General features: G+C 35.7%; 1 protein-coding gene across 1 annotated transcript; it reads left to right on the top strand.

Moving 5' to 3' along the window:
* Positions 1–35,618: 35,618 nt before the first annotated feature.
* On the top strand, positions 35,619–92,058 carry LOC145661944 (carbohydrate sulfotransferase 4-like). The gene is made up of 2 exons (XM_081727295.1): positions 35,619–36,358; positions 90,754–92,058. The coding sequence occupies exons 1-2, from the start codon at positions 36,256–36,258 to the stop codon at positions 92,037–92,039; spliced, it is 1,389 nt and encodes a 462-aa protein (XP_081583421.1). The 5' UTR covers positions 35,619–36,255; the 3' UTR covers positions 92,040–92,058.
* Positions 92,059–114,109: the final 22,051 nt, after the last annotated feature.

Here is a 114,109-nt window from a genome sequence, read left to right as displayed (position 1 = left end):
CACGTATCGATGACATCATGAAGTTTCAAGTTCAACCTGCTATTATGCTTATTGACTTCGTTCCTTTCTGTTTTTGTGCGTGTGTTGTTTGTGTATGTGTGTGAGAGAAATAGGGGATTATTAATTGATTTATATTCACTTTCGAGGACCAGAAAGTAAAGAACGATTGTGCATCGCGCGCGGCGCCGAAACCCACCGCTGCGATCGCGTGCGCATCAGTCGTGTGAACCAAGTTTCAATGCTGTGTGGTCACGCTACTTGTTTATGCAGCGATTCAAAATGGTGGCGCCAATCGAAAAATCCGCCACATGTGAAGTACGGAGTAGTGTTGCTTTCAGAAACAATGTTCCGGAGGGGCACACTTAGTATTGCGGGGGACACTGCTGATACTATTCTATTTATTATTATATTAAAGACGTATTATTTTGGTCTCCTCCCGGGGGCACTCTCAGAACTCCAGGGGGGCCTAAAAAAAAACGGTCTGGAAGAAACACTGGGACGTAGGGATGCGCACGAGACAAGATTTGTGGCTGTCTCGTCTCGAAACTGTGCTGTAAAAGTGATGCCTTGACTCGAAAAATGTATACTTTTCTATTGGAAGAGCCGTGTCTCGACTCGAATTTTGTCAGGAAAATCCTGTCTCGACTCGTCTCGTGCGCATCCCTGAGTGCTACGGAGTATCATTCGTTTTCTAAACGCACGAAAAGTTAAGCCTATTGAAATTTATAGGCAAATAAAGAATGTTCATGGTGATAGTGCAATGAACGAAGCATCAGTGCGGAAATCGTGCATTACGTTTAATCAAGGAACGACAAATGTGAATGATGAAGATCGGAGTGGAAAGCCATCATTTGTTACGTAAGAACTGAAGCCCTGACTTGGCACCAAGTAATTTTCACTTATTCCCGAAACTTAAGGAATTCTTTTGGTGGAAAACAGTTCGCAAACAATCTTGGGCGGCAGATGAGTATAACATCGGCATTGAAAAACTGATCCCATGTTATAACAAGTGTCTTGACAACTATGGCGATTACACAGGAAAGTAGAGTAAGGTCCTGTGGCTTTGTAAATAGTTTAGTTTTGTACTGATATATATATATATATATATATATATATATATATATATATATATATATATATATATATATATATATATATATATATATATATATATATATATGTGTGTGTGTGTGTGTGTGTGTGTGTGTGTGTGTGTTTATTTAACCATGCCAGAACGTTCTTTACTTTCTAGACCAGCGTTTCCCAACCGGTGTGCCGCGGCACACTGGTGTGCCGCGAATGAGCCGCTGGTGTGCCGCGAGAAAATCGAAACAAATTATTAATTCGATAGGAACCAAATTGCAAGACATAGGGGAAAATATATATTTGTATTTCACATTATTATGAACCTCTACCATAAATCTACAATTTTAAGTTTCATACTGTGTTACTTTTCTGTACATTTTTAATGTTGAAAAACGTATTTATGATTGTCATGACCATTATTGCTTCTTTATTGTTGCAGACTATTTCGCAACTTGAAATTTTAACATATCATTCAATAAATTCAACAAAGCAAACATGCATACAAATTACCTATATTTGAGTTTTAAAAGTATAGGAGATTTGTTTATTTATTCGTTATTTAGTGATCTTCCCTTTTAGTTAAAGGTTAGATGCAGTTTTAGAAAGAGAAAATAGATTTTTAATAACCCAAGTCCTATATTTCATTGCAATTGTTTTTTATTTTAAAATTAGAACGAAAAATAAGCATAATGATTTACCATGGGGGAAAATCAGTGATCGAGCTTTCTTCTCTGTACAAAGGACAGTAATCACATAAAAATACCACGGTATTTTATATTTACAAATAATAATAGTAGTAATAATTATATATATATATATATATATATATATATATATATATATATATATATGGGTGTGCCGCGAGAATTCAAGTTACACCTGTAGTGTGCCGCAAGTTGAAAAAGGTTGGGAAACGCTGTTCTAGACTATCATCGTACATTGCCTTTAAATAAACTTTTGTCCTAATAAGATTTATTTTTTTCATCACTACACATGAATTTTAATACTGTCTGCAATTTTAACTTTTTTGTTAGATCACATACTATTTGATGATGCTCACAATGAATACACTAAACTAACCTTTCAAAGATCCTGCACTTTGCAGTGCAACACCTTGTTCTGATTTCAAATTTACATACAAGATTTCAATTCCGATCATTTGACAGTACAAATTGTGAACGTCTTGGCCTTGTTACATTTACCATAGAGTTGGAAATATGTTTTTCAATATGTTTTTCTGATTAACTTTGCATTACATACTGCAGTTCATATTCATGTGCATTCAAAAGTAGACTTAGGTCTGATTTAGAAGTATTTTGTTGTGTCTTAATAAATAAGATGCTCGGTGCTATTACGCGAGAAATACCCACCAACTTGTACTGCATGGTCACTATTAGCTAGCATTGTTCGTGTCTGCATAAGGATACTATCTGTCGGAGGCAATGCATATTGCATTGCATTGCATTGCATTGGAGTTTAATGTCCGTTTGAACACTTACGTTATGTCGAGATATACACTTACTGCTTAACGTGGAATGCGAATCACATGAGATTCTGCCAGGAATCGAATCCGAGTCTCCCGGGTCAAAGACGCGCACGCTAACGATATAGTCACGAGGGTGCTCCATACAATCTTAAGTTACACCTGTTTTTCCTTAGGATGAATATACTTGAGCCAACTTTACATCATCCACGTAAAATTATTAGTAATCCTCACAGACGTTGTGTTTCATATTTTGTCTTTTTTTTTTATTTCTATTCAAGATTTTTTACGTAATTTAATACTTAATGAATAAAAAATGATACAAAATACATTAAGTTATTTATGATTTAGCGTTTTGTTCAGCAGCATAACGCTATGGACTTACAACATAACGTGGATTCCGAACGATAATAGCTTCAAAATATTAACCTACAAGAATATTCGCCGGAAATTGAACTCGAGTTTCCCGCCGAAGATTCGTACACTAGCCATAGAGTACATACCCATCATATATAAAGATGAATATATTATTATTATTATTATTATTATTATTATTATTATTATTATTATTATTATTATTATTATTATTATTATTATTATTATTGAAGATTTGAGATTTCAATAGTAAACCTGAAAGAAAAGATGGGTTGGACAAAATGCACGTATGACCGATGAGCGAGAGAAAGGTGGGCGTCAAATGAGCAGGATTTAAGAAGGATCGCCACATAACAAAGTTAGGAATCACTACTTTAAACTTTATCTATGTAAAGCTAGATATCACTTAACCGTTTTCAGACTTCCACTTTTTTAAAGGTAAATTTTAGACTTTCAGTCAAGCAGCTATTGCGTTGAGACTATTTATCGTAGGATCATGGTTCATACTTCGTTTTCTTCAGAATGAGGCAGTGTTTCCAACTGTACCAGTGAAATGTCCCTAATATGTACCTAAGGCAATATATTTTTTTTAAATCTCCGTTTCCCGCGAATTTCTCCCCTCTGGTACACGGCACGGACATGTGACCCCCCCAAAAAAAACTTCGCTTTATTACAAACAAAACGAGGTATGAACCATGATCCTGGGGTAAATAATCTTGGTGCTAAAATTAATTTACTATTTTTCCCCCGACCCATTTTTTTCAAATAATTACTAATCTATTGTTATTCAATAAGCTCTAGTGTCAAGACTCTTTATCCGCAGGATCGTAGTTCGTACCTCATTGTGTTCGTAATGAAGCAATGTTTCCAACCGTACCACTCAAATTTCCCGATTATGTACCGGAAGTGGAAAGATCCTGTTCAAATTGGGGAAAAGATTTTTTCAGGAACAATGACTTTTTCGGGAATTTGTTCCCCATATATATGCTAGCGCCACGTGAGTGGTACAGTTTAAAACGTTGCTTCATTACAAACAAAATGAGGTACGAACTATGATCCTACAATGAACATTCTTGACGCTAGAGCTTATTGAATAATAATATTAGTAATTATTACCCAAAAATGGAGAGGGAAATTTAATAAGTCAGCTCTACACCAAAACTTTTTATTCTAGGATTATGGTTTATACCTAATTTTGTTCGTAATGAAGCAGCGTTTCCAATCGTACCACTTACATTTCCCTATCATGTACCTGACGGGAGGAATTCCCACCCAAAATGTATAAAGAAGTAGAACGAAATTCAAATTTTCAAAAATTCCCTTTTTGGGAAATTTATCTCCTCAGGTATACGACAGCGCAACGGTAGTGGTACCGTTGGAAATGTTGCATCATTACGAACAAAATGAGGTACGAACCATGATTCTACGACAAATAGGATGGCACTGTAGCTACTTTACTAAACATATTGACAAAAATATGCAATAGAAGAAAAATTCAGAATTTTTTTTAAAAATCTGTATTTACCCTACGATCATAGTTCATACCTCGTTTTGTTCGGAATCATGCTAGGTTTTAAGCGGCACCACTCATATGTACCTAAGGGGAGGAATTCCCGAAAAAGGAAAACATCTCCTGAAAAAAAAAAAGTTTTCCACTTTGAGCAGGATATTCCCGCTTCTGGTACATAATAGGGAAATTTGAGTGGTACAGTTGGAAATATTCCTTTATTACGAACACAACGACGTTTGGACTTTATTACTAAGGTTAATAGTGATGTGTCAGGATTTTATTTTTTAAAAAAAGCTCTAAAATTTACCCCTTTCTTTTTTTCTTCCTTCATGCTTGTGACGTCACCAGTCTTGGGAAGTAACGTAACGCAAGTAACGCGTTACTTGTAACGCGTTACTTTTTAAGTAACATTTCCTAGTAACGCGTTACATTTTTCCAAAGTAACTGTAACGGTAACGCGTTACAAATTTTTAAGTAACGTACCAGTTTGCGTTACTTTTTTCGCGTTACATTTCGGATGAGTAACTACAATATATGTATATTTTTTATTCTGAAACAAATGTTTATTTCCTGTAAGTGAATTTCTCAGAATGAAACAATCGAGCATGAATTACGTATGTCAGTGACCGACAGTCACTGACACACAGAGAAATAAATAAGATCATAGTGCTACTTGCTGTTTTTGGAAGATAAGGAAGATAGGGAAATCACGTGTACTGATTGCAAGCACTTGGAAGATTTCGTCGTAGATTTTGACAGCTCTAAATCAATACATTCATTAAGTGAACTACGAATGCAGTGGTACCGGTAGTCTATTTTACTTTCATTAGTGTTGTTTTTATAAAGATGGAGAACGAAAATATTTTACCGTTCGAACATTTCAAAGAATACTTTTTCTTAAAAGCTGAGGATGATGGTGGACAGAATTTAAAAGTAAAGTGTCTTAAGTGCCCCTGCGGAAAATATTTATCAACAACTAGGGTGTCATAATTAGCGATATACAGTAAGGGGTTAATATGAATAAACTGTGTTCTGATGAGATGTGTTCTGTGTTACTTTATTACTAGAAAATACTTTGCTGATGGTATGTAATATTGGAGTTCTTTCAGATCAATTTGCTTGTCCTAGAGTCTCGTTGATTATAGAGTTTGAAACTAAGAAGCATGTATCGATTTTAGAATTACTGGCAAGTTTTGATTCACCCCCAGTTGACGTGTTCTCATTTTATTAGTTGTAGTGTAATGTTTCTCTATATTCTGTATTTTTAATTTTACATAACAACATTGTTATTATTATATAATTAGTTTAGCAGAATTTGATAAGCAACCATTTTTTCTAACGCATAGGGATGAGCACGAGTCAAGCTAAAACTCGACTCGACTCGAATTCAAGTCGAGTTTCGAGTCCAATCGAGTTTGATAAATGGCTCGTTCGTTTTAACTCGTCTTGAAATCATGGCCTGATTACACTGGAAAGCGAAAGCCATGAGAAATGTAAGCTAAACAGTAATATGGAGTACTTTTAGTGTTGCTTACGAGAGGGGACACTGCTCGCATCTCGTCTCGTCTCGATAGCGAGACCACAAGAGATATTTTATAACAGACTCGGCTCGGTTCAACTGAGAAGATGGCTCGAGCCGGCTCGCTTGGGGTGAACCATCGGCTCAAGCTGGCTTGATAGGGATGAGTCATCTGCTCGGTTCGGCTCAACTGAACTGATGGCTCTAGCCGATTCGGTTGGGTGAGCTGTTGGCTCGGCTCACTTCTCGGTTCGGATAGATAGTGCATAAGCTGTAAGCCGAGTTGCTCGAGTTGTTGACAATTCTTAACCCGAGCCGAGCAGTTTTGAAGATATTTGGCCAGTGCCCTATAACTTTGTAGCTCAAGCCCGAATACTCAACCTAGCCCCTCAACTCAAATTCAGAAGCTCGTGAACAATGTCCTTGACTCCTAGACTTCACGACTACCGAGGTTGGCAATCAACTAGTTTTTTTTTAGTATTCAAATACAAAGCAACCTATCTTTCATGTTTATATACAATGTTGTTATAATTAATAATAATAATAATAATAATAATAATAATAATAATAATAATAATAATAATAATAATAATAATAATAATAATAATAAAAGTTGTAGTAATAGTAGTATCATTGATAATAATTACATTGTCTATGTAATATACTTGAAGAATGTAATCGAAACTACATACCGAATTTGGCTCGACTCGACTCGAAACTCGACCCCAATTCGAGTCGAGTTGGAGGAAATTTTTCAAGCCGAGTTCTCGGGTCGAGCTCAAAGATGTCTATTCATAGTCGAATCGAGTTACAAAAAAAAACTCGCTCGTACCCATCCCTACGAGTAACGCAGTATGGCATTTTATCAATGTTAGATTATATGAAAATGTTCAAATATCAAGTAAAAATTTGTCCTGGCATTTACATAAAGCGATCGAGAACGTGCAATAATAACATTAATAATAATAATAATAATAATAATAATAATAATAATAATAATAATAATAATAATAATAATAATAATAATAATAATAATAATAATAAAGTTGTAGTAATAGTAGTATCATTGATAATAATTACATTGTCTATGTAATATACTTGAAGAATGTAATCGAAACTACATACCGAATTTGGCTCGACTCGACTCGAAACTCGACCCCAATTCGAGTCGAGTTGGAGGAAATTTTTCAAGCCGAGTTCTCGGGTCGAGCTCAAAGATGTCTATTCATAGTCGAATCGAGTTACAAAATAAAACTCGCTCGTACCCATCCCTACGAGTAACGCAGTATGGCATTTTATCAATGTTAGATTATATGAAAATGTTCATATATCAAGTAAAAATTTGTCCTGGCATTTACATAAAGCGATCGAGAACGTGCAATAATAACATTAATAATAATAATAATAATAATAATAATAATAATAATAATAATAATAATAATAATAATAATAATAATAATAATAATAATAATAATAATAATAATAATAATAATAATAACGGTAGTAATAGTAGTACGGAAAATTGAAGCATTTTTTTTTCACATATTCAAAGTTTCGGACCTAAAAGTAACGCGTTAGTAACGCGTTACTTTCGCAGTAAAGTAACAGTTACTTTTTTGGGGCAAGTAACGCGTTACTAACGCGTTACATTTTAAGAGAAAGTAAAGTAACTTGTAACGCGTTACATTTTTACAAGTAACTTACCCAACACTGGACGTCACTGCCCCCAAGCATGGCACGCGTGACTACAAAATGTCATGAAACATATTATTTGATGCTTCCACGCTTGAATGAATGCAAAAAACCGGCGTGAAAAGCTTTACTATAGATTTATAAAGAATATTCCGAAGGTCGGCACCATGGTACAGATCTGTACCAAAAGTCCCGAAAGGGTTAAACTTCGTAATCATCCGCGTGTCATTCCTGCTTCGCCCTGTCTTGGTCGGGTTTGATGCAATACTAGCATGTAGATACCACCTAGTACACATTGATGCGTGTTTTCTACAGTTGACGACATAATTGCACCGAGAAAGTCTTATTAATACAGGCGCGACACTAGCATCTCTCTCTCTCTCTCTCTCTCTCTCTTTCTCTCTCTCTCTCTCTCATACACACACACATACACAAAAAATCTATATCTCGAATGCATGTACGAACTGGAGGGCGCTTTAGGGGGCACCAAATTCTATTTTTCCCGGGCGCCGGAATCTCTAGTTACGGGTCAGTTTCTCGTGAGTAAATGCAACTTCGGCATCGTATAAGAGTCCTATACGAGCAAGTGTGATTCATATTCTACATTAAACAGTGGGTCAATGTTTTTGTGTTAAAAATAGATGGTCGAATGAATTACTCGTTTGCTTTAGAATCGTGCCAGCTTGAAAAAATTATTTGAATTTCAATGCATCATTTAGAAGTCAATTATATAAATATACGATAAATGAAGCTAGTTAATTCTCACTATTGCATAGTTTTTTTTTTTTTTGGGGGGGGAGGGAATATCCGTATCAAATTATACTGTTAATAAATAGATATGTTAATTATTTTCATAGAATCGGTTGAGATATTCAAATGAAAGAAATAGGTTGAGCATTCTTGGCAAAATCACTTTTTTCCCACTTTTTGAGTAGCTTGAGTTATTTCAAGTAAAGTATTTAAAAGTGAGTTAAATAATTCCGGACGTCAGACACATACTGGATATTTGATTATTTAATGGAAAATTTATTATTTATCCTGTAAAATTTGTGCTTCATGTCAACATTTACAGAATTCCTTTAATCATCATCATCATAGATATTCTGCCCTTACTGGCAGGTCACTTGCAGCAGCTGAGAAGCTTTTATGCTCCACGGTCCTCCGCTAACCTCTTCGTCTTCACGTATGATCTTTCTGTTTTTATATCATCCACTAATTGTAGTCTCCTTCACCCCCTTCCTCTCTTTCCTGATACCATACCCTCTATGACAGCGTTTCCCAACCGGTGTGCCGCGGCACACTGGTGTGTCGTGAATGGGCCGCTGGTGTGCCGCGAGGAATCGAAACAAAATTATTAATTTTATAGTAATCAAATTGCAAACCATAATGAAAAATGTATATTTGTATTTCACATTACTATGATCCTCTATTATGAATCTACAACTTTAAGTTTCATACCAGGCTACTGTTCTGTATATTTATAATGTTGAAAAAAATGATTATCATTGTTATGGCCATTACTGCTTCTTTATTATTGCAGACTATTTCGTAACTTGAAAATAAAAATATCATTCAATCCTTTCGACAAATTATCTACATTTGTGTTTTAAAAGTAAAAGAGATTTGTTTGTTCGTTTGTTATTTAGTGATCTTCCTTCTTAGTAAAATGTTGGATACAGTTTTTAAAAGAAAGCGTATTTTTAAAAACCTGAGTTCAATATTTTATTACAACTGTTTTCTATTCTTAAACTAGAATGAAAAATAAGCATAATGATTTACCACGGGGAAAAACCAGTGATTGGTCTTTCTTCACTGTAAGAAGGAGATCAATAATCACAGAAAAATAACACTGTGTTTTAAATTTCCAAATAATAATATCTATAAGTGTACCGCGAGAATCCAAGTAACACCCGTAGTGTACTGCAAGTTGAAAACGGTTGGGAAACGCTGCTCTATGACGTCCCTCATGATACAATTTCTTGTTAGGCAATGTCCCAACCAGTTTCTCTTCCTCTTCTTAACAATATCTAAAAGTGTTCTTTTCTCCTCAACCATTTCTCAGATCCTTTCATTCGTTTTCCCCTCGACCCAACTAATTCTTTCCATCCTTCTCCACACCCACATTTCGAAGGCTTCCAGTCGTTTTTCATCACTTTTACGTAATGTCCACGTTTCTGCCCCATACAGTACAACACTCCACACGAAGCATTTTATGAGTCTTTATCTGAACTCTTTATTCAAGGTCCCACAAACAGACTTTTTTCCCTCCTAAAGGCTTCTTTCGCCATTCCTATCCTTGCTTTTATTTCACGTTCGCGCTTCATGTTATTACTAAGAATACTGTCCAGATATCGAAAACTATTAACTTGTTCTATTTTCTCCCCTCCCACTTTTATATTTGACAGACCTCTTCGTTTCAATCACCATGGCTTTTGTCTTTCTAACATTTATTTTCATCCGATATTCTTCAAAGTCCATCCTAAGGTTTTCTAACATTTTATTGATTTCCTTTTCAGATTCTGCAACAAGCGCCATATCGTCTGCAAATCTTATGCATCTAATCATTTTATCTCCTACCGAAATGCTGTCATCATGTAGGCTCTCTTTCACTATCTCTTCTAGATAGACATTAAATAGTGTTGGCGAGAGGCAGCATCCTTGTCGAACTCCCCTTCCAATTGGACTCTCTTCCGTCAGTTCATCTCCTATCGTAACACTTACTGGTTGGTTGGTGTATAAGTTTCTTATGAGTCTTCGATCTTTCCATTCCAACCCTATCTTCTTTAGAACTCCCAACAACAATTCCTAATTCACGCGGTCAAAAGCTTTTTCTAGATCAATAAATACGACATACACCTCTTTCTCTTTTTCCATAAATCTTTCACTAATCGCCCTTAATAATCCAATAGCATCTCTTGTGTCCTTACCTCTTCTGAACCCGAACTGCTCCTCCTCAACTTTTTCATTTGTTCTTCTATATAACCTTCTGTTCAGTATTCGGAGCAAAATTTTAGCTGCATGAGATATGAGACTAATAGTTCTATAATCCTTACATCTCTTTGGTTCACCAGTTCATTTTGAGTTTAACGTGAGGCTATATGAGACGTGAACCTACTGATTAACACAGAATCCGAACCACATGAGCTCCCACCGGGAATCGGACCCGGGTCTCCCATGCCAAAGGCGAGTACGCTAACTGCTTATCCACGAAGAAACTCGGGTTCGATTTCTTAGCCATCGGTAAAACGATCGTCTTCAGGAAGTCTTTTGGCCACTCTCCTGTTTCATATATTCCATTGCATAGTCAGAACAATTCTTTCTTTCCCTTGTCTCCCATATTTTTAATGAATTCGATTGGTATATTATCTATCCCAGTTGCCTTTCCATTGCTAATCTCGGATATAACCTTTTCTAACACATCCCGAAGAATACTAAATCCTTTATCGTCCTCGCCTACTTCATTCTGACGGTGACCATTTCGTTAGGAGGTAGAATGATTAGATGCATAAGATTTGCAGACAATATGGCGCTTGTTGCAGAATCTGAAAAGGAAAGGCAACCGAGATAGATAATATACCAAAAGAATTCATTGAAAATATGGGAGACAAGGAAAAAAAGAATTGTTCCAACTAAGAAATGGAATATACAGTATAAAACAGGAGAGTGACCAAAAGACTTCCTGAAGACGACTTTAATTCCTTTAAAGTAAAACAAATCACTCGACCCCTCAAAGTCAGGAACGAAGGTATGGGGTGGAGTAGATTTCTTTGTCATTGTCGATATGACTTCCCTCTTGTAGAACTTTGGAGCCGGTCTGCGATTAATACAATTATCTTACATAAAATACTTTATTTTAAGTTGAGACATTTAAATAGTGTTCCCCAAAATCAGTGTTTCTCCCAGGAATACTTCCGAATAGAGACCCTCCGGATCTAACCAAATGCCCTCAGAGCTAGAATATTTAATTACGATTATATGTTACTCTTATCAAGGGCACGTTCTTTAACAAATATTATCCCACTGTAGTTCCCTCAGGTCTTGACTTTTCTCACCTGAACAAAATTTTCTGAAAGAAAGCTTACTCAAAATGTGAAATGTCTATATTTGCTTTAACACTTTTACGATAGTCCCCCCCCCCCATAAGTTTTTGAATCATAATTTGAAGGTGTATTTTAGGTAAAAGACGACATACTTATCCTTTTCAACACATACCGGTATTGTAGGTCAAGATTTATTTTTTATTTATCTATTTACTTTAAGGAAAAGTGTGCAAAATATTGCATTTAGTATCTTAACTTTACTTAAGGGACATTGGTTATAACTGGGCAAACAAACGTGGCAGCATTCGCGGTTTCATGAAAATCGAATTTTCTTTTTAAAAATATTTATTTTTACAAATTTACCCTGGAACATATGTTCTAAGATAGAGATAAATTCACCAAAATACGTGCACAAGCAATTTAAATTTCCTTCTCCCTTTTTCTTCGCTGATCTCAACTCCAAACAAAATTTTTCTAGGCCGCAGGGGAGCATCAAAGATAGTAGTCTGAAATCATAAATTTTACAAAAGTTTTAACGAAATAAATAGATAGGGGTAAAACTGGATCTGAAAAGGTAGGGGGACGCATGACGTCATGCCGTCCCTCGTGCCTATCTTTGCCCATTGTAATTGTTTTCAGAAAGTGGGAGGGGGACGGAACGGATATTTTCTGGAAGCGGGGGACGGCGTGCCCCCACGTTTCCCCTCACTTTGAACCCTGATACAAATGCAATGTTGTGTCGATTGAAAGATACTTCTGTTGAGGAAACGCAGCTTATGCTAGATAGTGCTGACATCTATAAACATTTCTGAAACTATCAAGTCACTCAGAGCGTTATTGATTATTCCATTAGCTTTACAACTTCCGAAAACTTACCTCATCAGTTACGAGGAAAAACAATCTGTTGAGTAACAACCGCTTGGGCGAGACGTGCTCAACATTATCAAATTATCAGCTTACGAAGTTTGCTCTTTTTTTTTTTTTTTTTTTTTCCTTTTAAAGATAGGGGTACAAATTGAACAGAAAATCAGTAGTTACTCAAATCTTTCCTTGTAGGGTTTAAGTCTACATCGTTCTTCAATATTTTATATACATTTTGTATTTGAGTCAGTGGTGAATACACACGTACTTCGATGCGCGCATACACACAATATATCATATAAAACAACTATTTACGTACATATTAACTATATTACTATAGTATTTAATACAAATATATTAAGTATTTTCTACTGTGCCATGTGAGAACGAATTAGTATGTTTTCACATGTATCTTTAAGAACTGAACACTTTTCGAAACTTCAGAGGGGGTGATGCAACTGTCCCCTTGCCATCCGCTGGGAGCGGCCATGTACTTCGTGTACGAATCCATAGTGTGCGTTACATCGTGCGTATTCTTACAGCCAGAGATGGCGTGGGTCAATAAAAACTTGACCCATAACCCACTGACCCACCACCCACCGTGACCCACTCTGACCCTTCAGCCACAATGACCCACTCTGACCCACCACCCATCATGACCTCTGTGAGCCACTCCGACTCACCGCTCATCATGACTCTGACCCACTAAAACCTATCATCATCAATAGACTGAAATAGTGATGTCGTCATTTCCTCGTTACCATAGTGATCGCCATTTTTTTCTTCTAAACAAGTACATGAATCGAAAGGAATACTGTTAAGTCTGCTGTTAATAATCACAGAACGTTAATTAGACAATTGTAAAATATTTTGAAGACAAATTAAAGTTGGTAAGAAAAGGTACAGATTAAGAATATGGGGCCACTATTTAGAAAATTTACGGTTGAAATTCAGTAATTCATGAAGTAACATCTAAGGAATCTTCTACAGGGACCACATTTCTACGTAAAATGATAAGATAGAAATTGCCTAGAAATGCTAGCATCATTACCACGTAATCCATAATGAACAAAAGCAATTATACGCAATGTAGAAAATATAAGGTAGAGACTGACAAGCTGTTGGCACAATGAAACTAGAACAAATATACGATTTGTCTACAAGGAAACACTGTCTACTTTGAAAATAATGTTAATTATATTGGCGGTTGGCGCATTCAGATTTCTTACATCCACACTTTAAAATATGAGTGCATAGTTACAGTGACTACAAATAAACAAACAAACAATCTAAACGAAAAAAGGACACTAGCCTTGTAGCCATATGCGTGCTGAGAATGTTCAGTCTGGACCGATTTCTGATCGGTTAAGTTTTAAACACTAATTCTGTAGCCCTACACATATGCAATGTAATGTGTGATACTGATGGCACTAAATAAATATTTTCCAGAATTATTTAAGTTTAATATCCGATAATAAACAAGTTAAATATTTTGACAATGTGACCTCCAAATGTATAGATAAATACACAAAATCTACGGTATCAAAGGAAACATGTCACTTTCAACGCTTGTCATATTTTATCATATTATTTACCAAATTGCTTGTTTTTCTTATCTTTTCGTAGTTTCATTCATTGGAAATCTTTTTTTACATATACAAGTATTTTTTTTAATCTGATGTTTGCAATCGAGAAGTTAATACGTCACTGTTTTCGCTTTGTACTTAGATTCTTAGGCCATGTTGTTTAGAAAATAAAACTGCGATCACCATGGCAACGAGACGGGTCACACTATTTCAGTCTATTCTGACCCATGATCCACGCCCTACTTTCCACTGATTAAAGAGTTTACATTTGTAATAAAACAAGGCTGTGAAATTATCAGTAAACGGAGTTTGAATTTATACGGTCAATCACTCAAGCACCGCTCTGTTACAATACCGGCGGATCTGGGTAAAGTGTTTGTCATGCGCCACATTGCGATGAATTTCAATTTAATTATCATATATCTAGGTCAGCGTTTCCTAACCTTTTTCAACTTGCGGCACACTACGGGTGTAACTTGAATTCTCGCGGCACACTACGGGTGTAACTTGAATTCTCGCGGCACACTACGGGTGTAACTTGAATTCTCGCGGCACACTAATAGATTTCATTATATGTAAATATAAAATACCGTGGTCTTTTTCCGTGATTACTGATCTCCTCACAGAGTAGATAGCTCGATCACTGGTTTTCCACCGTGGTAAATCATTATGTTTATTTTTCATTCTAATTTAAAAATAGAAAACAATTACAATGAAATATAGGACTTAGGTTTTCGAAAATACGTTTTCTTTTTCGAAAACCGTATCCAACCTTTCACTAAGAAGGAAAATCACTAAATAACGAACGAACAAACAAATCTCTTTTACTTTTAAAACACAAATGTAGGTAATTCGTATGCATGTTTGTTTTGTCAAAAGGGTTGAATGGTTAAAATTTCAAGTTACAAAATAGCCTGCATCAATAAAGAAGGAATAAGGGTCATAACAATAATGACAAATACTTTTTTCAATTTTAAAAATGTACAGAAAAGTAACGCGGTATGAAACTTAAAATTGTAGATTCATATTAGAGATTCATAGTAATGTGAAATACAAATATACATTTTTCCGTATGTCTAGCAAATTAATTGCTATAGAATTAATAATTTTGTTTCGATTTACTCGCGGCACACCAGCGGCCCATTCACGGCACACCGGTTGGGAAACGCTGATCTAGGTAATTATTTCCTTGTTGCATTACAGGTATTTTTCAGTAGAAAATAGGATGAAATTTGAAAGTCTCAAATCAAGGTAAAGTACACTAACGCTAAAAATAAATAAATAAATAAAAATAAAAATAATAAAAATGTAAAATTCGGCTGTGTCCCGAAAACCAAGTAGCAAGTTGGTAAGTTATTACAATTACAAATATCAAAAACCCAAGAGTACCTGAAGTTGTTTTTTCACTTAGATATACTCACCTCAGGTAAGTAAATAGAAACAAATGAAAAAGAAAGAAAAATAACTAAAACGTAGACAAATCCATCAGTGTTCAGAAGATGCTATCTACAATGAACTGAGCAGAGTGAGTTGGTGGATCGGTAGATCAGAGTGGATCACGATGGGTGGTGGGTCGCAGTGAGTCATGTCCTGTTGACCCACGACCCACTCACAAATCTTGACTCACTTGACATATGATCCACTGACCCACTCTGTCTCTGCTTACAGGTATGTCGACACTTATCGAAATATTTCTTATGAATGAGCGCGTTGGATGAAGTTCAACAAATTAGTGATACTGTCAATGCCATAATTTATTACACACTAAGGCCGGCTGCACGTTGACCAAAGGTAGGACAATCAAGCCGAGGCAGAGGGAACCAGGAGATAATGCGGAGAGATAAGTCTGAGTGCATTGACCGTGTGTTACAGCCACATTGTTGGAGATAGGCTACTTTTGTCTAGCATGTGCTCGAATGAATATGCGGTATGAGGCTTTGTTGCATTACTTACAGTACTTTGCATCGGCTTAGGTTGTTCTGTCCTCTGGTTAGTGTGCGGCCGGCCTAATGGAGCACAGAAAGATAACGCCACTGTAGTACTGAATCGAAGAGGATTGTCCAATTAGTAAAGGGCAGAACCAGCTTCATGCTGACATCTATAAATTGCAGCAGAAGTGTCTCTGCTTTTTAATTTTTTTTTTATAACAGCGCTCCGTGGCGGGAGATCAATCTAGTTTTCTTTTTTGTTTCACCCAATTCTAATTTAATTTCAATTCAGTGTTAAAATGTCTTCTCTACCTCAATGAATCGCACATATTAGCATTACCGGTGTTGAGTACCTATTTGTTTTCCAGTCCATTGATTTATATGGGAAATTACGAGAAGTGCTCGGAAAGTAAGGTTAAAAAACCTGCAGTGAAATGTGTATATATTATTTCATACAACCAATACACCAACATATAGCACATACATTAGATTATTTTTCGACATAGTTTCCATAACCGGTTGAGGCCCTTGTCGTGTTGTGGTATGAATCTGAAGATTCCCTCATGGTAAAAATCCTGTCATTGCGTGTTCAGCCACGTTGTCACGAAGTGTTTTTCCTCCTCATCTAAAGCGAAGCGAAGCCTCCTAGGTGCGCCTTCAAGTTCCTGTTGTCCTGAATTAGTTCCTCCCTGCGAGTTGTGTTGAAATCTGTTGATGCCGTGCTGGGTCGGCCACTGCGCTTCTCGTAGGGGACGTTTCCTGTACCACCCACAAACTTTCGAAACCATTATGCAACTTGCTGACAAGACATTACAGTCTGTCGTGTAAACCTCTACCAGCTGCCGGTGAATTTCAGCCGCGCTTACATATTTCGCCCACAGAAATCGAATAACTGAGCGGACTACTTCAATAAACTATTTTCCAAACGAGTCACCATTTACGTTTACCTACAACTAGCGCCGTAGGTGGCGGACGGGTGGCTGAAATTCTGCACAGTTGCCAACTCCATGTATTAAAATTACCGTACACCCACATTCCTCTATAACAGACGAAACTCCTGAAATATCGGCCTTGAACTTTAGTTTCTGATTCTCCCTTAGTATTCTCTTTGGTTTGAAATGAACTAAACTTTTAAAGGTTTGAGTTTACTGATTTATTTTTCAAGTTTTGCTATTTTCGTTCAAAGTGAATTCGTATTTATACAAATGTAATATTATTTAGATTACATTTGATTTATAAAAAAAGTATTGTTCCCGAAATTCGAATTCCCCACAAATCAAACAACTTGGAGTCCAAACGAAAAATTGGATAAACGAACAAAACATTCCATCAAATTTCGCCCCAGAATCCGAACGTCCACATATTGTTTGTGTTTTTGTTTGCACGTTCCCCAAGCACTCGGATCATTCATACGCTTTGTCGTGTATGTATACCATAGTTTGTTGTCAGAGGCTGCAACAAAAATCATCTCGCTTGATTTTCACTGTTAATGGTATGCTTTTATGTAGTTTTAGTGTATACATTGTAAAAAAAATCGTTGTGTTATTTCAATGACATGCCTATGTGTTAACACGATTGTGTTAAAATATAACACAAACAGGGGTTAGAACAACTCACTCTCCATTTGGAGTTGGATGTCAAATGCCGGTAGTTGAAATGACACACAGCCTGTGTGTTAAATTAACACAAGTGTAGAATCTTCGGTGTTGTTTACTGCGAGATTGCCAAACATGTTGGGCATCTAATTATAAAGGTTTATTAATTAAAGCTATAGACAAACACAGTAGAAGGAAACATAAATCCAGGTATACGCAAAATTTCAACATGCAAACCGCACAATGTGTTTTCAATTATTTAATATAATGTTTCTGAATAAATATGTCAACAGCGAGAAACAAGATTGTATTACTGCGTCACTTCTACACTGCACTAGAGCTCAGCAGTCAACACCGGGGACTGTGCTTCAAAAATGACGGAAAACAAGTAGAATCACGATTAAGACGCAAAATATTATAAGGATATAGGTAAGAGTTCCCTATCATTCTTGAACAAGATGTTGGTGAAGGTTGTGTGTCGCACCATCAAGATATACTTCACTATAAATGTTGGGGAGTACGACAAAAATTTTTATGAAGATTTTCTATATGAAGTGTTCTGTAGTTTACTATTCTTATTTTAAAATTAGAATTTTCCATGCACACCACATGGTTTTCCAACACAAAAAAAATGGTTACATCAACACCACACACGGAGTAATTTCAACACCGAAATAGGTGTCATAGTAACACAGAAGTGGAATCGAACTAACACCAAAAATGGTGGTCTGACCTTGAATTTTAACAGAGGGATTGTTGAATTAACACCAAAACAGGGTGTTACTTATACGGCTTTAACTTTGAATTATGGCACAGATATTGTGTTGAAATAATAAGAAAATAATGTTGAAGTAACGCATGGACTGTGTTATATTGATACTTGACATAGTGTAATATTAACACAAAATAATTAACACACTACACACTGTGTTATTTTCTTCGTGTTGGTGCAACACTGCCACAAGTAACACTCAACACTTTTCGCCACACTACCGACTCTGACATGATGTCGAATCAACACCGAAAGTACTAACACAGATCCGAATTTAACACAACTCAACACCGGCTGTGTGTTAAAGACGTAACACACCCCCTGTGTAAAACGCCAACATCGTGGAGTCTGTGTTGAACTAACACTACACAGTGGTGTTCATGCTGGAACCACTGCCCTGTGTTAAAATTGAGTTGAATTAACACAACCATTTTTTTTACTGTGTATCAGGCGTGCACACAGTAATTTTTTTTATGAGAGATCCAAGCTTTGAGGGGCTCCATTACTAAAAGCCACTACATCTATGAGTATTGAACGGGTGTTATTCTGCACCCAAAAAGATGATAAGTAATTGTAAAATACTTCCACCTATATTTTCAGAAAAAAAAGGAACTAGATTGTCTGAGTACAGATGAAGTGTAAGATCAAAATTTCACGCTACATCAATCATTTACCTGTTAAATAAATACAATTTTATTGAGAAAATGTACAGATGTATGTTGAGTTAGGAAGTTTTTGGGAGTCCGGTCCTGGTGGGCCCCCCCGTAAGTGCGGCTCTGGTGTATATGCCATGGGTCATAGACAGTGTAGTGAGAGAGAAAATAAATGAAATCTTTAAGTCTTACGATTATGACCTTTAGGCTAAAGAAGACGATGACCAAAGCAAGTGAATTACGAATGATAAATTGGTGGAATGAGAAAGTGGGAGAAAAGGGGTGTATCCTGAAAAAACACAGACACGATGTTGTCCACCAGAAAGTTACTTGACCGGGGATCGAACCAGGGATCCCACACACCAGAGGTAAGCGCTCTACCACTGTGCCTCCCAAAAAGTGTAGTGAGGGAATAAGGGTAAGATAAAAGCTGAGTTACAATTGAGGAGACTCAGGAACGGAGAAATCACGTTTCTGTTATTATAAAGGGAAAAACTTGTCTTCGAACTCGACTGATTTGGAATTCGAATAGGATTCTGGAACAGATTGTCAGGATTCCAAGGAATTACTGTATTACAATCATACACCGAATTTCATTTCCATAAAGCAACAGTCACTTAAGTAGTTTTGAAGAAATCAGTAAAATCAAAACATAAATTCCAGTTCTTTTTTAAAAAAATAGAAGAATCATTCCACATGGAGTGGACTTAAAACAAATATGGCGAAGCCTACTCAAGACCGTTAAGAAGTTGAAGAGTACCCACGTTTGCATTGAATATTTCGCTCGAAATGATTTAGAACGTTTATGATGAATTTATCATCTTCTACTAAAATATCTAGGTCTCATTTTCCTTACGTAAGATATCAATTTAATCAACACCACTCTGCAAGCTTTCATATATTGTCACGAACCATAGTTTTGCTGTTTTGTTGCCAGTCTGCGTTGCAACTTTGTTGCAAAGTTTGTAGCTATATCCACGCAACGTAAGTGAACATAGTCCACGTAATTTAATATCTGATATTGCAGTTGAAAGTTTGGCAGCTTCCATCGCCTGACATCATTTGTTGAACTGTAACTCCGAGGGTCATTATTTTTCTCTGAAAGAAAAAGATTTTTATCTTCGAGTTGACCTGTGGCTTTCAATATCACTTTTTGCGTCACCAATTCCATGAAAAGTGTTCACAAGGCAGCTTTGGTATGGATTCAGAGCGTTACAAGGAAACTGTAAAAGTAATAAATACAAAACACTATTAAAATAGAAACACTGAGTTTAGAAAATATAGTTCAACTGTCAGTTCTTTGTGTCTTAATTTAACTCTATCTATATTTTCAAGTTTAAAGAATACGAACGCAAAACATAAATAGCACTAGCAATAGGAGCTATTAGTTTATTAATATATTTTAAAGCAGTGGTCCGCAACCGGTGCGTCGCGCAATCCCATCAGCTATGCCGTGATATATATATATATATATATATATATATATATATATATATATATATATATATATATATATATATATATATATATATATATATATATATATATATATATATATATATATATATATATATACAGGGTGCGAATTGGCGGGGGGATGCCAGGGATTTCCACCCCTGACAAAAATCTTTCCCACCCTGGAAAAGAAAAATTTTATCCCTGGCAGGGATAACTTTTTCCCCCTCTGGAGTATTTTTAAGTGGACATAAAGATAAGTAGGTCTACTTTGCGTAGCTAACCTAAATATTACTTGAGTGAAAATTTATGAAAGATCTCACATCTCAACTGTTTTGTACTTGTTAGTGTATATATATACACTACAGTGTTAGTGGGGAACACTGGGTGCGCATATGAGTGAAATTCATACCCCCCCTGGGAAAATTTTTCAATTCGCACACTGTATATATATATATATATATATATATATATATATATATATATATATATATATATATATATATATATATATATATATATATATATATATATAATGAAGAACTTAACTAGTTAAAATCAAGTTTGAAACAGATTATGCCAGTCTAAGCTTCTAACGACAATAACAATGCTGAATACTTCTGTATATATAGGGGCAGTACTTAATACAAACTTGTATATTTACACCAGTGGCATAGTATAAGCAGAATTTCTTCAAGGTAGTTCAAGTACTCAAAAAAAAAATCACATGTCGTTTGAGTACAAATATGACTTTTTGTATATAGACGTATCTTAGTATATTAAATATTTATCTTTCCATAATATTTTCGTTAAGACGGTTTAAACCCGGAACCTCCCTTTTTGTACACCACTGGCATATACTATTGTAATTGACATTATTATTAATAAAAAGTCAATCGTTTCAACATGTGGGATTCAATAAAGTGTGTTGTCAATCAAGAAAAGGTTGAGAACCACTGCTTTGAAGTGTCTAAATAACAGTGTTCTATCAGCATATATTAGATATTTTAAATTAGACTTCTCAAAATAAAAGGTAGTCCTTTTCTTAAATTGTTTACAAATAGTCCTAGATTCGGTTCTCGTTTGGGACAGAATTTTTGTTATTGATCTAGACGTCAGGGTCTATATTGGCAGCGTAAATGTCTTCCGTTGACAATAAAACTGAAGTTCCGCAGCGTTTATAACTTTTCGTTTTTGAAATTATAATAAAATAATGCAAAAAGAGAACTACTCTTAGAAAATTAAGTGCATTTGAACATTAAAGTTTAACTACTAAAATGCCCGTGGAGACGCATTTAAGGATAGCTAGTAGCTACTCATAGATCTGACCCAAAGTTAGTATACAAGAATAATTTATGATAAGTGATAGTGAACCAAATAAGATGTCCCTGCGACACCCTGGTCAATCCATATGAAGTGGTTCAAAGATGGTGAAAAACGGTTGCTCAACCATCTCCGAAAATTATAAAATTTTAATTGTTACGAACCTTGTGTTAGAGACCTGCACGGGCCGAATGTTTCGGTCCGAGCCCAATCCAGCCCGAATGTACGTAGGCCCGGCCCAGCCCGGGCCCGAAAAATTTTGGAGATTTTCGGCCCGAGCCCGGCCCGGCCCGATAGGTTTTTTAAAATTCTTGGCCCAATCCCGGCCCGGGCCCGATAAATTTTCGAAGTTTCATTTTGTAACATTTTTCACGGGCACACTTCTTCAACGTTTGCCTTAATTCTAAGTATCGTTTAACGAATGTCAATAATAATTAAAGAATTGCAATTAATCGGCCCCAGCCCGGCCCGACCTGAAGAGAAAACAGTGTCGGCCCGCCCAAGCCCGGCCTGGCCCGTGCAGGTCTCTACCTTGTGTATGAGAAGGTCAATAACACTATTCATGTTGTCGTAGGAGCAAGTGTTCCTGAACGGCAGCCATCTTCGTTGTCGGTGGAGTACCATAATTTTTGCATTTTCAAGCGTTTACGAAAATGACAGTTGCTCAGGACGTACGAGTCAGACAAACATCAAACAAAAACGAATGTTTACAGGAGAGACTGAGGTACACGGAGAATATATACTCTTGCTTCTAAATAAATAAGCAGGGTTGCAAACTAATACATGAAATCACCAGAAAAAGTACAGAAAATCACACTTTTAAAGGGACTGTATTTTGGAATGGCATAAAGTGGGAGGTTCATAAGGGGAACGGTCAAAATGGCAGGAGGACAAAATGGCAGGGGACATAATGGCAGGAATTAATGGCAGGAGGACAAAATGGCAGAGGACGAAATGGCAGGGGACAAAATGGCAGGTGGACGAAATGGCAGAGGACGAAATGGCAGGAGGACATAAAGGCAGAAAGTATAATTTGAATTCTCGGGTTTTAAACTATTTTGTTTCTTACTTGGTAAATGAAGATTTCAGCATAAATTTTCGATTTATTCATTATGTTCCAAATTCGAACTGCTAATAATATTTCAATTCTGATAATTCTGATGTCGTAAGAATTAAGAGAGTGCCACCAAGATTTCCGCCGGAAGTTTGGAATTCTCATGAGGGAACTCTGTCTAACAATCCTCGCACAAATAACTTATGTGAGGGGTGGAATCTTAAGTTTTTCCATTTGGTATGGAAACATACAAAGCCTACAGAAAGAAAATTCCAACCGTTCATTCTACCATTTCCTAGTCCGAAAGAGGACAATACCCCGTCAAGAAAACTAAAAAGGTTTATGTTGATCTGCAGCATAGATTGAGGAACCTATGTGTGGATTATTAGACAAACAAAAGATCTCTTGAGAAATTCTTGCGAGGAATTGCTCACAACTTGAAATTAACGACAATGTAAGTAGTTAGTCATTTTTATGATTGCAAATTGTTTTTGTTGTCTATTTTACGGTATATTTTATTATATAAAACTAGCAGCGTTCACCCCGCTTCGCTGCGGTCACCCCGGAACGCAATAAACTTTGTTACTTAGATAATTTTTACTTTTTCGCTTTCAAATTGCATTAAATGTTAACATTATAGCGCCTGTCATTTATGTTAACCCGCCGAGTGATAGCAGCGTTCACCCCGCTTCGCTGCGGTCACCCCGGAACGCAATAAACTTTGTTACTTAGATAATTTTTACTTTTTCGCTTTCAAATTGCAGTAAATGTTAAAATTATAGCGCCTGTCATTTATGTTAACCCGCCGAGTGACACGGTCATGCGGGTTGCATATAAATACGTTTATTTTTACCTATGATGAACTAATAACAAAGGATGACACTTGAATGGTCAATTATCTCAAGACACTGGTAATTAAAAATTAAAGTGATATGATAAAAACCATCTAGGGTCCAAATCCTAATAACCCCCCAAAAATGAAAGAAATTGGTTCAGCCGTATTAGCGTGATGAGCGGACAAAGGATTTGTACGTTCTCTTTTATATATATAGATTAACGACGGTGTTAATAATTAGCAATTCTTTTCTTAAGACTGCAGAATGTTTTTATAGCATATTCTAGGATATGTGTTATAGGATGTTCACGACACTGTAAGTAACTAATCATTCTTACAACTGCAAAGTATATTTATAATTTATATTAGGATATATTTTATTATATAAAATTAAAGCCGATGAAATTATTAGTCATTTGTACAACTGCAGAATGTTTTTATATTGTTCTAGTATATGTGTTATAAGATGTTAACGACCAGGTATCAGGCCGGTAGCCAGCCCAAAAATGTAGGGGGGACCCGGCTGAAGTTAGAGGGGGCCCGATCCAACCATATTATAATTCATCACCATCGTAAACATTTTACGGGGGGGGGACTGCAAAAATTTAGGGGAGATCCCCCTGGATACGGGCTTGTCTGCTATGTAATTAGTTATTCATAAGACTGCAAAGTGTGTTTATAGTCTATATTATGATATATTTTGTTACATAAAATTAAGGACTATGGTTTAGTCATTCTTACGAGCGCAAAGGGTTTTAACTGGTACTGTCGAAATAGGTTTTTCAAAAACCGAAAACCGCTTTTGCGGGTTCGATGTTGGAAACCGCTTTTGCTGTTTCCGTTTTGAAAACAGCATGATTAAATTTGACATGATTGAAGCTTTCTGGAACAAACCCACAGAAAAATTGCCAAAAGTGAATATTTTTAATTTTTTAGGGGTCTAAACGGATGACGAGATTCCCATGTTATTTAAACGGACGTTTTCCTGGGATATAAAATCTTATCTTTTAGATAGTTGAAATAGGAAAAGAAACGATAGAATTATGGGTTTAAGAGATGCGAGGCCGTAGGCCGAGCAAAGACAGTGGGGGGGGGGGGCGAAGCCCCCGGATGGACAGATTCAGGAAATACGAAGAGCAAGTCACGAAATTCATTGTTGATGTAAAGGTCGATAGCAGTGGCGTAGCAGCTGTCCCCGCAACCCCCGCAGTGCGGGGGGGCGTGGTATAGGGGGCTAACCTTACTTCTGTCGGCTTTACAACTAGGACCCCTTCTCTATACTTTGCGGGGGGCCCGCAAAAGTGTGCTACGCCACTGGTCGATAGATAAGAAATTAGAGGCCGTAGGCCGAGCAGACCTGGGAGTCTGGAGGTGGAGCCCCCAGCTAGCCAAAGGCTAGCTTTGTTAGACCCGATATAAAAATTAATGTCGATGTTAGTAATTGGTCATTCTGACGACTGCAGTGTTTCTTATAGTCTGTTCTACGATATCCGTTATTATTGAGAATCAAGAAAGATGTACGTAATCAGTCATTCTTACAACTACAAGCTGTTTTTATAATTTAAAGGATATGTTATAGGAAATTAGAAAAAAAAACTTTGTCATTCCTGTAACTGTAAAGGAATTTTGTAGATCTGTTCTATGATATGTATTAGTATTGAAGAATAGTAACCATTCTTTCAGTTTTGTACTTAACTTGTTTGCTTTCAATCTATATTTTCTTGAAGTTAGAATTGTTATAAGACCAAGATATCAATTGGAAGATGGTTACAAAGAAATAAATTTATGAAAAAAGTTCAGATTTTAAGTTAAGTTTGGATACCTGATATTTACCCTCTTTTACGCTCTTGGTTCAATTTAGCTGTATTTATATGCTTTGGACATTCGAGGCAGAAATGACTAAATCGAGAATCGTTACCTACTAACAAACACAATAGGTGAACCCTAAAAATACGAGCCTTAGGAGTTATAATTTTTGCCAAATTAACTTCCTGCCATTCTGTCCTTCTGCCATTTCGTCCGCTGCCATTTCGTCCTCCTGCCATTTCGTCCGCTGCCATTTTGTCCTCCTGCCTTTATTTCCTGCCATTATGTTCCCTGCCATTTTGTCCTCCTGCCATTCTGTCCTAAATTCGGTTCATAAGTTTTGTGCTGGATACTATTGCATGTAAAGAGTCTGCAAAAATATTCACAGGTATGATATTGGGTTTGGGATTGGAATATCAATGGTACTTTGCTGATACATTAAGTGTCTTAATACTGTGGTCCAGTTCGACGATGGGTGTCGTGGGTGCAAAGAGGAGCTAACCCCCTCACCGTACAGATGTGGCAATAATCATGGAGCAAGAAAAATGAAACAAACGCCACTTGCAAGTTTTTGCACAACTGAACACAAACAAAAGCGGGCCTAATTGCTGCACTATGCGTAGTTTTTTATATCTAGCATGAAATATATCCAAACATTTAATTTTTTCCGGGCTACGATCATTGTCACGCACGTGCTTTCTTCGCGTATTTACCATGTCCTCGCCTTTTTTTTCATTTAATTACAGTCGTGATATTTTTTTGCAATAGTTCATTCACATACAGAATTATTTTGTGGCCTAAGCATCAATTTTTCTTTAGCACTTTGCCCTCCTGAAATATTACGCCCCAAAAATGGCATCAAAATCATAAACTTCAAATTTCGGAACCCCATAAATCTACGGTGCTTGTAGTATCATAGCTATGAATATTTCTGCAGACTCTTTACATGCAATAGTATTCAGCACAAAACTTATGAACCCCCTGCTTTATGCCATTGGGTCTCAAGTACTGTCATTCGTGAGGCCATGATACCCACTTTTGTGTCTCACCTTTCCAATTGTTTCAAGCCGCAATACCCGTATATGGGTTTCACTTGTCACTTGTTAACATGGTAATAATAATAATAATAATAATAATAATAATAATAATAATAATAATAATAATAATAATAATAATAATAATAATAATAATAATAATAATAATAATAATAATATTTACTTTGTTAATCATCGGGGGTGTAGAGCAGCATCCTGGGCCTCCTAGCACTCAACGCAATGACATTGCTGAAATTAAAGATATATTATCTTCTCTTCGCGCGTCCAATGAAAAAGTAGTGGTTGAAATGGCATCCCTTTGTGCAGCAATGAACACTTAACAACTGAAATCAAAACGTTAAGGGAAACAGTAACAAAACTGGTTGACAGAGTAGATACCATCGAAACGAAATTATTGGAAGTGACAAGTGAAGTAAGTGAACTACATCGCTATACTACGTTCTTAGAACAACAAATTGACGATCTCGAGAACAGGTCATGAAGACAAAATTTAGTGTTTTATGGGGTGAAGGAAGAAGGGAATGAAGACTGGGCAACTACAGAGAAAAAAGTGTGTGATTTGCTAAACGACCGACTGCAAATGGAAACTGATGACCAACTTATACAGAGGGCTCACCGCATTGGAAGAAAGTGTCAGGACATAACAAGACCCATAGTATGTAAATTTTAATAAGAAAAAGGAATACGTATTAAAAAATAGAAATAAACTTCGGGGCACAAACATTTACATGAACCAAGATTACTCTAGTTCGGTAAGACAGGAACGTAAACAGTTACAATATTATTTAATGAAAGCGCGCAAAGAAGGAAAATATGCAAATATCAATTTCCGATATTTGTATATTGAAGGGAAAAGATTCAAGCTTGCCGAACTGCAGAACAATGAAGACAGGTATTTCCAAGAAACTGACGAGGCCGAGGGAGTTTACAATCAGCCACCTGAATCGCCTAAAGCACCTGTCAATCAAGAACAAGGAAAATCTCGACAGCATCTGCGACAAGGAAACCAAACATCCGCTCCCTCCCCCAACCCTCTATCTGGACATTCCAAGACATCAGAAAGATATCAGCATGAGGGGGGTGCACCAAGGACACTTCCGTAAGTACAAAAACATTCGAAGTGAAAGGTGAAGGTGACAATATAGTTAAGGGGAAAGATGGCTATTTTAATATATATAATTATTATTCTTAATTTGGTACGAGTTCCCCTTACATTTTGAATATATATATATATACATATATATATATATATATATATATATATATATATATATATATATATATATATATATATATATATATATATATATATATATATATTCAAAATGTAAGGGGAATTCGTACCAAATTAAGAATGCTGACCGAAAATGTATTAAGTAACAACTATCAGGCAATTGCATTAACTGAATCTTGGCTTACTAACAGACTCTGAACTCTTTGATTCGCGGTATTTCGTGGTAAGAGCTGACAGAAATATTGTTACTTCTGGTAAGAAATTGGGTGGTTGTGTTGTATTAGCTGTAAATAAAAAATATCGTGTGCAGAAAATTCCTTCCCCAAACATTCCTGGTGTTGATTGTATTACAGTAAAAGTTTTTGTAGATACGGTTAATTGTATATATATTGGTCTTGTATATATTGAACCTGGGTCAAATCAATCAACATATAGAGAATATTTTGAATACATATTTAGTGTACTACAACCAAAGAGTAACATTCTTCTGACAGGCAACTATAATCTCTCACAGGTCACGGGAACTGATTTCAATTTTTTAACATCTACTGGAGCCTGTCAAGAGTTATTTCACTTAATGCATTTTTATAATTCACAAACCTTCAATAGTATTAAAAGCTCATATGGCAAAACGCTTGACCTAATACTCTCGAATCTTAACAGCGTAGAGGTCATACACGAACACCCTCCCCTTTTACCGGAGGATGCTCATCATCTAGCCCTCCTAGCTGAATATAAATGTATTAACTCCAGAAATGCTAACTGTACAAACAAAAGCGAAGTAAGAGACTATATATTTTTTTTAAAGCTGACTTTGATAAACTGTACCGCGAAATATCACTAACAAATTGGGAACCTATCACAGATAGTTTGACTGTAGATGGCTCTGTGGATTTTTTTCTATAATATGTTCTATTCTATTTTTGGCCGATGCATCCCGAGAAAAAGAGCTAAATTCAATTATCCTACTTGGTTTTCAAGTGACATAATTAGATTAATTAAGAGCAAATCATATCACCATAAGAAATGAAAGCAGGGTGCTCGGGACGCACTTTATCACTACAATAAATTTAAAGAATTGAGAGCTCTTTCTTAAAAAAAAAATATTTCTAATGCATACAATATGTATTTAAACAACTGTGAGGCTAATATTATAAATAATCCTAAGACTTTCTGGGCGTATGTTAAGAATAAAAAGAGTAATTCGGGAAGTAATATCTTTCTCAAACTTTGAGTGACGATGCTGATATTGCAAACGCGTTTATGGCAAATTTTCAAGTGACACACAATAAATCGAGCTAAAATCTTATTCCTATGGAGTAACACAATAATTCGGAAATCCTGGACTAATTAAACATTAACTTTATAGAAATCGAAGATGTGGAGAATGCTATTAAAAAACTTAAACCACGGTCATCTTGTGGACCGGACAAAATACCACCATATATCATTAAAGGCTGCTCAAAAATACTGAAACATCCCCTACAAGTTATTTTTAACAAGTCAATAGCTTCTTCTACATTTCCTACGAAATGGAAGATTGGTGACGTCTGTCCCATTCCCAAAACAGGCTGTCCTACAGACCGAATAAAAAATTATCGACCGGTAACGCTACTATCTGCCCCATCTAAGATATTTGAAATTATTATATACGAAAAAATTTATTCACATGTAAGGTCAATAATATCTCCCTTTCAACATTGTTTCATGCCAAAGAGATCAACTATAACCAATTTCTCAGAGCTCTCACATTTTATAGCTAATCAAATTGATAAGAAGGAACAAGTAGATGTAATTTATACAGATTTCTCCAAGGCGTTCGACGTAATTAATCATGATATACTTCTCAGCAAACTTGTGACATTGAATTTTTCACAAAATCTTCAACAACTTATATCATCCTATCTTTGCCAACGGAACCATCGCGTTCGATACAATAATATTTTAACTAAGGAATATGTCGTAGACTCTGGTGTGCCTCAGGAATCGAACTTAGGACCTCTGTTATTTATACTATTTTTTAACGATTTACCACCTGTAATAACATCTTCCCACAAACTTTTGTTCGCTGACGATCTAAAAATCTATCGCAGTATCTCCACGGAATTAGACGCAATTTCTTTGCAAAATGACGTTAATGCTATTTCCCAATGGTGTGAATCAAACAAGTTGCTACTAAATATTAGAAAATGTAAAGTAGTATCATACACCAAGAAAATAAACTATGTACGCAATGTGTATACCATTAATCAAACGCCAATTGAGAGAGTGGATTATGTTACTGATCTTCGAGTCACTCTGCAGTCAAACCTATCATTCGATATTCATGTCAACAGAGTAATTGGTGAGGCTTTTAGGAATCTTGGCTTTGTGATGAGATTAGGAGGTGATTTTTCTAATACTAATGCTCTCAAAACATTATACACTGCCTATGTACGGTCTAAGGTGGAATATGCAGCGATAATATGGGGTTCTAATAGTAAGAAATATATAAATAAAATCGAAAACATTCAAAATAAATTTGTACGCTTTTTGATATATAAAGAAACAGGTATATATCCAAAATTTGAGAACAACGAAGGTCTTCGAAACAAATATTCATTACAATCTCCTGAAAGCAGAAGAAGTCATTTCATATTATCTTTCTTACATAAAATAATTCATGGTGCAATAGATTCAGAATATTTGTTATCAGAAATCAAAATTCGTGTCCCACATAGAGCAACGAGACCCCATAATGACATATTCCATCTCTCAGCGCAAAGGACTAATGCATTAGATGTATCGCCTGTCAGAAAAATGTGTATATTGTATAATAAGATGTCACAAGAACATCCAGATACGGTATAGATATTTTTAGTTACAAACAAAATTTTCATTTTACATAAATTTGTTGTATCTTGTATATCGTGCTATCTTATTTTAACGTATTTTGCTTTCATATTATTATTTTATTATACGTGTATTTTAGTGTATTACGATAGAATTGAGCTCATATTATTATAATGTTATTATATGTGTATTTTAAAGTGTATTAAATACACTTTACAATAAGGGAAAACTGTAATTAGGCATTTTCCTGTTGTTTTTCCGAAATAAATAAATAAATTATAATAATAATAATAATAATAATAATAATAATAATAATAATAATAATAATAATAATAATAATAATAATAATAATAATAACTTGGCTCCAGAATGTTACACGGTACTCGTAGCCTGGCCCCAGAAAGCAACCAGTGCTTATAAAAATGGCGCCAAACTGGACGTGCCATATTGATTCATTTTCGCAAATTTTTATTACCGGTACTTGGCCGCACAGAGTGTTACACACAATCTGCCCTTGGCAGTCAACCTGTTAAAGAAGCATGTGTTCCTCAAGCTCGGAAGGGAGCAATTGGTCTTTGTCCTTACCAGTGATGTCATGGATCATTGTAAGTATTAGCAGATGATTTTGGATGGAGCATTTGTCAGTTTGATAGGACTGCTTCCTACAGTGAAATTTAGACCTATTTTGGCATTAGTTCACTACCAGAAGTGCCATCCCTGACGAATACCGAAAACTAGGCTTGCCGACATGACAAGACGAAACAGTATTCCGTAAAGAGACAGTTCTTCCAGTACAAACATGCATTTTCCAAGACCGAACTTCACTTTCACGACACCTTTCTAAGATTAGACAGCCTCAACTCTAGCTTCGTAGACAAATATAGCTTATGCGAAAGAACGAAAGAAGAGATGTACTGGGGGTTGCCAGATTGAACTAAAGACCATCGGCATTCGTATAATTGAGAACACAAGTTTGAAACTGAAGATTTGTATCTCATTAGCTTCAATTCAGGTTTTGTTTTGGGGAGGGGGAGAGAGAAACTCTCTGAAATACACCGAGTTGTACTTTTTACATATGCTTTTCGTGTTTGCCGAACTGTTTGAAGGAATAAATCGCGTACGTTTTTTAGTATATTTAATTTTACTTCCCACTACAGAAATGGTGATAGTGGCCTGAACGACCAAAGTTGATCAAATTCCACCAAAAGACAGTCAGGAGCACACAGTAAATTTGAAACAATTCATATTCAATAGAGATCATAAGTTGTATCACAGATAGCGTGTTGTTTATAAAATGGAATATGGAACAAATCGGGGAAAACTACCTAGGTATATTAACTACTAATTCCTTTAATGGGTATGAGGAACAATTTTTTCACATACTAAGAAATATCAGAGCATGGATTAAAAAAAAAAAAGAAAAAGAAAAAAACTTTATCAGTCCAGAGAGGTATCGGACTTACAAGGAGTATACAGTTAAAAGAAAGTTCTTGTTTTCTTTATTAGTAGTTACGTATTAAACAAACTGCATGGTTCTGGATAATCACAATAACATTTAGAACACAGTTCTGACCAGAACAAAATGAATTATTTAATAACTACTTTTTTGTTACAGTTTCAAGGACCTAACGTCCTCTTCATCAGACATTGAGAAAAGACGGATCTGTCTTTTCTCAATGTCTGATGAAGAGGACGTTAGGTCCTTGAAACTGTAACAAAAAACGTATAGTTATTAAATAATTCATTTTGTTCTGGTCAGAACTGTGTTTTAAATGTTATAGTTACGTATTATATTTTAATGAATTCTTGATTATGAAAAAACAATAACTTTATGAGGTCACAATCAGGATAATATATTAATTAGAATTATGCACAATCTCTGAGGTTCTCAAAATGGGAGCCTTCAACATTTACACATTCCTGCAGTCTAGTTTCTTCACTCAAGCACACTCCAGCACAGATTTTATTATTATTATTATTATTATTATTATTATTATTATTATTATTATTATTATTATTATTATTATTATTATTATTATTATTATTGTTATTTGCGCTTCTATTATGCTTCTATTATGAAATTAGGCACGTCATCAATAGTGTGTTAATGTTGCATGCGCTACAGAGGAAGAACTTAGAAAGACGAAGAATACAACATATGACTAATTTGATGAAATCTTATATCATAGTAAATATATAACCTCTGAGAACTAAGTTTTTTATATGACCGTACAACACTTGTTTTTTATGATAAAATTTTGAAAAATCGCAACTACAGGATCACAGACAGAGCACACTGCATATAAGCAGAACCCATTTTCGGTACCACTGTACTAAAGGAGAGCTTGAGCTGGGTCAGCCCCCTTGACTACGTCACTGTTGTACACACATGAATTTTCCACCATTTACACGAGTAGAAGTACTGTCATCTCTTGCCTTTATGCGTATTACATGCGAGTACACTATTGTAATTATTAGGTAGCAGCATTATTAGGTAGTAATTATTAGGTTTAGCGATGCAAAAAACGCCAAACGCTTAATCAAGTATTGAAGCTTCTGTTGATGCAGTAGTAGTTTTTGTTGTTTAGGAGTGGGATCATATGGTCAACGTCAATGACGCCGCCGCCATGGAGTATTGTAAAAAAAAAATCATCACATGTCTCTGATGCTCCGTTTAGAAACCAATCCTTTTCCCTCACGATGTAAGTAAGAAACACAGGCAAAAGATGGTGTCGATTTCTGAGTTGACAGTAGATCAGGAATATGTGGACTCATGTGGGACATATGATCTAGTGACGACGTCAAAGGGAGGCAGGGCCAGGTGCCACCAGTTATTTACACCTGCCTCAGACATATTGTATTGTAATGTGAGTCAAGTAATATAATTTTATTGCTTTCAGTAAAACTCACCTCTCAAAAATTTTTCTACCCCTCACCCCCCCCCCCCCACAGTAAATTAAAGCTGATGTTGTTATCGATGGTCGAACTTTATACTATTCTTTAAGGTGGTGAATGTGTTAGTGAATGGTTTCTGCACACAACCTAGGTATGGTTGAATTCTTCTTTGAGTTTTGTTAATTAAATTTATCTTTTTTCATCTTCGTGACCCCCATATATTTCTCTTGCAAACTACCTAGAGGTCCTGACCTCCAGGTTGAGAAACCTCGCATTAGCAAATGACTCCTTTTCCATTAAATAAAATATACCGCAATGGTGGCGATGAACCGGATGTGCCCTCAAACTTAAGGTCCCTCTTCTGATGTATAGGGTGAACTCAAAATGACTGACAACCAGGGTTGCACCCACTGTGTCCGGATCCTTAAAATTTTGACATTCTTTTCAGATAACATATTTCTGTCTTTTCCGCATTAGGACCGCACTCACAGGAGGTCCATCAGTCGAGACCTCTACAATCTATCAACTTTCGACATCCCCTAAAATAAAAAGTTCTGGGTGCGCACTTGATGACAACCCCTCAATTTCGGAGAAGGAAGGATGTCCTGGGACTTTTGACTCATCCTGTATTCATACACCATACCCCTATCCAATGAAATGAAGTGAAATCTTTCAGTTTAACGTTCCACGATTATGTCCGTTATGCTAAAAGAGATGGATGATTAAGACAAGCGAATGATGATGGAAAAATCGGTGAAATTATTTTGTTTTGATTCTCAGTTTGTAGTCTCATTTAGTAGGGAGGCTATATGAGACGTCAATCTACAGCTTAATGAGGAATCTGAACTACATGAACTCCCCCCGGGAATCGAACCCAAGTTTTTTCACGCCCAGCTTAGCCACGATGGTACTCAAATCGGTGGAATATGAATGTAGGAGGAAACAACAGTATTCCGAGAAAATCCACGGGCATGTGTTGTCCACCAGAAATTTACTTGACTGGGAATCGAACCAGAGACCCCACGCACCAGAAGTAAGCGCTCTACTACTGAACCACCGTGCTCTCGTAATATATACCCAGTGAATAGAGTCCCCAAACCAGAGAGTTGTTTGTTGAAGTTTAGCGTCTCTAATAAGCACCTAGGCTATAATATGAGGCGTACATCTATAGTTTTTACGGGCCAATGTCGCACGCACTAGCCACTAGACCAGCCGGAAGGACTACATGACTAATTAGCTGGGTGATAAGTGGTAACACATCTCCTTACTTTCAGTGATGATATTTTTAGCTTCCAGTACTGTTAAAATGCTTTCTTAATTTGAGAAAAAAACTGCAACTTAGAAATATTTTTATGTATGCACCGAGGAAGTATTTTCTTGAAAATTAGATTTTAAATTCTCATTTAAAAGAAAAAAGTTTTCAATGAAGAGAAAATCTTCCTCAAATATGAAGAGCAATTACATAAAACTCTTGAATGAGCATTGTTTTGATTTTTAAAGGTCACTTTTTTTTAATTTTTTATTTCTTTTATTTATTTATTTATTTTATTTTATTTTATTTTATTTTATTTTATTTTATTTTATTTTATTTTGCTTTAAACTGGATTTCTCTATCTCGGAATTGAAATAGTTTTTAAACTACCTTATGATCCTACGTGAAAACCAAGAATTGTGTGCCCAACGAGCATGGGCGTCCAAAGAAAATTATCTAGGGGGGGGGGCAACTCCATGATTGCTATATTACGTCTGGTATTTAATATACGTGGTTTGTTATATTACGTATACATTTTCGTGAGCCAGGGGGGAACGGACCCCTCCCTTCGGGCGCGCATGCCACCGAGGAATCTAACCAAGGTCCGCACACTAAAGCAAGCATGCTATTTGATATGAAGGCGAGAATAAATGTGATCCTTTCCTCGTCAATATTAGTCCCTTCCTGTCGATAGCTTGAACTTCGCGCCTCGCAATTACAATACAAGTACGTTGCAGCTCTGTTTGACGCATTCCGACTGTGTAGCAGTTGTTGGAAGGATGCTTGTAGAAATAATTAGAATATTTTCCGTACTCGTGAACACACAATGCGAAAATTGTAGTGTCTATTTACACAAGTTACGTAAACACCTAAGCTGAAAGAAGTTTGGTTTGGAATCAAAGTTCAGAACGGATATAGGCTACAATAACAATGATTCTTTATGACTGACACACACAGTACTTTTATACACATACGCATACGGAAACCCTCACATATATACATATGTAGCCTAACGCCCTTCAACGATCATAATTGTCTAGCACCGTGTGAACTAAATTCCATGGATGTGGAAGTGTGCAAGAGAGCAGTTTTATTTATTTTCCAGTCTACTCGTAATATGACTGAGTGTCTCGCCCGGATGCAACATCCGTTAGGCCTATCTGTTATCAGGAAGAGTCCGGGTGAACTGCTTATGCTACCCAGCTTAAAACCTTGGCACTGAACAGTGATGGCGTGCAAGTAATATCAAGAAACTAATGACAGATATTAACATTAGTTGCAAAGGCCAAACAGCTGCTTATCGGCAAAACGGTTGTAGCTTGTATTTTTGCCTGAATGTTTGTTGCGTCGTGTTCGCGGGATGTTATGAAGATACTTAAGCAATTTAATTCTAAAGAGGTTGTTAATAAGGAACATGATATGGTTAAAAAGAGTGTTGAATCTTGTGGCAATTTCTTCTCTTCTTTATGGAGTTTATCTCATGACTTGGACCACTCGATTCGCAAATCCGCAAAAAGGTAAGTTTCTTTAATGAAACATCTTTTCTCCACTGAACTAATAGTTTTGTGATTTTTGCTTTGACTATGAAGGGCCGCTTATATTACTAAGTAGAATCCGAACAACTACATAATGTTTCTATCCGAAACTTTGTACCACAGCGCAGGGACGTATGCAGGGGGTGGGTCCTGGGGGTCCGGACCCCCCCGAAATCCGGACTTTTTGTAAATTTAGTCTAATTTTAGGGGTAATTTTACAATTTTTAATATAATTTAGCCTGAAATTGTGTTTGGACCCCCTCCGAAAAGCTTTGGACCCCTCCCGAAATAAATTCCTGCGTACGTCCCTGCCACAGCGAAGTTCGAACCTGCGATCCCGCACACGGAGAAAAAGCGCTTTAGTCATTAGATTAATATGATGTTTGTAGTTAAGTATCAGTGTCTAATACCGCCCAGCTGAAAGGTTATACACTTGGCATGTGTGTATTCTAGGTTCAGTTCCCGGTGTAACAGTTTTCTGCAACAATTCAACCAGGGTTCTTCCAAAAAAGAAACAAAAAAAACTTTGTCCGTGGAGGCAAAATCAAAACGTGCGGACATTGCATTGGAACACTAATTTTTAAAGGACTTGTCCTGCACAAGGGTTACGTGTAGTTGCAATTAAATTTTGTTAGCTACGGGGTGGGGCGGGAGGTGGAGCACAAACAACAAGCCGATCGTGAAACTGAAATCATCAGTGATGAGGGCATGGGTGGAGTTAGGAATTGTCTGCCGGGGGACAGACATGTTAAAACAACCGTACAGTCTTGCAAATTTTGACAGGTCTTAGTACGTGGCCATCTTATAGGTGGCATTTTTTATTTTTTGTCACAAAGTTGTGGACAATGTCCCCATGTTCCTTCATAGCTCCGCCAATGGATGAGGGTGAAAAATGTAAGTGTTAGCTAGATATCATTCAGGCATAGCATTTTGTCTGGATTCCGAAACCTTTTGTCAGCTATAGTATAAAACAGAACGGTGTTTGTGGATTATTTGATACATACGAGCAAAGATAACTTAGTCTGTCATAACGAAGGAAATAATGTTGTCAATTTTGTAAATTAATTAGCGTCTACTTATCTGATCAGGGGGAAGAGAATATTATTCTCGAGGGACGAGAATATAGCGTCTACTCATGTGGCGATTCTCGTGGAAAGAGCCTGTGCCGCTAAATATTTTTTTCCTTGTACTTTTTTTCTTTTTTTCTTCGCACTCATCATGACAGGAATAGGGAACCACTCCTTTATTGTTTTTGAGCGTATTTTATAAACAAGGAACCTACATTGTTATCTGATATAACATACAAATTTAAAGCGGTCTTATGTATGAGTAGCGAGGCCGCGATGGCTCAGTGGTATCCTCCCCGCTGGTCTAGTGGCTAGCACGTACGCCTTTGGTGTATGGGGTCCCGGGTTGGATTCCCGGTGGAAGAGCCTTTGGAATTTTAACTGTCCTAAATGTTTCTGTGTTCGTGTCCCTGTCGTTCTAGGTTAAGTATACAAGTAAAACGAGTTAATCGAGTAACACAAGTAAGGACCTAATAATAAGTAGTTAAGCAAGTTAATGAGGCACGTTTGGTAAATCAGTTAACTTTTAAACAAGTGGTAGAGCGTTCACCTCTGGTGCGTGGGGTCCCTGGTTCGATCCCAGTTCGAGCCAAGTGAACTTTGTAATGAACAAAAACCGTGTGCGTGGGTTTTCTCAGGGTTTTTCTGTTTCCTCCCACTTATTTCATTCCACCATTGCATTCATTTCTCATCATCACCGTCTCCTTTAGCCTAACCGGTATAACCGTAGGACGTCAAACTGAAAGATTTATGTATAAGTAGATAGCCGGTCACCGTTCGCGCTTCCAATTCAGGAGATCTCGGATTCGATTCTTGAATCTGACCATCCTGATGGATATTTTAAAGGGTATTTGCACATGCCTTACTGAACCGCTAAATACAGAACTCTGGTAGGTTTCGTTACAAACATCCTCTCCATGTTTAATTAATAATTATTTTATGTGTGAAATGGATTCGCAACTGTATGTCGAACTTTGCCTAAATATTGATAAATTAGAATAATTAATAAAATACAAAACAATGCGATTACTATCAAAAGTACAATAAACTATTGCAAAACGGTGGAGAAGGAGGGTAGGTTTAAGTTAATATCAACGTAATTATTTTTGGTTATTCATAGAAGACAAAACATTCAAGATGATCGAAAGATTTTATTGTTTATTGCTTTATTCCCATATTTATGCACTATCAGCTCAAAGAAAATGTTTTTACACCTACAATTTCACTCGGGATTAAAGTGATTGCACTAAACATTGATTATTTGCGGTGATTTATTAGTAGAATTTTTGGTAGGTATACACCGGATTATCAAATAGCATATACCTACTCTTATACCTTCTGTTACATCCCCAATTTAGAATATATTCTGCTCTAAACGATAAAATATTAGGTGGTATAAGCTGTTATATCTTGTCAATTGAGTGTCCCCCCTGAGAATAGATCCCGGAACCGCTCGCACCAAAGACAAGAGCGTTAATGACAACGCTACGCGGGACTACGAAACATAGAAGGAAATTCATGAAATTTTCTTCAAACGAAAAGTGATAGATCAGGAATTGAAAACCGCCACACATTCCACATCCACTTGTACAGTACATTGATAGAATCGAGGCTGAAAATAATCACCATGCTGTTTTATACTTAGTTCGACATTTTCTTCTCGAGTTATTACCCTTTATTTTATGCTTCCGATAAATTTTCGACAAGTTATAACTCCGAAATGACGCGTTACTGCATCCATGTTAATCTATAATTATTTCATGTTTTCGTATGAACATTAGTTTCCCAAAATGTTTTGGTATTGTTTCTGAACTTCCTGTATGTAGCAGATGGATTAAGTAAGAAAAAATTCCAATGGCTTACGAACCCCGTTTCATAATACGCTAATTTCGGTAAATATCTCTGTTTGACATTGAAACATTAGCGAACTCTTCTACATCATAGCTATATAGTAATGGACTTCTTTGTCGTTAACAGTTTTCATTATCACAGTCAGCACTCTATTATTATGCATATAGTACTTATTCACACAAAGGCGTTATTCACAGGTTAGTGAGGTTTTTTTACATGCTCATTCACTGTTCCTTTTGACAATTAACAGGAAAACTTGGAATGACTCCGTATACGCAGTGAGTTCTCTAGCGATATATTTGACAATCCAATTTCTAATAAAGCAATGTTTCGGAGGGTGGTGATGTCCAATTACTTTAGGAAAACACCAAGTTTATTATTATTATTATTATTATTATTATTATTATTATTATTATTTTGGGGACTTCGAGCCGTATCGGAAAGGAGAAAAGTTATTGATAAATTATTATTCAAATGATGTTGGATAACAAATATAGTAGCAAATATTGCTTAGAAAATATAGGAATAAAAATGCCGACTTATAGTGTTAGGAATCGACCGACATTGGTTGCATTAAACTCTAAACGTGAAATACTAAGAAGGAGGACAATGTCTTACAATTTAAAATGAACATATGTTAGGATAAATGTCAGAGCATTTCTTACAAAAAATAAATAAATAAATAAATAAATAAGTAACAAAATAAAAAATAAATAAATAAACTGTTTTAACTTTATGACAAGGGTTCTAACTGCTTATCTTTATTTTATTGTTATTGTGTATTCTTATGTTATAATCTTTTACTCAAAGAACCAGTCTTTTATGTTAAAATATGACAATAAGTGAACAAGATTTTTGTATGTTGGATGTGTAATTTTAAGTAAGGTTGTTTCATTCTTTTAAATAGTAGTTAAATGAGACTTCAATTTGCATAGTTCTTTTAATCGTACATTATGAAATTGACTGTTTTTTTTAAATATTTTGTTTTATATATCAGTTTGAGCCTTATAATTTTAATATATTAACCTTCTGACAAAGGCCTTAACCTGCTCTAACAGTCATTCTATACTATATATTTTCTGGTCTGCTTATAATAATTATATAATGGTTTTAACATAGTGCTGTATTTTTGTTTATGTGCTGTTCATAGCACTTAAAATAAAGTTATTATTATTATTATTATTATTATTATTATTATTATTATTATTATTATTATTATTATTATTATTATTATTATTATTATTATTATTATTATTACTCTGCAGTATTAGTGTATAACGAAACTGATATATCTCATTGAGCTTAACAAAATAAACATTGAGATAAAACTTACAAGGGACATCACCCAATTGTCCGGCTCCGATTTCAATGAAATTTTTCTAGCTGATAGAGGACATATATGTATTATTTGTGATGACAGAAATTTTTGCCATGGTGCATGTTTTCTATTTATTTATAATTTTTAAGAGTTGTGATGTGGTTATTAGAGATTACCGGTACCGCAGAAGTCCCTTACTCACCTTTGTAAACGGAGCGTTAATGAAAGAACAACCATGTAGATACATATAAGGCCTAGGGGGAAGTTGTATGGTAGGTATGACCTTGACGGCAGCCATCTTGAAATTCGTCATTTTGAATTAAGGTCAAGTTTTTTAAATGGGAATAGGGTAATATGATACATAATTTCGGGCTAAAATTTAGTCAGGAAGACAATGATGAAGCTAGTTTTGAGATACACCCATTTGAGGAAAAGTTACAGACATTTAATTGTTTACTTATTACGTGCGAAAGTCCCTTACCTCCGCTTCTAACCCGCGTATTACTGATAATAAGTAGATAAAAGCTTCGGTAATACATGTTCTGCCTAGAGGGAAGTTATACGGTAAGGGTATCCTTGACGGCAGGCATCTTGAAATCCGCCATTTTGAATTAAAGAAGTTTGAGAAATGAAAACCATAGCATGTAACACCTCATTTTAATAGAAAATTTTCCCAAAAAGCCAATGGTATGCTTATTTTTGTTCTATAGTTAACTAGTATGAATATAGGACTGCTTCTAACGTGCACCAAACGTCCATTATTCGATCTTTCAAATTAGCAACACTCGTAATTTTGACCGCATGTTTTAAGATTCCAACTGGCACTTTGCAATTATTACCATGGCCAATGTTTTCTAAATGTATTACATTTTTTTAAGAGTTGCTATTTGTCAGTTCATGAATAGTGTTGGGATAAGCATCCAGCAATCTTCTGAATTTTGAAGACTTGCCATGTAATAATTTATTTCCTATACCTGCCCTTCAAAAACTCGTTTACTGATATGAATCATCACATAACGAAACAACTCCAACTTTGCATTCAAGTAATACCGAAGACGTAGCTTGTATAGTTAATGAGACGAAAAATTAAATGAAAATTCACTTCGAAAAGAAAAACGAAACACGATTGTTGTGTAAATCAAGGATCTTTTGTTTTGTTTTATATTTATTTCTTTATTGTATATTTATTTATTTATTTTCTATGGAATTTTTTTAGTTAGTCAGACAAAAAATCATTCGTTTTCTAGCGATTGTTGTCGATGATTCATGTTCGTAAGATTTATAATCAGTATTAATCGGGAACTCAATTAAGTTACACTTCTTTATAAACAAGTTACTTGTTTTTATATTATGTTCATGGTACAAACAATGTTTTGGGAAGAGTCATATTATGCATCTTTGATATTTTGTATCATTGCTGCTGTTCCTTTAAAGTTGTATTTATTAAAAATATTTTATTGTTTGTCGTTTGCGCAACATGCAGGCTACATTTCCTGATAATTTTTGTGTTCGTATAACACCAATTTGTTATAATTTCATTTGTTTTTTTTACGTCACATAGGTCCATAGGTTCTTCATGTATTCTCGTTTAAAATAATTAATTACATTGTAAGTCTTCAAAATTCAGAAAGATTGCTGGATGCTTATCCCAACACTGTTCATGAACTGACAAATAGCAACTCTTAAAAAAATGTAATAAATTTAGAAAACATGAGCCATGGTAACAATTGCAAAGTGCCAGTTGGAATCTTAAAACATGCGGTCAAAATTACGGGTGTTACCAATTCGAAAGATCGAATAATGGAAGTTTGGTGCACATTAGAAGCAGCCCTAAATTCATACTGGTTAACTATAGAACAAAAATAAGCATACTGTTGGCTTTTTGGGAAAATTTTCTATTAAAATGAGGTGTCACATGCTATGGTTTTCATTTTTCAAACTTCTTTAATTCAAAATGGCGGATTTCAAGATGGCTGCCGTCAAGGTCATACCTACCATACAACTTCCCCCTAGGCCTTATATGTATCTACATGGTTGTTCTTTCATTAACGCTCCGTTTTCAAAGGTTAGTGAGGGACTTCTGCAGTAATCTCTAATAACCACATCACAACTCTTATAAATTATAAATAAATAGAAAACATGCACCATGGCAAAAATTTCTGTCATCACAAATAATACATATATGTCCTCTATCAGCTAGAAAAAATTCATTGAAATCGGAGCCGGACAATTGGGTGATGTCCCTTGTTAGAATATTTCACCGTTTACAACACCCACCCCAGGAATCCTTCTGGATTTGGCTCTGTATTTATCTACTATTGTTTGTCCTCTGGTAGAGATGAATGGATCTACTCCTAAAAGTGATGCTACTACTACTACTACTACTACTACTACTACTACTACTACTAATAATAATAATAATAATAATAATAATAATAATAATAATAATAATAATAATAATAATAATAATAATAATAATAATAATATGTTGTTTAAGAAACCAGAAGATTCATCGTGACAGAAACAATTACCAGGAATTGAAGATCTCAGTGTAAGAAGAGGATAGTTCTAATTTTACATTTCTTCAGAACTGAAACAAAATATTGTTAAAATCAACTTATTGTATTATTGCGTCTGCATTTTTTTTTTTTAAATAAAGAAAGGTGCTATTATAGAGGTAAGACCTTTCTTTACAAAAATATTACAAACAAGAAAATACAACAAGTTGATTTTTAACAGTATTTTGTTTCAATTCTGAACGAATGTAAAATTGGAGCCGTTCCCTTCTTGCACCAATGTCTTGGAATTATATTCTGTGTCAAGTCCACCTTGCCACATATTTCTCTGAGAAGGATATTTATACTATAGTGCTGCCAAAATGTCTTGACCCGTGGCAAAAATGCGAACTAAAGCTCACACCCTCGATACACCCACGCGTTGAGCCAATAAGGATTCAGCTGTTGCTAAGCGAGAGAGCCTTAGCTTAACGGAGTGGAATTCCTTCAGGCGATAGCAGCGCCTGGAACGTAAGACTAGGTGTCAAGTCAATGTGGTCTATCTATACCTAGGTATAGTCTCAAATTCTTTTTGATCTATCCAAAGGTCGCTTTTCCAAAGATTTGCTATAAAAGAAGCGTACTAAACTGCAATAATTACTATTGTAGGCAATGTATAATTAATATTATAGGGGAAAAGACACTGGACACTGAAATTGGGGAGATTAATCAATACACAAATTAATTAATTAAACTCTTTGTGCTTCATTCATGTTTCCTATTCAACTACGTGTACCATACATCTTAGCTGTTAGGTGACAAGTAAATATTCTAGAGCAGTGTTTCTCAACGTGTGGTGCGCGACTATAGCTGTTGGGTAATACTTACGACTAATAGTGGTACGCCAGTGGAGAAGATTGGGAACCGCTGTTCTAGATTTAAGCCTTCTGTATCTTTCTCTATACCGTCTGTTCATTTAATTGTGAAACGTTACGTTCGAAATAAAAGCAAGGAATGGAATGGCAAAACAATCCATAAGGGGGAAGACAAGACTGCTTTGTAGATCCTTGAATAAAGAGTTGAGAAATAGATTTATAAAATGCGTCGTATGCTGTACTGTACTGTATGAGGCAGAAACATGATATTACGCAAAAATGATGAAAAACGATTGTAAGCTTTCGAAATGTGGTTGTGGAGAAGAATGTAGATAATTAGCTGGATCGAGCGGACAAACGAATGAGAGGGTGTTGGAAATGGTGGGGAGAAAAGAACAATATTAGATATTATTAAGAAGAGGAAGAAAAACTGGATGGGGCGTTGGGTAAAAAAGAAACTGTATCATGAGGGACATGCTAGAGGGTATGGATGGTGGGAGGGGAGAGAGACTACAATTAATAGACGATATCAAAATAGAGAAATCGTACGTGAAGACGAAGATGTTAGAGGAAGACCGTGAAGCATAAAGCTACTCAGTTGCAGCAAGTGACCTGTCAATAATGGTAGAATACCTATAATAATAATATTCGAAAACCACGTTTCTCTTTCAGCACAATATGGCGTCATAGATCTTTCTTTTTTTTACACTTCCAAACTATGCTATACTTAAGGTTAGTGTAAAGGGACAAGTTTTGTCGATAGATATCACTGCAGTCTTCATATCTCTCCCATGTATTTTTTACCCTTCACGAAAATTTACAATTTCTTTTATAAATTTCAATCTAGAGATTTCAAATTTTTAGAGAAGGAACTTCGTAACCTATTAAAGGGAACAATCCGTGCCAATTTTTTATTTAGAATTTTCTTCATTGCTGAAACAGTTCGATTGTTAAAGGTTTGAATATCCATTTCAACAATCAAGCCATTTCAACAATGAAGAAAATTCTAAATAAAATATCGACACAGATTATTGCCTTTGATAGATTATGAAGTTCCTTTTCTAAAAATTTGAAGTCTGTAGGTTGAAATTTGTAAGAAAAATCGTGAATTTTCGTGAAAGATACAAAAATACATGGGGGAGATACGAAGACTGTAGTTGCCATCTATCGGTAAAACTTGTCTCTTTAAACCAACCTTAAATATGGGAAATATGGAACGGCTATGACCGTCCCTCTGTCTGTCAACTGGTATCAGGGCAAAAACAATAAGACATAACGAGGGATGGTGTTTTGATACAGATTCACTGTCCAAAGAATATGTTTCTTCCCCTCCGGTAGAAATAAATATTTTCCGTTTTCAACATTGATCACCATGGAATAACAGTGAGTTTCATTTCACAGTGTGAAACTACGGTAAACATCCGAACTATGTGAATTCAAAACTCAAACTTGAAATAATACATCTATAACCACTTGAATAGAAGAATAAAATCACAGATAGAACCTGTTCCTCGGACACTGAATCCATATCAGAAAGCCATTCTTCGTTTTCTCTTACTGCTTTCGCTTTATGGACATTAATATTGGAACCGACATATGGACAGACATTCAATATTATGGACATTAATATTGAAAAACTAACTGATGTCTATCATTTTCGGTTGTAATCGAGGAATAAAATCAGAGTAGTGCTTTTTTTTTATTCTTGGTACTAAATCTATATCAAAAATCTGCTTGTGGCTATATTTCCATTTTGTCCATTACGAGATCAGTGTTGTAACTGGAAATTGTAAATTTTCACCTCTTTCGGCTTGAACAGATAGGTCAAAGCAGAGATGAAACTCATTCTTGGGACGCTAAATTTGTGTAAAAAAAAAACAGCTTTTCGATGTTTCGATGTTTGCTGTAAAAATAAGTATTGAAACTGAAAATACTAGTAAATTTCGACCATTACCGGTTTTGGTAAACTATTGTGGGTGGTGATGGTATGTCCTTCTTGAGACGCTGAATCGGTTGCAAAAAACCGCTTCTCACTATATGTTACCGTTCTCGTTGTATTACGGTAAAAGTTTAAAACGGAAATGGTTAATTCAAATCACTTCCGGTTTGAATATATGGTTGATGGAGGAGATGGAACTTATTCTTTGGACCGTTTTTTGCTCTGATACTTGTCGACAGACTGTAAGCGGTTCTGTAAGATTCGATACTTATGCATAGCATAGTTTGAAGTCTAAAAGCGATAATAGATAACGAGAAGCTGTTCTTTGATTAGAACTAGAAATTAGGAATTAGATTTCTGGGCTTTCTGCATATAGACTATGACCTGTTACCCCGTCATGTATGAGAGATGATGTACCCCGGCGATCACACTAGCTGAGGAAAGTATCTGGAAAGGAAGGGCCTTGAACTCGTATGTTAGGCACCATTCCGCCATTTGCCTGATGGGAATGAGGAAAATCCGACTCAGGATTTCTGTCCTGAAAAAGATTTTACACTTTTTCGACCGAGTGATCGGGAATCGAACTCGGGACCACTCGCACTAAAACGAACTCAGCATCCAAGAATAGATGAATTCCATCTCCGTTCTTATGTCTCTACTAAAACTGGAAGTGGTATCAATAATAATCTCCATGCAGCAAAAATGGTAATAGTAAGAGAGAAATGCTTTTTTTTTTCATGTCTCAGGAACATGTTTCGTCTCACACTTTATCCCTATGTTACAAGTGTAATATCCCTACTACATCCGGTTCTAATATTGAATCCCTATAGTTCGAAAGCCTATCCCAGTTTCACAATTGCGAAACGCAATTCAATTGTAATTTTATTTATTAATTAATTGTTAATACTAACTGTAAGCATCAGTCGTTGTCGGATCTAAATTCAGAGTCTGGATAAAAAAAATGAACAACCGTCGTTGCCGACTTTTAATCCAGAACATCGATTAAAAGAAAAGAAAAAAAAAGTTTTACTTCATTACCCGATGTTTATCCTTTGTTGTTATGCAAGCCCGCTTGACCATCAGGTAATGAGGGTTGCATACATATGAGGGGCTCTTAGAAACCGCTAGCAACGTGCATACGTTTGTGAATATATTTTAACGCCCCAAATCTGAATCCCTGAGCCGAAATAACAACAAAAAAACTTCGTACAGAATTAGATCTAGAATAGATCTATTTATGTATCAAATTTAGTGGCTTTAGACCATGCTTTTCTATGCGAAAATCTGACGACACACACAAACACACACCCTGTTTTATTTATATTTATGTATAACTATATATATTATTATTATAGAAAAATATATTGTTTCTAAAATTTAAATAACCTAGTTTATTTAGTTTAACACTTATTTTGTTTTCTAAAAAGTAACTTAACTGTTTAACAATGAATAAATTACAGTTTGTTTGTTTGTTGAAGTTGAGCGTTTACTTTTCACCGAGGCTATATGAAACGTGGACCTACAGTTTAAGGTGAAATCCAAACTATTCTAATGCCTTCATTTTTAATGCTCTCTCACCGGGAATCGAACTCGAGACCACATGCAACAGCAAGGAGAAATTAATCATTTACAAAGTTTTGAAAATTGTAGATGGTACAGTAGTGTTCAAAAAAACTTGGTTCTCATCTTGCTTTAAAAGGTCATGTTATGACATTCGCACGTAGGAAATTCTAATACTTTGGCTCTAAATAAATATCTCAGTTGGCCAAAGAAATTCAACATTTGTTTGGTTTAATTCGTACTGAGGGTTGGATACAAGAACTTTTAAAGAGAGGTAGATGGACAGTTTTTAAATAAAACTGCACATACAATCGTGGTTTCAAGTTGTCTATTTTCGCTTGTTTCAATTACAACTAATAAAAAGTACTCGGAATTAAAAATGATTTAGTTGGCTTTGTGTCAGAAAAGGAATTTTGCTACATTAATCTCCTTGTATCATCCCTGTTGGATGGTAGAAAACTTCAAGCAAAAATTTAAACTTCTAAATTTATTTTGTATACAGTACAAATCTAAATAATGTTCCTGATTTTCAATTCATAACAATGCGAAATACTTTCTTCGTTTATAGAAATTTGTTCATATAGCTAACTTACGAAAATAATGTGCCAGTTTCTTGTTAGTTTTGTTGATGTCCGTCAGGGTACATGTAAACAGAGACTCTGAGACTATTATAGGGGAATCAAATTTATGATGGGATAAATTTGATTTCGATTCCTGAGAATGGATGCGTAAATTATCATACCGAGATGCACGTACCTCATGGAGAGCTGAAGTTAATGCCACGGGGCTCGAACTCCAGGTCTCCAAGTTTAAAATGGATTATTGTTCTCCGAAAGATAAAAGAGAAAGTAAAAGTGATACTATTAACTAATATATATTCTACTTTTTCCCCAAAACGGTGTACCCAGGGCGCTAGGAAAAAGTAGGCGCGTAGTTATTACGAAAGTTTAGGTATAGAAATCGCAGGTTAATATTCGCAGAATATCCACATGCTGCAAAGCTGAAAGAAACATAACATACTAGTTTGGTACTCAAGAGACGGGCTGTGCTAACTATCTCACATGCAGCAAGTGAATTTAAAAAAAAAAAAATGCTGGGTGAATAAAATTTAAAAAAAAAGAAATTAAATGAAGAAGAATAATTTGGATTGTTAAGCCTGAAACGGTCAGCTCAGCTTGTCTCTCACTATGTTGGTGCAACAATTTAAAAAAAATGATCTATCAAAGTTTGGAGAGGGTAGAAAGTTAAAAAAAATGGTAATGCAACAAATGACAACAGTTACATGAAATTTAGGTAACAGTGATAAAATTTATTTTTAAGAATTTAAAAGTGAATAAAAAAAATCATAAATTAGTTAACGAAATAACAATGACAGGGATTTCTAAGAAAAATAATGATAGATTAAAAAAAAAAAGAATTAAACAAATGTTCTTAATTCCTTCACATAAGGACATTTTAGTAACCAGATCCTTCTATACTGATGCTAAATTAGGTACTATTCACGAAATCTGAAGGATTTCGGTCTCCTGTTTATCGTTTTACTATTTTTGTTATTCTCTTCATAACATACTACAAAATCGGAGCACTTCTAGAACAAAATTATTTTGACACTTTTGAACAGTTACATAGAAAAAATTGAAATGAATTCTCTATTTTTATGATTTGTTAACTTAACACAATAGCAAAATAATCGTTTTAGCGAATATAAAAGTACTCATTAAACACATTTTATATTTATCAAGGAGAACCATGAAAAGAAATTGATGAAAGTAGAAAGGGGTGAATTAACGAGAGATAATTATGTAATTTTGAATTTAGAAAAATAAATAGGTTTTGACTTGCTAGCAAGATTAGAACAATTACGAAAAAATATAGAAAGGAAGATAGGACAGACGTGCACTTCTGAAACCTTATTGTTTATGCATTGGTTTACATAATAATCACATAAGCAAATTTATACACATATTCAGCATTAAAAAAAAATAAATCACCTCAAGACAAGACATTTCATGATATCAATTATTTCTATAATAATAATAATATATGGTATTATCATACACATTTACACATACACAGAATATATATATTTAAACAAATATTCATAGTGGTAATTAGGTAGGTTAAACGAGTATTTGGCCAAGTACTCCAGCTGGGGAATGTCGACATTTGAATTTGTAGATCCGTTTCTTGTAAATATTTCTTTTGCGGGGATACGCCTAAGCCTAATATTCCTCATCTAAGCTAATCTAATTTGAGTCACGTTAATTAATAAGGTGATGCCGTAATATTTATATATATTTATTTCATTTTTCTTATTTACTCTCTATCACTCGGTCTATATATATTGTTGACACATTTCTCATATTTTAGTAACAGTAAGCTTACAACCACATACTTAAAAAAAAGAACTTTTTTCTTTGTCAAATAATGCCTATTCAATGATTAAAAATTTGAATATTTTTACAACACTGCATTACCAGGATTAAAACGAATACCAGTATACTTGATAAATTCATGTTACAAAAAAAAAAATGTTGTAAATGCTGAACTGAGATCTGATTTGTTAACTTCTTTACACTAAGCTATAATTCCATTTTTAAAATATATTACAAAGCGTTAATTAATCATAGCAGAAATTCCAATTATATTCCTCATGGTCATGATAATAAAATAAAAATAATGTAGAAAACTCATCCTGGTTATTGTATGTAAATTTAAAAAAAAATAAAGGTTATAAATCGTTCCTTCCGTCCCACGACAGAAAATGGGAATATTGATAATTATTCAGACCTGATGCTACACAGAGTTGATAGATGAGAGGATGGGATCGGCCAAAGTACTCCGGCTTTGAATCGTAACAAGGGAGAAAAATGTTTAAAACTTCTCCTACCTTTTCGCCGTTGCCTTGCATCTTTGGATCGTCCACTTTAGATGTATTTACCTCAGTGCTGCGAAGCCACCACACTACACTGCACGCGATGTAGCTCCTGCTATACACTACACCGTGGATCATAGAAGTCCTTCCTTCATAACCCGACGGCTGCATTTCTGGCAGATGAGTCTTTTCTGATCCTCAAGCTACCTCCTCTCGAGACGAGGATTCTTGGAAGGTTTTCCCCACTACTGGTCATCTAGTCTTGCTTTCTTTTCTTTTCTTTTTTTATCTTGAATTTTATCCTCACTATGGGAGCGGGAATGTAACTTTACCGCTTACTACGTCGTTTAACCAAATAAAAAAATGTTTTAAAAAAATTGCGAACGATATATATATATATATAGTTTTATGTACGTAAGTAAATCTAGATTTTATACATATAAATGGTTCTGGAGCGAGTAACTGTCATTTATTTTGTCACGCGGGTTATCCTAGCAAAGCACCACAATTGTTCTCTTAGCCACACATTCTGATTTTTCTCTTAATACACAAAAAAAATATGTGAACGGAATGTAGGAATCTTGAGTTGTGTGTCTTTGCACCACTAAGATTTTGCACCAACTAACTTCCCTGAGTGCTTTTCAACTAACCCCCAACAAAAATCTTTATTTTTTTCTCTTCTTTGAAAAATTTAAAAATTAGAAACTCTCTGTGTTAGTGGCTGGTTTATTTTAAAAGAAAATCCGTTGTGAAGGATGGCGTAGTAGAGTAGATGACCATTGTCCAGTTCTCTGCTTTCTTTTTAAAAAAATACGTTTTGCAACTTGGGTGGTGTGCTTCCCTCAGCCAGAGTAGGGGGGAACCTTACTGACCCTTCTTCGGTGAAAGTGGGTGGTCGATGGAAGGCAAACGGTTCTCGGAGGTTAGGAGAAGGGATGTTTACTTTAAAAAAAAAGAAACTTTGACTCTGCCAAAAATAAATATTTTAATATAAAATAATTTTGAACGTTATATATTGAAAATGCATAAGAATATTTGCTCATGGGAGCGAATGTTACAAATACCCCCCTCCTAAGATGGAGCAAGTGCTGCAATGAAGTTGTAGCACGGCTTCATCCTAAGAGAGTCGGTGTTACCTTAAAGATACAAAAATTCCAAGTCAAAATGTAAGTTCCTAAAAATCCGAACCCTAATATCACATTGTATTAACTTTAACAAATACATAAGAATCCTGGCTCTAATTATCCATGTGGATATGACTTTCCATATAATGTCTTTGTGGTCAGTGTGGTCCCGGGCTTCAAGTATGTGGTCATTTTGAGCTTTTCATACTTAGCACATGTGGCATGGTTTACAATAGTACCGTGATATTTAATTTCGCCATCAACTACAAGAATTCATTTTCCCAAAGTACTGGCTTCTGTAGGTGACACAATCGCCTTTTAATATAATCCTCAGCGTGTTGGACTACAGGGAAGGATGACATCAGAGTTCAGAGGATTTTCTGGAGACAGAGCTCCTCCTTATGCGAGGGCAAAGCCATTGCTCGCACTGAAGATTTCATTATCCGACTGCACTTCTTCTACAAAACGTCTTAATATTATGAGCACTATACACTGGGCAAAGTTTCATATTGTAGGCATCAATGCACTGAAGCTTGTAAGTTGTTGGTGGCTGCTCGCAGCTCAGAGCTTATCCACTTTCAGCTCGGCGCGTTCATCGCAGGATCATCACCAACAGGAAGGGGTGCGTTGAGTCTTTTGCTCCAAACGCAAAACTCCACTTCCGAGCTCAAATCGGGAATTTCTCTCTTCCGATGGCTCTCTATCTATACATATATGCATCTCTAGGCAATTTTATGTGCATTTCAAAAATTCTCTCTCCTAAGCCGGTTTTAATATTGAGTGTCGCACTTTGGCGGATATCTTTGTCCATCTGTCCTCTGTATTCATATTTGCCTCACTTCCCAATATCAGTAATCAGTTTGAAGAATACGCTGGTTAATCACAATTTTACTTTGGCATTATGGTGTCCGCACTTCATTCTCTACTAAGGTGAGCCAGATTTATTTCAATTCGGCGTGCCATTCTAACAGATTTTTGTCTACTGCTCCTGCAGTACGTTCTGCATGCAGTTTTTGGATTCTTCTTTTCTAATCGCTTGAAATACAGTTTCTTCCCATATACAATCATCGTGGTAATTTGTTTGAATTTCTTCCATGCTTCATCCTTCAGGTTGGACTGCTTTCTAGCATGCGCGCTCTCTCTGACCATCATCTCGAACCCTGGGCCACTAGTCAAGTCCTAATACACCGATAGTACGGTGAATTGAATGGCAGCGAAGCTGGTACCATTCAGGTTGTATGCAGTGTGTTTATTTCTCTCTGTTGAGCATTGATATGGCAAACTTGTTCTTTCTGGCCAGTTGTCATCGGGCATTTCTTGACATTTAAGTCTCTCGATAATACCCATCCGTATACCATACCGGCCTCTTTTACCTTTCAGGTATATATATTCTTTAGTACTGCTCTCTTTATCATATGAGTTGAAGCAGGTTGGACTTACGTCATCTTGCCAGTTTTCATCGCTTCCTTCCTGGCTAGACACGGACTTAACCTGACTGCTGTGTTTGCCATGCGCGTCACTAACATCGCATTGATAACTCTGACGCCGGAATGATTCTTTATTCATGCATTCTGGTTTTCCCTTGGCATCGGACTTGCGAGTGTCTTCTTCTCTGTATGAAGACCTTTTCTTGTGAAGCTTGTGCTGGTCATTCCCTCTTCTGTATGGATGACTCCGTTCTTGTTCTCGACGTCCTTCATGCGAGTTCCGTATTTTTACGTACTTCCCGAGTCTTGGCGAGACTCTTATTTTTCCTGGCACTGTCCTTCCTTGCAACTTACGCTTCACCTTGGGAGTCTTGAAGGTATTTGGGCTAGTTGCAGGGGTGTCCATTGGAAAGTGGGACTCTTCAATCTTCTGACTTGAATCCTGCTGAGTTTGGTGCTCTAGTACTCGCAACTGCTGTGTCTCATCACTGGCTTCTGGCACTGTTTGTGCAGATGGAGCATCGATTTCGATAATGTCTTTCACCCGCTGCATGCTTTCTCTAATCTCTTCCGTCTGTTCTTCTATCTTTTTTGTCAGATTTTCCTCGAACTGCTTCATTCGTTCATCGAAGAGGTTAATCTTTTCCAGTATGAGTTGTGCCCATGCTGGTGCATCTGTGAATACTCCTGTCATCATCTTTGAACTTCTGAGCACGCAGTCTTGTCTTCTGAAACTAAACTTATAAAGCTAACATATCAATCTACAGGAACTAAGTAGCAGACACTCACAATGAAACGCATATACATGCAGTTTTAAAAATATTAAATTTTTATATATAGAATGAAAGCAAACAATCTTGTAAAAAAAATAATCACTCCGTAGTATAGCTAACACACTTATACTTCTTCTTATCCATAAAAGAAGTGGTACTTTGCTAAGGATCACCCATTGGTGACAACATAACTCACACATCACAGCGCTCCATAATTATTACTAATTACAATTAAAGTGAAATTAACGCATATACTAAATTTTAATAATAAAGTAAATATAAAATACTTAGCTTACACAATATACTTGCACACTTAATACTACGTTCTTTAACATACTGAGAACACAAATGAATATATAAATATATGAAACATATGATAGAGATTCTAATATATATACTGTATACACACATATAAGTTAAATTTAAAGAAATAATGTGAATCAGTATCTCACCCTGCAATTTTAATTTGCTTACCTTTCTTTTTCTTCTTCTTAATTATATACCTATTTTTTTTAAAAACAAACCATTCCAATGCACTATGTCCTCTTCTTTGCCAAAAAAAAAACAAATAAATGGATGAATACAAACTTCCTTCTTTATAACTCTCCTGGAAAAGAATGTAAAGTGGAAAGGGTAAACGACCGTAAGTCGTTTTCTATTCTGTTGTTCGATTCCTTTAGCCCTCCTTTTTTTTTTTTTTTTTTTTTAAAAAAAAGAATTTTGGATCTCTATCTGTTCTATTTCATTTCATTCCATATTAAACAACAGACAAATTGTTGCTTTCTTTTTTTTCTTTTTTTTTTTAACGTACTAAATTACTAAATTTTTCCTTATTTCAATATAGTAACCATGCTGAAAGAATTAAAGTTTTTTTTTTTTTTTTTAGAATTTTTCGTGGTCGCCGGAATATATTTTTGTCAATGCTTATTTTGTTATATCCTCTCGAAATATTTATTTCATTGTAAGCTTTATAGCTTCATTCTTTCCATACTACAATGGACATCATTCTTCTTTCGTCCCTCCTGAAAGAGAAAGTGAATTGGAGAGGGGGACAGAACGTGTGTCGTTCTATATAGCTTGGGTCGCTCTTCTTCTTCCCTCTTGTTATACCCCATTTAAAAAAAAAAATTTCGATTAACACCAACAGTGACGGATATAGAACCACGATTTCTATTAACTTATTAGTTAATTTTTTTGAGCTAATAAACTACGTTTCGGTCCTTGTTCGGTGACGCCAAATTTTGTAAACAGAGACTCTGAGACTATTATAGGGGAATCAAATTTATGATGGGATAAATTTGATTTCGATTCCTGAGAATGGATGCGTAAATTATCATACCGAGATGCACGTACCTCATGGAGAGCTGAAGTTAATGCCACGGGGCTCGAACTCCAGGTCTCCAAGTTTAAAATGGATTATTGTTCTCCGAAAGATAAAAGAGAAAGTAAAAGTGATACTATTAACTAATATATATTCTACTTTTTCCCCAAAACGGTGTACCCAGGGCGCTAGGAAAAAGTAGGCGCGTAGTTATTACGAAAGTTTAGGTATAGAAATCGCAGGTTAATATTCGCAGAATATCCACATGCTGCAAAGCTGAAAGAAACATAACATACTAGTTTGGTACTCAAGAGACGGGCTGTGCTAACTATCTCACATGCAGCAAGTGAATTTAAAAAAAAAAAAAAAATGCTGGGTGAATAAAATTTAAAAAAAAAGAAATTAAATGAAGAAGAATAATTTGGATTGTTAAGCCTGAAACGGTCAGCTCAGCTTGTCTCTCACTATGTTGGTGCAACAATTTAAAAAAAATGATCTATCAAAGTTTGGAGAGGGTAGAAAGTTAAAAAAAATGGTAATGCAACAAATGACAACAGTTACATGAAATTTAGGTAACAGTGATAAAATTTATTTTTAAGAATTTAAAAGTGAATAAAAAAAATCATAAATTAGTTAACGAAATAACAATGACAGGGATTTCTAAGAAAAATAATGATAGATTAAAAAAAAAAAGAATTAAACAAATGTTCTTAATTCCTTCACATAAGGACATTTTAGTAACCAGATCCTTCTATACTGATGCTAAATTAGGTACTATTCACGAAATCTGAAGGATTTCGGTCTCCTGTTTATCGTTTTACTATTTTTGTTATTCTCTTCATAACATACTACAAAATCGGAGCACTTCTAGAACAAAATTATTTTGACACTTTTGAACAGTTACATAGAAAAAATTGAAATGAATTCTCTATTTTTATGATTTGTTAACTTAACACAATAGCAAAATAATCGTTTTAGCGAATATAAAAGTACTCATTAAACACATTTTATATTTATCAAGGAGAACCATGAAAAGAAATTGATGAAAGTAGAAAGGGGTGAATTAACGAGAGATAATTATGTAATTTTGAATTTAGAAAAATAAATAGGTTTTGACTTGCTAGCAAGATTAGAACAATTACGAAAAAATATAGAAAGGAAGATAGGACAGACGTGCACTTCTGAAACCTTATTGTTTATGCATTGGTTTACATAATAATCACATAAGCAAATTTATACACATATTCAGCATTAAAAAAAAATAAATCACCTCAAGACAAGACATTTCATGATATCAATTATTTCTATAATAATAATAATATATGGTATTATCATACACATTTACACATACACAGAATATATATATTTAAACAAATATTCATAGTGGTAATTAGGTAGGTTAAACGAGTATTTGGCCAAGTACTCCAGCTGGGGAATGTCGACATTTGAATTTGTAGATCCGTTTCTTGTAAATATTTCTTTTGCGGGGATACGCCTAAGCCTAATATTCCTCATCTAAGCTAATCTAATTTGAGTCACGTTAATTAATAAGGTGATGCCGTAATATTTATATATATTTATTTCATTTTTCTTATTTACTCTCTATCACTCGGTCTATATATATTGTTGACACATTTCTCATATTTTAGTAACAGTAAGCTTACAACCACATACTTAAAAAAAAGAACTTTTTTCTTTGTCAAATAATGCCTATTCAATGATTAAAAATTTGAATATTTTTACAACACTGCATTACCAGGATTAAAACGAATACCAGTATACTTGATAAATTCATGTTACAAAAAAAAAAATGTAAATGCTGAACTGAGATCTGATTTGTTAACTTCTTTACACTAAGCTATAATTCCATTTTTAAAATATATTACAAAGCGTTAATTAATCATAGCAGAAATTCCAATTATATTCCTCATGGTCATGATAATAAAATAAAAATAATGTAGAAAACTCATCCTGGTTATTGTATGTAAATTTAAAAAAAAATAAAGGTTATAAATCGTTCCTTCCGTCCCACGACAGAAAATGGGAATATTGATAATTATTCAGACCTGATGCTACACAGAGTTGATAGATGAGAGGATGGGATCGGCCAAAGTACTCCGGCTTTGAATCGTAACAAGGGAGAAAAATGTTTAAAACTTCTCCTACCTTTTCGCCGTTGCCTTGCATCTTTGGATCGTCCACTTTAGATGTATTTACCTCAGTGCTGCGAAGCCACCACACTACACTGCACGCGATGTAGCTCCTGCTATACACTACACCGTGGATCATAGAAGTCCTTCCTTCATAACCCGACGGCTGCATTTCTGGCAGATGAGTCTTTTCTGATCCTCAAGCTACCTCCTCTCGAGACGAGGATTCTTGGAAGGTTTTCCCCACTACTGGTCATCTAGTCTTGCTTTCTTTTCTTTTCTTTTTTTATCTTGAATTTTATCCTCACTATGGGAGCGGGAATGTAACTTTACCGCTTACTACGTCGTTTAACCAAATAAAAAAATGTTTTAAAAAAATTGCGAACGATATATATATATATATAGTTTTATGTACGTAAGTAAATCTAGATTTTATACATATAAATGGTTCTGGAGCGAGTAACTGTCATTTATTTTGTCACGCGGGTTATCCTAGCAAAGCACCACAATTGTTCTCTTAGCCACACATTCTGATTTTTCTCTTAATACACAAAAAAAATATGTGAACGGAATGTAGGAATCTTGAGTTGTGTGTCTTTGCACCACTAAGATTTTGCACCAACTAACTTCCCTGAGTGCTTTTCAACTAACCCCCAACAAAAATCTTTATTTTTTTCTCTTCTTTGAAAAATTTAAAAATTAGAAACTCTCTGTGTTAGTGGCTGGTTTATTTTAAAAGAAAATCCGTTGTGAAGGATGGCGTAGTAGAGTAGATGACCATTGTCCAGTTCTCTGCTTTCTTTTTAAAAAAATACGTTTTGCAACTTGGGTGGTGTGCTTCCCTCAGCCAGAGTAGGGGGGAACCTTACTGACCCTTCTTCGGTGAAAGTGGGTGGTCGATGGAAGGCAAACGGTTCTCGGAGGTTAGGAGAAGGGATGTTTACTTTAAAAAAAAAGAAACTTTGACTCTGCCAAAAATAAATATTTTAATATAAAATAATTTTGAACGTTATATATTGAAAATGCATAAGAATATTTGCTCATGGGAGCGAATGTTACATACAGTTCAGTCAAAATAAGAAATTTTTCATTTTCACTCGAACAAGTCTCTCATAGTTCTTATTCCAGCTTGCACAAGCACGACAGACCACTGATGAGTGAAAAGGTGTAAGTGATCGTAGTTGGAAATTCGTTTTTGACAAAATGACTGAAAAAAGTTGAACAACACTACTGCATTAAAATTTGTGTTAAGCTTGGAGAATCCCAAGTGAAAATGATCCTCAAGGGTTGACAGACTTTCGTGGACGAAACAATGGGCACCGTACAGATAAAGAAGTGATACAACAGCTTCAATTTTCCTGACCAAACGTAGCACACTTGTACTTCGTCTGGCTCCCTATTCTTCCGACATGGCTCCATGTGATTTCTAGGTTTTTCCAAAGTCGAAAATACCCCTGAAACAAAGTAGTTTTCAGACCAGAGAATACATCATACAAAATACGACGGACCAATCGCACTCAATCCCAAAGAGACGTTCTAGCGCTGCTTGTAAAGCTAGGAGAACGGTTGGAGAAGTGTGTGGCAGTCCACGGAGCATACTATTGTAGAAAATTAATGTAAAATTGTGATATCTATAAAGGTATTCAAGAAAATTCTATCGCTTTTTCACCCACCACCTCCCAACATCGATATGTCACCTAAGACGTGCCTGGAAGATCAAAAATAGTCCCTATCAGTGTCGACGACCTTCTTCCAACGTTCTGGAAGGCCATGGATTCCATCACGGTAGAATTTGGTGGGCCGTGAAGGGAATAAGGTATCAACTTCATTTTGCACCCTACTAGGGATTTGAACTGGTGTCCTCTAAGGTGATTGTCCAAGGAATGGGACAGGTGATAATCGGACGGTGCAATGTCCGGGGAATATGACGGATGCAATAGTGTTTCTCATACAAGGCGTAGAATGGTAACCCGGGTTATCCTAGCCACGTGAGGCGTAGCGTTGTCCTGTAACAGGAGGATCTCTTTGTGATTCAGAAGTGTTGGCTCCAGAGTTTTGAGTTTTTCTTGAATACGGCTCAACTGCTGACAGTATACAGTTTCATTGATACTCTGACCAGCTGGAATCAGTTCCCGATGCACGCTGCTGCGAGCAGTCCACCAAACACACAAGAGGACCTTTTTCTGATGAATTGCTGACTTCGGCTGTTTTGGAACCGCTTCTTGGGATGCTAACCAATGATCATGGCGCCGTGGAGCTTCGTACAGGACCGAATTCTCATCACGTATCAACACCCTGTCCAGAAATGACTCCTTCATCAGACGAGACAACAAAGAAACATAAGTGTTTGCTCGCGTTTCCTTCTGGCTCGGAGTCAAATCATGTGGGACCCATCGATCCAACTTGTAGTGCTTCCCAAGTTGATGGAGGTACTGCCAAATGGTTTCTCCACTCACACTGAATTGTAGTTCCAATTCCTTATATCTCTGGACATTGTTCGCCTCAATTCCTGCCTGAAGATCTTCATGTTGTACATGTGTTGGACTTCCGGCACGTGGTACGTCTTCGAGTGTTGCTTCACGGTCTTTAAACTTGTTAAACCACTGCTGTGCTGTCCGCGTAGTCACGACACCCTTACCAAAGGCCTGGCATATCTTCCGGCCCGCTGCAGTGGCGTTTGACCCCAGTTTGAACTCATACAGCATACACGCTCTGACGCTCTGTAAAGGTCCCATGTTCACTCTGTCCTTACGCAAGTTCACTGTGTAACTGAACAGCCACAACCAGGTAGTATGTTGGATATATCCACACCAACAACTGAACTTCATTTGCATTCAACTCACGGTGTGAGGGGGGGCGCGGTGGCTCAGTGGTACACCGTTCCCTCCGGTGCTGGGGTCCCTGGTTCGATCCCAGTTCGCGCCGTGTGGACTTTGTGGTGGACAAATACCGTGCTCGTGGGTTTTCTCGGGGTTCTCCCGTTTCCTCTCACTTTCTTCATTCTACCATTTAATTCATTTCTCATAATCACCGTCTCCTTTAGCCTAACCGGCATAACCGTGGGACGTAAAACTTAAAGATTTCATTTCATTTTTTCACGGTGTGAGGGCCAATTGAATACAGACCTCCACAAAAAGCAACAGAACTTCCTTGGTTACCTTTATAAAGACAAATTTGTTATGAATAAGTGTAGGATATTTTTTGATCAAACCTCATACAATCGGTCAGACGGCTTTAGCTAATTATGATAGCAGTTATTTCTGGCCTTCTAGACTGGAGGTCAATACTTTCTAATTCAGACATCTTACCAATTGTATGATAATTGCATCACGCCAACAGTAAATTTCTCTTCTTATCGAAATCACTCATACCAAAGGCACGCCCAGAAAAAAATTCTCAATATTAAATATTACGTAGTTTGGAAGTAGTTCAATATATCAGGGTAGTTCTAATCCTTTCAGAGATGTAGAGCACTGGTCATATCCGGGAAAGGACTATACCACAAAAGATATGATTTTCCTGTGATAAATGCGCCGATGATTAATCCATAAGTGTATGCATGTTTTATGTTGTAATAGCTTCTGCTACAATGTTTGATCGAAGCCTGTAAACATAGGATGATTCAAACGATTGTGGTTAGTTAAAAGTCCAAAACAGCGACTAGAACGTAATTGTGAATTTTCAGCTCTAGCAAGGGTAAATTAAATTATAAGCCTCTCCCTCTCTCTCTCTCTCTCTCCATCCAGGCACGTAGCCAGGATTTCGTGAAGGGGGGGTCCGTGACATGGAATACTGTGGTCATCACCCCCAGGGGCTCGATCATTCTAAACAATTTTACTGGAACATATATTGGTTCTTTTAGCCAGGATTTCGTAACGGGGCGGGGGGGTGACATGAAATTCTAAAGGCCAAGGAGCTCGATCAATCTAAATATTGGTTTGTGAGGATATGTTGGTAAGTATTATAATAAACTATGAAGAAATCTCGAGTAAAATAATAATAATAAAAAGATACGTATTGAAAAAGATTATATAATATATACATCCTTCCTCTGTTTATTCAAATACAACAATTTTCTTTTCATTATGACCTCAACTATTATAAAAAGTACATATTCACTATTATAAAAAGTACATACTCAATAATGTCTTGTAAAATGTTTTGCAATATCTGCGTTCCTTTTTCTGTTGAATCAAATGTTAACAGAACTTTCTTTCCACATATATTTTTGTTTTTATTATTCCGTCAACTACTGTCTGTTTCAAATGACAGGTTAAAGGAGCAGTAGAAAATTGTTTTTGAAATAGCATGTTTGATATTGCAAGGAAGCGATGACGAAAAATTATGATAAAAAATGTTCACACTGTTTCACAACGGCACTATGCTTTCGGAAACTTGAAATCTTCCTGACTAGTAGCAGAAATTCTGAGAATTCCGCAACTTTTCTAGAAATTTCAAATTCCCTGACTCTTCCAGCTCGCTCGCCTCGCAAAATCGCTCACCTCGCAACCATATATTGCAAGTAATACAAATTTCCTCATAAGAAAGAGTAACCAAAAGCTTCCTGTAGTTTATTTTTAACGTTGATCCTTCTTTTTCTTGTTTCATTTTGTTTCCCTAATTTTTTTTTCATTTCTGGTCTCGAAGGGGGATATATATATATATATATATATATATATATATATATATATATATATATATATATATATATAGATAGATAGATAGATAGATAGATAGATAGATAGATAGATAGATATAGATATAGATATAGATATAGATTTATGTAGATATAGATATATAGATAAAATGCTTGGATTTAATTTGGGATTATATGTTTAGATTCCACATCTAACTGTAAAACCTCTGCTGAAAACAAAGGACGTTAAATAAATAAACAAATATGTTGGTTGTTTACAAGATGATACGAGATATCACTTTTAGGACACCTTTTCCTAGACGAGACAACCTCAAAGTCTTGCTCGTAAGCATCCCTACGAATATTCGTCGAAAAGAAACTGTTTAAACGCTAGGCGCATAAGATTTTTTGTCAGTGAGAATTTTCGAGACCTTGTAAACAAATCGGAAAGTTGAGTTGGCACAATACAAGAGAGAAAATTAATTCCTTCACACAATTGTAGTAAATAACAGACTTATTCATTTATGTGCAAAAGGAGTAATAAAATATCATTATTTCTTCCCCCCTAAGGATTCCTTAATCTATGTAAATAGCAATTTGAATTCATATTAATAGTTCGTCAAATAGTTTTATATCAATGAAATTTCCTATACGTGCAGTTCTTAAATAAACTATATTTTTCTATTAATGTTTATTAGAATTTTTTGGTTTCATTTAAGTGTCGCCTTCTAATGTTTTACACTAACATTCTTAACAATCATGCATACAGTCAAAAATTAATGTTTGAGAAATACAGTGGCGTATTTAGGGGGGCTTCCGGGCTTCCCCCCCGAAATCTCACTTACTATAGTAAAGTATACGAAATATCTTGCAGAGTTTTCACATTTTCAGGCAAAGCTCCCCCCCCCCCGAAAGTTAGCAAAGCCCTCCCCGAAACAAAATCGTAAATACGCCACTGGAGAAATATAATCAGAAATTGATACTATTTGCACTTGGATCGAACTAAGAGAATTATCCATTACTCCAGAGGTAGTGGTCGTATTATTAAACTATCGTGTCCTCGTCTTTTTACCTTAAAACTAATGTCAAAATGTAAATTCATCCATACCTTATTTCGTCGGTGAAAGGGCGAAGTGACGTATTTTGATTTTTATAATTTTATAGGAGAGCGATTTAACATGTCACGTTTACCATTATACCGCGGTACACATTTCAAGATATGCCATTTTCAGAACGTAAATACCTCTATTAATCAGGCTCGTATCCAGGGGGGTCTAGGGGGCCCGGCCCCCACTAAATTTTTGCTGCCTTTTAAAATTTTCACGGTAGGCTTGCAAATGATTTTTTTTAATTGAAAAATAAAGTTTTTTTTTTCTAATAATTTATTTTAAAAGCGTAAGCGGAGTTCATATCAAAACCCAGTCAATGGAGCACAAGAAACTAAATAAAACTTAAAACGCGATATATCTAAAAGTAACTGAAGTACAGTTTTCATTTAGATATCAGATAAGTAAATAGAAACAAATTAAAAAAAAAAAAGAAAAATTGAGGCTTTGAAACTATAATATGGTGATGAACTATAATATGGTTGGATCGCCCCCCCCAACTTCATCCCCCCCTACAATTTTGGGCTGACTACCGGCCTACTGTTAATATAAGGAATTCCAGTATGAAATTATTTATAGTTGATGGAGAAGGTTAAATACAGTTGGATGGTGGTCATAAGCATAACTCAACATCACATTTTGAAGTTACGAGATTTCGCCCTTTCAATGACGATTTGACAAAAGGTTGCGAAACACTAATCATCCTAACAATGATAGAAAAGAGTGTCTATTACCGTTTAGAGAGCTTAAAATTAATTACTTTCTGATATATTTATATGCATGGATTTTGTTTTTAAACTTTAACATGTAAGGGGTACTTGCTGATTCTACAAGTTTCATTATAATAGTCTACCTAAATTTGATATCTCGAGCATTTCGATATCTCAAACCCAGGGCCGGATTTCCCAATAGGCCCGGGCCTATGGGCGCAAGCTCCCAGGGGGCGCACGGCCGAGAGAAAAAAATGTAAGCTGTGTTTCTGAGATTAAAACTATTTTATAATGTATTACAGAGTTTTTTTTATTTATTTACCCAAATGGCTAAATTGAACAAAACCAAAGTTATTCACCAATCTTTTGTTAATACATTAACGGTATTTTGTTAAGCCCAGAACCAAGTAAACTCCTCAAAAAACTTGCAATGATAAAATTGCATCGTGGAGTGGTGTTTAAGCAATGAACATATAGGCCTGATATAATTTTTTAATAAAGGTTTTTAGGAAAGTAACTTTAACCAGACTAGGGGCGGAAAAAATTATTGGGCCTAGAGGCGCAAAAATGCTAAATCCGGCCCTGCCCAAACCGTTCTAGAAATATGATAAACATTGCTGGAGTTTACAACATTGCTTACATCATGTAATTACAAGAACTTGTTATAATTACAACTACTAAAATCTATTGCTGTAATGCCATAAAAGAGAAGGGAAACAACATTCATTTTAAATATTTTCCTCAAATACGCCATTTTCAGCAGTGTTGCGAACTTTATCAATGTTTATCATATCTCCGGAATGGTTTAAGATATCTAAGTGCTGTAAACGGCAAAATAATTTACACATCCATTACAAACCATACAAGTAACTAGATGTGATACTTTTTCAAGCTTTTTTTTTTAAAAAATTAAGCCTTTTAAAAAATTAAAATTTTCAATTGATCCTATTCATTCGAAACAAGTCATACCATGACCATGGTAAGGTACTTTCGATATGCATTATCCTGTGCATCTCTGTTGTGCTGTATGTGCATTAGAGGATTCCAAACTTTGGATGTTTGTGATACTATACCATCCTTAGTTTGTAACACTGAATAATAAAAGTAGTATTTTAAGTTTTCATTTGACACGTTGATTTGAAATATGTAATAATCTGACGCAGTGCCATTTGAAAACATATAACAGAACACACAACACTGTTTGTTGTGTTTTTCTGTGTAATACATTTCCCCTCCTTATAGTTGCTTTGTGCAAAGTTTCGCTTTTCTCTCTCTTTTTTGGTTTCTCCGTAATAGCAGATGATCAAGATAAATTGTCCACCCTGTATATTATTTTGCTACATGTTTTGATTTGGATATTAGTTGTTTTTCCTTTCAGCTGAACTAGCAACAGAAATAATAATATTAAAAAGTACAGGGTCACATTAAAGATTACGCAGGTCTGTGCCTCCTCATCACAGATATCCACATCCAGGTCAGCATGTTACACTGAGAGTTTATACGTGCTTTTGATAACAAGTTGAATGTTAACACACATACAATGTATCCTTTGTACAGAGTACACGAAGTTAATGCATGATTCGGGTAATACATAAGTTTCTCTGTCCAACATATGTCATTCAGCAAATGGCAAATTAAATAAGCTCTTAACTGTATGATATATATATATATATATATATATATATATATATATATATATATATATATATATATATATATATATATATATGTGTGTGTGTGTGTGTGTGTGTGTGTGTGTGTGTGTGTACGTATGTAAATGCCGGACTATTATATCTTGTCTGCTGCTTATAATTGAATGTATGCAAGTACAAATAACTGAGATTATATACACTGTATGTAGTGCGTCTGCTACAGTAATGATTCCAGCTTTAATTTCTAGGGGCGGAGGCAAACGAAGTGGGAGAGAAATTTTGGAGGACAGATTATTTTTGAATACCGAAAAGTATAATTTTATATTAATTATTTGACCTATATTGCAATACATGTCTGTGGAGGCAATTGTGTCCAAGAGGGATCACCCGCTCCATTGATGCTTCTGGTGTTGTCACTAGTCTAATGCACAACTGGAAAGATTATGATTCCAAGTCCTTCCTTCTATCCTTAATGTAGAACGATGTAATACTTAAAAAAGCATGTCTTACAAAAAGTTGTTATAAAAATGTAAAACACTTCGAAAAATCAGTTTCCCTTCTCACAGATAAAATAAGGATTTTTTTAATTGAAGAGTGAAGTTTTTTTCTAATAATTTATTTTAAAAGCATAAGCGGAGTTCATATCAAAACCCAGTCAATGGAGCACAAGAAACTAAATAAAACTTAAAACGCGATATAACTAAAAGTAACTGAAGTACATTTTTCACTTAGATATCAGATAAGTGAATAGAAACAAATTTAAAAATAAGAAAAATTGAGGCTTTGAAAGTAAAACGCAGACAAATTTATGAGTATTCAAAAGATGTTGTCTACAATGAACTGAGTAGAGTGGGTCAGAGTGGGTCACGGTTGGGGTGGGTCACAATGAGACACGTCCTGTTGACTCACTCCATCTCTGACACACACACACACACACACACACACACATTAATATATATATATATATATATATATATATATATATATATATATATATATATATATATATATATATATATATATATATACTGTATATATATATATACCCACACTATCGCTACTGTATTCGTTTATTTCTGAAGAATAAAGAAAAATTTAAGGATTTATATTGATCAATCAGTCAACGTGGGAATTTCCCTGGATTTCCACGTTTTATCGAAAAAATTCCTTTTTGTTAACTTAACTAAGAGATTTCATTAGATCAGGGAAATTTTCCACAAACTACGAACAATGACCTACGTAGGAAACTCTAATATTTTGCTCTTAATGAAGACCTCAATTGGCCAAGAAAAATCCGCATTTGTTTGATTAAATTCCGACTGTAGGTGCGAGTGTAGGACTTTTCAAATAGAAGTGGATGGCCAGAACTTTTTTGAAAAAGACTGTACTTTATACCGAGGAAAGAAGTGAAAGTAATACTTCCACTAAAGTATCCCAGTTTGCGAGATTTATATTCCACCAAAATGTCCCGGTTTGGAATATAAGAAATTAACTTCCTTAAACTCAACTTAAAATATACTAATATTTTCCCTGATATTCTCAAATCAAGCACTTTTACCCTTAATTTGCACTTAAAACGTTTACAATATGTTTAACTCTTCGTGACGAGTGTATTCCAGTGCAGGTCCCTCACATTGACGAGTATATTCCAGTGCAGGTCCCTCATACTAACGAGTGTATTCCAGTGCAGGTCCATCACACTGACGAGTGTATTCCAGTGCAGGTCCATCACACTGACGAGTGTATTCCACTGAAAGTCCCTCACATGACGAATGTATTTCAGTGCAGGTCTCTCACGTTGACAAGTGTATTCCAGTGCAGGTGGGCCGCGGTGGCTCAGTGGTAGAGCATTCACATCTGGTGCATGGGGTCATTGGTTCAATCCCAGATCGCGCCAAGTGAGCTTTGTGGTGGGCAAACACCGTGTGCGTGAGTTTTCTCGGGGGTTCTCCGTTTCCTCCCACTTTCTTCATTCCACCATTTCATTCATTTCTCATCATCGCCGTCTCCTTTAGCCTATCCGGCATAACCGTGGGACATAAAACTTAAATAATTCATTTCACTTTTTCCAGTGCAGGTCCCTTATATTTTGAATTTGTTTTCGTCAACAAAGTTTCCTGGAAGAAAGCCTGAGTAATGCGTTTGCACACGGCAACGATAATATCGGTGGAACCACCGATATTGTCGGCGGTGAAATCGACTTCAATGTATTGAAATCGTAGCTTGCACACGCCACCGATATTATCGGCAGATCCTCCGACACGCAGATGCTGTCGGCCAAGCCCCCGATACTGTCGGCGGTATCGCCGACACCGATTTTGTCGGGGACAATGTTTTCTTATTATTGGATGCACACGCCACCGATAATGTAGGCCGGCCAGCGGGTTCGATGAAGAGAGTGAGTGACTGTGTATTTTTGTTTCGTTTCTTGTCTTTGGAATATTGTTGTTTCCACTTTTTTCTATTACAATTGTATATTATTATTATTATTATCATTATCTTGTCCTATAAACAACTTCAGAACAGCTTATTATTTTTTTACAGTCTCTGTTTTGGAGTAGCTAATTCCTTTTATTAAATAAATATAAAATGTGGGAAGTCTGAAGAGTACTGGTTTCCCTCTAAATAGCTATTACCAAATAGAATATAGGAAATTTAGATAACCAATTTCTTGATTATTTTCCACTCCTTTTTTTATTTTTGTTCTTTCTCTCTCTCACACACACACACTCTTTGATGGTATATTTTTTAATCTATTAATGCTTTTAAATTTTAATATATTCTGGAAATTAATTTAAGCGTAATTTTCAAAGTTTGATACACTGTGAACATAAGTATATGAAAAAAATCCTGATTATTATTACTTTCTTTTATTTTCATCAGAATTGTTCACAAGTTACTCATTTGGCATTTTCTTGATTGTGATCTCAACAATAGGGTTGTGACTTCATGCTTCACTTGTTGCAGATTTTTTTCTCTCATTTCCAAAACTATCCCAAACACCCGCGTGCGTAGTCCTGCCCCCCCCCCACCATCACGCAGTTCTTCGAAAACAATTTCAATCGTTTGTACTTCGTTTGCTCCCATTTGCTCCGCAGTAGCTCCGTTTGCTCCCTTACCGTTCCCGAGAAAATGGAATCTTAAAGTGGGGGGCCAGAACAACGTCGTTCCAGCCCCCCACCCAACTAAAAATAATAGTTGAGGGGAACGGATGGTGGCATTCGTTTGTACTTCGTTGGCTCCCATTTGCTCCACAGTTTCTGCGTTTGATCCCCTACCGTTCCCGAAAAAATAGAAATATAAAGTGGGGGGGCCAGAACAACATGGTCCCAGCCCCCCACCCAATAGCAGAGAGAAACGGATGGTGGCATTCGTTTGTACTTCGTTTGCTCCCATTTGCTCCGCAATAGCTCCGTTTGCTCCCTTACCGTTCCCGAGAAAATAGAAATTTAAACTGAGGGGCCAGAAAAAGGTGATCCAGACCCTCGAATTAAAAACAGTCAGAGAGAGAAACAGATGGTCGCATTCGTTTGTAATTCGTTTGCTCCCATTTTCTCCACAGAGCTCCGTTTGCTCCCTTACCGTTAACGAGAAAATAGAACCTTAAAGTGGGGGGGCCAGAACAACGTCGTCCCAGCCCCCCACCCAACTAAAAATAATCGCTGAGCGGAACGGATGGTGGCATTCGTTTGTACTTCGTTTGCTCCCATTTGCTCCGCAGTAGCTCCGTTTGCTCCCTTACCGTTCCCGAGAAAATAGAAATTTAAACTGAGGGGGCAGAAAAAGGTGGTCCCAGACCCTCGAATTAAAGACAGTCACAGAGAGGAACAGATGGTCGCATTCGTTTGTACTTCGTTTGCTCCCATTTGCTCCGCAGTAGCTCCGTTTGCTCCTTACCGTTAACGAGAAAATATAAACTTAAAGTGGGGGGCCAGAACAACGTCGTCCCAGCCCCCCACCCAACTAAAAATAATCGCTGAGCGGAACGGATGGTGGCATTCGTTTGTACTTCGTTTGCTCCCATTTGCTCCGCAGTAGCTCCGTTTGCTCCCTTACCGTTCCCGAGAAAATAGAAATTTAAACTAAGGGGCCAGAAAAAGGTTGTCCCAGACCCTCGAATTAAAAACAGTCACAGAGAGGAACAGATGGTCGCATTCGTTTATACTTCGTTTGCTCCCATTTGCTCCGAAGTTTCTACATTTGTTCCCCTACCATTCCCGAGAAAATAGAAATTTAAACTGAGGGGCCAGAAAACGGTGGTCCCAGACCCTCGAATAAAAAACAGTCACAGAGAGGAACAGATGGTCGCATTCGTTTGCTCCTATTTGCTCCGCAGTTTCTACGTTTGCTCCCCTACCGTTCCCGAGAAAATAGAAATTTAAATGGGGGGGGGGGCAGAACAACATGGTCCCAGCCCCTCACCCAACTAAAAATAATCGCTGAGGGGAACGGATGGTAGCATTTGTTTGTACTTCGTTTGCTCCCATTTGCTCCGCAGTTTCTACGTTTGCTCCCCTATCATTCCCGATAAAATAGAAATTTAAAGTACGGGGCAAAAAATTACAAGTTCCCAGCCCCCCAATCAATAGCAGATAGGAACGGATTGTGGCATTCGCTTGTACTTCATTTGCGTAGCAAATGAGAGCAAAGGAAATACAAACGAATGCGACCATCTGTTCCTCTCTGTGATTTTTTTTTTTTTTTTTTAATTCGAGGGGCTGGGATCAGTTTTTTCTGGCCCCTCGAAGTTCCTGGGTTCCTTTTTTCAGGCCCAACACAGTTTAAAGTTCCATTTTCTTGGGAACGGTAAGGATGCAAACTTAGGAACGGCGGAGCAAATGGGAACGACGTTGTTCTGGCCCCCCAATTTAATGTTCCATTTTCTCGGGAACGTAAGCGGAGCAAACGGAGTTACTGTGGAGCAAATGGAAGCAAACGAAGTACAACGAATGCGACCATCTGTTCCTCTTTGTGACTGTTTTTAATTCGAGGGTCTGGGACCACCGTTTTCTGGCCCCTCAGTTTAAATTTCTATTTTCTCGGGAACGGTAAGGGAGCAAACGGAGCTACTGCGGAGCAAATGGGAGCAAACGAAGTACAAACGAATGCCACCATCCGTTCCGCTCAGCGATTATTTTTAATTTTGTGGGGGGGCTGGGACGACGTTGTTCTGGTCCCCCCACTTTAAGGTTCTATTTTCTCGTTAACGGTAAGGGAACAAACGTAGAAACTGCGGAGCAAATGGGAGCAAACGAAGTACAATCGAATGCGACCATCTGTTCCTCTTTGTGACTGTTTTTAATTCGAGGGTCTGGGACCACCGTTTTCTGGCCCCTCAGTTTAAATTTCTATTTTCTCGGGAATGGTAGGGGAACAAATGTAGAAACTTCGGAGCAAATGGGAGCAAACGAAGTATAAACGAATGCGACCATCTGTTCCTCTCTGTGACTGTTTTTAATTCGAGGGTCTGGGACCACCTTTTTCTGGCCCCTTAGTTTAAATTTCTATTTTCTCGGGAACGGTAAGGGAGCAAACGGAGCTACTGCGGAGCAAATGGGAGCAAACGAAGTACAAACGAATGCCACCATCCGTTCCGCTCAGCGATTATTTTTAATTTTGTGGGGGGGCTGGGACGACGTTGTTCTGGTCCCCCCACTTTAAGGTTCTATTTTCTCGTTAACGGTAAGGAGCAAACGGAGCTACTGCGGAGCAAATGGGAGCAAACGAATTGCAAACGAATGCGACCATCTGTTCTTCTCTGTGACTGTTTTTAATTCGAGGGTCTGGGACCACCTTTTTCTGGCCCCTCAGTTTAAATTTCTATTTTCTCGGGAACGGTAAAGGAGAAAACGGAGGTACTGCGGAGCAAATGGGAGCAAACGAAGTACAAACGAATGCCACCATCCGTTTCTCTCTGCTATTGGGTTGGGGGCTCTGACCATGTTGTTCTGGCCCCCCCACTTTATATTTCTATTTTTTCGGGAACGGTAGGGGATCAAACGCAGAAACTGTGGAGCAAATGGGAGCCAACGAAGTACAAACGAATGCCACCATCCGTTCCCCTCAACTATTATTTTTAGTTGGGTGGGGGGGCTGGAACGACGTTGTTCTGGCCCCCCACTTTAAGATTCCATTTTCTCGGGAACGGTAAGGGAGCAAACGGAGCTACTGCGGAGCAAATGGGAGCAAACGAAGTACAAACGATTGAAATTGTTTTCGAAGAACTGCGTGATGGTGGGGGAAGGGGGCAGGACTACCCACGCCAAATCCCCCCTTTTTAAAAACAATTTGTGGAATGGCAATTGAAAACAAAGACCAAAGCTATGTATCCAAGTTTCCCTCTCCCCTTTGTACCGGGATCGACTCCCTGATAGAGTTCTGCAGTTCAGCTACAGTGACTGAATGAAAAGGTTGTGTATTATTGCATTCGTATCTTTCTAGTTTTGCTTAGATTTTTAGAGATGGCAGGAATTTTTCCACTCGATATTTTAACCCTTATTGAACTTGTGGAATGTAGACCTTGCATATGGGATAAGATAACAGAATCTTTCAAGGACAGAATTGAAAAGCAAAAAGCATGGCGAAAAGTTTATTCAAGCCTTGCCCAGGATTTTGAGTTCATGGACAAAAGGAAACGAGAAACGACAGGGTGTATGCAACAGCGCAAATCTGTCTTCAACATTGGGGGGGGGTTAGATCGTTCCCATATTATATATATATGTCGACTAAAAGCAGGGAATTCGTGTTACTATTCGGTTCAAAATCTCTTGTCGTCGCGAATTCTGTCGAAGAATTTGAAGCTTAAAATATATAAAACGATAATCATGCCTGTTGTTCTGTATGGTTGCGAAACATGGTCGCTTACTCTGAGGGAAGAACATAGACTGAAAGTATTTGAGAACAGGATCCTGAGAAGAATATTCGGACCCAAGAGGAACGAGAATGGGGAATGGCGGAAACTCCATAAAGAGGAACTACATAGTTTATACGGTTTACCCAACATTGTTAGGGTCGTCAAGTCTAGGAGGCTTAGGTGGGAAGGTCATGTAGCTAGAGTGGAAGAAAGTAGAAACACTTTCAAAGTCTTGACTGGAAAACCCATAGGAAAACGACCATTAGGAAGACCTAGGCGCAGATGGGAGGATAATATTAAGATGGATCTCGCAGAGATAGGAATACAAAGTAGAAACTGGATGCAATTAGCTAAGGATAGAAGTCAGTGGAGAGCTTTTGTGAACGCGGCACTGAACCTCCGGGTTCCATAGGCCATAGAGTTATATATATATATATATATATATATATATATATATATATATATATATATATATATATATATCTTATAGCGATGTTCAAAATATTTCTGTAGTCGAGAAACAATGCTGTGGAGGATCAGGGGAGCAGAGTTGTCTTCAACATTGGGAGGCGGGCAGATTTGAGGCTTCTTCTGAGTGGACATTCATTTCATCTCACTTTCCTTTCTGGCGATCGGACACAATCAAATTTATTTCCCAAAAAACACATTTCAAATCGGATTATTGGGGGGGGGTCAATCTCCCCAGTTCCAAGATTGGAGGGGACAAGTCCCCTTCATCCCCCCGGGATTTGCGCCAGTTATGTATGGAGCAATGTAAAACAGAATTACTAATTCGAATCTTATCATTTAATCTACTGACATTAATGTTAATTGCATGGAAAACAAAATAATATACATACAATATGTAACAGTGTTCCAACAAAAATTAAAACTAATATAGTTTGCAATGTACAGCAGCATCAATTCTCATCGAAGCGAAAATAATATGTTTACAGCATCTATTTAAAACGGCACTGTTAAATCTAAACATGTTTAGGCATAGGACTATTTTTTCTAAGTTTTGTACCGTCCTCCACACCTCTTCAGAACAGTTTTTATAGTCCTTGTTTTAAAAAATAATTTTCCCAATTATTATTTTTTTAAAATTTGTTTTCATATATGGAGAAGATTTTTTGTGTGTCGCTTACTTCGCTCATCACCGGCAACGATATTGTCAGGGCTTCCACCGATATTGTCGGCGACGTGTGCAAAGTACGCTGACACCGACACCGATATTATCGGGGCTTCCTCCGATTTTATCGGTATCGTGTGCAAACACGCTAAGAGTTTCCAGAGCCTGGATTTGTCGTGAGACCGTGACGCAATGAGTAATACAAATAACAAGAAAAATAGCAAGCTACACTTAATGCGAATAAATGTGTGTATATAAAGATTTGAATTCAACTATTGCTAAGAAGTAAGGACAATAAATGAAAAGAAGTTGGAACTTATGGATCAAAATTATAGCTAATAACTAAGTCAATTCTATTAGCTAATCAACATACGAAAATGGCTAGATTTAGCAACAAAATGGCTAAATTGGCAACAATGACGTCGAAATACGACTGTATACTCAAGATTAATAATTACGGCAACCACTATTTTGCACAATAGACCTATTAATTGCAGAATTATTTTCTTCATAATAACTTTTCTGTTATTCGTCTTTGGTTATAAAGGTTTGTTTTAATATCTTTTCTTTCTGCAAGCAAGGCAGAAAATGCATCCTATCAATCTTTTAAGATCATAAATACATTAACACCATTATCATGGAAATAAACACATCAATATTATGTTAGCGTGTATGTACTATCGGTTGTTTCTGTTGGAAGCAATCAATTTAGTACATCAGACTTATAAGACTTTCTTTACTTGAATCAGTTTAACAGTTTAGTGTGGTTAATTCTGTTTTTACGCACCGAAGCCTGGAAGCTCTTTTGTGAATGTAAATTATGCGTTCATACGAAAACAAAAGAAGGCGTAAGAATGTCAACTGATTTGAAAGACCCTTCACGACTCAACTCTTATTTTATTGTCACCACAATGAAGTCATATAACTCTACATTGCAAACCGATTGAAAGAGCTCAATGGGCAAGTGGTTTGGGTTACCTGTACATTGACTTCCTTTAGATCGCTTTGTCATCAAGACGTAACGGATTTACATTTCAATGCATATCCGTCAGGTTTTGGAAAGTAGGAAGGCAGTGGCGGAGCTATAGGGGAACGTTGGGAAGCCAGATTCCCAACTTAAAAACTTGATCTCCAGTGGTTCCTTTTCAGTGTTGCCTGGGTAAAAAAAGAGGAAATCCATTGTCCGAATATTTATCCTCTGCTGTTATGTAAGCCTGTACACAGAACTTTCATGAGTGTTGCATACAGGCAAGGTGTTTTTTAGGAACAGCTACAAACACACATACATTTTCGCATACAGTTTTACCCATTGTTAATCAACCTCCTCCGAGTCTAAAATAAAAAAAAACGGCTTCATACGCACTTAGATTTAGTGCAGATCTGTCTGTGCACAAAATGTAGTGGCTCTAGGTGAACGCTATTTCATATATAAGTACAGATTTATAATAATTTGAACAAATAAATAAGTTAAAGCAATAATAATTTGCGTCAATCAGTTCTAATCTTGCTTTGCACCAAGAACAATGACATTCGTTACTCTTCATAATCCATGCATGTAGTAATGTTGCAAGCCTTATATAAACTATATGTATAAAATAAACGTTTGACAGAATGGAACAAAGTTCAAGTATGTCTGTTGCAACAAGAAAAAATCAACATATATACCATAATTCACAAATTTTGTCCGTATTCAATCATGTACAGCCTGAAATAGAAGAAAATAGGGTATTGTAAACTACATATAGTATATTTGTGAAATATATTTTTCTTTTGTCGGTAGCCGTACACTACATGAACGTGCACTCCGAACTTCCGAAAAGGGTTAACTTCCTTACAGTTGAGCTCCGCCATTCTAAGAAATGAACCAATTCAAAATTCCGTGTAATTCACTGGGAATTTTGAAGGATGCTGAAATATCGGAAGAAATGCAAAGCATTTTTCCTCCCTTGAGTCTCTGCACACGCCTATGTTCATGTGTAATTTTTGTTACGCACTTATGTGTTGATAAACGAATTTAACTAATATTTATTCTAATCTTCACATGTTTCATCTCTCATTTAATACTTTTTTCCAAAGCATGCACAACACATCCTGTGTTTATTACCTACTGGTTTCCGATCTTTTATTGGATGACTTTTGAATGTACTATGTTATTTCCTCTTTGTTTGTTAATGCTGCAAAATACCGTAAAATGACATAAAATTTTCATTCTTTATGTTTATTTTTTCTAATCATTTGTATTTTATTTTTTTCTTCTCTGCGATGGAATGCCTAGCATGTGTTGCTTTTACATTCGGTACACTCATTTTAACTCTTATTTCTTCCTGCCAGTGACTTTTCTACTGTAAACTGAAATCTGTGAACAAAGCACTTACAGAAAATATTGAAACTACTGATGTGTACGAAAACCAGTTTTTGAAACATTAAAAAAACGGTTTTCAGACCGGTTTTGTTTTCCATCAAAAATATTTTGCTTGTTCGTTAACTTGTTTGGAAATAAGTACTACAAGAAGAAGAACGGATACCAACTTCGGCAGGAATCACACTGGTTTCAGTAAAAATGGAAAAAAATCTTTTAGAGAAAACGAGAAATGATTTCGGTGAAAAACCGAACCTTTTCGTGAAGAAAACCGAACAGGTGTTGAAAAAAATCGAAATATCAGTTTTTCGGTTTTCGGGTTTTCTAGATACCGATTTCCGGTTGTATAAAAACCGGTTTTGCCCTCCTTAATGGAAACTTATCAGCAGTAAAGGGTTGCTGGAGGCTATGTACTATTCCCAAATAATTCTTGTTTCAGTGAAAATGCAAAAATATTTTTAGAGAAAACACAATATGGTTTCGGAGAAAAACCGAACCTTGTCTCGAAGAAAACCGAACCAGTGAACAAAGCCGAAATATAAGTTTTCTGGTTTTCGAGTTTTCTAGATACCAGTTTCCAGTTATATGGAAACCGATTGTGTCCATCCTTAATGGAAACCTATCAACAGGAAAGGTTTGCTGTGGCTATGTACTATTCCCAAATAATTCTTGTTTCAGTTGTAGTTTATCTGTGATTTTTGTTCGCGGATTAGGAAGTTGCCTAATTATCTGAGAGAGTAGATGGCAGTTTATCAATTTGTTTTATCATATTTCTACATCGTTAAATCTCAGTGCGTAACACAATATGTCCACTGGACGTCCTCTGGACATACCATAGGTCCCATACCTATCCCAGGACATTCAGGTCTGCAGTAGAAACTTTAAGGATAATGAAAATATCCATAAATATGATTTCCCTTGGATTTGAATGGGATTTGCCTGGTATTGTAGAAACTTTAAGAATAATGGAAATATCTTCGGGATATCCCGTCGATTTTAGTAGAATGTGGTTATCTAGGGATATTATTTGGATGTCCCAAAGTAGTGCTGTGATTATCTTTGAAAGAGCCCAGAAATGCCCCACAGGAATCCTTCCTGGATTTTCACGGCGTACACTGAGGAAAATAGGACAACCTGATATTCCTTGGACATCTCTCTGCTGTTTAGTGGGAACAGATTAACAACAACAACAACAACAACAAATCTAGCGTTAGAGAAGTCCAGTTTAAGATCCATTACAAACACATGGTTTAAATCTCTTGAGGAAAATCACACTTGTAAAATTAAAGTTTTATCGCTTGAAACTAAAGAAATAAAGGTTATATGATATTAATTGTTGTATCAACAATTAGTACATTAAGAAAGTCTTCTTGTAATTTCAAGCAAAGAAAAGAACTAATTTTTACCAGTATGACTTTCCCCATGAGCCGCCATTGAAAGAGTCATTTGCTGATTATAATTTTATACACTATTCTGCAAATTAACAATACAATCTTGCCTACCAGATATTGTCAGACAATGCAAAATAATTGTAAAAAAATGTGGTGTTTGCCAAACTGCCACTTGCGTTGAATTTCTTCCTTTGTTCCATCTATTAAACATTTTATATACTGAAACCTAATGCACTGATCTTACCGCATTGAGGAGTAAGTTACATCCTTCTGCTCGATGAATAACAATAATAAATAAATAAATTTAGAAAAATAAAATAATGATAAAAAGCGGGTCCTACGATAACCTTGTAACAAAAGGTACGACCTACAGCAATAAACTTACTCGCTCCAGTTTCTTAAACTAAATCATGTTGTGCTACAATTAATAATGAAACATTTTCTTGTAATATATGAACAAAATTATAAGATGTTTTCAGAAAACTTAACCCCCTCCCCCCAAAAAAGGGAACACCCCGAAAGTAAATTTCCGCTTGTACTTTTTCCATTATAAAATGACTTGTGCCATATGTTAGGGTCAGTTCTATTTTTAGAAAAAAAAATATGATAGAACCAGGTTGTTTTTTTATAAGAGAAAGAGTACGAATGAACTAAAGATAAAATTTTCATGCTACATTAATCATTTCCCTGTTATACAAGTATAGTTTTATTGACAAAGTGTACACATGTATGTTGAGTTAGGAGATTTTTGGAAAGTCCGGACCAGGTAGATTCCCATGTATGCGTCCCTGGTTAAGGTTATTAATAAAATATTTCTTTATAAAATATCAACAAATCGCATAATCGTATTTTGCAAAACTATCAAAGAACTCATCTCCAAAAGTAAATTACCCCTTCTGGATATTCTCATGGAAGTGATACAATATTACAGAATTATTAATGAAATGAACAATTTTTTTTTTTTTTTTTTTTTTTTTTTTTTTAGAAAGTCATCCGAAAGAAACTCACCCTAAAGAATAAACTACCTTCTGTAGACTTCTGATTGGACAAACGAGTATTCTACATTGTTCGGTTGTTAATTAAATATTTACTTATGAAATAGGAACAAAATCATCAGAGTCGTTTTTGAGAAACTTGTCCGAAAAGAACTCACTCTTAAGAATAAACTACTCTTCGTAGATATTTTTCAGGACAAATAAGTTTTCATATTGTTAGGTTATTAGTGAAATATTCATTTATGAAATATGAATAAAATCGCCTGAGTCATTCTTGAGAAAATGGTCCGAAAAAAAAAATTCGCCTCCAAGAATTAACTACCTTAGTAGATAAATTATTTTCAGAACAAAATAATTATGACAGGTTATTAATGAAATATTAATGAGTCAAATCACTGAGTAGTTTTTAAGAAATCGCCGAGAAAAGGAAGAAGCACCCGAAGAATAAACTACTACTCGTAAATTATGTCAAAATAAATGAGTTATGTTATATTATCAGATAATCCATGATATATTTATTTATGAATTATGAAGATGAAGAAAACTGTCTGAGTCATTTTTGAGAAAATACTCACGTAAATTACTTATCCTACGATGTAGGGTTGTTATTAAAAACTGGGTTTTGTTCTATGAAATATAAACAAAATCATTATAACCGTTTTTGACAAAATCGCAATTTTTATTTTTCATCCTTTAGTAAACTACTAAACTACTCTTATTTTTAGGGATAGGAGGAGAATTCGAAGAAATACCCTTCGGAGTCACATAAAATTTTAAGTTTGAAATTTGGTTCAGATATGTAAAACGCGGCATGGACTCTACGGGAGTGCACATCAAGACGAGCAGACGTCGAAATTTCACTTTCTATGGGACATGAAACAAATGCAAATCCATTGAAATCTCGAATTCGATTTTTCTTTTCTTTTTTTTTTTTTTTTTTTTTTTTTTTTTTTTGCCATCAACATGATTTTGTCTCTCGATTCGTCGCTCATATGTAAAAATATATTTGCTTTTGATACAATAAGTCGCACATTATTTTTAAAAGGTTTCCTAATCACTCGCACTACTTGGATTTAAAATAAGCCGTGAATAAGCCGTAATATTACCCCGCCCCCTTACTTACCCTCTGATGTGTCAAACATTATCTTTTGATACACAATATGGTATATGTTATCTTTGAAGTTTTTCCACATTTCTTACTGCTGAGGGTTCAAAAACCAGTGGAAGTGAATTTATCTCCCATCCTTTCCAAATAGGTTCCACAGTAGCTTTTGTTTTAAAAAATCTGAAATTGGTGAAATTGATGAAAGGTAAGACTATGAGACTATTCAATAAAAATAAAATACAAACCCTCTCGCTTCTATAATCACTAGTTTTAGAACTATAGGATGAAAACATTTCAGTGACTGACTGGAAGAATTTATAAACTGAAAAAAAAAGAAGCAAAATATTATTACTTCAGTTGATTATGGGAGTTGAGTATCAAATTGAGATTATTTGTGTCTTGAGATTTAAGAAATTAAGGTTATAAATGACACACTCATCTCCTGTGTATTGCGTTTATGTTTTGATTATCTTTGCTTTTAAACTCTTTCACGAGACTTGAGTCAGTGACTGAAGCCCTTTCTGCATGGAGAATTATATTTGTTTTATATGTTAGTGGCAATAACTATTGATTTCGTCCCATTCGGTTGGTCGACCTACAAAGTTTGGAACCTGGCAAAAAAAAAAAAGTCTTAACACAGTTTTATGTTAAAAAAAGAACAAACAATAATGTACATATTAAAATGGTAGGTTTATATGTTTATGATCATCTATATATTAATATGCTAGGTTTATATGTTTGTGGTCAAGAAAAGTCTGTTTGTGGCCAATCCTTTCGACAATGAGATCTCGAAAACCACAAGTGCAAGAAATGTAACGTTTTCGCTGGTCGATTCCAAATTTTGGGTAGATTTTCCAGTTCTCATTCAAATTTTCAAAAGAAAACAAAAAAATTGTCTTTATTTTCCTATTCCACATTTTAGGCGTCGTTTTGACTCTATTAGTTTAATATTGCTACTAGGACGTTAAGGTTGATACCATTGTAAAAGGCAACCAGTAGAGGAGCTAAGTATAGCGGGTTGATGGACATTTCAGGCGCTTTGCTTTAATCTCAATGACAAAACTTATTGCAAGCTGGCAACTTCGAAGGCTTGTGGACCACAATGAGGCGTGCGCGGATATGGAATTACAAGAAAAAATATTTGCATTTGGTATCATATATCACTTATCCAAGTTTGCCACAAACTCACTCCAACATTCTATATATTAAAATACTACATTTATATGTTTGCCTATAGCAATTCACTCTTTCGCGAGCCTTCCTGTCCTTTACTTGTGTCCATAAAGAGACTTGCACAGATATAGTGAGAAGTGGGAAGGAGAGTCATGCTCATATTAGAACTGTGCGCTGTGTAAATAGAACAGGTTCAGCTAGTAACTTAAAAAAAATGCATGCATACATGGCTTCGTGTATAATTTCCATGCAAGAAGGGCTTCAGTCCACAGCGGAAATCTTTCTTTCTTTTTTTTTTTCCTTCTTTACAATGGCAATGAACATACAAATGGTTTTCCTATACTGCATTCGATTAATGTAATTCAGTAGCGTAGCCAGGATGTGTGTTTGGGGGGGGACAAGTGCTGTTATAGGTACATATAGAAAAATTACAAACAAAAAAATATATAAACATAAAAGTATATAAAAAATTACAAACATCAAAGTACCAAAGTACATTGTCGGACCTCTTTGGGGGGGCCCGGCCCCTCCGTCCCCCCTTCCCTACGCCACTGATTGTTATCCAAGCGGAAAAAATGGGTTCATTTTAATTTTATAGTTTCAAAACTGCAACGTTTTTTTTATTCTTCTCAAAACTAAGTTTGTTTGATTGAAGCTCTTTTTACATTAACTGATTCAAGTACGCATATGTACTTATGAACAAGGAAAGAGTCGCACCATCCTTATTCTCATCATTTGACCTTTCAACATCTCCAATCAACTCTTGTATATTATAAACAAGCGTTTCCCTTCTACTAAACTACAGACAAGAAAATGCTTTTCGCGAAATGGATTTCGTGATGACAGTTTGTGTCGCAACTTATTAAGTATTATGTAGGAGAAAGGAAGGGAAGTTAATATCAACTATAAACAGTTAACTTTTTTTTTCTTTTGTGTTGAAGGACCTTGAAATACGAAAAATGTGGTTTATAAAAAAATGTTCATTCTTTATATATAGACATATTCAGTAACCTATTCATCAGTAACAACTAGGCACATAGTTTTTCCTCTCGCATTACAATAAGACGTCGTCACGCATGTAGGGATCAAATATATTATCACAAAAATTTCGGGTGTCCCCACTGATCCTAGATGCATTATAAGTTTCGAAGATATTTAAACTTATAATGCATATTTGATTATATCTAGGATCAGTGGGGACCCCCGAAATTTTATTTACTTTCTTAAAGTGAATGAAATATCTTGCAGAATTTTCAGATTTCCAGGGCTAAAGTTAGCAAAGTTCCCCCCGAAACAAAATCGTTAATACGCCACTGTCTAGGATCAATACTAACAAACCAAAGCCATTTTCACGAAGAAATTAAATGTCGAATAAAAGCATTCGTGATATTATTCAGTTCAAAATCTTTTGTCGTCGTGAATTCTGTCGAAACTTAAAATATATAAAACGATAATAATTCCTGTTGTCCTCTATGGTTGCTAACTCTGAGAGATCTATGGTTCCGTCACTTACTCTGAGGGAAGAACGTAGACTGAAAGTATTTGAGAACAAGATTGTGAAATGAATATTCGGACCCAAGAGGAACGAGAGTGGATACTGGCGGAAACTTCATAACGAGGGACTGCATACTTTATACCGTTTACCAAACATTGTTAAGGTCATTAAGTCTAGAGGCTTATGTGGGCAGGTCATGTAGCCAGAATGGAAGAAAGTAGGAACGCTTTCAAAATTTTAACTGGAAATCCAATCGGAAAGCAACGACCATTAGGAAGACCTAGGTGCAGATGAGTTGACAATATTAACATGAATCTCGCAGAAATAGGAATACAAAGTAGAAATTGAATGCAGTTGGCTAAGGACAGAAGTCAATGGAAAACTTCTGCGAACACGACATTGAACCTTCGGGTTTCATTGGCATAAAGTTGGTTAGTTAATTAGTTAGTTATAATACATTATTTAATCACGGAGAGCTCAGTAAATTCGGTGTCCATTAGATTTGGAGAATTTCAGGTTTATTTCGAAGCTCCCTTGTGAATATAATACGAGAAGTAAATGCATCCTAGAAATGAAATACCAGGGTTTACTTTTCAGTAGGAGCACTGCAATTTTTTGTAAGAGAAAAGCATTTTTTTTTAAACTTTGTAACAGTTTCACATAATGATAAAAATAATAAGCAAGTTTTGCGCCTTTCCTATTTATATTCCTGTTGTAAAACAGTGTTGCCGATTTGGGGGGAAAAGTCACTAAATCAAAGAGATTCAACTTGGAAGGTAGCGACAAAAAATATTTTTTTCCGATTGGCGACTTTTTTGGGGGGAATTTTTAAATGCCGGTTTAGTGACTTATTTACAAATTTAGCGACTTTTCTGTTGCGAACAATTTGTCCTGTGATGAAGCGTTCTTACATTGAAGTGATTTTGCTATAATTTTCCTTTCTCCTTTGTTTAAGCAGCGCAAACTAGGGCTGTGCGATATCGACATTCGATATTTTTCTGATATCGATATCGAATAGATATATCGATATCGAAATCGACAATATCGAATATTGATATCGACAATATCGATATCGAATATCGACAATATCGGATATCGATATCGACAATATCGGATATCGATATCAACAATATCGGATATCGATATCGACAATATCGAATATCGATATCGAATATCGAATATTGATATCGACAACATCAAATATGGATATTCAATATATTGATTGGTCTTGAATATTCATGTTGATATAGACAATCTGGTCTCAAAACGTTTCAATGGCAGATATCTCACAAGTAAACCTTACGTTTGGGTGAATCGAGTTGCTGACTGAGACACATATGAGAAAGTAGTACTAAATGTGGTCAGTATTTCAGTGAAGTTGTAGGTACGAAGCTCCAGGGGCTTAGGAGATACAGCTACCAGAACGTCACATGGAAGTACAGAATAGTCTTCATACAGTTGGAGGTAAAAGCGACAAACGACGACAGGTGAATAACAAATATATGGGTACATGTTAGGACTAGGGGAAAGTCATATAGTAAGGGTATACCTGACGGCAGCCATCTTGAAATCCGCCATTTTGAATTAAGGTTAAGTTTTTAAGATAGGAATAGGGTAATGTAATACATGATTTAAGGCGCAAATTTAATCAGAACAATGGTGATGTTAATTTTGATTTACGCGCAATTGGTAAAAAGTTAGAGGGAAATTAAATATTGTTACAGCATATGTATTAGTCCTTTACCCCACCTTGTAAATTTTATGTTAATGATAATAATTAAATAAAAAGCAGGTGGATAAATATTAGGTCTATGGTAAGAGTTACCTTGATGGCGGCCATGTTCAAATCCGCCATTTTGAATCAAACAAAAGTTTCAAACAAAACGCATAACACTGACATCTTATTAATAGGAAATTTTACCATAACTCCAACGGTATAACCATTTTTGCTTTATCATTAACCAGCACAAAATTAAATGCATCGCTCCTTACGACTACTGTTTTGACGGAATTGTTAACGACAAATGTGTCAAGTGTAACTCGATTGTCTTTGTCAGGTGTGCTCACTGTGAGCAGAGCATTTGTGCAAGTCATGCACTCTTTTCTGAACTACATATTGATTGTACTAATTGAGGACTTTTCTGGAAGAAAGATCCAAGCTCAATTATGACTCAATTCCACTTTGGTCATTTTTCCTTAAACTAGCAACTTGTTTATGCGATAACAAATGCTGGTTAATGATAAAGCAAAATTGGTTATACCGTTTGAGTTATGGTAAAATTTGCTATTAATAAGGTGTCAGTGTTATGCGTTTTGTTTAAAACTTTTGTCTGATTCAAAATGGCAGATTTGAATATGGCCGCCATCAAGGTAACTCTTACCATAGACCTAATATTTATCCACTTGCTTTTTATTTAATTATTATCATTAACATAAAATTTACAAGGTGGGGTAAAGGACTAATACATATGCTGCAACAATATTTAATTTCCCTGCAACTTTTTACCAATTGCGCGTAAATAAAAATTAACGTCACCATTGTTCTTCTGATTAAATTTGCGCCTTGAATCACGTATCACATGAACCTATTCCTATTTTAAAAATTTAACCTTAATTCAAAATGGCGGATTTCAAGATGGCCGCCGTCAGGTATATCCTTACTATATGACTTTCCCCTAGTCCTAACATGTACCCATATATTTGTTATTCACCTTTTGTCGTTACAAGAGGTCTTACAGAGCTTTTACCTCCAACTGTATGAAGACTATTCTGTACTTCCATGTGATGTTCTGGTAGCTGTATCTCCTAAACCCCTGGAGCTTCGCACCTACAACTTCACTGAAATACTGACCACATTTAGTACTACTTTCTCATATGTGTCTTAGTCAGCAACTCGATTCACCCAAACGTAAGGTTTACTTGTCAGAATACTTGAATTGAATTGAATTTCTCTTTATTTCAGCGGGCGAGGTTCAGCCGGAGGCTGCTCTGCCACCTAACCCTTGTCATCATTACAAAGAAAAGAAAGAAAAAAATAAAGACACAAAAAAGATACAAGATACAAATAACAACATAACATGATACATTCAATAATACTAATGATAAATAAAACACTCAGTAAATGTAAATGAAAAAAAAAAAAACTATACTCATACTGCTAGTCCAATTTCATACCAATTTCAGTCCAATTTCAAACTGTAGTAAACCTGTCATGTGTGCCTATGCTTTGTCTCTGATCTCTAAATAATAATGTTTGGAGTGATGATTTAAATAAATTATACGGTTTGTCAGTGATTGACTTTGGTAGGGAGTTCCAGATTCTTACTGCCGAGATTGAAAATGCCTTCTCTGTTATTTTTAAAGAATGCCGGGGCATATTCAGCTTATTACTTCCTCGGGTATTGTAACGGTGAATCTCTGATCTGCATGTTAATTTATGATGCAAGTAAGGTGGTGCTTTATGTGAATTTATTTTGTATAGTAAACAACAGTATCGGAGATATCGTCTTCGGGACATGGTTAGGATATTGTTTTCATTAAGTACCGGCAGAATATGCTGAGACTTCCTGTAATTGAGAGAGAAGCGTATAGAGTAATTCTGTATTTTCTGAATTGCTCTAGTATTTTGAGTGGAGAGAGAGCTACCATATATTGAATCGCAGTAATCGAACAGAGGCAAAATCAGAGTGTTAACAAGATATAGTCTTGTTTCTTGCGATAAATAGCCTTTCAATTTATAAAGCTGTCGTAAGATGCGCTTAGCTTTAATACACTGTTCAGAAATGTGTTTATTCCAGCTAAGCCCTTGGTCTATTATTAAGCCTAGATCTTTTACAAAGGGAGAAAATGGAATACTGGAATTCACTACAGTTACTTTTAGGTCATCAGGGTTGATTTTGCTCAACTGATGTGATGTTCCCAATACAGTGAAAACACATTTTAATGGATTAAGTAAAAGACCATTCTTAAAGCATCAGTTGCTAACAGCTGAAAGATCCGTATTAAGAAACTCTATTGTGTCCATAATATTTTCAGGCGTACTACTGATGAAGATCTGGGTATCATCCGCATAGAAGTGAACTGATGAATGTTTTATGACTGTAGAAAGATCTGCTGAAAAGAGTGAAAATAATAGGGGACCTAATATTGAACCTTGCGGAACTCCTCCTTTATACTTGTTATTCACAGAAAACAGACTTGTGTTCCTACTAATCCACCACTCTTTCCTCAGAAAAAGTTAATAAAAATAGTCATTTAATTTCTTTCCCAGCTATCATATTGGTCATCATTGCGGAAATAGTGAGAGTGAAACAGGGTAACATAGAATATGCGTGCTTTATTTGTGTGTAGGTGTTTATTTCATGTATGTGCATTTGTGAATGTGCACGTGTAGCGGTATGCGTTTCAGAGAGAGAGAGAGAGAGAGAGAGAGAGAGAGAAGTTCTTTCTATAACATAACACATGCTTGCTTTGTATTTTAAGCTCACGCACAAACAATACTTGATCCAGATATGGACGATAGGGGCCGTGGTGGCTCAGTGGTAGAGCGTTCACCTCTGGTGCATGAGGTCCCGAGTTCAAGCCCTGCTCCTGCCAAGTGAACTTTGTGGTGGACAAACAGTGTTGCGTGGGTTTCATTGGGGTTCTCCCGTTTCCTCTCACTTTCTTCATTTCACCATTTTCATTCATTTCTCATTATCACCGTCTCTTTTAGGCTAGCCGGCATAATCGTGGGACGTAAAACTAAAAAATTTCATTTCATTTCATTTCAGAGATGGACGACGGGGAATTCCCGTTTCTCTTTTGTGCTAATCATTTGATGCCTTACTACAACAGGAAATCGATGCACATTTTTCAGTGCCATCTAGACAGTGGTGTTATTCAGCCGGTTCGCACCGGTTCGCTAGAACTGGTTGTTAATATATTTCGAGTTTGCTAAACCGTTTGTTATACCCAGACATAACAGTAAATTTTGCCCTGTTATACCAAAGAACGAGCAAGTTTCAGTTTGTTTAGCTTTGTTCTTAAAAATTCTTACAGCTACAGGGTTAGATATATGAACTCTCAGAACAAGGTATAAGCGATTTTTTCTTAATTTCAAATGGGCTGGTTAGATATCAAGAATGAAAACTGGGATCACATCAGTGCAGTGGTGAGGGTTATTTACATTTGAAACTCATACATATCATTATCAACAATTGTTGATCCATTGCCAAGATATGGTGTTTCCAATACTTCTTGACAAACATCTATTTTGGATAATTCGTTTCCAAGATATTCGCAGTGCCACCTAATTTCGTCACAACACCTTATATTAGGTTGCTGTGTAGGTCTCTACTTGTCCCTTGTGGCATCCAGTGAAAAATTTGCTATTGTCTATCTTATATGATTTGCTTCCTGAGAGAGAGGTAGAGAGACATCTTTCTATGTATCCATCTACTATCTCTTTCTCATATATATATATAACCAGTTGTTAAAAAATTAGAATAGCACCCCTGCCTACATATATGGAAGAAAACCTCCTTCACTGGAGGAAATCTCATGACAATGACTTTCCAAAATTAGCTCTTCTGGCTCGTAAGTGTTTGTGTAGGTGCCAGCGTTCTATCGGAAAGAGTATTTAGTTGTGGATGCAATATCGTAACTGATGCTCATACTTCACTTCGAAGTGCAGAACATTCGAAATAACTGATTTTCTTTCCATGAATAAAAAAGCTCGTTCCTAAATAGCAGTGTCATGAACTTCAATGCCTTATACATTTCTAGTTGAAAACTCAGTGCTAATAGGCATATTTCTAAATAAGACAGTTATTGTTCATTTTTCTCTGTGTGTGTCATATATGTGTTTGTGTTCTTCTAAGTTAATCCGTTGGCTTTACAAATTTAACACTTGTACTTAATCTTTTGTAGTGTTCTATTTTAATATTCAATTAAAAAAACACGCGATCAATCGAGATCTCTTTCATGTTATTATTAAATTGATAATCTTTTGTATTAAAGAGCTTTACGCAAAGACGTGACATCTCCCACATGAACTTAAGAGGTTTCTTGTTATTGGTTTTGTGCAAACTCATATCTAAAAGTGTTGAGATTTTCATTAAATTTAGGCTAAAGCTTAAATCTTATGCCATTATTCAGTTTTGCTTATGAAATCAATTTAGAAAGGTTCTAAGTCATTCCTAATAACAGTGCACCTAATAATGCATATTCTAATACTTAAATCCAAAGAAACAGAGAAGTGTTGATACTAGCTAAACAGAATGGGCCTTATGCAGAGTCATTTTGACTCGCGATTAGTGCCATACTAAAGAGTTCGACTAACTCAAGTCTCCTGCAGTAGTCAGACGTTTAGTATGATGCTAATCATATGTCAAAACGATTTTGCATAAGGAGGAATATGTAGGTCTGTGTAGTGAAATGACAGAATGGAGGCTTTTGTTTGTTTTATTTCGCTGAGTTATGTGGCTCAACTCACATCTAGTAACCACATACAAATAAACGGAAAATTACTACTTTGCACAGAAAACGAGTAAATTCTTGTTTCCCTGTCTGTTTAGTTTTAAGCAAATATTAGCACTGGCAATTGATTATTCACTCGCAATGGCAATACAGCACAAACATTAATTGTAGTGACCATATCAAGTTGACTGGGTTAAGGAACGCAGCCATGTTAATGATGAGAAATATTTTGGAGGGCATAGCTCCCCGGTTCTGCACTGGTTTTGGCTTTATCTTCGAAAGAAAAACCATTTCTGTCCAATACAATTTTTGCACAAGTTTGGTTTGATTCAGTGAAGAAGTGCAGCCGATAATGTAAGTCAAATATACAATATTTAGGTGGATTAAATAGGCGTATAAACATCCCTACCCCACCGCCGATTTGGACTATCTTCAAAAGGAAACAAATTTTTAACCCATACTAGTCCTGTGTAAATTTGGTTTCATTCTGTTAAGAAATGAAGTAAACAAAGAAATTATATATTAACATGGAATGTTGGGGGTGCATAGTCCCCCAAGCCCTACATTTATTTAACTCATGAAATGGGTCGTTTTTCTGCCTCATACAAGTATCGTGCAGTTTGGTTTCATACGGTTAAGAAATGCAAATGCAGCTGCTATCGAGAGCCAAAAAGCGTTAGGGTCCATATATATAAAACAAAACTCGCAGCGGTTTTTTCGAGGCAGTGTCAAACACCAATATCGAATATCGACAATATCAATATCGAATATCGATATCGACAACATTGATATCAATATTAAATATCGTTATCGACGATATCGGAATCGATATCGAATATCGACGATATTGGATATCGATATCGACGATATCGATATATCGACATATCGCACAGCCCTAGCGCAAACGACAATGAATTGGCCGAGCTCAATCTTGCTTTGTTCTCTGGTACTCTTTGCTTTCTAACGGAGAATAATTGATGTGTTCTGGATAGTAAAGATGAACTTAACATCAGGTCTTATTTCATTATATACCCGGCCTTTGTTCAGTTCGCCCTATCTACTCGGAACACCTCAATTCCAACCTTCAATCTCTAGTTTGCAGAGCTTCCGTTGTAAGGTAGAAGTAAAACAGCATTACAGAGTAGTCAGGAGTAGCTTCAGAAGCGTGAGTTAAAGTAAAGTAAAGCGAGTGTTAGATTCTTTTTAATCTTTGTGCACTTATTTTTATATGCATTTTTTTTTTTAAATCATAGAACGCATGTGGCCTACTTCATAGTGTTAATTGTGTCTAAACGATATGACTCGAATTTTTAGGACTTCTTACCCCAAATTGGAATGATTTCATCTCTCATTTAGCGTCAACGTTTTGGCAACAATGTATTTTTTTAAATGTAAGTAAAAGGGTATTTGTTTGAAGTAATATTGTAGCATCTTAAAATCGAGTGTTTAAAGACGTATTTGCAATGTATTTCTCATACTTATCTTTTTTTACTACTTGATTATTGTCTTCTAAAAATGAACCTAAACTGTCAGGAAGCGTTAATTTGCAAATCTATGAGGGCCAGAAGAAAACCACATAAGATGAAGAAACGTAGAGAAAACAAGACTGTTCATTGAACGTCACTCATTCAGGCCCGTATCCAGGGAGGCTTGCCCCCCTAAAATTTTCACGGTAGGCTTACAAATGAACTATAATGTGATGATAAACTATAATATGGTTGGTTTGCCCCCCCTAACTTCAGAAGGGCCCCCCTACATATTTGGGCTGGCTACCGGCCTGCATTCATTCCCTACATCGATAGACAAATTCTGTAATTCATCCAGTGCGGAGTAGCGAGCATGAAAACATTTCGATGTAATCGATCGCAGACTTGCCAACCACATGATAATAATTTATCGCGATATACGATAATTTAAGCCTTAATGCTATATATGATAATGCACTTGAGATATTAGATAAATATACGATAACTTTAGAACACACACGTTTTTGCAGTTTTGCAGTTTCCCTACAAGTAGCATCCTCATTTGTATACCTGTAAACTTAAGGAATGTTTCTATAAATACAAACACAAAGAATCATTGGAAAAATCGTGGCTGAAGTTAGGCTGCTAAGGCCAAAGACTAGAGGTTGGTGAGCGTTTACATTTCACACGCACGATTCATTTTTACAATTGCTAAGTTTAAACAGCTTACTTTTAAATAACTGCCTGAAGCGAGTACCGCTTTGCACTCTATGCTTACTAACAAATGTAACAATTGAATGAAGAAATGTAAACAAATGAGCAACAAAATTAAGTTTTGTATTTGATCATTTATAGTGCATGTATAAGTTTTAGACAACTTATTTGACCAAATGACTATCAAAGATAAATTTGATACAATATTTGATGGAAAATTATGACCATGTATAAGAGGCTTAAGATATAGTATGCTAATCTTTGAGCAATTTTAAAGTAGTTTTAATACTTTTTATATATTTGTTTATAATACTTCCAAATACTATAATTTAATTATTTATTTTCGTTTCTTGCAGAAACTCGTGACTATGGTGTAATTACAGCCAAACTTCATGAAGAACAAAGCATTGGAAAAACTACTTCAACATTGAGAAGTGTTTCCATGAACAAAGTTCAAGAGGAAAGAACTGTTTCCATTAAACCAACAAATCATGTGAATGTAACGAATAACAACGCATTCAACCACGTAACTTTTAACAAAACAACGAGCAAAGCAAGAAGTCTTCTCGATATCTTTCGAACTGCAAGTCCTAACTATTTATTATCGGCACCACTTGATAATGAGGACAAAATACTTCTTGAACAATTAAAGACAGGGTTGAAAATAGAATTAAGAAGAGCAGTGCTTGGGGATTCAGATTCAAGTAGTTTACCAAAACCAAAACTTATAATCCTAGTTACAACTTGGAGAAGTGGGTCAACATTTATTAGTGAGATTCTGGCCTCCCATCCAGCTATGTATTACCATTACGAACCACTCATTTATTTCAAAGATGAAGACATTACACTCGATACATTCCCAGATGAAGCACTAAACGTGATAAAAAATTTGCTCAAATGTAATTATATGCCTTTGAATGCTTATTTAAAAGCAGCTCAACAGATTACCGAAGTGATGAAACGTAATTCGCGTTTGTGGTACTATTGTAATAGCAGGAAATCCACGTTGTGTTACAATCCTTTGTTTCTCGGCCAAGCATGTTTGGCCTTCCCTTTCCAACTCATGAAATTAGTTCGAATGAAATTATCTTATATTGATCAACTTTTGGAAGATCCTGAACTTAAAGACAAAATTCATGTTGTGCTATTAGTGAGAGATCCGCGAGGAACAATGAATTCTAGGACGAAAATGAAATGGTGCATAAGTGAAGTTTGTAATTCACCTGAGAAGTTATGCTCTCTCTTAGCGGAAAATTACGAGATGGCGGCGTATTTCTCTGAGCAATATCCAGATAAACTTACTGTTTTGCGATACGAAGACATCGCGCGTGATCCTTTTAACAAAACAAAAGAACTATTTCGTAAGTTAGAACTAGTGTATACTCCAAAAACGAAAAATTATTTAATAAACCACACACAACAAAATGTGGAAACATCTTGGACTACTTTCAGAATATCACAGACAAGGGTTGAATTGTGGAAAGAAGATTTATCTTTTGAAGAAGTTGTAATAATTCAGGATAAGTGCTCTGTAGCTTTAGACTATTATGGTTATCGAGTTTATCGAAATGAAAGTGAACTTCGTTTAGATTCGGTCCTTCATTTCAATGGACCAGAATTGCGTGAGGGTGACAATAGCTAAATAAAACGTTACTGGAATGTATTTCTTTAAACCTAAGTATGATCTTGAGCCTTTATAACATCATATTAACTCTGATCTACTTAATCATTTATATTTACACATGTTGAAGTGAAGTCATAGATGCTATCAAAAGGGTAAGGCTTCAAACCTTTCCAGGACCAGAAAAAATTCCATCATGTATCACCAACAATTGCTTCTCATCACTGATATCCATTCGAACAATCAGAAAATAAAATAAGAGCTGAGTAATACCGTACATGTATAGAAATTACAATAACTGGAAGATTAAACCTGCGAAAATACAATCTATTACTGAAAAATTAATAACATAATGATATGATTATTTCTTGCAACTACTGGTCAAACAAGTGATAAAAATTGAATTTTAACTATTACAAGAATAAATAACATGTACATAAACAGAACAATCCTAAAGCAAATCACATAGCAGAGATAACTTTATATACAAATCAATTTCTTCTTCTTCAAGCATAAGAAAATCAGATAACATAAAGAAAGGTGTTTTAAAGAAGAAAAATCTCCTCTAGCTCTTTACCTGGTGATATGGTTCCTAATATAGAGGTTACATTACCTCTTTGCACTGCCAAACTTATTCTCTGAATTAGGAAGGTGTTTGCTCTATCATCACCAGATAATTGAGTGATGCGTTTACCTACTTCCCTTATAAACCTGAGGCCTTCTTTGCCCCAGGATCCACTGGATTCAATGGCAATGGGCACAAATTGGTACTTCTCTGTTAGGTTACAGTATTTTCTTCTTTTTTCTGTTTCCTTTCGACTGGCTACATTGCCCGCTTGGAGTGAGGAGAAAGGAAGGTTGGAAGGGGCGAAAGTATCTGTGCATGTAAAATCCCAAATTAATGATTTGCCTCTCTTCCAAGGTATTAAGGTGATCCCATCTGGTCTTTTACCATCAGTTATACTACATCCATTTGGCTCCCTTATTGCCGGTATACCTGCTGAAATGAGTGCTCTCATTATAATGTCATTGACATTCGAGTGTCGGGGATATCTACCTGTACTTTTTATGCAAGACAGTCCATGCAGTCCTTTTTTATCTACTGGATTCTTACATGACTGACATTTATGAGGTTCATATATTTGCTCCCAACCGTAACGCAACAGCTATTCGAAAACTCTCATTACTGAGATGAAGGCCTAGAGGGGACGAAGGTAAAGCTTTAAGCCAAGCTCCTCCTTCTATGGATGATGCAGCAATTATTCTAGCCTTGTCTTCTAGGCTGTCTGAAGACCGTAGCAAAAAGGAGAAGTGTGATATAAAGATAGGTTCTTCCCATGTGGATTGCTTTGCTCTGGTACTAAATTCAGGTAATTCAGATCCAACTAGCAGTGACCAAGTGGAAGAGCAATCTTTTACTTCAGAATCCATGTGGAAGCTTATATCCTGTTGGAGAGGTGATTCTATTAGACATCGGGAACCATAGAATGATGCCAAGAAGGCGGGAATAGCCAAATCTATGGCTCGTCGGATGCCTAATCCACCAAAACCAACTGGCAGAGAAGCCTGAAGTCATGTGTTATCCTCAAGGAAGCAATTTAGGATAGATTCTAAACCAGATTTTACGGTGTTATCGAAGCGTTCTAATAAATCTTCTTCCTTCCATGAAGGTGAACTTCTCAGAAAATATAGTAATCTTGGAGTAGTAAATGATGTTCTTAATAAATAAAAGGCAGAATGTGCAGAGGTAATGACAGACGTGCGAAATACATCTCCAGTTTGGTTATCTTCTCAGTTAATAAGGTTTTTCTTGATTCTGTTGAGAGGACCGTTCCTAGGAGATATGCGTTTGAAGGAGACATTAATTGAATGCCTGGAGCTACCTCATTGTATGATGTGAGGAGTATGTGCATATGCTCTTTCGTTGTTCCAAGAAAGCTAACTTCACATTTCGAAAAATTAAGGTGTAGACCAACTGTAATTCCCTGTGTATATATAACTTTTAATGTATTTAATACGGTATCCGGATCTCCAGCTATGGTTCCATCATCTAAGTACCAAACATTCAAATCTGTGTGTATGTTATTGACTATGGACTGTAAAGTTATTGCGAATAATGCTGGACCTAAAGGATCTCTTTGCTGTACTCCTCTTTGTGACAAAATGATGTGTGTAAATTGCTGGACTGAGCATAACTTTGGTGTACGTAGGGATAGATCGAAGGAAAATTTTCTTTTACGACTGATAACATTACGTTCCTGTCTATCTCATTAAAAGCATTCCTGAAATCAATTTTTAAGAAAGCTTTAGGTTTTTGGTGAGGATAAGAATAATATATGCGAGCCGCATGTGCTGCTGTTTCGGCTCCATATCGAATGCCTACTCCAAGTTGGTGTGGAGAGAGAAATTGAACTAGAGGTTGTTTAATTCTCCCACAAATTATTTTGGATGAAAGTCTTCTCCACATATTCCCTATTGCAATAGGTCTAATACCTCCACTTTTCTTTGTCAGTGCTATTAGCGATGCTCCAAAGAATATTGGTCTTAATTCTTTAGGCACATCCCCTGATATAATCTTAGATAGGAATTCACATGTGATCTTAATTAGGTGATCTTTGGAATCTTGTGTATTGTAAAGTATTAAATCTTTAAGAATTGAAGGGCGCATGCTATCTATACCTCCTGCAGAACCTGAAGGGAAGGATTTAAGCGCTTTTAAGAATTCGTTGGATGTGACTCTATTAATATTATTATTAAAATCTGTTGTGTCAGATGGCGTAAATCCAGAAGGATGTGCAGGATGTTTCTCTTTTAGGGCTTTCATTGTGGTGGCATCTGTTGAGGCTAAAGTATCTTCGGAAGTAAGAAGCAGAACAGCTCCATGTACGTCTCCACCTGCAAGTTTATTCGTGCTTGATTAAGATGTCATTAGGTGATTTGTTAGCAGTTTTGTTGCGTTTGTATGTGTTCTTCTTCAAACTGGTTAGGTTTGTTAAACTATAATTATTTATACCTGTCAATGTTCACACTTAATAATAGTTAAAGAATTTTATTATATTGAGAGGTTGTTTTCATATCAATGAAAGCAAGGATAGGAATGAAGAAAGGTTTAAGGTAGAAGAGGACCTAATTTTGACTTGTTACAAAGTTACCGTACAGAATCATATGTTTCGTATGGAGTATTGTAGAGCATCGGGGGGAGGCGGACAAGATCACTCAGTAGTAGAGCTCCTGGTTCGAGTAAGTTTGTGGTGGACAACATCGTGTCCCTAGGTTTTCTCGATGTACTTCCGTTTCCCGCCACATTCTCATTCCACCGATTTTTCCATCATCATTCACTTGACTTAATCATCGTTCTCCTTAGCCTAAAGGGCATAATCATTAGGACGTTAAGCTGATTAGGTATATATATATATATATATATATATATATATATATATATATATATATATATATATACAGTATGGGGCTAATACTTAGGTATTACGGACAACAGATAATAACCATTGACGGCTTAGAAAGGGTATGGAGAAAAACGTAAACTATTAGCTACTGTATCACCACGAAAGTTGGGGAGAGAAGAGCAAGAGTATAAACGTTATAGTCTTCATGACTGCAAAATTCAACTAGTGTAATTTTTAGTTTTTCTGCAATATCTTCAAAACAAATTTTAAAAAAAATAATCGAAAAGCAAACACATAGAACACTAGACAATATGATCTTGCATGTGATACCTTTACCACACGCAATTCACCTATCTGCTTTTTGTGTGCCACTATTTATAGAACCCGTAAACAAAATGCTAAATCTATCAACAGTTGCAAATCGAAAGCAGATAGATCAGTTGTGAGAATGGTATGACATGCAAAATAATATTTTCTAGTGCATTACATCTTTGCTTTTCGAATATTTTTATTCGTTTAGAAGATGTTACAGAAAAACTCGGTAGTTTAATTTCGCTCTGGTGAAGATCCTTAACTGTTAAATAGTGTGCCATCTTTGTTATTTTTAGCCCATTTATTTATATGGGGGAATCAGTTTTCTGATTTCTTTGAAATAAAAAAAAAATAATGATACGATTTCACTGATTTCTTCTTGAATTCTAGTTAAACCTCCCTTGCTTTGTCAAAGTAAATTTGGATGATTAAAGGACATTTAAATGGATTTGAAAAAGAAACCAGTAAAATTCCAGTTCCTTTTAAAAGAAAGAGAAATATAATTCCCCATATTAAACAATTAATTGGGAAACAGATGACACAAGTATTCAGCACTGTTGAAAAGAGGAAAGAAACGGCTTAGAACGTAGTTTGAAAAGTAATTCTCCGATTAGGGATGTAGTTAGTGATGCCAATCCGTGGGGAAAATTCCATTTTGTGGGGTTTTTAACGATGATTTCTCGAAATCAGGGTGTGTATCGGTCATAAAAGTCACGAAATCAGAGAACGGTCATGAAAGTCAAGAAATTTAGCTTTCGGGTCACGAATTTATTTTTTACAAATATAAGTATAGACTAGAAAAGTTTGACTATAAAAAGTCAAAATTAACCACCAAAAATGTCCCTGGTCGGCTTTAGATACTACCAAATCGCAAACAAATCATGCTTCTATCGCACGCATGAAAATCCGGCCCAATTCACACCCAAATTCGCTCTTGAGAATGTTAGTAAATTTTATAGTTTCGGGAGGAAAAGGTCACGAAAAAGTCACGTAATTTCATTTTGAAATTTTAGTAGACACCCTGGAAATGGAATAAAGGGAATTTTCTTTTTAAAAATTTGCAGGATTTCTGGGATTTTTCATATAACTTCCATTGACGCCAGCAAAATTGTCTATGGGCGAGTGAAATTAATGCTAATTGTCAAATTTTGTCTATATAAAATGCATGTTAAAGTAATTTATGCAGTGACTTGTGAATCTCAAAAAAACGTGCGCCAAAGAACGTTAATTGTACTTTGATATTTAAAAAAAAAATAAAAGAAAGAAGAGAATCAACGGAAGAAGGTAAAAAGAGAAACGTCAACTTCCAAAACGTTCCATACGAATTGAGTGAAGAGTAAAGTTTATTTAGTTTTATTACGTTCATGGAAGATTATGACAAAAGGGTGGTAGAAATGCTAAACCCACAACAAAATGTACTAATTTTAATGAGCATTTTCAATTGTCTTTTTCAGTTAAGAAAACTACGTGTTCATAAGCTGTTTGATAAACGTAAATGATCGAAATTTTTAGATCATTCACTCATGTATTGAAGAATATGACTGATATACACTGATTTCACTGTTCATGTTTTCTAAGTTTAGAAAATTCTGTTATTAGTGTGGCGTGGGAAATTCAAGAGCAAACGGGAATTTCTGCTTCTCGAGATGGGATTTTATAACGTTTCTGGTTGTTACTGGATGTAGTAGGCAATATGGAATACTATCATTAATGTATGATATGAGTGTGGTTAAATCTTATATATCAAAACGAAGAAACTAACAGAGACAATTATGCTTGGAAGCTCTTAAATTGGTTGTAAGAGGCTAGTCATTAGTGGCTACTGATGGTTAAATATTGGTTTTGGTGTTGAAGTCCCAGTTTCAATTTCTGTGTGAGTATATGAGGAGTGTATTTCCGTAACATTCTAAATGCCTTTGGTAGAATTCTTCAGCAAGGGCAAAAACTATATCTTTTTTACATTGAAACACTGTGGGAAGTGATATTTTAAACATAGTTTACCACAAAAAATAATGTGTTTTGACCAAAAAAAAAAATAACGTAAGAAGTTCCATAGTATACTCTTCCATATTCAATTCAAAATAGGACATTTTTGGATTTAGCATGTTTTGGAAATACATTCCTCATATAAGATTACAATCAACGCCCTGTGAATACGTAAGTTGCAGCTGAAGTGTGACACGAAGTTGAAAATCCTGTAGATAAAATTACCTCATGAAGGAAGACTCACGTTCAAGAAACTGTTAGTCATGCAGAAGTATTACCTCTAACTAGATTATCAAAGTAATAAATAAATAAACTGTGCTAATGACGGTAAAGAAGATCCCGGGCCCATTTACGAATGAATGGGCTTGCGTTGATGGTAAGGATTAAGAATATCTAAATGTTTTCGTCTACATCTTTATGCATCCCGTAACTTTTAAGTAATTTTAGGATAGCATATTGCCGTTGCGTGCAACGTACATTTATGAATGAATGAATGAAGAATGGATAGCCAGTGTTAGATGCTAACAGATTGACTCTACTAACGAACCCGACGAGATAATCGCTCCAGCTATCTACTGCAAAATATAAATAAATTAATTAATCAAATCAAATAAAATAAAAAAGTAAAAAAAAAAAAAAATCGCTTTCGCCCAAGAATCATTGTGTAGTATAACAAACGTATACAGGTATGTATTAAAATTACAATCTTGTAAGTAGTGTAATAATAATAGCGTTACTCCATGTAATCCTTCATGACACATACGCAATATTCACTCCAGTACGTTTCTCTCGTGAACTTTACCCTTTGTATTGGCCACCTGTATTCACTTGCTAAATTCTTACATTTTCTAACAGGTTATGAAACATGCCTCCCAAATGACGCCTTTGGCAAGCACGTATACGGAGAATAGTTTCTTAAACCTACTCTACATTAAACATTTTCCGCTGAAATTGTCATGTGTGAAATGTAGCTGCTATCCCGATATACCGAATCACATTAGATTTAGAAAAAAAAAAAAAAAAAAAAGACACGGACCACTACACTAAAATTTCTCTGGGAGACCCGGATTCGATTCCCGGCGGGAGCTCATGTGGTTCAGATTCCACGTTAACCAGTAAGTTCCGTCTTATATAGCCTTGCTGCTGAAAGGGACGTTAAACTCAACTCAACTCAACTAAAATTTCTCTCTCACACTTCTTAACCAATTGGCGCAGACTTATTGAAAAGTATCGTATGTTATGAATGGGCAAAAGACAGACACCTGTTTCACTTCCCTTTTTCATGTTTGCTCCCTATTAACAGTCTTTAGAACTTTAAGCTAAGTTAGTAGACTAAGTATTTTGTGGACTTCGGAATTGATGTTGCTGAAGGTATACTTAAAAATGTCATACTTCAAGAATGCAAGAATGCAGGTGGAAGGCATTCTCTTACAGATCATCCCTTGCTACTTCAAGTAAGGGGACATTTCCCCTGTTCAAATTGCACCAACAAAATCCAAACACTGTCCATCCAGGCCATGCAAGGTGTGCCAAAAGCAAAGGAAGAGAAGTGGAGCTACTTGATATATATAATGTCAAGTTCATTTACATTTAGAGGATTGTTTTGAAAAACAACAATCAATTCTCGATTACTGCAAAATCCCACATGGAATATATTTCATGGGACTTAGTCATACTGTATACAGGAACTTATTTTATAATAATGTTTTTCATTTTTGTTCATGCAAGCATTACAGGAATATACTTAACGTTTCCAACTATAATGTGCAGTGTATCCATTTTTCTGAAAAATCATACACACATACACACACACACTAAGAAACTGCGTGAACGCATTTTAATTTCCAGAAAGCATATACACTTATAGGCAGTGGCGTATTTAGGATTTTGTTTCGGGGGGGCTATGCACAACACGTGAATAAGCACTTATATTTTTCCTTTCAGTTGACGACAAATTTTAATCAAGTTTTGCGTATAACAAATTTATATCGGGGGGACTTGAGCCCGGAAGCCACCCCCTAAATACGCCACTGCTTATAGGTTAAATTGAATCAATATTATTAAGTATTTTGCCGTTTGGCTGATCCTGAGACTAATGAAGTTTTATTATTATTATTATTATTATTATTATTATTATTATTATTATTATTATTATTATTATTATTATTATTATTATTATTATTATTATTATTATTAGGTTTGGGTCTGGAAATGTTTCTTCAACGCAGCTTCCTCTTTTATCTCTGAATATTTTCTTCTATTTTTCAAATCATCGATCAGTTGTTTTCCTTTTCTTCCTACTCCTTCTTTCCTTTCATCTCTCCTTCTAAGGCGGTTCGAAGAAGACAATTTCTTCGCAGGATGAATCCAATCTAATTGGCCTTCCTACGAAGAATGCTGGGTAAAGCGCCCTCTTCTCTTCTCTCCCTTTTAAAACATCTTCGCTTCTCACTCTCTTTGTCCATCTTCTCCATCTTCCTCCATCACATTTCGAAGCTCTCTAAATAGCCTAACAGGTGGTCCACGAAAAATCGGCTCGTGCCTGTTTGCAATTAAATTCCTTATTGTTGTCGGCACAGTCGGTTGCCAGTAATTTTTGCTATTTATTGTGTTTTGTGGCAGTTAGGTATGAAAGGGCCTCATTGTTGTTGCATACCAACTACAGTTTAAAGCCGCGAAGATTACGTACAGACAAGTGTGTGACGGTTGTTTGCAAGATGTGTCTCTTCAGCAGAGAAATAGCAATAGTTGAGAAACTTATGTTCATTGGTTCCTTTAAGGAGACCAAGGAAATTTTTGCAGACAAGTTTACAGATGTAGATGTTTCTGCAAAGAGTAGGATTCAAAATTTGATGAAAAGGTGATGAACAACAGGATCAGTTGCAAACGCTGAAAAGAATCGAACCCCATCCTTTCATATACCTGCTGTGGTATATAATATCGAAGTATAGATGTCAAGAAGCCCTCTGAAGTCAACACGTAAGTTATCACAAGAAGTGGATATTCAGCGCAGTACGTGTCAACTGTTTTACAGGTCACGAATACAATCGTACTAAATGACACGTTCAAAAACTCTAGGAGGGATACAAGGCCAGACATGTCAATTATTGTATGTAGCTTCTTCAAATAATTGCAAGTAGTTTGATGGATCCGATGGTGCGTTTCACGAGTGACGAAGCATGATTTTTCTTTGTCAGGGCATGTAAACTCACAGAACACCAGATATTGGTCCGTGAAAAATCCTCACGTTATTCAACAACATGTCTATAACGAAAAGATCGGTCTGATGTGCTGTGTGTGCTGGTAGGGTATTAACTGACTAAAGTGAATTTTTATAGGTAATTTGTGCACTAGAAAAATACTTCACACGCTATTGGGGGATGATTGTTGAATTTTCAATATATTTTAACAAAATATTTATTTAATATAGCTACAACACAACAGGCTTAATGCCCAATTACAGTGTTGTGCACATACAGTAAATATTACATATATACATTTCTTAATTATTTTTACAGAAAACTCCTTGTTTCACATATGATCTAAACCTGTTTTCTGAAAGACTAAATACATCCACTTTATCAAGCTTATTTACAATATCATTGTATAATTTACACAGCCTCCACTTAGGGGATTTATATAATATATTGCTCCTGGCTTTCGCACAATAAAATGTACCTGTATTCTCTACTCTGGTTTTGCAAGTGGGAATCCGCAATGATATTTTCGAGACCAACTCCATACAATCAATCTTATTATTTAATAACTTATATAAGAATTACAAGTCCAACATCCATCTTGTTTTCTCTAGAGTTTGAAAATTAAAGTTCTTTACTAGGTCATTGTAGGAAAAATATTTGGGATAATAATTAGTTTTTTTTTTTTTTTTTTTTTGTATGTAAGCATTTTCAAGAATTTTGTTTGGATGTTTTCAATGTCTTGAGAGTATTTTTTTATTATTGGGGGTCCATATAGTAGAACAATATTCTAATTTTGATCTAACATATGTAAAATAAAGTGTTGTAAACGTTGTCTCACTGAAAAGTCTTGCACTATTCTGTAAATTAAACCTAAGTTTCTATATACGCTGTTTGTATAATATCTATGTGTTTATTGAAATTTAGTTCAGGATCAAAAATAACGCCAAAATCTTTTACAGTACTTGATTTAGACAATTTAGTTTCTTTTAGTGTATAGTCAAAGGTGATGGGATTTCTTTTTCTCGTAAAAGAAAGAGACTTACACGTGGATACATTTATTACTAATTTGTAGTCATCGCACCATGTTTGAACTCGCTGTAGGTTTTGTTGTAGTTGTATGCAGTCTTCAATTGAATTAATTCTAGAATATAATTGACATCATCAGCGAATAGAAGAATCTCAGAGATTTCAATAAAAAGTGAATTATCATTACTAAGTAGGAGAAATAGCAGAGGACCCAGATGAGATCCTTGAGGAACCCCAGACAGAGTAACAAACTTTTCAGTGGCATGCCCCTTGTATAGAATAGATTATTTCCGGTTACATAAATGCGATACAATATATTCTATTGCCGACTTTGAAAAGTTTAGGCTTGCTAATTTCGCCACTAGGACATAATGATCCACGACATCGAATGCCTTACTGAAGTCGGTATAAATAACGTCTACCTGGCCGCCTTTGTCTAACTCCGTTGCTATAAAATTTGTTACAACTGCTAGGTTTGTTGCAGTAGATCTGTTGTGTAAGAAACCATGTTGATGTATAGATATAACTGGCTTTACGTGATTCAGAATTTGTGTATATAAAATACTCTCAAGAATTTTGGCAAAAGGATATAATATAGCTATAGATCTGAAGTTTTGTATTTCGCTTTTATTTCCAGACTTTGGCACTGGACACACTAAACTTTCTTTCCATATGTCCGGAAAAGTGTCTGTTCTTATGGACATATTGAGTATAGCATGGAGCGGATGCTTGAATATATCAATTCAGCCTTTGACAACATATGGAGGAATACTATCAGATCCACATGATGCTTTTGGTTTGAGTGCCTTTATAGCCACTTCAATTTCTCGCAGTTGTATTTCTCCAAGTTGAAAGTTGTCCAACAGGCTAATACATTCCGTCTTGTTAGATATAACACTGTCTACGTCATATTTTGCCGAGACACTGTTATAAACAGATTGAAAGTAATGCGCGAAGGCCTGAGCAATCTCACTGTCCTTATTTAGTTCTTTTCCATTATAAGTCAAGGAGGCTGATGACATATGCTTGGTTTTGCTTTTAACAAAACTCCAAAGTTTGCCCGGATCATTATGAATAGAAAGTTCAGATTCTAGATGAATGTTTTATACGCAATTGATATGTCGGTCTTTATCTGTTTAAATAACTCATGAAATTTTTCACGATGATATAGCGATGAGAGATCGCTCCAATTTATTTTGTGCAGTTCCCCGTATAATTTTTTGAAATCAGCCTTCTTAAAGTTGAAACCAGATACTTTAGCTTCTCTGTTTCCTTTCTTTGGAAAGTTTAATGGGATAGAGATACTTATTCCTGGATGGTGTCTGTCTTCCTTAGTAACAAGAGGACAGTCTCTTTCAACGAGAACCTTATCAATATTTGATAATACTCAGGGGTGTAGCCAGCAGGTTTATGTAGGAGGGGCACGTCGTTTTTGAGGGGGGGCAGCTCCAAAGCCCAAAAAAATATGTTGCAGCTAGTGTTTTTGAGGCCTGAAAACACCGGAAAACTTAGTTTCCTTCCGGGAAACTAAAAAACATTGATTTCTAGATTATTATTATTATTATTATTATTATTATTATTATTATTATTATTATTATTATTATTATTATTCGCTTTTTCTCCATAAATTATATTCCAGGTAGTTTTTATTATGTTTAACCAATAATTACTGTCCCGGACCAAACGTTATACCTTTCTGCATAACTATTTTAGTTTAAGCTCTTGTACACAGAACCTATCTACATAAGGCAGACTTTCTTTGAAATTTCACTTATTTTCTTTAAGATTTCCTGACAAAAATATTTCTTTATTATTCGTGACTTAAAAAAAAAAAAAAAAAAAAAACATAATTATTTTATTAACATCTATGTCTCATTTCCTGTTCTAGGGGCCCTCCACATATTACGTAACGCTATTTTTTTTACCAATTTTAACCCCCTCCCTCCTGTTTGTCACACTTCGTAACGCAAGGCCGAACCTCTTCCCTTTGTTACGTAACACTTTTTGATTTTTGTTTTTTCATTATTTTGATTATTTTAGGGGTTATTACAATAAAAAAACTACTTTTAATGGTAGAACTTTTTTATTACAAAATGCTTATATTATTGTGAATATATTTGTAGCGTTTTTCGCCAACAAATCAAAGTATTAGAAAATGGTATACTCGTAATAATGTTTTATTCCCATAAGGTTGTTTAATTAACCAATCCTGATTCTTCAAAACTACTGTCGTTTTCCCAAGGAGATCGCACTCATCATTTTAGGTCACTGGTGATTGGCATGGAGAAAGTACTGCGGAAGATGGAGTTAAAACAGGATTTAAAGAAATAATATCGACCTCTTCTTCCGATATCCAGGATGCTTCGTACATTTGAAGTTCGCCAGTGTTAACGATGCAGAGTTCTGTTTCTCGTCGACCACAGATTCGAAGTGGCTGCACACGTGAAGGAGCAGGGTATTCCTCGTTTGTAAACAAGTTTTCGAGCATCTTCTTTGGAATTCGGACTTCAGTTTACCACTTTACATTTTTTTTTCTAAATCAGTGCGAGAATGCGAATTAACTCTATTTCTTCAGCAATATTCAAATCCAAACATAATAATAAAAAAGTAGTACGACATTAATATCCGACGAATTAGGTTTTTAATATCTTTAGGTCTGTAAATCGTGCATCGTTCCGTCGTGGAAAATATTATTTCACGAAAAAAAAAAAAAAAAAAGGTTCTTCTGTTTCACATGCGAAACTTCTTCGAAGAAAAGAGTAGGTAATGATTCGAATCAGAAATTTTAAATAATATTCTCAGAAATAGCGATACAAGTGGGTACGCGAAGGAATTTTAAAGTGGTGGTTACGATCACTAACAACTAACTCCAGAAAAGCGTGTGACGTAAATGCAATGCTGCGATAGCCACAACACGAGTTTTATTGTATTGTAATACACACAGGGTTCTTCACCAGTCATGCTGGTATCTAGTGCGTCTTCGAATCCCTTCTGTATGATTCAATTTATATAGGCTATAGTTCGCAACTTTCCAAAATAATGGAAATATCTATATATTTATATATACAGGGTGAACGGTAACTACGTGGATGAACTTGGACGGGTGATAGTACATCTTAAAAAAAGCAAAAAAGTCCTAGTGAACATGGGGAAAGTTCCGTCCCGTTTAGCAATGACAGAGTGTTGAAAGCGTGGGAACATAAACTTCCGAGGCCAACAGCTTAAAAACAATACTTCGTAGAGAGTGCGGTTAAAAACGTCACTTAGAAAGTCATACCTACTGTATTGAAAAATGCATATTTGAAAACGTAGCTACATGTGCGCACGGGATTAACAATGTGTAACACATCATTCCTTTACAGCAGCGTTTCCCAACCTTTTTCAACTTGCGGCACACTACGGGTGTAACTTGAATTCTCGCGGCACACTCATAGATATTATTATTATTTTATTTGCAAATATAAAATACCATGGTATTTTTTTTTCTGTGATTACCGATATCCTTCTCACAGAGATGAATGCTCGATTACTGGTTTTCCCCTATGCTAATTCATTAACCTTATTTTTTTGTTCTAATTTTAAAATAAAAAAACAATTGCAATGAAATATAGGACTCAGATTTTTAAAAATACGCTTTCTTTTTCGAAAACTGTATCCAACCTTTCACTAAGAACGAAGATCACTAAATAACGAACGTACAAACAAATGTCTTGTACTTTTAACTTTGCTGTTTTAACCAAAACCGGTGTATATTGTTGCAATCACACAGTTTGCGATGCGTCGAAGTCAAAACACACCTGTTGAACAAAATGTTGTTCTATCATTCACGTGCGAATGAGTGTTCTACGAACGTTCACTTGACGCCTATCGTACAAGTGCTTCCAATTCTCGGTAGTATGACTCTCAATTGAAGCGTAACATAGCAGCTAACTGTGGAAATGTGTACGAACCGAAATACTGTCTGGTACACAGTAATAGATGTAGAATAATATATTACAATTACAGTAATTTTTCTATAGTAGAAATTCATAGTATTGTCAAATACAAAAGTATACATTTTTCCTATGTCTTGCAATTTGGTTGCTACAGAACTAATAATTTTGTTTCGATTTCCTCGCGGCACACCAGCGGTCCATTCGCGGCACACCAGTGTGCCGCGGCACACCGGTTGGGAAACGCTGCTTTACAGCATGTCCGGGAATCCCTCCGTTCCTTTGGGGAACACCGTGCGCACGCATAGTTCCGTTTCCAAACATGTATTTTTCAATAGAGTAGGTATGACTTTCTAAGTGACGTTTTTAACCGCACTCTCTATGATGTATTTAAGCTGTTGACCTCTAAAGTTCATGTTCTGATGCTTTCAACAATCTGTTCCTCCTAAACGGGACGGAATTTCACCCATGTTCACTAGGACTTTTTTTTTTTTTTTGCTTCTTATTAGATGTACTATCACCCGCCCAAGTTTGTCCACGTAGTTACCGTTCAGCCTATATATATATATATATATATATATATATATATATATATATATATATATATATATATATATATATATATATATATATATATATATATAATGAAATGACTACATTTGTAACAACTCTTGAACCACCCGACTGATTTCGATTAAATTTTCAACGTAGATGAGGTTCGGGCCTGGGATGTTTTTTATGAATTTAGGACAGAATGGCAGGAGGACAAAATGGCAGCGGACAAAATGGCAGGAGGACGAAATGGCAGAAGGACAGAATGGCAGGAAGTTAATTTGACAAAAGTTATAACTCCTAAGGCTCGTATTTTTAGGGTTTACCTATTGTGTTTGTTAGTAGGTAACGGTTCTCGATTTATTCATTTTTACCTCAAATGTCCAAAGCATATAAATACAGCTAATTGAACCAAGAGCGTAAAAGAGGGTAAATATCAGTTATCCATGTCTTAACTTTTTTCTTAAATTTATTTTTTTTAACCATCTTCCAATTGATATCTTGGTTTTATAATAATTGTAAGTAGTACAACTTTTATTTATGAAGAAAGAATTTTCCCGTGGACTCCCTCTGAATTTCTCTCAGGGTCTAGCTATCATGTGACAAAGAATTAAATCTGCTAACTAACTGCTTTCACACACAATACAATTTTGAAACTTGGGAGCCTAGTGGTATCTTTGTGTCTGAAGTATGTAATAATGCTGATACGTTATTCTCTTGAACTTCTTAATGGTATTTGTCGTTTGACTTCAGAAGACTGAGTTTAGCCTGCAAGTACAAGTTGCCTATAGTTAAAACATATCAGATGTTTGATCTTGTTTAATAAAACCTGCCCCTCCCCCTCCTCCATCTGAAAAGCCCTATATTGTTATTCACATATGAAATTCAAAGCAATCATCTTTATCCAGTCATATTTTTATTTCAAGTGTAAGTATTAAAATGTGCTACGCATGGTTGCAAGAGGCTGTTTTTTTTTTTTTTTTTTTTTTTTTTTTTTTTAATAATGAACTTAGGTACCTAATATTGGAACTAATTTTCTTCATGAATTGATGTAAGAAGCGGCCGCGTGATTTTCGACCAATTATTTCATCACTGGTATCTATGAGCAATGAGATAACAACAGTGGAAGACAAACTTCGTTCTTCTCAAACTTGATACTTTGAAAAACTTATCAAAGTAGTTTCGTTATCCAAATACATATTCAATCAAATCAGTTTCAGAAGTAGCATTAATCTTATAATAACGTAATGGCTGTAAGAGTTACCCTGAAAATGTATTTTGTATGTTTTCTTTTTTTCGTAATTCAGAGATTTTGTCCTGAATTTCATTGGAGTTATGAGGAACCTTAAATTATCAGGCATTCCATTTTAATCACTCCCCTTTCACCCCCAATGCGATATTGGGTATATTTACAGCTTAGTGCAGCTTAAAGGAATCATGATCGTGGATATTTAATTTCTAACTTACTTGCTTATAGCGTTGCCCTCAAGACGAGATGAGAATTCACGTTTTCTCGTTTCGTGTCGTAAATGTTTGTAAAAATCCTGTCTCGAATCAAAATTTTCTCGTCTCGTTTTGTAAATTTATGTACAAAATGTGTCCTGATTTCCGTCTTAGATTCATGTAGAATTTATCAGAATTCTTCCAGGTTACGACGAGTCCACGAACGATTGATATAACGACACTTAAATCATATTTATTCATGAAGTAAATTGTGTAATGACTTGCGTATCTCTAAACGTTGATAAATGCTCTTTCTTGTGCTCATACTATTACCTTATCAAATTGCATATGACATATATACAATTAATCATATGACATATATACAATTAATCATACCCAGGCCCGTGCTGGCCCACAGGGACACCGGGACGTGTCCCGGTGCGCCCTCCGAAGCATCACAGTATAAATAAAGGTACAAGTTTTCAGTAATAAATTTTTACAGTTTTATTGTAATGAACCCCTGAAAGGCACATTTCGCCCTTTACATTAGACGCCCTTGCGAGACAACATCAAAAATGGACAATTTTATTCACTCTTCTGTATACTACAGTCCTGTACAATACATACATACAGTTACTATTGGTAAAGTACCCGTGAAAGATATAGTGCGCCCTCTACATAAGGCGCCCTACGAAACATCACATTATAGATAAATGTTTTTAGTTGTTCTGTACACCAGGTTTGTATAATAAATTAAAATAGTGGTTGTTAGTAAAGAACCTGTGAAGGGTACAAGGCGCCCTTTACATTATAGACATATTTTTTTTCTTTTAATTATTCTTCTGGATATCACTTCTGTTATATCAATTCATACAGTTGTTATTGGTGGAAATAAGGTAAAGAGTATAAACGCAAAAATAACTGTAAAGTTATGTAGCTATAAAGCGAAACAATGTGATACATCAAGAATAGTTCGGATAGTCAAACGTACGATGCATTCATGAAATACTACATTGACACTAGTCTCTAATTTACGATTTTTACGGCATCAAAGCTTGCACAGTCTTAATATGCATCCATATATCCGAGCATATTGATTGTTCCTGTGTGTTTTAAAGCAGTGTTCGGATAATCAGTACCTATTGTATTTCTAATATATAGCTATATTTTAATTTCTATGAAATGTGGTCTTTCTGTCACCACGGTATGGTGCGTCCTCAGGTTGTGGATCGAGGAGAAGGCCTCTAGATATAGAGGTTAGCTGCGAATATACTGAATAAGCAGTCGCGGACAGATTATAAGGGGTGATCATCCAGCTTAGGGATTTGGTGTGGGGCAAACAACTTTATCCTGTAAAAAAAAAAAAAAAAGGCTTGTTCAGATATATTCGCACAATCCTCTGATTAGAATTGATAACTTGGCAGGAACTCAGCAAAGTAAAATCGACATGAGGTTTGAAACATGGAATGTAAGAAGTCTCTATATGGTAGCAACGTTAAAATTTGTAAGTAATGAGTTTAGAAATAGAGGATGAACCTAGTGGGATGTCAGGAAGTTAGATGAAAAGGAAATAAAGGAGGTAAGTTGGAAAGTTTTACGTTCTTTTAAGGGGAACGAATTAAAAATTACCAACTAGGAACAGGGCTATCCGCTTACAAACAAATAATATTAGCAACTACATGGATAGAATTTGTTAATGATAGATTTTCTTTTACTTCTCTTAAGGGTCGCTGGTGTAATATTTTGTTTTAAATGCACATGCCCTAACATAAAATAACGATGACGATAACAAAGGACAGCTTTTACGAAAGAATAGAACGCATGTTTGATCATCTTCCGCAATACCATATGAAAAGTCTGTTAGGCCATTTCAATGCGAAGGTAGGACGAGAGGGTATTTTCAAACCGATTATAGGGAATAAATGTCTGCATAAGAAAGGTTGTGACTTTGCAACATCCAGAAACCTTATCGTGAAGATTGCAAAATTCCCACATCGCGACATTCATAAATATACTTGGATTTCATCAGATGGAAAAATACATAATCAAACTGATCACGTTTTAGTAGACAGAAGAAAACATTCTAGCACAACTAATGTTCGGTAGTTCACAGGAGCTGATTGTGATACTAATTACCACATGGTAGCAGCGATAATAACAGAGAGAGACTATCGTTGAATAAACGAAATATTCAATATCTGTTAGTTTAGTTTAAAGGAACTTGAGGAGAGTCAGGTGAGATGGGAGTCAGATTAAAGTGTCAAATAGATCTTCGATTTTAGAAGGTTCGGAATGCACTAGTGTTCAGGATACTTGGTTGAAATTAGAGATAACATTAAAATTTCAGCAAAAGAAAAATTGGGGCACACAGAGATACGTAGGAACAAACCATGGTTCAACCAAGAATGTACTACAGTAGCAGAGAAGAGAAAATAGAGGAAACAGCGTTGGCTAAAAAATCGGAACGAAATAACTACATAAAATTTAATTGTCATCTAGCGGAAAACTTCCAAAATTTTTAGAACAAAGGAACGCTATTTTTGAAAGCTTAAATTAATTAACTTGAAGATAATAATAAAAAACAAAAACAAAAGCATTCGGGACATGTACCTGATATAAGGGGAGCAACGAGTTTAAGAAAGCATATCAACCTCGTGCTTATATATTAAAGAAAGCCAACGGAACAGTTCTCACTTATAAGGATAGCATCTTAAGTAGATGGAAAGACTTCTTTGACGATTTGCTTTACATATAGCCAAAAACTAATGTTCGTGGAGAAAGTGAAATGCACACAGCATAATCGTATATTTCAGAACCTAACCAGACAGAAATAGAAATCGCTATTAGAAAACTAAAGAAACACACCTCTCCGAGTGTAGACGAAATTCTGGCTGACTTAATTTTAGCTGGAGGGGAAAAATTGTACAGGAAAATACACAAACTCATTCTCCTTATCTGGAACAAGGAGGAATTACCACAAAAGTGAAAAGAATCAACCATTGTTCCAGTTCAGAAGAAAAGTAACAAAACCGATCGTAATAACTATTGGGGCACTTCTCTTCCGTCAACATCCAATATATCCTCTTAAACATTCTATTAGAAAGATTGCCTCCATACGCAGATGAAATTATTGGAGATTATCAGAGCGGATTTAGGTGAAACCGATCAACTATCGACCAGATATTTACCATTCAACTAATACTTGAAAATAAACGGGAATACAATATCCGGGCATGTCAGTTATTGACTTTAGACTCGGGTTGGAGGAAAACGTTAGTAGTAATGGCGGCACCTGACCTAACTTTTGATTATCCTCAATGAGGGGCCCCAAGGCCAGGGGTCAATGACCTAGGGGTACTTAGGACCACCCCCTCTAAATTTTGGCGGGGGTACCTTGGCCCACCCCCTAAATTTTGGCAGGGGTACATTGGACCACCCCCTTAAATTTTGGAAATTGCCAAATCTAAAAATTTGGTATGGTAGCCTAGGACCATAGTATGTACCTCTATCAGTATTGGGGGTCTATGTCGTTCCCTTTCATGGGTAAAAAATGGCCAAAAATTCAAATTTCGAGGGTTTTTGACCTAATTTATCCCCTTTGATGAGGTGTTATTACCCTATATGGTTATATAGGCGTATACAGGGGTCCATTACCTTTCATAAGACATGGGTATATTAATGGACCCCTTGAAAAAATTGGGAGGGGTACCTTGGCCCACCACTTAAATTTTGGAAATTGACCAATTTAAACATTGGGTATTATAGTACAGGACCCTAATATGTATTATGATAAATTTGGGTGGTCCACCTCGTTCCCTTCTAGGGGTACAAAATTGCCAAAAATATAAACGTAAGCAGTACGTTATACCACGTGTTTGGTTTTTGGTCGATTTTATCCCCTTTGATGAGGTGTTATTATCCTATATAGTTATATGGTCATGCATAGGGGTCCATTCCCTTTCATAAGATATGGGTATATTTGTGCACCCCTTTAAAAATTTGGGATGGGTACCTTGGCCCACCCCCTTAAATTTTGGAAATTGCCCAATTTCAACATTGGGTATTATAGTAATGGACCCTAACATGTATTATGATAAATTTGGGTGGTCCACCTCGTTCCTTTTTAGGGGTACAAAATTGCCAAAATTTTAGTACAACCACGTGTTTGGTATTTGGTACATTTCATCCCCCTTTGATGAGGTCCTATTACCTTATATGGTTATATGGTCATGTATAGGGGTCCATTATCTATCATAAGACATGGGTACATTGGTGCACCCCGGGAGGGGTACCTTGGCCCACCCCTTAAATTTTGGAAAATGCCCAATTTAAACATTTGGTATTATAGTACAGGACCTCAATATGTATCATGATAAATTTGGATGGTCTACATCGTTCCCTTTTAGGGGTACAAAATTGCCAAAATATAAACGTTGTACCACGTGTTTGGTTTTTGGTCCATTTTATCCCCTTTGATGAGATTCTATGATTACAGGGGTCCATTTCCTATCATAAGACATGGGTATATTGTTGCACCCTTCTTAAATTTTGGCAATGGGGGGTCCACTGAAATTGTCCAATTGAAGCATAGTACAGGACCTCAATATGTTTCGGTGGTCCTATTGTCAAAATTTTAAGTACAACCACGTGTTCGGTTACTGACTCAATTTATCCTATTTGATAAGGTATGGACGGGTATCCCCTTTCAATTTGGTAGGACCCTTCGGGTGTAGTACGGTCACGTGATCAATGATTTGGTTTTGATGCGCGACGAGGTCCCTGGTCAATGTTCTCTAGGAATTAGGTGGAAACTTTGAACAAAATTCATGGCATTTAAAACTTTCTTTTCAACTTTCAAACTAAAAAAATCAAAACAAAAATTGAAACGAAAACTTTTAAACAAAAATCTTGAAACTAAAAAATTTTCAAAACAAAAATTTGAAACGAAAAAATTTCAAACAAAAATTTTGAAACGAAAAATTTTCAACAAAAAAATTTGAAACGAAAAATTTTCAATCAAAAAATTTTGAAACAATAAATTTACAAACAAAAATTTCAAACAAAAAATTTGAAAAAAATTTGAAAAAAAATTTTCAAACAAAATTTTTGAAACAAAAATTTCAAAACAAATTTGAAACGAAAAATTTTTCAAATAGAATTTAAATCAGTGATCAGCTTTTACGGTTAACCGTTAAACTTTATCCGGTTTTTAACTATTCGATTAAAAAATAAACGGTTTTTGAACTATTCGATTAACAAATAAACGGTTTTCAACTATTCGATAAACAGATGAACGGTTTTTTCCTTTTCACACCAGTGAGTGCAAGAATTTACAAACTAAAACAAAAATAAATACGCATCATTTTTGAAACAAGGTGTTAGTGTTCATCATGGATACACAGTGGAAACATCCATTTACCTGTATTCTCGCAGGACCTAGTGGGTGTGGAAAAACGTATTTTGTGAAGCGATTACTGTCACATCTCCCAACCATGATCAATGCAAAATTTTGTAAGATATACTGGTATTATGCAGAATGGCAAGACGTGTATGCAACAATGCCGGTTCCAGTAGAATTTCACGAAGGACTTCCACGAATGAAAGATCTTCAGCCTCAAGATGGACCACATTTGATTATTATTGATGACCATATGCGAGAAGTGAATAGTGATATTGTTGATATGTTCACAAAAGGATCACATCATCGAAATATTAGTGTGATTTTTATAACACAAAATGTATTTCATCAAAGTAAAGCAAATAGAAATATGAGTTTAATTTGTTCGTATTTGGTGTTGTTTAAAGTCCACGTGACAAGTCACAAATCAAGCATATGAGTTATCAAATCATGCCTGAGCATCCACTATTTCTACAAGAAAGTTATGCAGACGCAACAAGAAATCCACATGGTTATTTACTGATGGATCTTAAACAAGATACACCCGATAAAATGCGATTTCGTACAAATATTTTTCCCGACGATTTGCATCATTATGTTTACGTACCAACAAAACATGTTTAAATTATTGTGCATGTGAAAAGAATGACTTAGTCTGTCACGATGTCTCCTACAGTGAAACACGCTGATCTGCTACGTGCTCTACACAAAGCTAAACCAAGATTGCGTAAAGCTATTATTACCAATGCAGACGCTTCATTAATTCATAGTATTTGTGAATGTTGTTATAATGTCTTAAAAGGCAGTGTTTCACTGACAAGTGCGCAGAAATCAAGAT

This window comes from Thermobia domestica, chromosome 1, assembly GCF_964235325.1.
Source record: "Thermobia domestica chromosome 1, izTheDome1.hap1.1, whole genome shotgun sequence".
In the NCBI taxonomy this organism is placed as follows: Eukaryota; Metazoa; Arthropoda; class Insecta; order Zygentoma; family Lepismatidae; genus Thermobia; species Thermobia domestica.
Note: the sequence above shows the minus strand (reverse complement) of the source record. Positions and strands in the feature narration are given on the sequence as shown.

Bases quoted from the DNA above. Each gene is read 5' to 3' on its own strand.
- LOC145661944 (XM_081727295.1), top strand. From the start codon at position 36,256: ATGATATGGTTAAAAAGAGTGTTGAATCTTGTGGCAATTTCTTCTCTT. The intron at 36,359-90,753 runs GTAAGTTTCTTT...CGTTTCTTGCAG, and splicing joins ATTCGCAAATCCGCAAAAAG to AAACTCGTGACTATGGTGTA.